Genomic DNA, 141,603 nt, shown 5'->3' on the forward strand with positions numbered 1-141,603 from the left:
AATAACTTCAGTCAACACGTTAAGAGATAAAGCAGATTGCGTTCATTGCACCTGTCACATGACGAAGCTTACCGTAGTTCCCCAGAACAGTTGAGCCAGTCATGTGTGTTTGTAAACAGCACAACGGGAGAAAACGAGCTGGTGAGGCACAACCTGTGAGAGAGAATGTATTGGAGCTATGTCTTTTTCACAAAAGATATCAAGACCACTTCAAATGTTATCAAGAACTTTAAAGTCAAGTTGCATGAAATGTTATTGCTCCGTTTCTTGCCAGAACTTGTATCAAATAAAGCAATATCTAATCAAAAAAATAATAATCATATAACACCAACAGCCTGCAAGCGGAGAAATCAATGTCAAACAGTTATGATGCAACTACCATCATGCATATTGACACAAGTACGTACTTTGGGTGTTTAAAAATAACAAAAAAGGTAGAACATTGGATCTTCACAATCAGTTTGTGGTCAGAGGATCCCACTGCAAATGTCATAGTGAGTTTGAAGTGGAGTGGTCAGACCATGGAGACTTACATCACTGCGGACGTCTGGTGAAGGGTCCTGAGGGTTGAGGCATGCATGGGTCACCTTGATAACATGCTCCAACTTGCGGGGCTGTTCCTCAACCTTTGCAGCCAGGAACAGTGTTGCTGGAGCTATGACCTTGGGATATATAAAAAATTGTACATTTTGATCAAAACTGGTGTCTTGTTAGTGCTACGCATTATGCATTTCACATAAGATTTCATTAAAACTTTACAAGACACAATTGTGCAAGGGAGGCTGTCAGTGTGCAAAAGTACTTACATTTCTGTGGAACATGGTGAAGGACTGGATCATGTAGAATCGGTGCATATACACAATAGCAGTATTGTTAGCTGGGACCTGATGCATAAGGGTTAAGGATAACATAATATCTCAGTGAGATTTAACTCAAAAGTATTTTGAGCATCTTTGGGATGAGATGGAAAAGGTTGTCCGCAGCATGAATGTACCTCTGTACAATCTGCAACAACTGCGTGATGCTATCGCACTAGCATGGACTAACATCCCTGTGAAATGTTCCCGACACCTTTTAGAAAGCCCTGATGAATTCAGCCTGTTCTGGAGGCAAAGGGAGGGTCTAAGGCAGTACTAGATAGGTGTACCTAATAAGCTGTCCAGGGAGGATAGAAGCTGCCCTATCCCTAGGCGCTCACCTTCTTGGAAACTGAAGAAACGTTCCCGCCAAATCGCTCTGCTCGCTTTTTTAGCTGTTCAACGCTGACCGCCTACACAGAACACAGAGATAGATGTTTGATTAAATCTTCTGGGTCACTTATGGTTACATTATTTAAATGAGGGGAGGTCACTGTATCACATATTTGGATTACTCACAGTGGATTTATTCACAGTAACACCTTTGATAGAGAGAAACACTCATTAAAACCAGAGTGCAAATGCAGGAGAAAACATAATTACTTGTGATAATGAGGTTGTTCAACACTTGTTTATAAACTGACTGCAGGTTATGGTTCTTGGATTTAAAAAACATTAAAACCACGCATGAGAACTGTGAAAATGACTGGAAGATTCACACTGACCTGGGGTGGAAGTTGGAGGTGCAGCAGCGGGCAAACCAAACCTGAACACAATACATATTTAATCAAATCAAAGTTTATTTGTCACGTGCGCCAAATACAACAGGTGTAGACCTTACAGTGAAATGCTTACTTACAGGCCCTAACCAATAGTGCAAAAAAGGTATAAGGTTAACAATAGGTAAGTAAATAAATAAAACAGTAAAAAGACAGGCTATATACAGTAGCGAGGCTACATACAGACAGGTTAGTCAGGCTGAATGAGGTAGTATGTACATGTAGATATGATTAAAGTAACAATGCAGTAGTGTAAAAGAGGGGTTGGCGGGTAGTGGGACACAATGCAGATAGCCCGGTTTGCCAATGTGCGGGAGCACTGGTTGGTCGGCCCAATTGAGCTAGTATGTACATGAATGTATAGTTAAAGTGACTATGCATATATGAGAGTAGCAGCAGCGTAAAGGGGGGGGGGGGGGGGGGGGTGGGCTGGAACACAATGCAAATTGTCAATATAGGTTAATAGATATGCCCAATCAATAGTGTGGGGAATATTTGTGGGATACTGACCGGGCACTATGGATTTCTTGTCATTATCCTCAGTGATGGCATCCTCTTTCGTGAGGTCCTACATGTTCAAATGCATAAAGCATCATCAAGAAATGCACCTACGATTTTACATTTATTTTCCTAGCAGATATTTCACCAAAGCAATTGCAGCATGTACAAAGTGACTTTATACTGTATGATCAAAATTCTACTGGACATGGTGGAACCCATCTAATCCATACATGAAGTGCCATTGCTGCTATAGTGGTTTAAAACCAGGCTTACCTCTGGCTCTTCTCCCAGAACATCATCTTCATTTAGGCCCATGTCATCCTCTGTTTAGGATGAAAATCAAAAAAGACCTTTCAGCAATCCATACTCAGTGGGACCCAAAACACTGAGAAATACGTCTGCTTTCTTCTCATCTTTGATTTCATTTGCAGCCAGCCAACGCTCAAAACGCTCCAAATAGGAATCAAAATCCTCTTTTGTAGCTTTAAACTCGGGTACTCGACCACGTTTGCCATTTTCAGTTAATTGTTCGGTTTCCTTATTCCTTGTATTCCTTAATTTTCATCTAATTCTTCACTTCAGAAGTTTCTGAAATTACTTCATTCACTGCACTCATTTGTAATAATGTACACACCGTGTTACGTTCCTTCTTCCTTTTCTAAAAATGTCTTTTGACAATATTTCTCCGCCTAATTTCAATGGGTTCAATGAGTTTTATTTATTTATTTAACCACCAGAGGGCAGTGTCGCTATTCTGGACTCCAATAGTCTTGCTACTTGGCAGCTCCTGAACACTGTACCTGCTAGCAGTGCTTAGCCTTTTTTTAACTGGCTAAAGAAAATATAAAAATAACTGACGAATTAAATAATTATTTTGAGTTTCATTACTCACGCAACATTCTTCCCTTCAAGCAATGTCCGTTAAAGAAGTTTAATCACCTCGTCGCCACTGTAATATTTGTGTTGTGGCGAAATGACCAGGCAGGAGACGGGAGTACAGTTAGTTTTCGTTTAGTCAAAACCTCTCGAGCGCTACAGTTCCCGGGCACACTAGTGCGCATGTGCATTTTCTATTAGTTGTAGAAACTTAACACTGTCACCGTTTAGTAACAGCATAGTAACTAATATAAACAGATGTAGATCCCAGATACTACATGAAAGAGCCGTTAATGTGGCTTCCTGATTTGCATAGCCTACTGTTATTGCTTTTTGAGCCCCAGAATCCAGACATCGATTATCTGCTGACAAATTATAAAAATATTTACTGAAGATGGTAATTGCTCAGTGCAGGAACAATCTAGTGAGGAGCCTCAGTCTAGTTCGCGCTCATTTTTTCAGTGCATTACATTTTTTTCTTAATTTGTTTTTGCAGGCCATCTAATAATCTGGTCAGGTAAAAATGTATTTGAACTCAAATTTCACGATGTGGTAGGCAACTTTTTACGATTTAAATTATATATTGACAATTTTATCATGGTTTTAGGTCAATTCCTAAGAACTACTGAACGAAAGCCCGTTGGGAGCAAAATTAAATGATTCCAGTCACCGAAAAGACTCGGAATGCCCGTTAAAACTTGGATAATTAAATGCGGAATCTGTTTCATCCATCAGAAATCGACCCGTCTGCTTCTTCAGTAAAATCCCAACCGCTTTGAGTTGGTACATTGCTATCATAAATCTTTTTTTGTTTTTGTGTGTAAATTCGGTGTAACTTTAGTAATTTGCTTTGACACATTGAAATGTATAGCCCGGTTTTTCATGTAAAATATCTTTATTGATAGGCCTAAATCGTTCATTATATACATTGATCCTTACTTTTTTTATCCAACAGATTTAGAAGGGAAAAATTAAACAATGTGACTGTTAGCGGTATAATCAATGGAATTTCAGATATGCCAATGCGTTGCGTCACAGATGGTACAGTATTCTCACTACATTATGATGCATATGTATTGACAAATAATCATGTTCAGAGGCATTTTGCTCTTTCCTGTCATGCTGTGCAATGGAGAACGACGTTTTTAAAAGCTGTCAGGTAAACACTTTTGCTTTCACCTTTGCATTTTGCTAAACTTGTAAACAATTGTCTAGCCTAAGTATTGTGTAATTGAAAAGGTAAAATAGACGATTGTGTACTCCAATAATATGAAGTCTGAACATAAACAGTAGGACTATGTGAATCAAGCCTAATTGTCATCAAAGTTTACAAGTCCCATGCTCTGAACGGAGCTACAAAGGACTACAAAGTGAACTATTCTTGTGTGATGAGTAACCTTGCCTGAAATGTGTGTTATCTGTCTGAGCTAATGCCTAGATTTAAGCTCAGAGGGCTAACACAGTCTTGTGACATGCAGATTGACCTCGGTTCAAACCCAGTCAGTCTCATGGTTGATGCTAGGCGGTATCCTTGGGACATCCTATGGATCCAACCCTCTGGCCAACACACACAGTGATGGAGTTCTATTACGCTGGCCCGGGTTGAACCAGGCAATGGCCAGTCACATCATTGGGTGAAAGCAGGGAGGAAGGAGCACCCTTCTCAATACAACAGTAATCTGCGCCAGTCGGTCATGTTGTCAACAAGGCAGCATGGTGCATCTTCCAGAAACACATCTCTTTTGCATAAAATAGATGTTTGAATTTTCAAACTAGTTTTCATTGGGAAGGCAGATAAAGCGTTTTTATCAAAGCAATCACTTTTGCATGTGAAAACACATAATCCTACTCATCACTCCATGAGCTTAATAATTACGTCACTTTTGTTTTGAGCCGACTTCGCCTTCGGCCAGAGCAGGGCACCTGGCTCACCCCCAGGAGGCGGTGCGGTTCCAAAACGAATGCAATTACTTTTCACCCAGTTCAAACTCCTCCTACTGAGGTAACCCGGGCCAGATAAACTAATCCCCTCATTCTTGTGGTGTGGATATGATCTGGGTTCAATCACAGTCAGTCTCATTGGTGCTATTGGACCTTGATTGCACAGTTGATGTCTATCAGCTACTGGGGTGTTGTGAGAGGAGGTCGGGGGAGGGGTGACGTGTAGCGGTGGTTCCGTGAACAGAATAACCTTGCCTAATACTCCGCGGAAAAGACCAACTTCCATAAGCACTGGCTCTGTTCTTATACACATACATCAAATGAGTCCATCCCACATGCAAATGAAGTTCCTTCCCTTAGTCCATCTGCCACCATTATCTTTCAGTTTAAGCTTCCTGCTTGTTCACGCCCAATAACGCCCATATCTGCTTTCAGTTAGGTTATAATGGTGGCAGGACCCCTTCTTGTCCTAAAAATAATATATGTCCATCTATCCTATGGGCCTATGTCTTTGGCCTTCGTACTTATGTTTAGCTTGGTGTGCTCTTTGGTATGTTTGCCCTTATTAGGATCAGCAGACTATGTGTCCCTCTAACATTAGTGTGTCCAGCTGTCTTATGCGCCTATGTGTCGCCTTCTCCTCCTGTGGTCTGATGTACAAATGTATATCTGTCCCTATATGTACCATTTACTCCCACAGCTTCCCCAGTGATTTTACACATGCACCGCTACTGGTCAGACACAGGTCACATAATTAGAATCTCTGTGGCAACAGTAGCCTGGGCCCAGATCTGTTTGTGCTCTTGTCAACTTCATTGCTCTTATAGCTAAGCCAAAAAATCATATTTGGCATGACAGTGAGTTGATATAAAAAACAAATAGACTGGCACTCAGGCTACGGCAACAGTAGTTCATTGGGCGTCAACCTATGATGACATATCAGGCTCGCCGCCATGTCATAATGGTCGGATGAACTATCACAGGTGAGTTTGTAAGAAATACATTATTGCTATGTTGCTGTTTTCAGGAGAAGACCCTGTGTCAGATACCCTCGCGACCAGAGAAGCAAACTCGTCCACTGAAAGGGAAGCCTCCTCAGATCATGATAGAAACAAAGCCGTCAGTGAGCAGCAGATTGCCTGCCATGACAAAGCTTCCGGTCCTACCTGGGGTCGCCTTTAAATGTCATAGAACCAGCCTGGGTAAAAATGTAAGCAGAACATATATTTAACAGGATACAGTATAACATTTTTTTAAAGAACATGCATACAATAGAATGGTGCAGTAGAATAGAAGGGTCCAGTAGAATAGAAGAAGGGTCCAGTAGAGTGGTGCAGTAGAATAGAAGAAGGGTCCAGTAGAGTGGTGCTTTAGAATGGAAGAAGGATCCAGTAGAATGTTTATTTTTTTGTTTATATCCTTGTTCCTTCAGTTGTATCAGCCTACATCTGATTTCAACCTCAGTGACCCAAACTGTCACATTATGAGGCCGACGTACAACAGTTTGCATGACCCAAACCTCAATGAATACTACCATCAGAAGGAAATGCATGAGAAGTTAAAGAAGCGAAACTTCATCACTAAAGAGGACAACGTAAGTTTGAAGTTTATATTATTGTTTCTGAACAGTGTAGTAGAAGACTGTAAGCTTTACCGATAGTTAACTCCAGGACTATTATAGCAGGAAACATTTTGATTTTCTCTCTTCTCAAGGTTGTATGCTCATTAAAGGAGTATAACACATACAAACATTACCTGGATACGGTCAAGACTGACCATCATAAAACGTACAGCAAAAAGTTGGTATGTGGGCAGTATGACTGCGTTCTTAAATGTGAACTTCTGTGAAGATCACACATGTTATTTTCACGAGAAAATGTGAAATGATCATTCATCACTCTAAAAACAATGTAACATGTATTTTATTAGGTAGATAAGTGTTTAAAATGTACAACAATTGTATTTATCCTATTTAAGAAGGAACAGATACTGAGAATGGTTCAGTTGCAAGAGGAAGGACATATACCTAAGGACGTTACCCTGGAAGATATGATAGAGTACTTACTGAATAAAGAAGCACTGAACCTGAAGCATCTGCAGTCAACCATTGGTTCCAGGTAGGCAAGAAGTGCATGAGGTAATAAAGTAGAGTTATATAGGCCTACTCTGTGTTGGCAATGTCATGACTTATCTGTTTAATGTATTGATAGGGACAGGGGACAGAAATATGGCCTGCAAACTGCGTTGTATGACCAAGAGAGAGAGTTTAAAGAGGATTGGGTTTCTAAGGAGCGATCCAGGCTGAAACTCATTGAAAAGGATGTCAGGCACGATTTGAACAAGGCCAAGTATATGAAAGAGGCCAAAGAAAAGCGCATCAGAAAGGTACAAATGTCACACTTTCATCATACTTAACAAAACTACCCACAATTATTTTCAAGTTTGAATAAATCATGAAAATTGAGAAATAATTTTACCTCAACTTTTGTGGCTGCTAAGTTGCTATTTTTGGACTCTGTTCTTCACAGAAAATGTGCATTATGGAACAAAAACAGGCTATTCAGTTGAGGATAATGGAAGAGGAATTGAAAAACCTCCAGGAGTTTGAGAGGTTGAGAGAGGCCTCTATCAAACCAAATAAGCTGCTGGAAGAAATATTTGAAAAACCAGGTAAGATTTAATTTGAATTCATCACACAGTTAAGCAATGTTTAAATGACTATGCCAAATGCAACCTACAAGGAGCAGTTGAATGTGTTGTGCTGTATATCATATCGTATTTTGTATTCTTTTTTTTAATCTATTATAGCATCTGCTCAGCCTGCTCTCAAACCGGCTCACTCCAAAACTGTAAAGAAAACAGTTTCTCTGTCAGGTAAGAACATTTCCTTACTAAAGAACCATAATTTCATTACGAAATATCTTTCAGAGTATGTTCATAGCCAGTGAATGCTAAATTAAAATCAAATTTTTAAAATGTGTGTGTTTATTAATAGGGAAATCTAAGGAAAAGCCAGCCATGCTACAGAGGAGACCAAGCCTTGCACCACACCAGAGGAGACCATGCCTGGATGGTCTGGCACCGCTGAAGGGTTTCCAAGAACCTGTTTTTAGGATCTTCAAAGCCATCAAGGGACAAAGCATCCCAGACAGAGCTCAGCTGAAATCTGTCATCCTCGACCACTTAGGCTCCAAGCTTGTCAGGAAGCAGCTGGCGGAGTCAATCAGGGATGAGGTCAAACTGACGATTCCAGGGACTACACCAGCGGCACAAAGGGCTCTGAGTGCCAGAATCGCTTACGATGTGTTGAAGTGCGTCTCTCGAGCGGCCAATCCTAGCAATGAACCTGCCTGCAGACTCCGAGGGGGAAACACAATCAAACCCAATGCTCAAGCAGATGATCCAGAACCAGAGGAGCGGATGGCCAACGGAGAAGACATAAACACCTATGTGACAACGTTGATCACTGACGTTCTGGAGGAAGTCCAGGAGCAGGTTATCGTAATGATCCGAGAAGACTCCCCTACCCAATTCAGAGTTGTCTCTGCAAAGGCCAGCCAAACAGCCATTGATGTGGTAAGCAGTGTTTTGGAAGACATTAGACACTTATTAAATGAGGAAAACATTGAAGAGCTTGCACTAGACTGTGATGCTGAAGAAGGCACCTCAGGTATAACAAACATTCAGCCACCTGCATTGACTGCATTAAAAAAGGCAGACCCCGAGAACCGCCGAGATTCCTGTTCAAAACTAGAAGGTGTCGCCTGTGACCTTATTAGCACTGCATATGACAGCATCCTATTCGAGCTGGCTTTTCCTGAGCTTCACGGTGAAAGAAATGAAAAAGCTCCTTCCCTGACTCTGGAAATACTACCCTCGGAGCCAGCGATCTCATCTTTATCCAACTCTCCCAGTTATGGAATGGTGTTTTCATCTGACACTTCAGAGGTTGCAGAAAACAACAGTAAGACAAGCAGCTCAGAGGCCTCCGCAGCTGCATCAACCTCGTCCCAGGAGACGACTGTGATGGCCAGTGTTCCATGTTCTTGTACTACTTCCAGAGCAGATATGGAAGGAATGCTCTCTGAGGCAACAGGCGAGCACCCAGCGAAATCAATGGCCTCTGCAAAAGCTGAGTTGATCGCTGATGATTTAGTGGAAGATGCCATCGATATGTGCAGTGAAATAATTTTAGACGACCAGCCACTAGCCCTACTACATGACGATCCTGAAGAAGGTACATCAAATGTTGTTGTTCCTGGACCAATTCAGAGCAGCCTGTCTGGATTTGATGAACGCCACACAAAATCACAGGTCCTTGCAGTAAAGATTGAAGACCATGAGGTAAAGCCAATTTTGATCCAAGACACAGCGCTCATATCTCCAGGTGAGAAGAATACGGATGAAAAAAGAGTCATTCGAGTAAGTTATGTCTTTAACTCATCCCCTAGAAGGAAAGCTCACCAGGCCACCAGAAGCACCTCTTTTCCTAACCTCTATGTCACCCTTGTGGATGGAGTTCTGGACCAAATTAGCACAGAACCTTTCAAAGAAACCCTGGCCCAATCTGTGAGGAATGAGGTAAGACATTCTGTCTCTTTGCCTCAATTTGGATCGGTGAACCTCAAAAGCGAGGACTGCTCAGAGAAAGAAATGATTGAGGATATGTTGAAAAGTGTATCCACAAAACGCAATAAAGACCAGGCCTGTCAGCTGACTGAGAAAGCCAGTGAGACCATGAATGCCAACGTAGATGCCATTTCACTTACCCCCAAACTACAGTCTACTGCCAAAGACCAAATCATCAAAGTTCTGGAGCAGGTCAACACTAAAATAATCAATATGATTAGACAAGATTCTCCCAACAGGACGATTTCCCCCAAGGCAAACCAGACTGCCATCAATGCTGTCAGCAACATTTTGGGTGCTATGGGAACCTCTCTCAAGGCAAGCAACACACCATTTGTTCCTAATGTGGCTGGACTCCAACCTGACCTAGATGATGTAGCATCTTACTCAACTGAAGCTTTTGAGGGATATCCAGGGATCTGGATGTCATCCCTGAAGATAAAATATATTGCCTCAGGCCTCATGGACACTGTCTGTGATGACCTACTGGATGAGGATGGTTTCCTCAGACGGAGCGCTGGTGCAATATCCTCACAGGAAGACCTTGATCTTCAGAAGGTAATTACTTCAAAACCAGCATCCCCAGTCAATTGCATGCCCGTCAAAGGTTGCCTGTCAATGTCCTACCTTGATGCTTTGAAGAATACTGAAGACATTGAAAATGCTCCTCACCTCAGTAGAAGCATTGACTCTCTCTCCGTAATTGGTGTGCCTACTTCAACCTCAAAGGAAGTTTCATACGGCACAGAATTGAAACTGACACAGTTGCAAAAGGATGTCTCTGCATTATCCTCACTTTATGCCATGAGCAACTGTCGGAGCTCATTGGAGTTTCCCTCCAGTCGATCCGATATCCCTATTGACAAAGAGGCCCAAAGGATTTCCTCCACAGACGAAGAAGACAGTCTGTCCAAATCCCTCCTGACCTCTTCCAAATCAGTCTTCAATGTCTCTGGCCTCGTCCCTACTCCTCCAGAGGGAAAGCCAAAGGTGAGGCTGCCACGGCGCACAGTACTTCGCCTTAGGAAGGTTCCAGAGGAGCCCCCCAAAAAGATGCACATTTACACAGTTTGCAGGGATGCTTTTCATTTCCCAACTGAGACAATGCGATCGACCAGTCCATCATCATTCGAGGGAGAATTCTCAACTCCAGAGTCCCAGAGGCCAAGGTAATACTGTCTTTCTCATAGTCCTAATCTGAAAAGCTTTTTAACACTTAGCCCACTGTTGATATTTGAATAGCCTTGATTCTAAATGTTTTTATTTTTATAGAGCTTTCGTAGAGCTTTGAGAACTCTGTTATGAAAAGCGTTGCACAAATGAAATGTATTTTTTTATTCATTAAGAGCGTTGGACAGCTCAGACAAGGAGTCTATCTTTAATATAGACTCATCCAAAAGACTCGTCTCAGAGATAATGCTGTCTGTTCGGGAGGACGTTGTTGAGGCAAAGCAGAGCGAGATGGCCGCACATCTGGCTGAACTGTCGTCTGACAATGAGACGCTCAGCACTTTGGCTCAGAGTGGGACACCCCGCGCCGATTCATGAACTGCCTCCAACACCTCTCCTCACAGCGAGAGTGATAACTGAAGAGAATTCACATGTTTACTTGGACATACATTGCATTTGCTTACAATATTTTGAATCACATTGAGCTATTAAATGCATTTATTTTCTAAAAAAGACAAAAGCATTTTTTTTTTTTTACAATGTGTAGTTTTTCTTAGATGTAAGTGTTAAGTTAGGAATATTAAATAGAAAATTAGGAGAGAGTAATTATATATCTTTGCTCTGAATGGTGACATTGTTTAAACAGTCTCACAATTTGACCATAAAATATTAATACACCATTTTTTTTACACTGACTTTTATGGTTCTAAAGGGAGGAGGACAAAGCTGCGTGAATTTAGGAGTCACAAGCGCCCCAGTAATCTTTATTAACTTTACATTCCTGCCATTTTTCCTGCTTGTAAGTAGTCTCTCTTAACAGCATTGTATGACCTATTGTTCTGTTGACACAGAAACGCTTCACTAATCAGTACAACTTCCTCTGTATTCCAGTTATTATACCTCAGATTGTTGAATTTATGCATCAAGAGTGTTGTGGTATTTTATTCACTGTTTATTCTGGCAAGATTTGATCATTATTGCTCGGATTGTCAGAATATTTTAATACTGAATAGCCTCATTAGAATAGAGCTGCAACTATTTGAGGGTAAATCCCAGAATCATTAGGACTACTTTGGGACATATTGAGTCCAGATTGGCCTAAATGCAATGGGTCAGGTTGTATTTTAAGATGGCTATTCACTTATTAGCACACGTGAGTCTGTAATCACCAATGATTTATATATAGGCTATACTAGATGACTAATAAGGCATTTTATTATATTGTAAAAAATATTTTGGAAGCAATAGAAATTCATTTATTAATGACTACATTTGTTTGTGACACATTTATCATATTACAGACACCTTAATGCATACTTTTAAATTATATTATGTGAGCTAAACATACAAAACCATTTTTTTCCTGAAGTATAATTTTTTAGAGATTACTGAAATCTATGTCCCCACTACAGAATACTTAAATACATGTCATTTAATTGAAATACTGTAGAATTCCATTCATTCCTATGGAGGAATGCTTTTACCCGGGGAGTACCAATATAGCCGACCGGTGTTTTCAACGCCTCTCAATAGCCAATACATAGCAAAAACCAATCCAGGGTTTATATACACATCACTGGTAATTACCCAATTTTAATAAAAGCTAGTAACATTCTCAACACTCCAGCAGTTTCACTAGACTTCTTACAGTATCCTATAAGAAGTACATCTACTGTACACACCATAGTAGATATTTAGTGGTGACTTTAGCATGTAAATCTTGGTGAGGCAAACTCCTGTCATGACGTTGGCCTGTGGGTAAGGTTTATGACCCCCCCCCCATAAATAACTTTCTCCCTTCCCTCTCTTCTCTCTCTCTCTCTGACTCTACTGAAGGACTCTTGAATAGCCTTTGTTAAACATAACATCAAACAAGTGGGGGGAAGGAACCATATTTCGGCAATAGAACCAGTTAAATATGATGTCAGTTCGGTTGTCATCTGAGACATTATGACTGATGACAGGACGAAATAAACTGTATCTGGGAAAGTCTACACATTCTAGTTATCAGATTCACAAGGAATTGTTGTGCAAATAAAATATTTGAATATGAAACTATTTGTGAAAAGATTAAATGTAATTTTAGCTTCCAAATTAGAAAATTGGGTTTTTATAAGGTTAGAGCTCTGCTCAATCAGTGGCCCGCCCCTGTGAAGAGACATGGGTTATAAACTATGAAACACGCCCTTCTCTCCCTCCACTCTATAAGCCCTTGACGAAAATGTAACCTCCTGTTCCGAGTACACGAGGCCTGCAGCCTCTGCGTTAAAAGGTCGATGAAGACGGCTGCACAGTACTGTCTTTTATCGATGGTGGTTATGATATCGTTCAGTACCTTGAGCGTGGCTGAGGTGCACCCGTGACCGGCTCGGAAACCGGATTGCACAGCGGAGAAGGTACGGTGGGATTCTAAATGGTCAGTGATATGTTTATTAACTTGGCTTTCTAAGACTTTAGATAGGCAGGGCAGGATGGATATAGGTCTGTAACAGTTTGGGTCTAGGGTGTCACCCCATTTGAAGAGGGGGATGACCGCGGCAGCTTTCCTATCTTTAGGGATCTTGGGCGATGTGAAAGAGAGGTTGAACAGGCTGGTAATAGGGGTTGCAACAATGGCGGCGGATAGTTTTAGAAAGAGAGGGTCCAGATTGTCTAGCCCAGCTGATTTGTACGGGTCCAGGTTTTGCAGCTCTTTCAGAACATTTGCTATCTAGATTTGGGTGAAGGAGAAGCTGGGGAGGCTTGGGCGAGTAGCTGCGCGGGGGGGAGCTGTTGGCCAGCCGTTGAGAAATGCTAATTGAAATTTTGATTATTATGGATTTATAAGTGGTGACCGTGTTACCTAGCCTCCATGCAGTGGGCAGCTGGGAGGAGGTCCTCTTGTTCTCCATGGACCTTACAGTGTCCCAAAACCTTTTGGAGTTAGAGCTACAGGATGCACATTTCTGCTTGAAAAAGCTAGTCTTTACTTTCCTGACAGACTGCGTGTATTGGTTCCTGACTTCCCTGAACAGTTGCATATCGCGGGGACTATTCAATGCTATTGCAATCCGCCACAGGATGTTTTTGTGCTGGTCAAGGGCAGTCAGGTCTGGAGTGAACCAAGGGCTATATCTGTTCTTAGTTCTGCATTTTTTGAACGGGGCATGCTTATCTAAGATGGTGAGGAAATGACTTTTAAAGAATGACCAGGCATCCTCGACTGACGGGATGAGGTCAATATCCTTCCAGGATACCCGGGCCAGGTCGATTAGAAAGGCCTGCTCGCAGAAGTGTTTTAGGGAGCGTTTGACAGTGATGAGGGGTTTGACCGCGTACCCATAGCGGATACAGGCAATGAGGCAGTGATCGTTGAGATCCTGATTGAAAACAGCAGAGGTGTATATGGAGGGCAAGTTGGTCAGGATAATGTCTATGAGGGTGCCCATGTTTACGGAATTAGGGTTGTACCTGGTGGGTTCCTTGATGATTTGTGTGAGATTGAGGGCATCTAGCTTAGATTGTAGGACTGCCGAGGTGTTAAGCATATCCCAGTTTAGGTCACCTAGCAGAACGAACTCTGAAGCTAGATGGGGGCGATCAATTCACAAATGGTGTCCAGGGCACAGCTGGGCGCAGAGGGAGTTCAATAGCAGGCGGCAACAGTGAGAGACTTATTTCTGGAGAGATACATTTTTAAAATTAGAAGGTCAAACTGTTTGGATATAGACCTGGAAAGTATGACAGAACTTTGCAGGCTATGTCTGCAGTAGATTGCAACTCCTCCCCCTTTGGCAGTTCTATCTTGACAGAAAATGTTGTAGTTGGGTATGGAAATCTCAGAATATTTGGTGGCCTTCCTAAGCCAGGATTCAGACACGGCAAGGACATCAGGGTTGGCAGAGAGTAAAAGAAACTTAGGGAGGAGGCTTCTGATGTTAACATGCATGAAACCAAGGCTTTTTCGTTCACATTAGTCAACAAATGAGGGTGCCTGGGGACCCGCAGGGCCTGGGTTTACCTCCACATCACCCGAGGAACAGAGGAGGAGTAGGATGAGGGTATGGTTAAAGGCTATCAAAACTGGTCGCCTAGAGCGTTGGGGACAAAGAATAAAAGGAGCAGATTTCTGGGCGTGGTAGAATAGATTCAGGGCAAAACGTGCAGACAGGGGTATGGTGGGGTGCGGGCACAGTTGAGGTAAGCCCAGGCACTGAGTGATGATAAGAGAGGTTGTATCTCTGGACATGCTTGTTATAAAATGGTTGAGGTCTGTAGCTAAGAAAGTGTACTGTAGCTAAGAAAGTAATAATAAAAAATAAAAAAGTAAAATCATACTTTTTGGAGAAATGTCCTCTGGTCTGATGAAACAGAAATAGAACTGTTTGGCCATAATGACCATCGTTATGTTCGGAGTAAAAAGGGGGAGGCTTGCAAGCCGAAGAACACCATCCCAACCGTGAAGCATGGGGGTGGCAGCGTCATGTTATGGGGGTGCTTTGCTGCAAGAGGGACTGGTGCACTTCACAAAATAGATGGCATCATGAGGCAGGAAAATGATGTGGATATATTGAAGCAACATCTAAAGACATCAGTCAGGAAGTTAAAGCTTGGTCACAAATGGGTCTTCCAAATGGACAATGACCCCAAGCATACTTCCAAAGTTATGGCTTAAGGACAACAAAGTCAAGGTATTGGAGTGGCCATCACAAAGCCCTGACCTCAATCCTATGGAAAATCTGTGGGCAGAACTGAAAAGGAGTGTGCGAGCAAGGAGGCATACAAACCTGGCTCAGTTATACCAGCTCTGTCAGGATAAATGGGCCCAAAATTCACCCAACTTATTGTGGGAAGCTTGTGGAAGGCTACCCGAAACGTTTGAACCAAGTTAAACAATTTAAAAGGCAATACACTCAATTAGTATTTGGTAGCATGTAAACTTCTGACCTGCTGGGAATGTGATGAAAGAAATAACATCTGAAATAAATCATTCTCTCTACTATCATTCTGACATCACATTCTTAAAATAAATTGGTGATCCTAACTGACCTAATTAAGGGAATTTTTGCTACGATTAAATGTCAGGAATTGTGAAAAACTGAGTTTAACGTATTTGGCTAAGGTGTATGTAAACTTCCGACTTCAACTGTATGTAATGTGGTAGAGAACACAGTATCCGAATATTGCAGTCTTACTTAAGAGGGTCCTTGTGGTTATTGTCAATGCTGTCAGCTTCACTGTCTGGGTCTCCACTACAGGTCTGGTCAAGAGCGAGTGGTCCCTGCTCACCCTCACTCTGTAGATGAGGACAGCTGGACAGACAATCCTCATCAGCTCCCCTGGACTGTGACTTGGCTCAATGCAGTGGAGGAATGTACAGGAATGGGACCATGCACTTAATAGTAAATGCTCCAATTTACCTGGAATAGCAACTATTATAAAAAAGAACAGCTATCAGGACACCGGAGAGTAAAAAATGAGCTGTTAAATATGGTGCAACACATTTTGTTGTGCATGGTCTCTGATAAATAAAATAGGAGGTTAAAATATGTTGCCAACGCATATGTGTAGAAAGAAAAAAGATGGTGCAGAAACATTTCACACCTAGGATGAGGCTGGCTTCACTGCGGCCACTGTCCTGCTCATGGGTCTCAGTGCAGTTGTATCCACTGAGCAGAGATAGGAAGGCCTCAGGAAAGGGACCAGATGAGGCCTTCCTCAACTGGGCCTGGAGAGCCATGGCATTCCACCTAAAGTGCTCCACGCAGAAGGTCACCCTGAACGTAGACATAAGAGTCACACGTCAGATAAGATCTAAGGTCACAGAGAATCACAGATGGCGCAGATATTCCCAATGTATTTATGGCAAACAAACTTAAAAAGGACTCTTCATTGATACACTTCAAGGGATTTCCCCAATTTAAGCCTACATACAACATGTAGTTGTTGTTTTGAGAGCTGGATAGAAGACATTTATATCCAAGTTGCTTCACTCACCATTCTTTATTTTCAACCTTAGGGGGCTGCATTCGGGAAGCGCTTGCCATTCTTGTTAGACACATAACTACACTGTCCGTAGGGGGCGTTCTTGTCCTCCAGGACGTGTTTGATGCAGAATTCCCACCAGGCGGGGCTGGGAGCAGGGCCGCTGGGTGAAGGAACAGGCCTTGGGCTCTTGGGTACGGGCAGTCTGGGACAAACGGCCCCAGCATGACGGCAACACGTGGATCCTTATCCTGTTCATTAGTGGTTCTGGAAGGGAAATACATACTTTAGGTGAGCAACAGGTGCTGAAGCAGCAACGATACAGTTAAGCGTCAATGTGGTTAGTCAGCTGAGACTAGGGCAAAATATGTGATGGCAAGCAGAGAATACAGGGGGCACTAGAGTGCATCTTGCTACTACCACAGTACAGTAAACATGGGACATGTAAAGTTGATTTGTGTGTGTTGTTCACGGACCTGACCTTAGGCTTTTTTAGGGCATTTTCACACAGTTTGACTATTTGAAGATTTTAAATAAATTTGAAAATTTGTAGCTACTTTAAGTTAATAACTTCAGTCAACACGTTAAGAGATAAAGCAGATTGCGTTCATTGCACCTGTCACATGACGAAGCTTACCGTAGTTCCCCAGAACAGTTGAGCCAGTCATGTGTGTTTGTAAACAGCACAACGGGAGAAAACGAGCTGGTGAGGCACAACCTGTGAGAGAGAATGTATTGGAGCTATGTCTTTTTCACAAAAGATATCAAGACCACTTCAAATGTTATCAAGAACTTTAAAGTCAAGTTGCATGAAATGTTATTGCTCCGTTTCTTGCCAGAACTTGTATCAAATAAAGCAATATCTAATCAAAAAAAGAATAATCATATAACACCAACAGCCTGCAAGCGGAGAAATCAATGTCAAACAGTTATGATGCAACTACCATCATGCATATTGACACAAGTACGTACTTTGGGTGTTTAAAAATACCAAAAAAGGTAGAACATTGGATCTTCACAATCAGTTTGTGGTCAGAGGATCCCACTGCAAATGTCATAGTGAGTTTGAAGTGGAGTGGTCAGACCATGGAGACTTACATCACTGCGGACGTCTGGTGAAGGGTCCTGAGGGTTGAGGCATGCATGGGTCACCTTGATAACATGCTCCAACTTGCGGGGCTGTTCCTCAACCTTTGCAGCCAGGAACAGTGTTGCTGGAGCTATGACCTTGGGATATATAAAAAATTGTACATTTTGATCAAAACTGGTGTCTTGTTAGTGCTACGCATTATGCATTTCACATAAGATTTCATTAAAACTTTACAAGACACAATTGTGCAAGGGAGGCTGTCAGTGTGCAAAAGTACTTACATTTCTGTGGAACATGGTGAAGGAATGGATCATGTAGAATCGGTGCATATACACAATAGCAGTATTGTTAGCTGGGACCTGATGCATAAGGGATAAGGATAACATAATATCTCAGTGAGATTTAACTCAAAAGTATTTTGAGCATCTTTGGGATGAGATGGAAAAGGCTGTCCGCAGCATGAATGTACCTCCGTACAATCTGCAACAACTGCGTGATGCTATCGCACTAGCATGGACTAACATCCCTGTGAAATGTTTCCGACACCTTTTAGAAAGCCCTGATGAATTCAGGCTGTTCTGGAGGCAAAGGGGGGGGTCTAAGGCAGTACTAGATAGGTGTACCTAATAAGCTGTCCAGGGAGGATAGAAGCTGCCCTATCCCTAGGCGCTCACCTTCTTGGAAACTGAAGAAACGTTCCCGCCAAATCGCTCTGCTCACTTTTTTAGCTGTTCAACGCTGACCGCCTACACAGAACACAGAGATAGATGTTTGATTAAATCTTCTGGTTCACATTATTTAAATGAGGGGAGGTCATTGTTTATCACATATTTGGATTACTCACAGTGGATTTATTCACAGTAACACCTTTGATAGAGAGAAACACTCATTGAAACCAGAGTGCAAATGCAGGAGAAAACATAATTACTTGTGATAATGAGGTTGTTCAACACTTGTTTATAAACTGACTGCAGGTTATGGTTCTTGGATTTAAAAAACATTAAAACCACGCATGAGAACTGTGAAAATGACTGGAAGATTCACACTGACCTGGGGTGGAAGTTGGAGGTGCAGCAGCGGGCAAACCAAACCTGAACACAATACATATTTAATCAAATCAAAGTTTATTTGTCACGTGCGCCAAATACAACTACAAGGGTAGTGGGACACAATGCAGATAGCCCGGTTTGCCAATGTGCGGGAGCACTGGTTGGTCGGCCCAATTGAGCTAGTATGTACATGAATGTATAGTTAAAGTGACTATGCATATATGAGAGTAGCAGCAGTGTAAAGGGGGGGTTGGGGGGGAACACAATGCAAATTGTCAATATAGGTTAATAGATATGCCCAATCAATAGTGTGGGGAATATTTGTGGGATACTGACCGGGCAGCATGTATGGCCTTCTTGTCATCAGCTGACGCAGGGACATTGAAGTGTTCTGCTCTTTTCTGTACCCTCTGGGGAAACAGGATAAAACAGTTTAATTATAAAGTTAGCACACCACCATTGCATTGAAGACTTGTCATGACTGGTGCAGCAAGCATCATATTACCTCATCCACAGACGCTGGGGGTGTGATTTTTACCACTTTCTTTTCAGCCGTCCTGAAACACATTAAAATCACATGAATAACATATTTCAATAGGGACATCAGATCATCAGGAAAATGGAGAGAAAATGTCACTCTTCAATGTGTGTTCACATAAAAGGAAAAAAACTTACTCCTCAGACACTATGGATTTCTTTTTATTATCCTCAGTGATGGCATCCTCTTTCGTGAGGTCCTACATGTTCAAATGCATAAAGCATCATCAAGAAATGCACCTACGATTTTACATTTATTTTCCTGGCAGATATTTCACCAAAGCAATTGCAGCATGTACAAAGTGACTTTATACTGTATGATCAAAATTCTACTGGACATGGTGGAACCCATCTAATCCATACATGAAGTGCCATTGCTGCTATAGTGGTTTAAAACCAGGCTTACCTCTGGCTCTTCTCCCAGAACATCATCTTCATTTAGGCCCATGTCATCCTCTGTTTAGGATGAAAATCAGGCTTATGATTCACCTGACCATTTCATTGACTGGGTAGACTTTTCACCATATTGCTCACACCTTTTAAAAATAAAAGGGTGTCAAGGGGTAGAGGCTAGTAGAAGTTGATTTGGAATTCAGAAAGTTACACTTTCATAGCCCAATTCAAATCATCAAGTTTGCAGATGACAACAGCCTGATTACCAAAAATGACGAGACAGCCTACAGGAAGGAGGTGAGTGCCTTGGCGGAGTGGTGCTAGGAAAATAACCTCAACAAAACGAAGGAGCTGATCGTGGCTTCAGGAGAGAGCAGAGGGAGCACGCACCCATCCACATCGATGGGGCCGCAGTGGAGAAGGTGAAAAGCTTAAAGTTCCTCAACATACACATCACTGACAATCTGAAATGGTCCACCCATACAGACGATGTGGTGAACAAGGCGCAACAGGAGGTTGAAGAAATTTGGCCCCTAAGATCCTCACATTTTTAACGATGCACCATTGAGAGCATCTTGTCAGGCTGTATCATTGCCTACATCTTGTCGGGCTGTAGCATTGCCTGGTACGGCAACTGCACCGTACACAACCGCAGGGCTATCCAGAGGGTGGTGCGGTCAGCCCAACATATCACACTGCCTGCCCTTCAGGATATCTACAGCACCCAGTGTCACAGGAAGGCCAATTACATAATCAAGGACCTCAGCCAAATGAGCCACGAATTGTTCACCCTACTATCATCTAGAAGGCGAGGTTAGTACAGGTGCATCCAAACTGGGACCAAGAGACTGAAAAACAGCTTCTGTCTCAAGACAATCAGACTTAAATAGCCATCACTAGCCGGCCTCCACCCAGTATCCTGCCCTGAACTTAGTCACTAGCTGGCTATCACCCGGTTACTCATCCCTGCACCTTAGAGGCTGATGCCCCATATACATAGACATGGAACACTGGTCACTTTAATAAATGTTTAATACCATTTTCCCCATTTCATATGTATATCCTGTATTCTAGTCAAGGCCATGCTATTCAACTATTGCTGTACATATACTATTCTATTCACGTATTCTTCAGATATACTACGTATTATATCCACACTGTCCATAAATCCCATCACACACTCAACTCCAACATGGCTCATCCTAATATTTCTATATTTCTTAATTCCACTTTCATACTTTTAGATTTGTGTGTCGTTAGATATTACTGCACTGTTGGAGCTAGGAACACAAGCATTCCGCTACATCCGCAATAACATCTGCTATATGTGTATGCGACCAATAAAAATTGATTTGATTGACATCGGCTGATTTGATATCAGCTGGCGTAAAAGGGCTGTATAAATACATTTGATTGATTGGAAACAGCACCAGGCTTTATTAGAGTATGGGAAACTGACCCCATGTGTATTTAGTCCATACATTATTGCATGCTCACCATGTTCCTCCAGATAAGCCTGTAGTTGTGTGATCAGTTCCACTTTGTTGCCCTTCACATCTAGACCCCTGGTTTCACACTCATGCTTCAGTTCAGCAAGCTGTGGGAGAGACATGAGTGTAGATTACTGGTTAGATTACATTTGAGATGATATCCTACTAAATGGCAATTTTTGCAATTCAAATGTTACTGCCCAACAGCGAAGTGCTTGAACGTTAGGCCAAACATCCTGTACAATTTCATTCATCATTCACTTGTAGTCGTGCATGCGCTGATGTCAGTTGCCAACTTCACAGCAGTAGCAGAGCAAACTTTGGCCCTCGTTGAAAAACAAAGCCACCCCAACCCAATACACGCGTGGATATCTCAAACCTCAAAATGCCTTGTTAGCTAGCTACACCGTGCAGCAAGCATGGACTATTTCCGTCCTGTCCGCTAGCATCTGCTAGCTAGCTACCTACGACTCTTTGTGTCCGAAGATCCCCAGCGTGCTAGATCATGATTTACAAAGTAAAGATAGCTAACAACATACAATACTTGATTTCCCCAAAATATAATAACGGTATTAGACGTTTCAAACTAAGCTAATACGGGTTAACAACCTTTCGTTTCTGGAGCTCCACAACTTCAGCCATCTAGCTTTGTTGTAGTGGTAGGTCATTCGCGAACAAACGACTCTCTTTCATTCGAGTGATCCCTGGATGTCCCTCATGCAGGTCAGATAGCAGTCTCCTCTGGAATTTGTGAGGTACCACCACCCTTGATCCCCACAGAACACATCCTTGATCAGTGGACAACTGGTCTTTCTCGTCGATGAATGGACGAAGGTTATCGTCATTTACGAAGGTTGGCCAACCGCCTAATGTTAAGTCCAAGACTTTGGAAAGCACTGGATCTTTCCTTGTTTCATCTGCTATGTCTGGAGCAGATATGGGCAGTTCGTCAATGAGAGAGATCTGGAAGACTGCTCTATCATCTTCACTGTCAGAGTTACTATTGCATGGTAGTCTTGATAGTGCATCTGCATTTGCGTGATCACTGGATCGTCTGTACTCAATCTCGTTGCCGTGTTACGTTCCTTCTTCCTTTTTTTTCTTGACAATATTTCTCCATTGAGATCGCCTAATTTAAATGGGTTCAATGAGTTTTTTAAATGTATTTAACCACCAGAGGGCAGTGTCGCTATTCTGGACTCCAATAGTCTTGCTACTTGGCAGCTCCTGAACACTGTACCTGCTAGCAGTGCTTAGCCTTTTTTTTACTGGCGAAAGAAAATATAACAATAACTGACGAATTAAATAATTATTTTGAGTTTCATTACTCACGCAACATTCTTCCCTTCAAGCAATGTCCGTTAAAGAAGTTTAATCACCTCGTCGCCACTGTAATATTTGTGTTGTGGAGAAATGACCAGGCAGAAGACGGGAGTACAGTTAGTTTTCGTTTAGTCAAAACCTATTGAGCTCTACAGTTCCCGGGCACACTAGTGCGCATGTGCATTTCCTATTTGGTGTAGTAACGTAACACTGTCACCGCTTAGTAACAGCATAGTAACTAATATAAACAGATGTAGATCCCAGATACTACATGAAAGAGCCGTTAATTTGGCTTCCTGATTTGCATAGCCTACTGTTATTGTTTTTTGAGACCCATTATCCAGACATCGATTATCTGCTGACAAATAATAAAAATATTCACTGAAGATGGTAATTGCTCAGTGCAGGAACAATCTAGTGAGGAGCCTCAGTCTAGTTCGCGCTCATTTTTTTCAGTGCATTACATTTTTCTCTCAATTTGTTTTTGCAGGCTATCTAATAATCTGGTCAGGTAAAAATGTATTTGAACTCAAATTTCACGATGTGGTAGGCAACTTTTTGCGATTTAAATTATATTTTGACAATTTTATCATGGTTTAAGGTCAATTCCTAAGAACTACTGAACGAAAGCCCGTTGGGAGCAAAATTAAATGATTCCAGTCACCGAAAAGATTCGGAATGCCCGTTACAACTTGGATAATTTTAAATGCGGAATCTGTTTCATCCATCAGAAATCGACCCGTCTGCTTCTTCAGTAAAATCCCAACCGCTTTGAGTTGGTACATTGCTATCATAAATCTTTTTTTGTTTTTGTGTGTAAATTCGGTGTAACTTTAGTAATTTGCTTTGACACAATGAAATGTATAGCCCAGTTTTTCATGTAAAATATCTTTATTGATAGGCCTAAATCGTTCATTATATACATTGATCCTTACTTTTTTTATCCAACAGATTTAGAAGGGAAAAATTAAACAATGTGACTCCAATACATGCGGTATAATCAATGGAATTTCGGATATGCCAATGCGTTGCGTCACAGATGGTACAGTATTCTCACTACATTATGATGCATATGTATTGACAAATAATCATGTTCAGAGGCATTTTGCTCTTTACTGTCATGCTGTGCAATGGAGAACGACGTTTTTAAAAGCTGTCAGGTAAACACTTTTGCTTTCACCTTTGCATTTTGCTAAACTTGTAAATAATTGTCTAGCCTAAGTATTGTGTAATTGAAAAGGTAAAATAGACGATTGTGTACTCCAATAATATGAAGTCTGAACATAAACAGTAGGACTATGTGAATCAAGCCTAATTGTCATCAAAGTTTACAAGTCCCATGCTCTGAACTGAGCTACAAAGGACTACAAAGTGAACTATTCTTGTGTGATGAGTAACCTTGCCTGAAATGTGTGTTATCGTTCTGAGCTAATGCCTAGATTTAAGCTCAGAGGGCTAACACAGTCTTGTGACATGCAGATTGACCTCGGTTCAAACCCAGTCAGTCTCATGGTTGATGCTAGGCGGTATCCTTGGGACATCCTATGGATCCGACCCCTGGCAACAACCCTCTGGCCAACACACAGAGTGAGGGAGTTCTATTACGCTGGCCCGGGTTGAACCAGGCAATGGCCAGTCACATCATTGGGTGAAAGCAGGGAGGAAGGAGCACCCTTCTCAATACAACAGTAATCTGCGCCAGTCGGTCATGTTGTCAACAAGGCAGCATGGTGCATCTTCCAGAAACACATCTCTTTTGCATAAAATAGATGTTTAAATTTTCAAACTAGTTTTCATTGGGAAGGCAGATAAAGCGTTTTTATCAAAGCAATCACTTTTGCATGTGAAAACACATAATCCTACTCATCACTCCATGAGTTTAATAATTACGTCACTTTTGTTTTGAGCCGACTTCGCCTTCGGCCAGAGCGGGGCACCTGGCTCACCCCCGGGAGGCGGTGCGGTTCCAAAACGAATGCAATTACTTTTCACCCAGTTCAAACTCCTCCCACCGAGGTAACCCGGGCCACATAAACTAATCCCCTCAGTCTTGTGGTGTGGATATGATCTGGGTTCAATCACAGTCAGTCTCATTGGTGCCATTGGACCTTGATCGCACAGTTGATGTCTATCAGCTACTGGGGTGTTGTGAGAGGAGGTCAGGGGAGGGGTGAAGTGTAGCGGTGGTTCTGTAAACAGAATAACCTTGCCTAATACTTGAGCTGGAGCCTAGGCATTCGCTCAGCAGCATATATCCATAAACATCATGCCAGCTGATTCGTGATTTTGACTGGCTGAGAAATGCTGTCTGCCTCTCTCTCTCGTCCCAAAACCCAACCCGTACACGTTCATTACTATGGGACAGTTGGAGATCAAATTTGAATATTGAAACAATGTTGCAAATGTCGGAGAGACAGACAGCCAGGTTTATACAAATCTCTGCTGTTGAAAACTCACTGTTAGTATAAAATAATTCTTAAATAATGTCTAGATGCTTTTTACAGTGGAGATCAAGTTTTAACTTCCCTGCCTGGACTGACGAGACAGTGGATTGCGCAGTCAGATGGAACAGAGTAAATAGGCATTTTAACATCATAGATTTAGCCGGTGGTAACTTGTGGAATAGACACCGGCTGGAATTAGCTTTAAACCAATCAGCATGCAGGATTAGATCCAGCCGTTGTATAAAGAGCAAATATCACAACATAGGTTGTAATATGGCTTTTTTACTGTCTTGGCTTTGTCGTGGAAACTCGTATTACAAATATAACACTTACAAGAACTTGTGAATTCAATAAAGGCTTTTTAATACAAAATATCAGAAGCCGTCTCAGTCCGCGGAAAAGACCAACTTCCATAAGCACTGGCTCTGTTCTTATACACATACATCAAATGAGTCCATCCCACATGCAAATGAAGTTCCTTCCCTTAGTCCATCTGCCACCATTATCTTTCAGTTTAAGCTTCCTGCTTGTTCACGCCCATATCTGCTTTCAGTTAGGTTATAATGGTGGCAGAACCCCTTCTTGTCCTAAAAATAATATATGTCCATCTATCCTATGGGCCTATGTCTTTGGCCTTCGTACTTATGTTTAGCTTGGTGTGCTCTTTGGTGTGTTTGCCCTTATTAGGATCAGCAGACTATGTGTCCCTCTAACATTAGTGTGTCCAGCTGTCTTATGCGCCTATGTGTCGCCTTCTCCTCCTGTGGTCTGATGTACAAATGTATATCTGTCCCTATATGTACCATTTAGTCCCACAGCTTCCCCAGTGATTTTACACATGCACCGCTACTGGTCAGACACGGGTCACATAATTAGGATCTCTGTGGCAACAGTAGCCTGGGCCCAGATCTGTTTGTGCTCTTGTCAACTTCATTACTCTTATAGCTAAGCCAAAAATCATATTTGGCATGACAGTGAGTTGATATAAAAAACAAATAGACTGGCACTCAGGCTACGGCAACAGTAGTTCATTGGGCGTCAACCTATGATGACATATCAGGCTCGCCGCCATGTCATAATGGTCGGATGAACTATCACAGGTGAGTTTGTAAGAAATACATTATTGCTATGTTGCTGTTTTCAGGAGAAGACCCTGTGTCAGATACCCTCGCGACCAGAGAAGCAAACTCGTCCACTGAAAGGGAAGCCTCCTCAGATCATGATAGAAACAAAGCCGTCAGTGAGCAGCAGATTGCCTGCCATGACAAAGCTTCCGGTCCTACCTGGGGTCGCCTTTAAATTTCATAGAGCCAGCCTGGGTAAAAATGTAAGCAGAACATATATTTAACAGGATACAGTATAACATTTTTTTTTTTTAAACATGCATACAATAGAATGGTGCAGTAGAATAGAAGGGTCCAGTAGAATAGAAGAAGGGTCCAGTAGAATGGTGCATTAGAATAGAAGAAGGGTCCAGTAGAATAGAAGAAGGGTCCAGTAGAATGGTGCAGTAGAATAGAAGAAGGGTCCAGTAGAATGGTGCAGTAGAATAGAAGAAGGGTCCAGTAGAGTGGTGCTTTAGAATGGAAGAAGGATCCAGTAGAATGTTTATTTTTTTGTTTATATCCTTGTTCCTTCAGTTGTATCAGCCTACATCTGATTTCAACCTCAGTGACCCAAACTGTCACATTATGAGGCCGACGTACAACAGTTTGCATGACCCAAACCTCAATGAATACTACCATCAGAAGGAAATGCATGAGAAGTTAAAGAAGCGAAACTTCATCACTAAAGAGGACAACGTAAGTTTGAAGTTAATATTATTGTTTCTGAACAGTGTAGTAGAAGACTGTAAGCTTTACCGATAGTTAACTCCAGGACTATTTTAGCAGGAAACATTTTGATTTTCTCTCTTCTCAAGGTTGTATGCTCATTAAAGGAGTATAACACATACAAACATTACCTGGATACGGTCAAGACTGACCATCATAAAACGTACAGCAAAAAGTTGGTATGTGGGCAGTATGACTGCGTTCTTAAATGTGAACTTCTGTGAAGATCACACATGTTATTTTCACGAGAAAATGTGAAATGATCATTCATCACTCTAAAAACAATGTAACATGTATTTTATTAGGTAGATAAGTGTTTAAAATGTACAACAATTGTATTTATCCTATTTAAGAAGGAACAGATACTGAGAATGGTTCAGTTGCAAGAGGAAGGACATATACCTAAGGACGTTACCCTGGAAGATATGATAGAGTACTTACTGAATAAAGAAGCACTGAACCTGAAGCATCTGCAGTCAACCATTGGTTCCAGGTAGGCAAGAAGTGCATGAGGTAATAAAGTAGAGTTATATAGGCCTACTCTGTGTTGGCAATGTCATGACTTATCTGTTTAATGTATTGATAGGGACAGGGGACAGAAATATGGCCTGCAAACTGCGTTGTATGACCAAGAGAGAGAGTTTAAAGAGGATTGGGTTTCTAAGGAGCGATCCAGGCTGAAACTCATTGAAAAGGATGTCAGGCACGATTTGAACAAGGCCAAGTATATGAAAGAGGCCAAAGAAAAGCGCATCAGAAAGGTACAAATGTCACACTTTCATCATACTTAACAAAACTACCCACAATTATTTTCAAGTTTGAATAAATCATGAAAATTGAGAAATAATTTTACCTCAACTTTTGTGGCTGCTAAGTTGCTATTTTTGGACTCTATGTTCTTCACAGAAAATGTGCATTATGGAACAAAAACAGGCTATTCAGTTGAGGATAATGGAAGAGGAATTGAAAAACCTCCAGGAGTTTGAGAGGTTGAGAGAGGCCTCTATCAAACCAAATAAGCTGCTGGAAGAAATATTTGAAAAACCAGGTAAGATTTAATTTGAATTCATCACACAGTTAAGCAATGTTTAAATGACTATGCCAAATGCAACCTACAAGGAGCAGTTGAATGTGTTGTGCTGTATATCATATCGTATTTTGTATTCTTTTTTTTAATCTATTATAGCATCTGCTCAGCCTGCTCTCAAACCGGCTCACTCCAAAACTGTAAAGAAAACAGTTTCTCTGTCAGGTAAGAACATTTCCTTACTAAAGAACCATAATTTCATTACGAAATATCTTTCAGAGTATGTTCATAGCCAGTGAATGCTAAATTAAAATCAATTTTTTAAAATGTGTGTGTTTATTAATAGGGAAATCTAAGGAAAAGCCAGCCATGCTACAGAGGAGACCAAGCCTTGCACCACACCAGAGGAGACCATGCCTGGATGGTCTGGCACCGCTGAAGGGTTTCCAAGAACCTGTTTTTAGGATCTTCAAAGCCATCAAGGGACAAAGCATCCCAGACAGAGCTCAGCTGAAATCTGTCATCCTCGACCACTTAGGCTCCAAGCTTGTCAGGAAGCAGCTGGCGGAGTCAATCAGGGATGAGGTCAAACTGACGATTCCAGGGACTACACCAGCGGCACAAAGGGCTCTGAGTGCCAGAATCGCTTACGATGTGTTGAAGTGCGTCTCTCGAGCGGCCAATCCTAGCAATGAACCTGCCTGCAGACTCCGTGGGGGAAACACAATCAAACCCAATGCTAAAGCAGATAATCCAGAACCAGAGGAGCGGATGGCCAACGGAGAAGACATAAACACCTATGTGACAACGTTGATCACTGACGTTCTGGAGGAAGTCCAGGAGCAGGTTATTGTAATGATCCGAGAAGACTCCCCTACCCAATTCAGAGTTGTCTCTGCAAAGGCCAGCCAAACAGCCATTGATGTGGTAAGCAATGTTTTGGAAGACATTAGACACTTATTAAATGAGGAAAACATTGAAGAGCTTGCACTAGACTGTGATGCTGAAGAAGGCACCTCAGGTATAACAAACATTCCGCCACCTGCATTGACTGCATTAAAAAAGGCAGACCCCGAGAACCGCCGAGATTCCTGTTCAAAACTAGAAGGTGTCGCCTGTGACCTTATTAGCACTGCATATGACAGCATCCTATTCGAGCTGGCTTTTCCTGAGCTTCAGGGTGAAAGAAATGAAAAAGCTCCTTCCCTGACTCTGGAAATACTTCCCTCGGAGCCAGTGATCTCATCTTTATCCAACTCTCCCAGTTATGGAATGGTGTTTTCATCTGACACTTCAGAGGTTTCAGAAAACAACAGTAAGACAAGCAGCTCAGAGGCCTCCGCAGCTGCATCAACCTCGTCCCAGGAGATGACTGTGATGGCCAGTGTTCCATGTTCTTGTACTACTTCCAGAGCAGATGTGGAAGGAATGCTCTCTGAGGCAACAGGCGAGCACCCAGCGAAATCAATGGCCTCTGCAAAAGTTGAGTTGATCGCTGATGATTTAGTGGAAGATGCCATCGATATGTGCAGTGAAATGATTTTAGACGACCAGCCACTAGCCCTACTACATGACGATCCTGAAGAAGGTACATCAAATGTTGTTGTTCCTGGACCAATTCAGAGCAGCCTGTCTGGATTTGATGAACGCCACACAAAATCACAGGTCCTTGCAGTAAAGATTGAAGACCATGAGGTAAAGCCAATTTTGATCCAAGACACAGCGCTCATATCTCCAGGTGAGCAGAATACGGATGAAAAAAGAGTCATTCGAGTAAGTTATGTCTTTAACTCATCCCCTAGAAGGAAAGCTCACCAGGCCACCAGAAGCACCTCTTTCCCTAACCTCTATGTCACCCTTGTGGATGGAGTTCTGGACCAAATTAGCACAGAACCTTTCAAAGAAACCCTGGCTCAATCTGTGAGGAATGAGGTAAGACATTCTGTCTCTTTGCCTCAATTTGGATCGGTGAACCTCAAAAGCGAGGACTGCTCAGAGAAAGAAAGTATTGAGGATATGTTGAAAAGTGTATCCAGAAAACTCAGTAAAGACCAGGCTTGTCAGCTGACCGGGAAAGCCAGTGAGACCATGAATGCCAACGTAGATGCCATTTCACTTACCCCCAAACTACAGTCTACTGCCAAAGACCAAATCATCAAAGTTCTGGAGCAGGTCAACACTAAAATAATCAAGATGATTAGACAAGATTCTCCCAACAGGACGATTTCCCCCAAGGCAAGCCAGACTGCCATCAATGCTGTCAGCAACATTTTGGGTGCTATGGGAACCTCTCTCAAGGCAAGCAACACACCATTTGTTCCTAATGTGGCTGGACTCCAACCTGACCTAGATGATGTAGCATCTTACTCAACTGAAGCTTTTGAGGGATATCCAGGGATCTGGATGTCACCCCTGAAGATAAAATATATTGCCTCAGGCCTCATGGACACTGTCTGTGATGACCTACTGGATGAGGATGGTTTCCTCAGGCGGAGCGCTGGTGCAATATCCTCACAGGAAGACCTTGATCTTCAGAAGATAATTACTTCAAAACCAGCATCCCCAGTCAATTGCATGCCCGTCAAAGGATGCCTGTCAATGTCCTACCTTGATGCTTTGAAGAATCCTGAAGACATTGACAATGCTACTCACCTCAGTAGAAGCATTGACTCTCTCTCCGTAATTGGTGTGCCTACTTCAACCCCAAAGGAAGTTTCATACGGCACAGAATTGAAACTGACACAGTTGCAAAAGGATGTCTCTGCATCATCCTCACTTTATGCCATGAGCAACTGTCGGAGCTCATTGGAGTTTCCCTCCAGTCGATCTGATATCCCTATTGACAAAGAGGCCCAAAGGATTTCCTCCACAGATGAAGAAGACAGTCTGTCCAAATCCCTCCTGACCTCTTCCAAATCAGTCTTCAATGTCTCTGGCCTCGTCCCTACTCCTCCAGAGGGAAAGCCAAAGGTGAGGCTGCCACGGCGCCCAGTGCTTCGCCTTAGGAAGGTTCCAGAGGAGCCACCCAAAAAGATGCACATTTACACAGTTTGCAGGGATGCTTTTCATTTCCCAACTGAGACAATGCGATCGACCAGTCCATCATCATTCGAGGGAGAATTCTCAACTCCAGAGTCCCAGAGGCCAAGGTAATACTGTCTTTCTCATAGTCCTAATCTGAAAAGCTTTTTAACACCTAGCCCACTGTTGATATTTGAACAGCCTTGATTCTTTATTTTTGTAGAGCTTTCGTAGAGCTTTGAGAACTCTTATGAAAAGCGTTGCACAAATGAAATGTATTTTTTTATTCATTAAGAGCGGTGGACAGCTCAGACAAGGAGTCTATCTTTAATATAGACTCATCCAAAAGACTCCTCTCAGAGATAATGCTGTCTGTTCGGGAGGACGTTGTTGAGGCAAAGCAGAGCGAGATGGCCGCACATCTGGCTGCACTGTCGTCTGACAATGAGACGCTCAGCACTTTGGCTCAGAGTGGGACACCGCGCGCCGATTCATGAACTGCCTCCAACACCTCTCCTCACAGCGAGAGTGATAACTGAAGAGAATTCACATGTTTACTTGGACATACATTGCATTTGCTTACAATATTTTGAATCACATTGAGCTATTAAATGCATTTATTTTCTAAAAAAGACAAAAGCATTTTTTTACAATGTGTAGTTTTTCTTAGATGTAAGTGTTAAGTTAGGAATATTAAATAGAAAATTAGGAGAGAGTAATTATATATCTTTGCTCTGAATGGTGACATTGTTTAAACAGTCTCACAATTTGACCATAAAATATTAATACACCTTTTTTTTTTACACTGACTTTTATGGTTCTAAAGGGAGGAGGACAAAGCTGCGTGAATTTAGAAGTCACAAGCGCCCCAGTAATCTTTATTAACTTTACATTCCTGCCATTTTTCCTGCTTGTAAGTAGTCTCTCTTAACAGCATTGTATGACCTATTGTTCTGTTGACACAGAAACGCTTCACCAATCAGTACAACTTCCTCTGTATTCCAGTTATTATTCCTCAGATTGTTGAATTTATGCATCAAGAGTGTTGTGGTATTTTATTCACTGTTTATTCTGGCAAGATTTGATCATTATTGCTCGGATTGTCAGAATATTTTAATACTGAATAGCCTCATTAGAATAGAGCTGCAACTATTTGAGGGTAAATCCCAGAATCATTAGGACTACTTTGGGACATATTGAGTCCAGATTGGCCTAGATGCAATGGGTCAGGTTGTATTTTAAGATGGCTATTCACTTATTAGCACGAGTTTTCACACGTGAGTCTGTAATCACCAATGATTTATATATAGGCTATACTAGATGACTAATAAGGCATTTTATTATATTGTAAAAAATATTTTGGAAGCAATAGAAATTCATTTATTAATGACTACATTTGTTTGTGACACGTTTATCATATTACAGACACCTTAATAAATACTTTTAAATTATATTATGTGAGCTAAACATAGAAAACCATTTTTTCCCTGAAGTATAATTTTTTTAGAGAATATTGAAATCTATGTCCCCACTACAGAATAATTAAATTCATGTCATTTAATTGAAATATTGTAGAATTCCATTCATTCCTATGGAGGAATGCTTTTACCCGGGTAGTACCAATATGGCCGACCGGTGTTTTCAACGCCTCTCAATAGCCAATACATAGCAAAAACCAATCCAGGGTTTATATACATCACTGGTAATTACCCAATTTTAATAAAAGCTAGTAACATTCTCAACACTCCAGCAGTTTCACTAGACTTCTTACAGTATCCTATAAGAAGTACATCTACTGTACACACCATAGTAGATATTTAGTGGTGACTTTAGCATGTAAATCTTGGTGAGGCAAACTCCTGTCATGACGTTGGCCTGTGGGTAAGGTTTATGAACCCCCCCATAAATACCTTTCTCCCTTCCCTCTCTTCTCTCTCTCTCTGACTCTACTGAAGGACTCTTGAATAGCCTTTGTTAAACATAGAGAGTCTGGGAACATCAAACAAGTGGGGGGAAGGAACCATATTTCAGCAATAGAACCAGTTAAATATGATGTCAGTTCGGTTGTCATCTGAGAAATTATGACTGATGACAGGACGACAAACTGTATCTGGGAAAGTCTACACATTCTAGTTATCAGATTCACAAGGAATTGTTGTGCAATTTAAATGTTTGAATATGAAACTATTTGTGAAAAGATTAAATGTAATTTTAGCTTCCAAATTGGAAAATTGGGTTTTTATTAGGTTAGAGCTCTGCTCAATCAGTGGCCCGCCCCTGTGAAGAGACATGGGTTATAAACTATGAAACACACCCTTCTCTCCCTCCACTCTATAAGCCCTTGACGAAAATGTAACCTCCTGTTCCGAGTACACGAGGCCTGCAGCCTCTGCGTTAAAAGGTCGATGAAGACGGCTGCACAGTACTGTCTTTTATCGATGGCGGTTATGATATCGTTCAGTACCTTGAGCGTGGCTGAGGTGCACCCGTGACCGGCTCGGAAACCGGATTGCACAGCGGAGAAGGTACGGTGGGATTCTAAATGGTCAGTGATCTGTTTATTAACTTGGCTTTCTAACACTTTAGATAGGCAGGGCAGGATGGATATAGGTCTGTAACAGTTTGGGTCTAGGGTATCACCCCATTTGAAGAGGGGGATGACCGCGGCAGCTTTCCTATCTTTAGGGATCTTGGGCGATGTGAAAGAGAGGTTGAACAGGCTGGTAATAGGGGTTGCAACAATGGCGGCGGATAGTTTTAGAAAGAGAGGGTCCAGATTGTCTAGCCCAGCTGATTTGTACGGGTCCAGGTTTTGCAGCTCTTTCAGAACATTTGCTATCTAGATTTGGGTGAAGGAGAAGCTGGGGAGGCTTGGGCGAGTAGCTGCGCGGGGGGGAGCTGTTGGCCAGCCGTTGAGAAATGCTAATTGAAATTTTGATTATTATGGATTTATAAGTGGTGACCGTGTTACCTAGCCTCCATGCAGTGGGCAGCTGGGAGGAGGTCCTCTTGTTCTCCATGGACCTTACAGTGTCCCAAAACCTTTTGGAGTTAGAGCTACAGGATGCACATTTCTGCTTGAAAAAGCTAGTCTTTACTTTCCTGACAGACTGCGTGTATTGGTTCCTGACTTCCCTGAACAGTTGCATATCGCGGGGACTATTCAATGCTATTGCAATCCGCCACAGGATGTTTTTGTGCTGGTCAAGGGCAGTAAGGTCTGGAGTGAACCAAGGGCTATATCTGTTCTTAGTTCTGCATTTTTTGAACGGGGCATGCTTATCTAAGATGGTGAGGAAATGACTTTTAAAGAATGACCAGGCATCCTCAACTGACGGGATGAGGTCAATATCCTTCCAGGATACCCGGGCCAGGTCGATTAGAAAGGCCTGCTCGCAGAAGTGTTTTAGGGAGCGTTTGACAGTGATGAGGGCTGGTCGTTTGACCGCGTACCCATAGCGGATACAGGCAATGAGGCAGTGATCGTTGAGACCCTGATTGAAAACAGCGGAGGTGTATTTGGAGGGCAAGTTGGTCAGGATAATGTCTATGAGGGTGCCCATGTTTACGGAATTAGGGTTGTACCTGGTGGGTTCCTTGATGATTTGTGTGAGATTGAGGGCATCTAGCTTAGATTGTAGGACTGCCGAGGTGTTAAGCATATCCCAGTTTAGGTCACCTAACAGAACGAACTCTGAAGCTAGATGGGGGGGAGATCAATTCACAAATGGTGTCCAGGGCACAGCTGGGCGCAGAGGGAGTTCAATAGCAGGCGGCAACAGTGAGAGACTTATTTCTGGAGAGATACATTTTTAAAATTAGAAGTTCAAACTGTTTGGATATAGACCTGGAAAGTATGACAGAACTTTGCAGGCTATCTCTGCAGTAGATTGCAACTCCTCCCCCTTTGGCAGTTCTATCTTGACAGAAAATGTTGTAGTTGGGTATGGAAATCTCAGAATATTTGGTGGCCTTCCTAAGCCAGGATTCAGACACGGCAAGGACATCAGGGTTGGCAGAGAGTAAAATAAACTTAGGGAGGAGGCTTCTGATGTTAACATGCATGAAACCAAGGCTTTTTCGATCACAGAAGTCAACAAATGAGGGTGCCTGGGGACCCGCAGGGCCTGGGTTTACCTCCACATCACCCGAGGAACAGAGGAGGAGTAGGATGAGGGTACGGTTAAAGGCTATCAAAACTGGTCGCCTAGAGCGTTGGGGACAAAGAATAAAAGGAGCAGATTTCTGGGCGTGGTAGAATAGATTCAGGGCAAAACGTGCAGACAGGGGTATGGTGGGGTGCGGGTACAGTGGAGGTAAGCCCAGGCACTGAGTGATGATAAGAGAGGTTGTATCTCTGGAAATGCTTGTTATAAAATGGTTGAGGTCTGTAGCTAAGAAAGTGTACTGTAGCTAAGAAAGTAATAATTTTAAAAAAGTAAAATCATACTTTTTGGAGAAATGTCCTCTGGTCTGATGAAACAGAAATAGAACTGTTTGGCCATAATGACCATCGTTATGTTTGGAGGAAAAAGGGGGTCGCTTGCAAGCCGAAGAACATCATCCCAACCGTGAAGCATGGGGGTGGCAGCGTCATGTTGTGGGGGTGCTTTGCTGCAAGAGGGACTGGTGCACTTCACAAAATAGATGGCATCTTGAGGCTGGAAAATTATGTGGATATATTGAAGTAACATCTCAAGACATCAGTCAGGAAGTTAAAGCTTGGTCGCAAATGGCTCTTCCAAATGGACAATGACCCCAAGTATACTTCCAAAGTTGTGGCAAAATGGCTTAAGGACAACAAAGTCAAGGTATTTGACTGGCCATCACAAAGCCCTGACCTCAATCCTATAAAAATAAACTTTGTGGGCAGAACTGAAAAGGAGTGTGCAAGCACGGAGGCATACAAACCTGACTCAGTTATACCAGCTCTGTCAGGATAAATGGGCCCAAAATTCACCCAACTTATTGTGGGAAGCTTGTGGAAGGCTACCCGAAACGTTTGACCCAAGTTAAACAATTTAAAAGGCAATACACTCAATTAGTATTTGGTAGCATGTAAACTTCTGACCTGCTGGGAATGTGATGAAAGAAATAAGAGCTGAAATAAATCATTCTCTCTACTATCATTCTGACATCACATTCTTAAAATAAAGTGGTGATCCTAACTGACCTAATTAAGGGAATTTTTACTACGATTAAATGTCAGGAATTGTGAAAAACTGAGTTTAACGTATTTGGCTAAGGTGTATGTAAACTTCCGACTTCAACTGTATGTAATGTGGTAGAGAACACAGTATCCGAATATTTGCTGTCTTACTTAAGAGGGTCCTTGTGGTCAATGCTGTCAGCTTCACTGTCTGGGTCTCCACTACAGGTCTGGTCAAGAGCGAGTGGTCCCTGCTCACCCTCACTCTGTAGATGAGGACAGCTGGACAGACAATCCTCATCAGCTCCCCTGGACTGTAATTTGGCTCAATGCAGTGGAGGAATGTACAGGAATGGGACCATGCACTTAATAGTAAATGCTCCCTTTACCTGGAATAGCAACTATTATAAAAAAGAACAGCTATCAGGACACCGGAGAGTAAAAAATGAGCTGTTAAATATGGTGCAACACATTTTGTTGTGCATGGTCTCTGATAAATAAAATAGGAGGTTAAAATATGTTGCCAAAGCATATGTGTAGAAAGAAAAAAGATGGTGCAGAAACATTTCACACCTAGGATGAGGCTGGCTTCACTGCGGCCACTGTCCTGCTCATGGGTCTCAGTGCAGTTGTATCCACTGAGCAGAGATAGGAAGGCCTCAGGAGAGGGACCAGATGAGGCCTTCCTCAACTGGGCCTGGAGAGCCATGGCATTCCACCTAAAGTGCTCCACGCAGAAGGTCACCCTGAACGTAGACATAAGAGTCACACGTCAGATAAGATCTAAGGTCACAGAGAATCACAGATGGCGCAGATATTCCCAATGTATTTATGGCAAACAAACTTGAAAAGGACTCTTCATTGATACACTTCAAGGGATTTCCCCAAGTTAAGCCTACATACAACATGTAGTTGTTGTTTTGAGAGCTGGATAGAAGACATTTATATACAAGTTGCTTCACTCACCATTCTTTATTTTCAACCTTGGGCTGCATTCGGGAAGCGCTTGCCATTCTTGTTAGACACATAACTACACTGTCTGTAGGGGGCGTTCTTGTCCTCCAGGACGTGTTTGATGCAGAATTCCCACCAGGCGGGGCTGGGAGCAGGGCCGCTGGGTGAAGGAACAGGCCTTGGGCTCTTGGGTACTGGCAGTCTGGGACAAACGGCCCCAGCTTGACGGCAACACGTGGATCCTTATCCTGTTCATTAGTGGTTCTGGAAGGGAAATACATACTTTAGGTGAGCAACAGGTGCTGAAGCAGCAACGATACAGTTAAGCGTCAACGTGGTTAGTCAGCTGAGACTAGGGCAAAATATGTGATGGCAAGCAGAGAATACAGGGGGCACTAGAGTGCATCTTGCTACTACCACAGTACAGTAAACATGGGACATGTAAAGTTGATTTGTGTGTGTTGTTCACGGACCTGACCTTAGGCTTTTTTAAGGCATTTTCACACAGTTTGACTATTTGAAGATTTTAAATAAATTTGAAAATTTGTAGCTACTTTAAGGTAATAACTTCAGTCAACACGTTAAGAGATAAAGCAGATTGCGTTCATTGCACCTGTCACATGACGAAGCTTACCGTAGTTCCCCAGAACAGTTGAGCCAGTCATGTGTGTTTGTAAACAGCACAACGGGAGAAAACGAGCTGGTGAGGCACAACCTGTGAGAGAGAATGTATTGGAGCTATGTCTTTTTCACAAAAGATATCAAGACCACTTCAAATGTTATCAAGAACTTTAAAGTCAAGTTGCATGAAATGTTATTGCTCCGTTTCTTGCCAGAACTTGTATCAAATAAAGCAATATCTAATCAAAAAAATAATAATCATATAACACCAACAGCCTGCAAGCGGAGAAATCAATGTCAAACAGTTATGATGCAACTACCATCATGCATATTGACACAAGTACGTACTTTGGGTGTTTAAAAATACCAAAAAAGGTAGAACACTGGATCTACACAATCAGTTTGTGGTCAGAGGATCCCACTGCAAATGCCATAGTGAGTTTGAAGTGGAGTGGTCAGACCATGGAGACTTACATCACTGCGGACGTCTGGTGAAGGGTCCTGAGGGTTGAGGCATGCATGGGTCACCTTGATAACATGCTCCAACTTGCGGGGCTGTTCCTCAACCTTTGCAGCCAGGAACAGTGTTGCTGGAGCTATGACCTTGGGATAAAAATAAATAAAAAAGTTGTACATTTTGATCAAAACTGGTGTCTTGTTAGTGCTACGCATTATGCATTTCACATAAGATTTCATTAAAACTTTACAAGACACAATTGTGCAAGGGAGGCTAAGTGTGCAAAAGTACTTACATTTCTGTGGAACCTGGTGAAGGACTGGATCATGTAGAATCGGTGCATATACACAATAGCAGTATTGTTAGCTGGGACCTGATGCATAAGGGTTAAGGATAACATAATATCTCAGTGAGATTTAACTCAAAAGTATTTTGAGCATCTTTGGGATGAGATGAAAAAGGCTGTCCGCAGCATGAATGTACCTCCGTACAATCTGCAACAACTGCGTGATGCTATCGCACTAGCATGGACTAACATCCCTGTGAAATGTTTCCGACACCTTTTAGAAAGCCCTGATGAATTCAGGCTGTTCTGGAGGCAAAGGGGGGGTCTAAGGCAGTACTAGATAGGTGTACCTAATAAGCTGTCCAGGGAGGATAGAAGCTGCCCTATCCCTCGGCGCTCACCTTCTTGGAAACTGAAGAAACGTTCCCGCCAAATCGCTCTGCTCACTTTTTTTAGCTGTTCAACGCTGACCGCCTACACAGAACACAGAGAGAGATGTTTGATTAAATCTTCTGGGTCACATTATTTAAATGAGGGGAGGTCACTGTTTATCACATATTTGGATTACTCACAGTGGATTTATTCACAGTAACACCTTTGATAGAGAGAAACACTCAATAAAACCAGAGTGCAAATGCAGGAGAAAACATAATTACTTGTGATAATGAGGTTGTTCAACACTTGTTTATAAACTGACTGCAGGTTATGGTTCTTGGATTTAAAAAAAATTTAAACCACACATGAGAACTGTGAAAATGACTGGAAGATTCACACTGACCTGGGGTGGAAGTTGGAGGTGCAGCAGGGGGCAAACCAAACCTGAACACAATACATATTTAATCAAATCAAAGTTTATTTGTCACGTACGCCAAATACAACAGGTGTAGACCTTACAGTGAAATGCTTACTTACAGGCCCTAACCAATAGTGCAAAAAAGGTATAAGGTTAACAATAGGTAAGTAAATAAATAAAACAGTAAAAAGACAGGCTATATACAGTAGCGAGGCTACATACAGACACGTTAGTCAGGCTGATTGAGGTAGTATGTACATGTAGATATGATTAAAGTAACAATGCATATATGATGAACAGAGTAGCAGCAGTGTAAAAGAGGGGTTGGCGGGTAGTGGGACACAATGCAAATAGCCCGGTTTGCCAATGTGCGGGAGCAATGGTTGGTTGGCCCAATTGAGCTAGTATGTACATGAATGTATAGTTAAAGTGACTATGCATATATGAGAGTAGCAGCAGCGTAAAGGGGGGGTGGGGGGGTGGGCTGGAACCGTATGCAAATTGTCAATATAGGTTAATAGATATGCCCAATCAATAGTGTGGGGAATATTTGTGGGATACTGACCGGGCAGCATGTATGGCCTTCTTGTCATCAGCTGACGCAGGGACATTGAAGCGTTCTGCTCTTTTCTGTACCCTCTGGGGAAACAGGATAAAACATTTTAATTATAAGGTTAGCACACCACCATTGCATTGAAGACTTGTCATGACTGGTGCAGCAAGCATCATATTACCTCATCCACAGACGCTGGGGGTGTGATTTTTACCACTTTCTTTTCAGCCGTCCTGAAACACATTAAAATCACATGAATAACATATTTCAATTGGGACATCAGAACATCAGGAAAATTGAGAGAAAATGTCACTCTTCAATGTGTGTTCACATAAAAGGAAAAAACGTACTCCTCAGACACTATGGGTTTCTTGTCATTATCCTCAGTGATGGCATCCTCTTTCGTGAGGCCCTACATGTTTAAATGCATAAAGCATCATCAAGAAATGCACTTACGATTTTACATTTATTTTCCTAGCAGATATTTCACCAAAGCAATTGCAGCATGTACAAAGTGACTGTATACTGTATGATCAAAATTCTACTGGACATGGTGGAACCCATCTAATCCATACATGAAGTGCCATTGCTGCTATAGTGGTTTAAAACCAGGCTTACCTCTGGCTCTTCTCCCAGAACATCATCTTCATTTAGGCCCATGTCATCCTCTGTTTAGGATGAAAATCAAAAAAGACCTTTCAGCAATCCATACTCAGTGGGACCCAAAACACTGAGAAATACATCTGCTTTCTTCTCATCTTTGGTTTCATTTGCAGCCAGCCAACGCTCAAAACGCTCCAAATAGGAATCAAAATCCTCTTTTGTAGCTTTAAACTCGGGTACTCGACCACGTTTGCCATTTTCAGTTAATTGTTCCGTTTCCTTATTCCTTGTATTCCTTAATTTTCATCTAATTCTTCACTTCAGAAGTTTCTGAAATTACTTCATTCACTGCACTCATTTGTAATAATGTGCACACCGTTTTACGTTCCTTCTTCCTTTTCTAAAAATTTCTTTTGACAATATTTCTCCGCCTAATTTCAATGGGTTCAATGAGTTTTATTTATTTAACCACCAGAGGGCAGTGTCGCTATTCTGGACACCAATAGTCTTGCTACTTGGCAGCCCCTGAACACTGTACCTGCTAGCAGTGCTTAGACTTTTTTTAATTGGCTAAAGAAAATATAAAAATAACTGACGAATTAAATAATTATTTTGAGTTTCATTACTCACGCAACATTCTTCCCTTCAAGCAATGTCCGTTAAAGAAGTTTAATCACCTCGTCGCCACTGTAATATTTGTGTTGTGGAGAAATGACCAGGCAGGAGACGAGAATACAGTTAGTTTTCGTTAAGTCAAAACCTCTCGAGCTCTACAGTTCCCGGGCACACTAGTGCGCATGTGCATTTTCTATTAGGTGTAGTAACGTAACACTGTCACCGTTTAGTATCAGCATAGTAACTAATATAAACAGATGTAGATCCCAGATACTACATGAAAGAGCCGTTAATGTGGCTTCCTGATTTGCATAGCCTACTGTTATTGTTTTTTGATCCCCAGAATCCAGACATCGATTATCTGCTGACAAATTATACAAATATTCACTGAAGATGGTAATTGCTCAGTGCAGGAACAATCTAGTGAGGAGCCTCAGTCTAGTTCGCGCTCATTTTTTCAGTGCATTACATTTTTCTCAATTTGTTTTTGCAAGCCATCTAATAATCTGGTCAGGTAAAAATGTATTTGAAATCAAATTTCACGATGTGGTAGGCAACTTTTTACGATTTAAATTATATATTGACAATTTTATCATGGTTTTAGGTAAATTCCTAAGAACTACTGAACGAAAAGCCCGTTGGGAACAACATTAAATGATACCAGTCACCGAAAAGACTCGGAATGCCCGTTACGACTTGGATAATTAAATGCGGAATCTGTTTCATCCATCAGAAATCGACCCGTCTGCTTCTTCAGTAAAATCCCAACCGCTTTGAGTTGGTACATTGCTATCATAAATCTTTTTTTTTTTTTGTGTATAAATTTGGTGTAACTTTAGTAATTTGCTTTGACACAATGAAATGTATAGCCCAGTTTTCATGTAAAATATCTTTATTGATAGGCCTAAATCGTTCATTATATACATTGATCCTTACTTTTTTTATCCAACAGATTTAGAAGGGGAAAATGTGACTCCAATACATGCGGTATAATCAATGGAATTTCGGATATGCCAATGCGTTGCGTCACAGATGGTACAGTATTCTCACTACATTATGATGCATATGTATTGACAAATAATCATGTTCAGAGGCATTTTGCTCTTTACTGTCATGCTGTGCAATGGAGAACGACGTTTTTAAAAGCTGTCAGGTAAACACTTTTGCATTTTGCTAAACTTGTAAACAATTGTCTAGCCTAAGTATTGTGTAATTGAAAAGGTAAAATAGACGATTGTGTACTCCAATAATATGAAGTCTGAACATAAACAGTAGGACTATGTGAATCAAGCCTAATTGTCATCAAAGTTTACAAGTCCCATGCTCTGAACTGAGCTACAAAGGACTACAAAGTGAACTATTCTTGTGTGATGAGTAACCTTGCCTGAAATGTGTGTTATCGGTCTGAGCTAATGCCTAGATTTAAGCTCAGTGGGCTAACACAGTCTTGTGACATGCAGATTGACCTCGGTTCAAACCCAGTCAGTCACATGGTTGATGCTAGGCGGTATCCTTGGGACATCCTATGGATCCGACCCCTGGCAACAACCCTCTGGCCAACACACACAGTGAGGGAGTTCTATTACGCTGGCCCGGGTTGAACCAGGCAATGGCCAGTCACATCATTGGGTGAAAGCAGGGAGGAAGGAGCACCCTTCTCAATACAACAGTAATCTGCGCCAGTCGGTCATGTTGTCAACAAGGCAGCATGGTGCATCTTCCAGAAACACATCTCTTTTGCATAAAATAGATGTTTGAATTTTCAAACTAGTTTTCATTGGGAAGGCAGATAAAGCGTTTTTATCAAAGCAATCACTTTTGCATGTGAAAACACATAATCCTACTCATCACTCCATGAGCTTAATAATTACGTCACTTTTGTTTTGAGCCGACTTCGCCTTCGGCCAGAGCAGGGCACCTGGCTCACCCCCAGGAGGCGGTGCGGTTCCAAAACGAATGCAATTACTTTTCACCCAGTTCAAACTCCTCCTACTGAGGTAACCCGGGCCAGATAAACTAATCCCCTCATTCTTGTGGTGTGGATATGATCTGGGTTCAATCACAGTCAGTCTCATTGGTGCTATTGGACCTTGATTGCACAGTTGATGTCTATCAGCTACTGGGGTGTTGTGAGAGGAGGTCGGGGGAGGGGTGACGTGTAGCGGTGGTTCCGTGAACAGAATAACCTTGCCTAATACTCCGCGGAAAAGACCAACTTCCATAAGCACTGGCTCTGTTCTTATACACATACATCAAATGAGTCCATCCCACATGCAAATGAAGTTCCTTCCCTTAGTCCATCTGCCACCATTATCTTTCAGTTTAAGCTTCCTGCTTGTTCACGCCCAATAACGCCCATATCTGCTTTCAGTTAGGTTATAATGGTGGCAGGACCCCTTCTTGTCCTAAAAATAATATATGTCCATCTATCCTATGGGCCTATGTCTTTGGCCTTCGTACTTATGTTTAGCTTGGTGTGCTCTTTGGTATGTTTGCCCTTATTAGGATCAGCAGACTATGTGTCCCTCTAACATTAGTGTGTCCAGCTGTCTTATGCGCCTATGTGTCGCCTTCTCCTCCTGTGGTCTGATGTACAAATGTATATCTGTCCCTATATGTACCATTTACTCCCACAGCTTCCCCAGTGATTTTACACATGCACCGCTACTGGTCAGACACAGGTCACATAATTAGAATCTCTGTGGCAACAGTAGCCTGGGCCCAGATCTGTTTGTGCTCTTGTCAACTTCATTGCTCTTATAGCTAAGCCAAAAAATCATATTTGGCATGACAGTGAGTTGATATAAAAAACAAATAGACTGGCACTCAGGCTACGGCAACATTAGTTCATTGGGCGTCAACCTATGATGACATATCAGGCTCGCCGCCATGTCATAATGGTCGGATGAACTATCACAGGTGAGTTTGTAAGAAATACATTATTGCTATGTTGCTGTTTTCAGGAGAAGACCCTGTGTCAGATACCCTCGCGACCAGAGAAGCAAACTCGTCCACTGAAAGGGAAGCCTCCTCAGATCATGATAGAAACAAAGCCGTCAGTGAGCAGCAGATTGCCTGCCATGACAAAGCTTCCGGTCCTACCTGGGGTCGCCTTTAAATGTCATAGAGCCAGCCTGGGTAAAAATGTAAGCAGAACATATATTTAACAGGATACAGTATAACATTTTTTTAAAGAACATGCATACAATAGAATGGTGCAGTAGAATAGAAGGGTCCAGTAGAATAGAAGAAGGGTCCAGTAGAGTGGTGCAGTAGAATAGAAGAAGGGTCCAGTAGAGTGGTGCAGTAGAATAGAAGAAGGGTCCAGTAGAGTGGTGCTTTAGAATGGAAGAAGGATCCAGTAGAATGTTTATTTTTTTGTTTATATCCTTGTTCCTTCAGTTGTATCAGCCTACATCTGATTTCAACCTCAGTGACCCAAACTGTCACATTATGAGGCCGACGTACAACAGTTTGCATGACCCAAACCTCAATGAATACTACCATCAGAAGGAAATGCATGAGAAGTTAAAGAAGCGAAACTTCATCACTAAAGAGGACAACGTAAGTTTGAAGTTTATATTATTGTTTCTGAACAGTGTAGTAGAAGACTGTAAGCTTTACCGATAGTTAACTCCAGGACTATTATAGCAGGAAACATTTTGATTTTCTCTCTTCTCAAGGTTGTATGCTCATTAAAGGAGTATAACACATACAAACATTACCTGGATACGGTCAAGACTGACCATCATAAAACGTACAGCAAAAAGTTGGTATGTGGGCAGTATGACTGCGTTCTTAAATGTGAACTTCTGTGAAGATCACACATGTTATTTTCACGAGAAAATGTGAAATGATCATTCATCACTCTAAAAACAATGTAACATGTATTTTATTAGGTAGATAAGTGTTTAAAATGTACAACAATTGTATTTATCCTATTTAAGAAGGAACAGATACTGAGAATGGTTCAGTTGCAAGAGGAAGGACATATACCTAAGGACGTTACCCTGGAAGATATGATAGAGTACTTACTGAATAAAGAAGCACTGAACCTGAAGCATCTGCAGTCAACCATTGGTTCCAGGTAGGCAAGAAGTGCATGAGGTAATAAAGTAGAGTTATATAGGCCTACTCTGTGTTGGCAATGTCATGACTTATCTGTTTAATGTATTGATAGGGACAGGGGACAGAAATATGGCCTGCAAACTGCGTTGTATGACCAAGAGAGAGAGTTTAAAGAGGATTGGGTTTCTAAGGAGCGATCCAGGCTGAAACTCATTGAAAAGGATGTCAGGCACGATTTGAACAAGGCCAAGTATATGAAAGAGGCCAAAGAAAAGCGCATCAGAAAGGTACAAATGTCACACTTTCATCATACTTCACAAAACTACCCACAATTATTTTCAAGTTTGAATAAATCATGAAAATTGAGAAATAATTTTACCTCAACTTTTGTGGCTGCTAAGTTGCTATTTTTGGACTCTATGTTCTTCACAGAAAATGTGCATTATGGAACAAAAACAGGCTATTCAGTTGAGGATAATGGAAGAGGAATTGAAAAACCTCCAGGAGTTTGAGAGGTTGAGAGAGGCCTCTATCAAACCAAATAAGCTGCTGGAAGAAATATTTGAAAAACCAGGTAAGATTTAATTTGAATTCATCACACAGTTAAGCAATGTTTAAATGACTATGCCAAATGCAACCTACAAGGAGCAGTTGAATGTGTTGTGCTGTATATCATATCGTATTTTGTATTCTTTTTTTTAATCTATTATAGCATCTGCTCAGCCTGCTCTCAAACCGGCTCACTCCAAAACTGTAAAGAAAACAGTTTCTCTGTCAGGTAAGAACATTTCCTTACTAAAGAACCATAATTTCATTACGAAATATCTTTCAGAGTATGTTCATAGCCAGTGAATGCTAAATTAAAATCAAATTTTTAAAATGTGTGTGTTTATTAATAGGGAAATCTAAGGAAAAGCCAGCCATGCTACAGAGGAGACCAAGCCTTGCACCACGCCAGAGGAGACCATGCCTGGATGGTCTGGCACCGCTGAAGGGTTTCCAAGAACCTGTTTTTAGGATCTTCAAAGCCATCAAGGGACAAAGCATCCCAGACAGAGCTCAGCTGAAATCTGTCATCCTCGACCACTTAGGCTCCAAGCTTGTCAGGAAGCAGCTGGCGGAGTCAATCAGGGATGAGGTCAAACTGACGATTCCAGGGACTACACCAGCGGCACAAAGGGCTCTGAGTGCCAGAATCGCTTACGATGTGTTGAAGTGCGTCTCTCGAGCGGCCAATCCTAGCAATGAACCTGCCTGCAGACTCCGTGGGGGAAACACAATCAAACCCAATGCTAAAGCAGATGATCCAGAACCAGAGGAGCGGATGGCCAACGGAGAAGACATAAACACCTATGTGACAACGTTGATCACTGACGTTCTGGAGGAAGTCCAGGAGCAGGTTATTGTAATGATCCGAGAAGACTCCCCTACCCAATTCAGAGTTGTCTCTGCAAAGGCCAGCCAAACAGCCATTGATGTGGTAAGCAATGTTTTGGAAGACATTAGACACTTTATAAATGAGGAAAACATTGAAGAGCTTGCACTAGACTGTGATGCTGAAGAAGGCACCTCAGGTATAACAAACATTCAGCCACCTGCATTGACTGCATTAAAAAAGGCAGACCCCGAGAACCGCCGAGATTCCTGTTCAAAACTAGAAGGTGTCGCCTGTGACCTTATTAGCACTGCATATGACAGCATCCTATTCGAGCTGGCTTTTCCTGAGCTTCACGGTGAAAGAAATGAAAAAGCTCCTTCCCTGACTCTGGAAATACTACCCTCGGAGCCAGTGATCTCATCTTTATCCAACTCTCCCAGTTATGGAATGGTGTTTTCATCTGACACTTCAGAGGTTGCAGAAAACAACAGTAAGACAAGCAGCTCAGAGGCCTCCGCAGCTGCATCAACCTCGTCCCAGGAGACGACTGTGATGGCCAGTGTTCCATGTTCTTGTACTACTTCCAGAGCAGATATGGAAGGAATGCTCTCTGAGGCAACAGGCGAGCACCCAGCGAAATCAATGGCCTCTGCAAAAGTTGAGTTGATCGCTGATGATTTAGTGGAAGATGCCATCGATATGTGCAGTGAAATGATTTTAGACGACCAGCCACTAGCCCTACTACATGACGATCCTGAAGAAGGTACATCAAATGTTGTTGTTCCTGGACCAATTCAGAGCAGCCTGTCTGGATTTGATGAACGCCACACAAAATCACAGGTCCTTGCAGTAAAGATTGAAGACCATGAGGTAAAGCCAATTTTGATCCAAGACACAGCGCTCATATCTCCAGGTGAGAAGAATACGGATGAAAAAAGAGTCATTCGAGTAAATTATGTCTTTAACTCATCCCCTAGAAGGAAAGCTCACCAGGCCACCAGAAGCACCTCTTTTCCTAACCTCTATGTCACCCTTGTGGATGGAGTTCTGGACCAAATTAGCACAGAACCTTTCAAAGAAACCCTGGCCCAATCTGTGAGAAATGAGGTAAGACATTCTGTCTCTTTGCCTCAATTTGGATCGGTGAACCTCAAAAGCGAGGACTGCTCAGAGAAAGAAATGATTGAGGATATGTTGAAAAGTGTATCCACAAAACGCAATAAAGACCAGGCCTGTCAGCTGACCGAGAAAGCCAGTGAGACCATGAATGCCAACGTAGATGCCATTTCACTTACCCCCAAACTACAGTCTACTGCCAAAGACCAAATCATCAAAGTTCTGGAGCAGGTCAACACTAAAATAATCAATATGATTAGACAAGATTCTCCCAACAGGACGATTTCCCCCAAGGCAAACCAGACTGCCATCAATGCTGTCAGCAACATTTTGGGTGCTATGGGAACCTCTCTCAAGGCAAGCAACACACCATTTGTTCCTAATGTGGCTGGACTCCAGCCTGACCTAGATGATGTAGCATCTTACTCAACTGAAGCTTTTGAGGGATATCCAGGGATCTGGATGTCATCCCTGAAGATAAAATATATTGCCTCAGGCCTCATGGACACTGTCTGTGATGACCTACTGGATGAGGATGGTTTCCTCAGACGGAGCGCTGGTGCAATATCCTCACAGGAAGACCTTGATCTTCAGAAGGTAATTACTTCAAAACCAGCATCCCCAGTCAATTGCATGCCCGTCAAAGGATGCCTGTCAATGTCCTACCTTGATGCTTTGAAGAATACTGAAGACATTGAAAATGCTACTCACCTCAGTAGAAGCATTGACTCTCTCTCCGTAATTGGTGTGCCTACTTCAACCTCAAAGGAAGTTTCATACGGCACAGAATTGAAACTGACACAGTTGCAAAAGAATGTCTCTGCATCATCCTCACTTTATGCCATGAGCAACTGTCGGAGCTCATTGGAGTTTCCCTCCAGTCGATCCGATATCCCTATTGACAAAGAGGCCCAAAGGATTTCCTCCACAGACGAAGAAGACAGTCTGTCCAAATCCCTCCTGACCTCTTCCAAATCAGTCTTCAATGTCTCTGGCCTCGTCCCTACTCCTCCAGAGGGAAAGCCAAAGGTGAGGCTGCCACGGCGCCCAGTACTTCGCCTTAGGAAGGTTCCAGAGGAGCCCCCCAAAAAGATGCACATTTACACAGTTTGCAGGGATGCTTTTCATTTCCCAACTGAGACAACGCGATCGACCAGTCCATCATCATTCGAGGGAGAATTCTCAACTCCAGAGTCCCAGGTAATACTGTCTTTCTCATAGTCCTAATCTGAAAAGCTTTTTAACATCTAGCCCACTGTTGATATTTGAATAGCCTTGATTCTAAATGTTTTTATTGTTGTAGAGCTTTCGTAGAGCTTTGAGAACTCTGTTATGAAAAGCGCTGCACAAATGAAATGTATTTTTTATTCATTAAGAGCGGTGGACAGCTCAGACAAGGAGTCTATCTTTAATATAGACTCATCCAAAAGACTCGTCTCAGAGATAATGCTGTCTGTTCGGGAGGACGTTGTTGAGGCAAAGCAGAGCGAGATGGCCGCACATCTGGCTGAACTGTCGTCTGACAATGAGACGCTCAGCACTTTGGCTCAGAGTGGGACACCCCGCGCCGATTCATGAACTGCCTCCAACACCTCTCCTCACAGCGAGAGTGATAACTGAAGAGAATTCACATGTTTACTTGGACATACATTGCATTTGCTTACAATATTTTGAATCACATTGAGCTATTAAATGCATTTATTTTCTAAAAAAGACTAAAGCATTTTTTTTTTTACAATGTGTAGTTTTTCTTAGATGTAAGTGTTAAGTTAGGAATATTAAATAGAAAATTAGGAGAGAGTAATTATATATCTTTGCTCTGAATGGTGACATTGTTTAAACAGTCTCACAATTTGACCATAAAATATTAATACACCATTTTTTTACACTGACTTTTATGGTTCTAAAGGGAGGAGGACAAAGCTGCGTGAATTTAGGAGTCACAAGCGCCCCAGTAATCTTTATTAACTTTACATTCTTGCCATTTTTCCTGCTTGTAAGTAGTCTCTCTTAACAGCATTGTATGACCTATTGTTCTGTTGACACAGAAACGCTTCACTAATCAGTACAACTTCCTCTGTATTCCAGTTAATATACCTCAGATTGTTGAATTTATGCATCAAGAGTGTTGTGGTATTTTATTCACTGTTTATTCTGGCAAGATTTGATCATTATTGCTCGGATTGTCCGAATATTTTAATACTGAATAGCCTCATTAGAATAGAGCTGCAACTATTTGAGGGTAAATCCCAGAATTATAAGGACTACTTTGGGACATATTGAGTCCAGATTGGCCTAAATGCAATGGGTCAGGTTGTATTTTAAGATGGCTATTCACTTATTAGCACACGTGAGTCTGTAATCACCAATGATTTATATATAGGCTATACTAGATGACTAATAAGGCATTTTATTATATTGTAAAAAATATTTTGGAAGCAATAGAAATTCATTTATTAATGACTACATTTGTTTGTGACACATTTATCATATTACAGACACCTTAATGCATACTTTTAAATTATATTATGTGAGCTAAACATACAAAACCATTTTTTTCCTGAAGTATAATTTTTTAGAGATTACTGAAATCTATGTCCCCACTACAGAATACTTAAATACATGTCATTTAATTGAAATACTGTAGAATTCCATTCATTCCTATGGAGGAATGCTTTTACCCGGGGAGTACCAATATAGCCGACCGGTGTTTTCAACGCCTCTCAATAGCCAATACATAGCAAAAACCAATCCAGGGTTTATATACATCACTGGTAATTACCCAATTTTAATAAAAGCTAGTAACATTCTCAACACTCCAGCAGTTTCACTAGACTTCTTACAGTATCCTATAAGAAGTACATCTACTGTACACACCATAGTAGATATTTAGTGGTGACTTTAGCATGTAAATCTTGGTGAGGCAAACTCCTGTCATGACGTTGGCCTGTGGGTAAGGTTTATGACCCCCCCCCATAAATAACTTTCTCCCTTCCCTCTCTTCTCTCTCTCTCTCTGACTCTACTGAAGGACTCTTGAATAGCCTTTGTTAAACATAGAGAGTCTGGGAACATCAAACAAGTGGGGGGAAGGAACCATATTTCGGCAATAGAACCAGTTAAATATGATGTCAGTTCGGTTGTCATCTGAGACATTATGACTGATGACAGGACGAAATAAACTGTATCTGGGAAAGTCTACACATTCTAGTTATCAGATTCACAAGGAATTGTTGTGCAATTAAAATATTTGAATATGAAACTATTTGTGAAAAGATTAAATGTAATTTTAGCTTCCAAATTAGAAAATTGGGTTTTTATAAGGTTAGAGCTCTGCTCAATCAGTGGCCCGCCCCTGTGAAGAGACATGGGTTATAAACTATGAAACACGCCCTTCTCTCCCTCCACTCTATAAGCCCTTGACGAAAATGTAACCTCCTGTTCCGAGTACACGAGGCCTGCAGCCTCTGCGTTAAAAGGTCGATGAAGACGGCTGCACAGTACTGTCTTTTATCGATGGTGGTTATGATATCGTTCAGTACCTTGAGCGTGGCTGAGGTGCACCCGTGACCGGCTCGGAAACCGGATTGCACAGCGGAGAAGGTACGGTGGGATTCTAAATGGTCAGTGATATGTTTATTAACTTGGCTTTCTAAGACTTTAGATAGGCAGGGCAGGATGGATATAGGTCTGTAACAGTTTGGGTCTAGGGTGTCACCCCATTTGAAGAGGGGGATGACCGCGGCAGCTTTCCTATCTTTAGGGATCTTGGGCGATGTGAAAGAGAGGTTGAACAGGCTGGTAATAGGGGTTGCAACAATGGCGGCGGATAGTTTTAGAAAGAGAGGGTCCAGATTGTCTAGCCCAGCTGATTTGTACGGGTCCAGGTTTTGCAGCTCTTTCAGAACATTTGCTATCTAGATTTGGGTGAAGGAGAAGCTGGGGAGGCTTGGGCGAGTAGCTGCGCGGGGGGGAGCTGTTGGCCAGCCGTTGAGAAATGCTAATTGAAATTTTGATTATTATGGATTTATAAGTGGTGACCGTGTTACCTAGCCTCCATGCAGTGGGCAGCTGGGAGGAGGTCCTCTTGTTCTCCATGGACCTTACAGTGTCCCAAAACCTTTTGGAGTTAGAGCTACAGGATGCACATTTCTGCTTGAAAAAGCTAGTCTTTACTTTCCTGACAGACTGCGTGTATTGGTTCCTGACTTCCCTGAACAGTTGCATATCGCGGGGACTATTCAATGCTATTGCAATCCGCCACAGGATGTTTTTGTGCTGGTCAAGGGCAGTCAGGTCTGGAGTGAACCAAGGGCTATATCTGTTCTTAGTTCTGCATTTTTTGAACGGGGCATGCTTATCTAAGATGGTGAGGAAATGACTTTTAAAGAATGACCAGGCATCCTCGACTGACGGGATGAGGTCAATATCCTTCCAGGATACCCGGGCCAGGTCGATTAGAAAGGCCTGCTCGCAGAAGTGTTTTAGGGAGCGTTTGACAGTGATGAGGGGTTTGACCGCGTACCCATAGCGGATACAGGCAATGAGGCAGTGATCGTTGAGATCCTGATTGAAAACAGCGGAGGTGTATTTGGAGGGCAAGTTGGTCAGGATAATGTCTATGAGGGTGCCCATGTTTACGGAATTAGGGTTGTACCTGGTGGGTTCCTTGATGATTTGTGTGAGATTGAGGGCATCTAGCTTAGATTGTAGGACTGCCGAGGTGTTATTAAGCATATCCCAGTTTAGGTCACCTAGCAGAACGAACTCTGAAGCTAGATGGGGGCGATCAATTCACAAATGGTGTCCAGGGCACAGCTGGGCGCAGAGGGAGTTCAATAGCAGGCGGCAACAGTGAGAGACTTATTTCTGGAGAGATACATTTTTAAAATTAGAAGGTCAAACTGTTTGGATATAGACCTGGAAAGTATGACAGAACTTTGCAGGCTATGTCTGCAGTAGATTGCAACTCCTCCCCCTTTGGCAGTTCTATCTTGACAGAAAATGTTGTAGTTGGGTATGGAAATCTCAGAATATTTGGTGGCCTTCCTAAGCCAGGATTCAGACACGGCAAGGACATCAGGGTTGGCAGAGAGTAAAAGCAACTTTGGGAGGAGGCTTCTGCTGTTAACATGCATGAAACCAAGGCTTTTTCGTTCACATTAGTCAACAAATGAGGGTGCCTGGGGACCCGCAGGGCCTGGGTTTACCTCCACATCACCCGAGGAACAGAGGAGGAGTAGGATGAGGGTATGGTTAAAGGCTATCAAAACTGGTCGCCTAGAGCGTTGGGGACAAAGAATAAAAGGAGCAGATTTCTGGGCGTGGTAGAATAGATTCAGGGCAAAACGTGCAGACAGGGGTATGGTGGGGTGCGGGTACAGTGGAGGTAAGCCCAGGCACTGAGTGATGATAAGAGAGGTTGTATCTCTGGACATGCTTGTTATAAAATGGTTGAGGTCTGTAGCTAAGAAAGTGTACTGTAGCTAAGAAAGTAATAATAAAAAATAAAAAAGTAAAATCATACTTTTTGGAGAAATGTCCTCTGGTCTGATGAAACAGAAATAGAACTGTTTGGCCATAATGACCATCGTTATGTTCGGAGTAAAAAGGGGGAGGCTTGCAAGCCGAAGAACACCATCCCAACCGTGAAGCATGGGGGTGGCAGCGTCATGTTATGGGGGTGCTTTGCTGCAAGAGGGACTGGTGCACTTCACAAAATAGATGGCATCATGAGGCAGGAAAATTATGTGGATATATTGAAGCAACATCTAAAGACATCAGTCAGGAAGTTAAAGCTTGGTCGCAAATGGGTCTTCCAAATGGACAATGACCCCAAGCATACTTCCAAAGTTATGGCTTAAGGACAACAAAGTCAAGGTATTGGAGTGGCCATTACAAAGCCCTGACCTCAATCCTATGGAAAATCTGTGGGCAGAACTGAAAAGGAGTGTGCGAGCAAGGAGGCATACAAACCTGACTCAGTTATACCAGCTCTGTCAGGATAAATGGGCCCAAAATTCACCCAACTTATTGTGGGAAGCTTGTGGAAGGCTACCCGAAACGTTTGAACCAAGTTAAACAATTTAAAAGGCAATACACTCAATTAGTATTTGGTAGCATGTAAACTTCTGACCTGCTGGGAATGTGATGAAAGAAATAACATCTGAAATAAATCATTCTCTCTACTATCATTCTGACATCACATTCTTAAAATAAATTGGTGATCCTAACTGACCTAATTAAGGGAATTTTTGCTACGATTAAATGTCAGGAATTGTGAAAAACTGAGTTTAACGTATTTGGCTAAGGTGTATGTAAACTTCCGACTTCAACTGTATGTAATGTGGTAGAGAACACAGTATCCGAATATTGCAGTCTTACTTAAGAGGGTCCTTGTGGTTATTGTCAATGCTGTCAGCTTCACTGTCTGGGTCTCCACTACAGGTCTGGTCAAGAGCGAGTGGTCCCTGCTCACCCTCACTCTGTAGATGAGGACAGCTGGACAGACAATCCTCATCAGCTCCCCTGGACTGTGACTTGGCTCAATGCAGTGGAGGAATGTACAGGAATGGGACCATGCACTTAATAGTAAATGCTCCAATTTACCTGGAATAGCAACTATTATAAAAAAGAACAGCTATCAGGACACCGGAGAGTAAAAAATGAGCTGTTAAATATGGTGCAACACATTTTGTTGTGCATGGTCTCTGATAAATAAAATAGGAGGTTAAAATATGTTGCCAATGCATATGTGTAGAAAGAAAAAAGATGGTGCAGAAACATTTCACACCTAGGATGAGGCTGGCTTCACTGCGGCCACTGTCCTGCTCATGGATCTCAGTGCAGTTGTATCCACTGAGCAGAGATAGGAAGGCCTCAGGAAAGGGACCAGATGAGGCCTTCCTCAACTGGGCCTGGAGAGCCATGGCATTCCACCTAAAGTGCTCCACGCAGAAGGTCACCCTGAACGTAGACATAAGAGTCACACGTCAGATAAGATCTAAGGTCACAGAGAATCACAGATGGCGCAGATATTCCCAATGTATTTATGGCAAACAAACTTAAAAAGGACTCTTCATTGATACACTTCAAGGGATTTCCCCAATTTAAGCCTACATACAACATGTAGTTGTTGTTTTGAGAGCTGGATAGAAGACATTTATATCCAAGTTGCTTCACTCACCATTCTTTATTTTCAACCTTAGGGGGCTGCATTCGGGAAGCGCTTGCCATTCTTGTTAGACACATAACTACACTGTCCGTAGGGGGCGTTCTTGTCCTCCAGGACGTGTTTGATGCAGAATTCCCACCAGGCGGGGCTGGGAGCAGGGCCGCTGGGTGAAGGAACAGGCCTTGGGCTCTTGGGTACGGGCAGTCTGGGACAAACGGCCCCAGCATGACGGCAACACGTGGATCCTTATCCTGTTCATTAGTGGTTCTGGAAGGGAAATACATACTTTAGGTGAGCAACAGGTGCTGAAGCAGCAACGATACAGTTAAGCGTCAATGTGGTTAGTCAGCTGAGACTAGGGCAAAATATGTGATGGCAAGCAGAGAATACAGGGGGCACTAGAGTGCATCTTGCTACTACCACAGTACAGTAAACATGGGACATGTAAAGTTGATTTGTGTGTGTTGTTCACGGACCTGACCTTAGGCTTTTTTAGGGCATTTTCACACAGTTTGACTATTTGAAGATTTTAAATAAATTTGAAAATTTGTAGCTACTTTAAGTTAATAACTTCAGTCAACACGTTAAGAGATAAAGCAGATTGCGTTCATTGCACCTGTCACATGACGAAGCTTATCGTAGTTCCCCAGAACAGTTGAGCCAGTCATGTGTGTTTGTAAACAGCACAACGGGAGAAAACGAGCTGGTGAGGCACAACCTGTGAGAGAGAATGTATTGGAGCTATGTCTTTTTCACAAAAGATATCAAGACCACTTCAAATGTTATCAAGAACTTTAAAGTCAAGTTGCATGAAATGTTATTGCTCCGTTTCTTGCCAGAACTTGTATCAAATAAAGCAATATCTAATCAAAAAAATAATAATCATATAACACCAACAGCCTGCAAGCGGAGAAATCAATGTCAAACAGTTATGATGCAACTACCATCATGCATATTGACACAAGTACGTACTTTGGGTGTTTAAAAATAACAAAAAAGGTAGAACACTGGATCTACACAATCAGTTTGTGGTCAGAGGATCCCACTGCAAATGTCATAGTGAGTTTGAAGTGGAGTGGTCAGACCATGGAGACTTACATCACTGCGGACGTCTGGTGAAGGGTCCTGAGGGTTGAGGCATGCATGGGTCACCTTGATAACATGCTCCAACTTGCGGGGCTGTTCCTCAACCTTTGCAGCCAGGAACAGTGTTGCTGGAGCTATGACCTTAGGATTTAAAAAAATGGTACATTTTGATCAAAACTGGTGTCTTGTTAGTGCTACGCATTATGCATTTCACATAAGATTTCATTAAAACTTTACAAGACACAATTGTGCAAGGGAGGCTGTCAGTGTGCAAAAGTACTTACATTTCTGTGGAACATGGTGAAGGAATGGATCATGTAGAATCGGTGCATATACACAATAGCAGTATTGTTAGCTGGGACCTGATACATAAGGGATAAGGATAACATAATATCTCAGTGAGATTTAACTCAAAAGTATTTTGAGCATCTTTGGGATGAGATGGAAAAGGCTGTCCGCAGCATGAATGTACCTCCGTACAATCTGCAACAACTGCGTGATGCTATCGCACTAGCATGGACTAACATCCCTGTGAAATGTTTCCGACACCTTTTAGAAAGCCCTGATGAATTCAGGCTGTTCTGGAGGCAAAGGGGGGGGGTCTAAGGCAGTACTAGATAGGTGTACCTAATAAGCTGTCCAGGGAGGATAGAAGCTGCCCTATCCCTAGGCGCTCACCTTCTTGGAAACTGAAGAAACGTTCCCGCCAAATCGCTCTGCTCACTTTTTTAGCTGTTCAACGCTGACCGCCTACACAGAACACAGAGATAGATGTTTGATTAAATCTTCTGGTTCACATTATTTAAATGAGGGGAGGTCATTGTTTATCACATATTTGGATTACTCACAGTGGATTTATTCACAGTAACACCTTTGATAGAGAGAAACACTCATTAAAACCAGAGTGCAAATGCAGGAGAAAACATAATTACTTGTGATAATGAGGTTGTTCAACACTTGTTTATAAACTGACTGCAGGTTATGGTTCTTGGATTTAAAAAACATTAAAACCACGCATGAGAACTGTGAAAATGACTGGAAGATTCACACTGACCTGGGGTGGAAGTTGGAGGTGCAGCAGCGGGCAAACCAAACCTGAACACAATACATATTTAATCAAATCAAAGTTTATTTGTCACGTGCGCCAAATACAACAGGTGTAGACCTTACAGTGAAATGCTTACTTACAGGCCCTAACCAATAGTGCAAAAAAGGTATAAGGTTAACAATAGGTAAGTAAATAAATAAAACAGTAAAAAGACAGGCTATATACAGTAGCGAGGCTACATACAGACACGTTAGTCAGGCGATTGAGGTAGTATGTACATGTAGATATGATTAAAGTAACAATGCATATATGATGAACAGAGTAGCAGCAGTGTAAAAGAGGGGTTGGCGGGTAGTGGGACACAATGCAGATAGCCCGGTTTGCCAATGTGCGGGAGCACTGGTTGGTCGGCCCAATTGAGCTAGTATGTACATGAATGTATAGTTAAAGTGACTATGCATATATGAGAGTAGCAGCAGTGTAAAGGGGGGGTTGGGGGGGAACACAATGCAAATTGTCAATATAGGTTAATAGATATGCCCAATCAATAGTGTGGGGAATATTTGTGGGATACTGACCGGGCAGCATGTATGGCCTTCTTGTCATCAGCTGACGCAGGGACATTGAAGCGTTCTGCTCTTTTCTGTACCCTCTGGGGAAACAGGATAAAACATTTTAATTATAAAGTTAGCACACCACCATTGCATTGAAGACTTGTCATGACTGGTGCAGCAAGCATCATATTACCTCATCCACAGACGCTGGGGGTGTGATTTTTACCACTTTCTTTTCAGCCGTCCTGAAACACATTAAAATCACATGAATAACATATTTCAATAGGGACATCAGATCATCAGGAAAATGGAGAGAAAATGTCACTCTTCAATGTGTGTTCACATAAAAGGAAAAAACTTACTCCTCAGACACTATGGATTTCTTTTTATTATCCTCAGTGATGGCATCCTCTTTCGTGAGGTCCTACATGTTCAAATGCATAAAGCATCATCAAGAAATGCACCTACGATTTTACATTTATTTTCCTAGCAGATATTTCACCAAAGCAATTGCAGCATGTACAAAGTGACTTTATACTGTATGATCAAAATTCTACTGGACATGGTGGAACCCATCTAATCCATACATGAAGTGCCATTGCTGCTATAGTGGTTTAAAACCAGGCTTACCTCTGGCTCTTCTCCCAGAACATCATCTTCATTTAGGCCCATGTCATCCTCTGTTTAGGATGAAAATCAGGCTTATGGTTCACCTGACCATTTCATAGACTGGGTAGACTTTTCACCATATTGCTCACACCTTTTAAAAATAAAAGGGTGTCAAGGGGTAGAGGCTAGTAGAAGTTGATTTGGAATTCAGAAAGTTACACTTTCATAGCCCAATTCAAATCATCAAGTTTGCAGATGACAACAGCCTGATTACCAAAAATGACGAGACAGCCTACAGGAAGGAGGTGAGTGCCTTGGCGGAGTGGTGCTAGGAAAATAACCTCAACAAAACGAAGGAGCTGATCGTGGCTTCAGGAGAGAGCAGAGGGAGCACGCACCCATCCACATCGATGGGGCCGCAGTGGAGAAGGTGAAAAGCTTAAAGTTCCTCAACATACACATCACTGACAATCTGAAATGGTCCACCCATACAGACGATGTGGTGAACAAGGCGCAACAGGAGGTTGAAGAAATTTGGCCCCTAAGACCCTCACATTTTTAACGATGCACCATTGAGAGCATCTTGTCAGGCTGTATCATTGCCTACATCTTGTCGGGCTGTAGCATTGCCTGGTACGGCAACTGCACCGTACACAACCGCAGGGCTATCCAGAGGGTGGTGCGGTCAGCCCAACATATCACACTGCCTGCCCTTCAGGATATCTACAGCACCCAGTGTCACAGGAAGGCCAATTACATAATCAAGGACCTCAGCCAAATGAGCCACGAATTGTTCACCCTACTATCATCTAGAAGGCGAGGTTAGTACAGGTGCATCCAAACTGGGACCAAGAGACTGAAAAACAGCTTCTGTCTCAAGACAATCAGACTTAAATAGCCATCACTAGCCGGCATCTGCTAGCTAGCTACCTACGACTCTTTGTGTCCGAAGATCCCCAGCGTGCTAGATCATGATTTACAAAGTAAAGATAGCTAACAACATACAATACTTGATTTCCCCAAAATATAATAACGGTATTAGACGTTTCAAACTAAGCTAATACGGGTTAACAACCTTTCGTTTCTGGAGCTCCACAACTTCAGCCATCTAGCTTTGTTGTAGTGGTAGGTCATTCGCGAACAAACGACTCTCTTTCATTCGAGTGATCCCTGGATGTCCCTCATGCAGGTCAGATAGCAGTCTCCTCTGGAATTTGTGAGGTACCACCACCCTTGATCCCCACAGAACACATCCTTGATCAGTGGACAACTGGTCTTTCTTGTCGATGAATGGACGAAGGATAACGTCATTTACGAAGGTTGGCCAACCGCCTAATGTTAAATCCAAGACTTTGGAAAGCACTGGATCTTTCCTTGTTTCCTCTGCTATGTCTGGAGCAGATATGGGCAGTTCGTCAATGAGAGAGATCAGGAAGACTGCTCTATCATCTTCACTGTCAGAGTTACTATTGCATGGTAGTCTTGATAGTGCATCTGCATTTGCGTGATCACTGGATCGTCTGTACTCAATCTCGTTGCCGTGTTACGTTCCTTCTTCCTTTTTTTTCTTGACAATATTTCTCCATTGAGATCGCCTAATTTAAATGGGTTCAATGAGTTTTTTTAAATGTATTTAACCACCAGAGGGCAGTGTCGCTATTCTGGACTCCAATAGTCTTGCTACTTGGCAGCTCCTGAACACTGTACCTGCTAGCAGTGCTTAGCCTTTTTTTTACTGGCGAAAGAAAATATAACAATAACTGACGAATTAAATAATTATTTTGAGTTTCATTACTCACGCAACATTCTTCCCTTCAAGCAATGTCCGTTAAAGAAGTTTAATCACCTCGTCGCCACTGTAATATTTGTGTTGTGGAGAAATGACCAGGCAGGAGACGAGAATACAGTTAATTTTCGTTCAGTCAAAACCTATCGAGCTCTACAGTTCCCGGGCACACTAGTGCGCATGTGCATTTCCTATTTGGTGTAGTAACGTAACACTGTCACTGCTTAGTAACAGCATAGTAACTAATATAAACAGATGTAGATCCCAGATACTACATGAAAGAGCCGTTAATTTGGCTTCCTGATTTGCATAGCCTACTGTTATTGTTTTTTGAGACCCATTATCCAGACATCGATTATCTGCTGACAAATAATAAAAATATTCACTGAAGATGGTAATTGCTCAGTGCAGGAACAATCTAGTGAGGATCCTCAGTCTAGTTCGCGCTCATTTTTTTCAGTGCATTACATTTTTCTCTCAATTTGTTTTTGCAGGCTATCTAATAATCTGGTCAGGTAAAAATGTATTTGAACTCAAATTTCACGATGTGGTAGGCAACTTTTTACGATTTAAATTATATATTGACAATTTTATCATGGTTTTAGGTCAATTCCTAAGAACTACTGAACGAAAGCCCGTTGGGAGCAAAATTAAAGGATTCCAGTCACCGAAAAGACTCGGAATGCCCGTTACAACTTGGATAATTAAATGCGGTATCTGTTTCATCCATCAGAAATCGACCCGTCTGCTTCTTCAGTAAAATCCCAACCGCTTTGAGTTGGTACATTGCTATCATAAATCTTTTTTTTGTTTTTGTGTGTAAATTCGGTGTAACTTTAGTAATTTGCTTTGACACAAGGAAATGTATAGCCCGGTTTTTCATGTAAAATATCTTTATTGATAGGCCTAAATCGTTCATTATATACACTGATCCTTAGTTTTTTTATCCAACAGATTTAGAAGTGAAAAATTAAACAATGTGACTCCAATACATGCGGTATAATCAATGGAATTTCGGATATGCCAATGCGTTGCGTCACAGATGGTACAGTATTCTCACTACATTATGATGCATATGTATTGACAAATAATCATGTTCAGAGGCATTTTGCTCTTTCCCGTCATGCTGTGCAATGGAGAACGACGTTTTTAAAAGCTGTCAGGTAAACACTTTTGCTTTCACCTTTGCATTTTGCTAAACTTGTAAACAATTGTCTAGCCTAAGTATTGTGTAATTGAAAAGGTAAAATAGACGATTGTGTACTCCAATAATATGAAGTCTGAACATAAACAGTAGGACTATGTGAATCAAGCCTAATTGTCATCAAAGTTTACAAGTCCCATGCTCTGAACTGAGCTACAAAGGACTACAAAGTGAACTATTCTTGTGTGATGAGTAACCTTGCCTGAAATGTGTGTTATCTGTCTGAGCTAATGCCTAGATTTAAGCTCAGTGGGCTAACACAGTCTTGTGACATGCAGATTGACCTCGGTTCAAACCCAGTCAGTCTCATGGTTGATGCTAGGCGGTATCCTTGGGACATCCTATGGATCCGACCCCTGGCAACAACCCTCTGGCCAACACACAGAGTGAGGGAGTTCTATTACGCTGGCCCGGGTTGAACCAGGCAATGGTCAGTCACATCATTGGGTGAAAGCAGGGAGGAAGGAGCACCCTTCTCAATACAACAGTAATCTGCGCCAGTCGGTCATGTTGTCAACAAGGCAGCATGGTGCATCTTCCAGAAACACATCTCTTTTGCATAAAATAGATGTTTAAATTTTCAAACTAGTTTTCATTGGGAAGGCAGATAAAGCGTTTTTATCAAAGCAATCACTTTTGCATGTGAAAACACATAATCCTACTCATCACTCCATGAGTTTAATAATTACGTCACTTTTGTTTTGAGCCGACTTCGCCTTCGGCCAGAGCGGGGCACCTGGCTCACCCCCGGGAGGCGGTGCGGTTCCAAAACGAATGCAATTACTTTTCACCCAGTTCAAACTCCTCCCACCGAGGTAACCCGGGCCACATAAACTAATCCCCTCAGTCTTGTGGTGTGGATATGATCTGGGTTCAATCACAGTCAGTCTCATTGGTGCCATTGGACCTTGATCGCACAGTTGATGTCTATCAGCTACTGGGGTGTTGTGAGAGGAGGTCAGGGGAGGGGTGAAGTGTAGCGGTGGTTCTGTAAACAGAATAACCTTGCCTAATACTTGAGCTAGAGCCTAGGCATTCGCTCAGCAGCATATATCCATAAACATCATGCCAGCTGATTCGTGATTTTGACTGGCTGAGAAATGCTGTCTGCCTCTCTCTCTCGTCCCAAAACCCAACCCCTACACGTTCATTACAATGGGACAGTTGGAGATCAAATTTGAATATTGAAACAATGTTGCAAATGTCGGAGAGACAGACAGCCAGGTTTATACAAATCTCTGCTGTTGAAAACTCACTGTTAGTATAAAATAATTCTTAAATAATGTCTAGATGCTTTTTACAGTGGAGATCAAGTTTTAACTTCCCTGCCTGGACTGACGAGACAGTGGATTGCGCAGTCAGATGGAACAGAGTAAATAGGCATTTTAACATCATAGATTTAGCCGGTGGTAACTTGTGGAATAGACACCGGCTGGAATTAGCTTTAAACCAATCAGCATGCAGGATTAGATCCAGCCGTTGTATAAAGAGCAAATATCACAACATAGGTTGTAATATGGCTTTTTTACTGTCTTGGCTTTGTCGTGGAAACTCGTATTACAAATATAACACTTACAAGAACTTGTGAATTCAATAAAGGCTTTTTAATACAAAATATCAGAAGCCGTCTCAGTCCGCGGAAAAGACCACTTCCATAAGCACTGGCTCTGTTCTTATACACATACATCAAATGAGTCCATCCCACATGCAAATGAAGTTCCTTCCCTTAGTCCATCTGCCACCATTATCTTTCAGTTTAAGCTTCCTGCTTGTTCACGCCCATATCTGCTTTCAGTTAGGTTATAATGGTGGCAGAACCCCTTCTTGTCCTAAAAATAATATATGTCCATCTATCCTATGGGCCTATGTCTTTGGCCTTCGTACTTATGTTTAGCTTGGTGTGCTCTTTGGTATGTTTGCCCTTATTAGGATCAGCAGACTATGTGTCCCTCTAACATTAGTGTGTCCAGCTGTCTTATGCGCCTATGTGTCGCCTTCTCCTCCTGTGGTCTGATGTACAAATTTATATCTGTCCCTATATGTACCATTTAGTCCCACAGCTTCCCCAGTGATTTTACACATGCACCGCTACTGGTCAGACACAGGTCACATAATTAGGATCTCTGTGGCAACAGTAGCCTGGGCCCAGATCTGTTTGTGCTCTTGTCAACTTCATTGCTCTTATAGCTAAGCCAAAAATCATATTTGGCATGACAGTGAGTTGATATAAAAAACAAATAGACTGGCACTCAGGCTACGGCAACAGTAGTTCATTGGGCGTCAACCTATGATGACATATCAGGCTCGCCGCCATGTCATAATGGTCGGATGAACTATCACAGGTGAGTTTGTAAGAAATACATTATTGCTATGTTGCTGTTTTCAGGAGAAGACCCTGTGTCAGATACCCTCGCGACCAGAGAAGCAAACTCGTCCACTGAAAGGGAAGCCTCCTCAGATCATGATAGAAACAAAGCCGTCAGTGAGCAGCAGATTGCCTGCCATGACAAAGCTTCCGGTCCTACCTGGGGTCGCCTTTAAATTTCATAGAGCCAGCCTGGGTAAAAATGTAAGCAGAACATATATTTAACAGGATACAGTATAAAAAATTTTTTTTTAAACATGCATACAATAGAATGGTGCAGTAGAATAGAAGGGTCCAGTAGAATAGAAGAAGGGTCCAGTAGAATGGTGCAGTAGAATAGAAGAAGGGTCCAGTAGAATAGAAGAAGGGTCCAGTAGAATGGGGCAGTAGAATAGAAGAAGGGTCCAGTAGAATGGTGCAGTAGAATAGAAGAAGGGTCCAGTAGAGTGGTGCTTTAGAATGGAAGAAGGATCCAGTAGAATGTTTATTTTTTTGTTTATATCCTTGTTCCTTCAGTTGTATCAGCCTACATCTGATTTCAACCTCAGTGACCCAAACTGTCACATTATGAGGCCGACGTACAACAGTTTGCATGACCCAAACCTCAATGAATACTACCATCAGAAGGAAATGCATGAGAAGTTAAAGAAGCGAAACTTCATCACTAAAGAGGACAATGTAAGTTTGAAGTTAATATTATTGTTTCTGAACAGTGTAGTAGAAGACTGTAAGCTTTACCGATAGTTAACTCCAAGACTATTATAGCAGGAAACATTTTGATTTTCTCTCTTCTCAAGGTTGTATGCTCATTAAAGGAGTATAACACATACAAACATTACCTGGATACGGTCAAGACTGACCATCATAAAACGTACAGCAAAAAGTTGGTATGTGGGCAGTATGACTGCGTTCTTAAATGTGAACTTCTGTGAAGATCACACATGTTATTTTCACGAGAAAATGTGAAATGATCATTCATCACTCTAAAAACAATCTAACATGTATTTTATTAGGTAGATAAGTGTTTAAAATGTACAACAATTGTATTTATCCTATTTAAGAAGGAACAGATACTGAGAATGGTTCAGTTGCAAGAGGAAGGACATATACCTAAGGACGTTACCCTGGAAGATATGATAGAGTACTTACTGAATAAAGAAGCACAGAACCTGAAGCATCTGCAGTCAACCATTGGTTCCAGGTAGGCAAGAAGTGCATGAGGTAATAAAGTAGAGTTATATAGGCCTACTCTGTGTTGGCAATGTCATGACTTATCTGTTTAATGTATTGATAGGGACAGGGGACAGAAATATGGCCTGCAAACTGCGTTGTATGACCAAGAGAGAGAGTTTAAAGAGGATTGGGTTTCTAAGGAGCGATCCAGGCTGAAACTCATTGAAAAGGATGTGAGGCACGATTTGAACAAGGCCAAGTATATGAAAGAGGCCAAAGAAAAGCGCATCAGAAAGGTACAAATGTCACACTTTCATCATACTTCACAAAACTACCCACAATTATTTTCATGTTTGAATAAATCATGAAAATTAAGAAATCATTTTACCTCAACTTTTGTGGATGCTAAGTTGCTATTTTTGGACTCTATGTTCTTCGCAGAAAATGTGCATTATGGAACAAAAACAGGCTATTCAGTTGAGGAAAATGGAAGAGGAATTGAAAAACCTCCAGGAGTTTGAGAGGTTGAGAGAGGCCTCTATCAAACCAAATAAGCTGCTGGAAGAAATATTTGAAAAACCAGGTAAGATTTAATTTGAATTCATCACACAGTTAAGCAATGTTTAAATGACTATGCCAAATGCAACCTACAAGGAGCAGTTGAATGTGTTTTGCTGTATATCATATCCTATTTTGTATTTTTTTGAAAATCTATTATAGCATCTGCTCAGCCTGCTCTCAAACCTGCTCACTCCAAAACTGTAAAGAAAACAGTTTCTCTGTCAGGTAAGAACATTTCCTTACTAAAGAACCATCATTTCATTACGAAATATCTTTCAGAGTATGTTCATAGCCAGTGAATGCTAAATTAAATCACATTTTTAAAATGTGTGTGTTTATTAATAGGGAAATCTAAGGAAAAGCCAGCCATGCTACAGAGGAGACCAAGCCTTGCACCACGCCAGAGGAGACCATGCCTGGATGGTCTGGCACCGCTGAAGGGTTTCCAAGAACCTGTTTTTAGGATCTTCAAAGCCATCAAGGGACAAAGCATCCCAGACAGAGCTCAGCTGAAATCTGTCATCCTCGACCACTTAGGCTCCAAGCTTGTCAGGAAGCAGCTGGCGGAGTCAATCAGGGATGAGGTCAAACTGACGATTCCAGGGTCTACACCAGCGGCACAAAGGGCTCTGAGTGCCAGAATCGCTTACGATGTGTTGAAGTGCGTCTCTCGAGCGGACAATCCTAGCAATGAACCTGCCTGCAGACTCCGTGGGGGAAACACAATCAAACCCAATGCTCAAGCAGATGATCCAGAACCAGAGGAGCGGATGGCCAACGGAGAAGACATAAACACCTATGTGACAACGTTGATCACTGACGTTCTGGAGGAAGTCCAGGAGCAGGTTATTGTAATGATCCGAGAAGACTCCCCTACCCAATTCAGAGTTGTCTCTGCAAAGGCCAGCCAAACAGCCATTGATGTGGTAAGCAATGTTTTGGAAGACATTAGACACTTTATAAATGAGGAAAACATTGAAGAGCTTGCACTAGACTGTGATGCTGAAGAAGGCACCTCAGGTATAACAAACATTCAGCCACCTGCATTGACTGCATTAAAAAAGGCAGACCCCGAGAACCGCCGAGATTCCTGTTCAAAACTAGAAGGTGTCGCCTGTGACCTTATTAGCACTGCATATGACAGCATCCTATTCGAGCTGGCTTTTCCTGAGCTTCACGGTGAAAGAAATGAAAAAGCTCCTTCCCTGACTCTGGAAATACTACCCTCGGAGCCAGTGATCTCATCTTTATCCAACTCTCCCAGTTATGGAATGGTGTTTTCATCTGACACTTCAGAGGTTGCAGAAAACAACAGTAAGACAAGCAGCTCAGAGGCCTCCGCAGCTGCATCAACCTCGTCCCAGGAGACGACTGTGATGGCCAGTGTTCCATGTTCTTGTACTACTTCCAGAGCAGATATGGAAGGAATGCTCTCTGAGGCAACAGGCGAGCACCCAGCGAAATCAATGGCCTCTGCAAAAGTTGAGTTGATCGCTGATGATTTAGTGGAAGATGCCATCGATATGTGCAGTGAAATGATTTTAGACGACCAGCCACTAGCCCTACTACATGACGATCCTGAAGAAGGTACATCAAATGTTGTTGTTCCTGGACCAATTCAGAGCAGCCTGTCTGGATTTGATGAACGCCACACAAAATCACAGGTCCTTGCAGTAAAGATTGAAGACCATGAGGTAAAGCCAATTTTGATCCAAGACACAGCGCTCATATCTCCAGGTGAGAAGAATACGGATGAAAAAAGAGTCATTCGAGTAAGTTATGTCTTTAACTCATCCCCTAGAAGGAAAGCTCACCAGGCCACCAGAAGCACCTCTTTTCCTAACCTCTATGTCACCCTTGTGGATGGAGTTCTGGACCAAATTAGCACAGAACCTTTCAAAGAAACCCTGGCCCAATCTGTGAGAAATGAGGTAAGACATTCTGTCTCTTTGCCTCAATTTGGATCGGTGAACCTCAAAAGCGAGGACTGCTCAGAGAAAGAAATGATTGAGGATATGTTGAAAAGTGTATCCACAAAACGCAATAAAGACCAGGCCTGTCAGCTGACCGAGAAAGCCAGTGAGACCATGAATGCCAACGTAGATGCCATTTCACTTACCCCCAAACTACAGTCTACTGCCAAAGACCAAATCATCAAAGTTCTGGAGCAGGTCAACACTAAAATAATCAATATGATTAGACAAGATTCTCCCAACAGGACGATTTCCCCCAAGGCAAACCAGACTGCCATCAATGCTGTCAGCAACATTTTGGGTGCTATGGGAACCTCTCTCAAGGCAAGCAACACACCATTTGTTCCTAATGTGGCTGGACTCCAGCCTGACCTAGATGATGTAGCATCTTACTCAACTGAAGCTTTTGAGGGATATCCAGGGATCTGGATGTCATCCCTGAAGATAAAATATATTGCCTCAGGCCTCATGGACACTGTCTGTGATGACCTACTGGATGAGGATGGTTTCCTCAGACGGAGCGCTGGTGCAATATCCTCACAGGAAGACCTTGATCTTCAGAAGGTAATTACTTCAAAACCAGCATCCCCAGTCAATTGCATGCCCGTCAAAGGATGCCTGTCAATGTCCTACCTTGATGCTTTGAAGAATACTGAAGACATTGAAAATGCTACTCACCTCAGTAGAAGCATTGACTCTCTCTCCGTAATTGGTGTGCCTACTTCAACCTCAAAGGAAGTTTCATACGGCACAGAATTGAAACTGACACAGTTGCAAAAGGATGTCTCTGCATTATCCTCACTTTATGCCATGAGCAACTGTCGGAGCTCATTGGAGTTTCCCTCCAGTCGATCCGATATCCCTATTGACAAAGAGGCCCAAAGGATTTCCTCCACAGACGAAGAAGACAGTCTGTCCAAATCCCTCCTGACCTCTTCCAAATCAGTCTTCAATGTCTCTGGCCTCGTCCCTACTCCTCCAGAGGGAAAGCCAAAGGTGAGGCTGCCACGGCGCACAGTACTTCGCCTTAGGAAGGTTCCAGAGGAGCCCCCCAAAAAGATGCACATTTACACAGTTTGCAGGGATGCTTTTCATTTCCCAACTGAGACAATGCGATCGACCAGTCCATCATCATTCGAGGGAGAATTCTCAACTCCAGAGTCCCAGGTAATACTGTCTTTCTCATAGTCCTAATCTGAAAAGCTTTTTAACACTTAGCCCACTGTTGATATTTGAATAGCCTTGATTCTAAATGTTTTTATTTTTGTAGAGCTTTCGTAGAGCTTTGAGAACTCTGTTATGAAAAGCGCTGCACAAATTAAATGTATTTTTTATTCATTAAGAGCGGTGGACAGCTCAGACAAGGAGTCTATCTTTAATATAGACTCATCCAAAAGACTCGTCTCAGAGATAATGCTGTCTGTTCGGGAGGACGTTGTTGAGGCAAAGCAGAGCGAGATGGCCGCACATCTGGCTGAACTGTCGTCTGACAATGAGACGCTCAGCACTTTGGCTCAGAGTGGGACACCCCGCGCCGATTCATGAACTGCCTCCAACACCTCTCCTCACAGCGAGAGTGATAACTGAAGAGAATTCACATGTTTACTTGGACATACATTGCATTTGCTTACAATATTTTGAATCACATTGAGCTATTAAATGCATTTATTTTCTAAAAAAGACAAAAGCATTTTTTTTTTTTACAATGTGTAGTTTTTCTTAGATGTAAGTGTTAAGTTAGGAATATTAAATAGAAAATTAGGAGAGAGTAATTATATATCTTTGCTCTGAATGGTGACATTGTTTAAACAGTCTCACAATTTGACCATAAAATATTAATACACAATTTTTTTTTTACACTGACTTTTATGGTTCTAAAGGGAGGAGGACAAAGCTGCGTGAATTTAGGAGTCACAAGCGCCCCAGTAATCTTTATTAACTTTACATTCCTGCCATTTTTCCTGCTTGTAAGTAGTCTCTCTTAACAGCATTGTATGACCTATTGTTCTGTTGACACAGAAACGCTTCACTAATCAGTACAACTTCCTCTGTATTCCAGTTATTATACCTCAGATTGTTGAATTTATGCATCAAGAGTGTTGTGGTATTTTATTCACTGTTTATTCTGGCAAGATTTGATCATTATTGCTCGGATTGTCAGAATATTTTAATACTGAATAGCCTCATTAGAATAGAGCTGCAACTATTTGAGGGTAAATCCCAGAATCATTAGGACTACTTTGGGACATATTGAGTCAAGATTGGCCTAAATGCAATGGGTCAGGTTGTATTTTAAGATGGCTATTCACTTATTAGCACACGTGAGTCTGTAATCACCAATGATTTATATATAGGCTATACTAGATGACTAATAAGGCATTTTATTATATTGTAAAAAATATTTTGGAAGCAATAGAAATTCATTTATTAATGACTACATTTGTTTGTGACACATTTATCATATTACAGACACCTTAATGCATACTTTTAAATTATATTATGTGAGCTAAACATACAAAACCATTTTTTTCCTGAAGTATAATTTTTTAGAGATTACTGAAATCTATGTCCCCACTACAGAATACTTAAATACATGTCATTTAATTGAAATACTGTAGAATTCCATTCATTCCTATGGGGGAATGCTTTTACCCGGGGAGTACCAATATAGCCGACCGGTGTTTTCAACGCCTCTCAATAGCCAATACATAGCAAAAACCAATCCAGGGTTTATATACATCACTGGTAATTACCCAATTTTAATAAAAGCTAGTAACATTCTCAACACTCCAGCAGTTTCACTAGACTTCTTACAGTATCCTATAAGAAGTACATCTACTGTACACACCATAGTAGATATTTAGTGGTGACTTTAGCATGTAAATCTTGGTGAGGCAAACTCCTGTCATGACGTTGGCCTGTGGGTAAGGTTTATGACCCCCCCCCATAAATAACTTTCTCCCTTCCCTCTCTTCTCTCTCTCTCTCTGACTCTACTGAAGGACTCTTGAATAGCCTTTGTTAAACATAGAGAGTCTGGGAACATCAAACAAGTGGGGGGAAGGAACCATATTTCGGCAATAGAACCAGTTAAATATGATGTCAGTTCGGTTGTCATCTGAGACATTATGACTGATGACAGGACGAAAAACTGTATCTGGGAAAGTCTACACATTCTAGTTATCAGATTCACAAGGAATTGTTGTGCAATTAAAATATTTGAATATGAAACTATTTGTGAAAAGATTAAATGTAATTTTAGCTTCCAAATTAGAAAATTGGGTTTTTATAAGGTTAGAGCTCTGCTCAATCAGTGGCCCGCCCCTGTGAAGAGACATGGGTTATAAACTATGAAACACGCCCTTCTCTCCCTCCACTCTATAAGCCCTTGACGAAAATGTAACCTCCTGTTCCGAGTACACGAGGCCTGCAGCCTCTGCGTTAAAAGGTCGATGAAGACGGCTGCACAGTACTGTCTTTTATCGATGGTGGTTATGATATCGTTCAGTACCTTGAGCGTGGCTGAGGTGCACCCGTGACCGGCTCGGAAACCGGATTGCACAGCGGAGAAGGTACGGTGGGATTCTAAATGGTCAGTGATATGTTTATTAACTTGGCTTTCTAAGACTTTAGATAGGCAGGGCAGGATGGATATAGGTCTGTAACAGTTTGGGTCTAGGGTGTCACCCCATTTGAAGAGGGGGATGACCGCAGCAGCTTTCCTATCTTTAGGGATCTTGGGCGATGTGAAAGAGAGGTTGAACAGGCTGGTAATAGGGGTTGCAACAATGGCGGCGGATAGTTTTAGAAAGAGAGGGTCCAGATTGTCTAGCCCAGCTGATTTGTACGGGTCCAGGTTTTGCAGCTCTTTCAGAACATTTGCTATCTAGATTTGGGTGAAGGAGAAGCTGGGGAGGCTTGGGCGAGTAGCTGCGCGGGGGGGAGCTGTTGGCCAGCCGTTGAGAAATGCTAATTGAAATTTTGATTATTATGGATTTATAAGTGGTGACCGTGTTACCTAGCCTCCATGCAGTGGGCAGCTGGGAGGAGGTCCTCTTGTTCTCCATGGACCTTACAGTGTCCCAAAACCTTTTGGAGTTAGAGCTACAGGATGCACATTTCTGCTTGAAAAAGCTAGTCTTTACTTTCCTGACAGACTGCGTGTATTGGTTCCTGACTTCCCTGAACAGTTGCATATCGCGGGGACTATTCAATGCTATTGCAATCCGCCACAGGATGTTTTTGTGCTGGTCAAGGGCAGTCAGGTCTGGAGTGAACCAAGGGCTATATCTGTTCTTAGTTCTGCATTTTTTGAACGGGGCATGCTTATCTAAGATGGTGAGGAAATGACTTTTAAAGAATGACCAGGCATCCTCGACTGACGGGATGAGGTCAATATCCTTCCAGGATACCCGGGCCAGGTCGATTAGAAAGGCCTGCTCGCAGAAGTGTTTTAGGGAGCGTTTGACAGTGATGAGGGGTTTGACCGCGTACCCATAGCGGATACAGGCAATGAGGCAGTGATCGTTGAGATCCTGATTGAAAACAGCGGAGGTGTATTTGGAGGGCAAGTTGGTCAGGATAATGTCTATGAGGGTGCCCATGTTTACGGAATTAGGGTTGTACCTGGTGGGTTCCTTGATGATTTGTGTGAGATTGAGGGCATCTAGCTTAGATTGTAGGACTGCCGAGGTGTTATTAAGCATATCCCAGTTTAGGTCACCTAGCAGAACGAACTCTGAAGCTAGATGGGGGCGATCAATTCACAAATGGTGTCCAGGGCACAGCTGGGCGCAGAGGGAGTTCAATAGCAGGCGGCAACAGTGAGAGACTTATTTCTGGAGAGATACATTTTTAAAATTAGAAGGTCAAACTGTTTGGATATAGACCTGGAAAGTATGACAGAACTTTGCAGGCTATGTCTGCAGTAGATTGCAACTCCTCCCCCTTTGGCAGTTCTATCTTGACAGAAAATGTTGTAGTTGGGTATGGAAATCTCAGAATATTTGGTGGCCTTCCTAAGCCAGGATTCAGACACGGCAAGGACATCAGGGTTGGCAGAGAGTAAAAGCAACTTTGGGAGGAGGCTTCTGATGTTAACATGCATGAAACCAAGGCTTTTTCGTTCACATTAGTCAACAAATGAGGGTGCCTGGGGACCCGCAGGGCCTGGGTTTACCTCCACATCACCCGAGGAACAGAGGAGGAGTAGGATGAGGGTATGGTTAAAGGCTATCAAAACTGGTCGCCTAGAGCGTTGGGGACAAAGAATAAAAGGAGCAGATTTCTGGGCGTGGTAGAATAGATTCAGGGCAAAACGTGCAGACAGGGGTATGGTGGGGTGCGGGTACAGTGGAGGTAAGCCCAGGCACTGAGTGATGATAAGAGAGGTTGTATCTCTGGACATGCTTGTTATAAAATGGTTGAGGTCTGTAGCTAAGAAAGTGTACTGTAGCTAAGAAAGTAATAATAAAAAATAAAAAAGTAAAATCATACTTTTTGGAGAAATGTCCTCTGGTCTGATGAAACAGAAATAGAACTGTTTGGCCATAATGACCATCGTTATGTTCGGAGTAAAAAGGGGGAGGCTTGCAAGCCGAAGAACACCATCCCAACCGTGAAGCATGGGGGTGGCAGCGTCATGTTATGGGGGTGCTTTGCTGCAAGAGGGACTGGTGCACTTCACAAAATAGATGGCATCATGAGGCAGGAAAATTATGTGGATATATTGAAGCAACATCTAAAGACATCAGTCAGGAAGTTAAAGCTTGGTCGCAAATGGGTCTTCCAAATGGACAATGACCCCAAGCATACTTCCAAAGTTATGGCTTAAGGACAACAAAGTCAAGGTATTGGAGTGGCCATTACAAAGCCCTGACCTCAATCCTATGGAAAATCTGTGGGCAGAACTGAAAAGGAGTGTGCGAGCAAGGAGGCATACAAACCTGACTCAGTTATACCAGCTCTGTCAGGATAAATGGGCCCAAAATTCACCCAACTTATTGTGGGAAGCTTGTGGAAGGCTACCCGAAACGTTTGAACCAAGTTAAACAATTTAAAAGGCAATACACTCAATTAGTATTTGGTAGCATGTAAACTTCTGACCTGCTGGGAATGTGATGAAAGAAATAACATCTGAAATAAATCATTCTCTCTACTATCATTCTGACATCACATTCTTAAAATAAATTGGTGATCCTAACTGACCTAATTAAGGGAATTTTTGCTACGATTAAATGTCAGGAATTGTGAAAAACTGAGTTTAACGTATTTGGCTAAGGTGTATGTAAACTTCCGACTTCAACTGTATGTAATGTGGTAGAGAACACAGTATCCGAATATTGCAGTCTTACTTAAGAGGGTCCTTGTGGTTATTGTCAATGCTGTCAGCTTCACTGTCTGGGTCTCCACTACAGGTCTGGTCAAGAGCGAGTGGTCCCTGCTCACCCTCACTCTGTAGATGAGGACAGCTGGACAGACAATCCTCATCAGCTCCCCTGGACTGTGACTTGGCTCAATGCAGTGGAGGAATGTACAGGAATGGGACCATGCACTTAATAGTAAATGCTCCAATTTACCTGGAATAGCAACTATTATAAAAAAGAACAGCTATCAGGACACCGGAGAGTAAAAAATGAGCTGTTAAATATGGTGCAACACATTTTGTTGTGCATGGTCTCTGATAAATAAAATAGGAGGTTAAAATGTTGCCAATGCATATGTGTAGAAAGAAAAAAGATGGTGCAGAAACATTTCACACCTAGGATGAGGCTGGCTTCACTGCGGCCACTGTCCTGCTCATGGATCTCAGTGCAGTTGTATCCACTGAGCAGAGATAGGAAGGCCTCAGGAAAGGGACCAGATGAGGCCTTCCTCAACTGGGCCTGGAGAGCCATGGCATTCCACCTAAAGTGCTCCACGCAGAAGGTCACCCTGAACGTAGACATAAGAGTCACACGTCAGATAAGATCTAAGGTCACAGAGAATCACAGATGGCGCAGATATTCCCAATGTATTTATGGCAAACAAACTTAAAAAGGACTCTTCATTGATACACTTCAAGGGATTTCCCCAATTTAAGCCTACATACAACATGTAGTTGTTGTTTTGAGAGCTGGATAGAAGACATTTATATCCAAGTTGCTTCACTCACCATTCTTTATTTTCAACCTTAGGGGGCTGCATTCGGGAAGCGCTTGCCATTCTTGTTAGACACATAACTACACTGTCCGTAGGGGGCGTTCTTGTCCTCCAGGACGTGTTTGATGCAGAATTCCCACCAGGCGGGGCTGGGAGCAGGGCCGCTGGGTGAAGGAACAGGCCTTGGGCTCTTGGGTACGGGCAGTCTGGGACAAACGGCCCCAGCATGACGGCAACACGTGGATCCTTATCCTGTTCATTAGTGGTTCTGGAAGGGAAATACATACTTTAGGTGAGCAACAGGTGCTGAAGCAGCAACGATACAGTTAAGCGTCAATGTGGTTAGTCAGCTGAGACTAGGGCAAAATATGTGATGGCAAGCAGAGAATACAGGGGGCACTAGAGTGCATCTTGCTACTACCACAGTACAGTAAACATGGGACATGTAAAGTTGATTTGTGTGTGTTGTTCACGGACCTGACCTTAGGCTTTTTTACGGCATTTTCACACAGTTTGACTATTTGAAGATTTTAAATAAATTTGAAAATTTGTAGCTACTTTAAGTTAATAACTTCAGTCAACACGTTAAGAGATAAAGCAGATTGCGTTCATTGCACCTGTCACATGACGAAGCTTATCGTAGTTCCCCAGAACAGTTGAGCCAGTCATGTGTGTTTGTAAACAGCACAACGGGAGAAAACGAGCTGGTGAGGCACAACCTGTGAGAGAGAATGTATTGGAGCTATGTCTTTTTCACAAAAGATATCAAGACCACTTCAAATGTTATCAAGAACTTTAAAGTCAAGTTGCATGAAATGTTATTGCTCCGTTTCTTGCCAGAACTTGTATCAAATAAAGCAATATCTAATCAAAAAAATAATAATCATATAACACCAACCTGCAAGCGGAGAAATCAATGTCAAACAGTTATGATGCAACTACCATCATGCATATTGACACAAGTACGTACTTTGGGTGTTTAAAAATAACAAAAAAGGTAGAACACTGGATCTACACAATCAGTTTGTGGTCAGAGGATCCCACTGCAAATGTCATAGTGAGTTTGAAGTGGAGTGGTCAGACCATGGAGACTTACATCACTGCGGACGTCTGGTGAAGGGTCCTGAGGGTTGAGGCATGCATGGGTCACCTTGATAACATGCTCCAACTTGCGGGGCTGTTCCTCAACCTTTGCAGCCAGGAACAGTGTTGCTGGAGCTATGACCTTAGGATTTTAAAAAATGGTACATTTTGATCAAAACTGGTGTCTTGTTAGTGCTACGCATTATGCATTTCACATAAGATTTCATTAAAACTTTACAAGACACAATTGTGCAAGGGAGGCTGTCAGTGTGCAAAAGTACTTACATTTCTGTGGAACATGGTGAAGGAATGGATCATGTAGAATCGGTGCATATACACAATAGCAGTATTGTTAGCTGGGACCTGATACATAAGGGATAAGGATAACATAATATCTCAGTGAGATTTAACTCAAAAGTATTTTGAGCATCTTTGGGATGAGATGGAAAAGGCTGTCCGCAGCATGAATGTACCTCCGTACAATCTGCAACAACTGCGTGATGCTATCGCACTAGCATGGACTAACATCCCTGTGAAATGTTTCCGACACCTTTTAGAAAGCCCTGATGAATTCAGGCTGTTCTGGAGGCAAAGGGGGGGGGTCTAAGGCAGTACTAGATAGGTGTACCTAATAAGCTGTCCAGGGAGGATAGAAGCTGCCCTATCCCTAGGCGCTCACCTTCTTGGAAACTGAAGAAACGTTCCCGCCAAATCGCTCTGCTCACTTTTTTAGCTGTTCAACGCTGACCGCCTACACAGAACACAGAGATAGATGTTTGATTAAATCTTCTGGTTCACATTATTTAAATGAGGGGAGGTCATTGTTTATCACATATTTGGATTACTCACAGTGGATTTATTCACAGTAACACCTTTGATAGAGAGAAACACTCATTAAAACCAGAGTGCAAATGCAGGAGAAAACATAATTACTTGTGATAATGAGGTTGTTCAACACTTGTTTATAAACTGACTGCAGGTTATGGTTCTTGGATTTAAAAAACATTAAAACCACGCATGAGAACTGTGAAAATGACTGGAAGATTCACACTGACCTGGGGTGGAAGTTGGAGGTGCAGCAGCGGGCAAACCAAACCTGAACACAATACATATTTAATCAAATCAAAGTTTATTTGTCACGTGCGCCAAATACAACAGGTGTAGACCTTACAGTGAAATGCTTACTTACAGGCCCTAACCAATAGTGCAAAAAAGGTATAAGGTTAACAATAGGTAAGTAAATAAATAAAACAGTAAAAAGACAGGCTATATACAGTAGCGAGGCTACATACAGACACGTTAGTCAGGCGATTGAGGTAGTATGTACATGTAGATATGATTAAAGTAACAATGCATATATGATGAACAGAGTAGCAGCAGTGTAAAAGAGGGGTTGGCGGGTAGTGGGACACAATGCAGATAGCCCGGTTTGCCAATGTGCGGGAGCACTGGTTGGTCGGCCCAATTGAGCTAGTATGTACATGAATGTATAGTTAAAGTGACTATGCATATATGAGAGTAGCAGCAGTGTAAAGGGGGGGTTGGGGGGGAACACAATGCAAATTGTCAATATAGGTTAATAGATATGCCCAATCAATAGTGTGGGGAATATTTGTGGGATACTGACCGGGCAGCATGTATGGCCTTCTTGTCATCAGCTGACGCAGGGACATTGAAGCGTTCTGCTCTTTTCTGTACCCTCTGGGGAAACAGGATAAAACATTTTAATTATAAAGTTAGCACACCACCATTGCATTGAAGACTTGTCATGACTGGTGCAGCAAGCATCATATTACCTCATCCACAGACGCTGGGGGTGTGATTTTTACCACTTTCTTTTCAGCCGTCCTGAAACACATTAAAATCACATGAATAACATATTTCAATAGGGACATCAGATCATCAGGAAAATGGAGAGAAAATGTCACTCTTCAATGTGTGTTCACATAAAAGGAAAAAACTTACTCCTCAGACACTATGGATTTCTTTTTATTATCCTCAGTGATGGCATCCTCTTTCGTGAGGTCCTACATGTTCAAATGCATAAAGCATCATCAAGAAATGCACCTACGATTTTACGTTTATTTTCCTGGCAGATATTTCACCAAAGCAATTGCAGCATGTACAAAGTGACTTTATACTGTATGATCAAAATTCTACTGGACATGGTGGAACCCATCTAATCCATACATGAAGTGCCATTGCTGCTATAGTGGTTTAAAACCAGGCTTACCTCTGGCTCTTCTCCCAGAACATCATCTTCATTTAGGCCCATGTCATCCTCTGTTTAGGATGAAAATCAGGCTTATGATTCACCTGACCATTTCATTGACTGGGTAGACTTTTCACCATATTGCTCACACCTTTTAAAAATAAAAGGGTGTCAAGGGGTAGAGGCTAGTAGAAGTTGATTTGGAATTCAGAAAGTTACACTTTCATAGCCCAATTCAAATCATCAAGTTTGCAGATGACAACAGCCTGATTACCAAAAATGACGAGACAGCCTACAGGAAGGAGGTGAGTGCCTTGGCGGAGTGGTGCTAGGAAAATAACCTCAACAAAACGAAGGAGCTGATCGTGGCTTCAGGAGAGAGCAGAGGGAGCACGCACCCATCCACATCGATGGGGCCGCAGTGGAGAAGGTGAAAAGCTTAAAGTTCCTCAACATACACATCACTGACAATCTGAAATGGTCCACCCATACAGACGATGTGGTGAACAAGGCGCAACAGGAGGTTGAAGAAATTTGGCCCCTAAGACCCTCACATTTTTAACGATGCACCATTGAGAGCATCTTGTCAGGCTGTATCATTGCCTACATCTTGTCGGGCTGTAGCATTGCCTGGTACGGCAACTGCACCGTACACAACCGCAGGGCTATCCAGAGGGTGGTGCGGTCAGCCCAACATATCACACTGCCTGCCCTTCAGGATATCTACAGCACCCAGTGTCACAGGAAGGCCAATTACATAATCAAGGACCTCAGCCAAATGAGCCACGAATTGTTCACCCTACTATCATCTAGAAGGCGAGGTTAGTACAGGTGCATCCAAACTGGGACCAAGAGACTGAAAAACAGCTTCTGTCTCAAGACAATCAGACTTAAATAGCCATCACTAGCCGGCCTCCACCCAGTATCCTGCCCTGAACTTAGTCACTAGCTGGCTATCACCCGGTTACTCATCCCTGCACCTTAGAGGCTGATGCCCCATATACATAGACATGGAACACTGGTCACTTTAATAAATGTTTAATACCATTTTCCCCATTTCATATGTATATCCTGTATTCTAGTCAAGGCCATGCTATTCAACTATTGCTGTACATATACTATTCTATTCACGTATTCTTCAGATATACTACGTATTATATCCACACTGTCCATAAATCCCATCACACACTCAACTCCAACATGGCTCATCCTAATATTTCTATATTTCTTAATTCCACTTTCATACTTTTAGATTTGTGTGTCGTTAGATATTACTGCACTGTTGGAGCTAGGAACACAAGCATTCCGCTACATCCGCAATAACATCTGTGTTATGCGACCAATAAAAATTGATTTGATTGACATCGGCTGATTTGATATCAGCTGGTGTAAAAGGGCTGTATAAATACATTTGATTGATTGGAAACAGCACCAGGCTTTATTAGAGTATGGGAAACTGACCCCATGTGTATTTAGTCCATACATTATTGCATGCTCACCATGTTCCTCCAGATAAGCCTGTAGTTGTGTGATCAGTTCCACTTTGTTGCCCTTCACATCTAGACCCCTGGTTTCACACTCATGCTTCAGTTCAGCAAGCTGTGGGAGAGACATGAGTGTAGATTACTGGTTAGATTACATTTGAGATGATATCCTACTAAATGGCAATTTTTGCAATTCAAATGTTACTGCCCAACAGCGAAGTGCTTGAACGTTAGGCCAAACATCCTGTACAATTTCATTCATCATTCACTTGTAGTCGTGCATGCGCTGATGTCAGTTGCCAACTTCACAGCAGTAGCAGAGCAAACTTTGGCCCTCGTTGAAAAACAAAGCCACCCCAACCCAATACACGCGTGGATATCTCAAACCTCAAAATGCCTTGTTAGCTAGCTACACCGTGCAGCAAGCATGGACTATTTCCGTCCTGTCCGCTAGCATCTGCTAGCTAGCTACCTACGACTCTTTGTGTCCGAAGATCCCCAGCGTGCTAGATCATGATTTACAAAGTAAAGATAGCTAACAACATACAATACTTGATTTCCCCAAAATATAATAACGGTATTAGACGCTTCAAACTAAGCTAATACGGGTTAACAACCTTTCGTTTCTGGAGCTCCACAACTTCAGCCATCTAGCTTTGTTGTAGTGGTAGGTCATTCGCGAACAAACGACTCTCTTTCATTCGAGTGATCCCTGGATGTCCCTCATGCAGGTCAGGTAGCAGTCTCCTCTGGAATTTGTGAGGTGGTACCACCACCCTTGATCCCCACAGAACACATCCTTGATCAGTGGACAACTGGTCTTTCTTGTCGATGAATGGACGAAGGTTATCGTCATTTACGAAGGTTGGCCAACCGCCTAATGTTAAGTCCAAGACTTTGGAAAGCACTGGATCTTTCCTTGTTTCCTCTGCTATGTCTGGAGCAGATATGGGCAGTTCGTCAATGAGAGAGATCTGGAAGACTGCTCTATCATCTTCACTGTCAGAGTTACTATTGCATGGTAGTCTTGATAGTGCATCTGCATTTGCGTGATCACAGGATCGTCTGTACTCAATCTCGTTGCCGTGTTACGTTCCTTCTTCCTTTTTTTTCTTGACAATATTTCTCCATTGAGATCGCCTAATTTAAATGGGTTCAATTAGTTTTTTAAATGTATTTAACCACCAGAGGGCAGTGTCGCTATTCTGGACTCCAATAGTCTTGCTACTTGGCAGCTCCTGAACACTGTACCTGCTAGCAGTGCTTAGCCTTTTTTTTACTGGCGAAAGAAAATATAACAATAACTGACGAATTAAATAATTATTTTGAGTTTCATTACTCACGCAACATTCTTCCCTTCAAGCAATGTCCGTTAAAGAAGTTTAATCACCTCGTCGCCACTGTAATATTTGTGTTGTGGAGAAATGACCAGGCAGAAGACGGGAGTACAGTTAGTTTTCGTTTAGTCAAAACCTATTGAGCTCTACAGTTCCCGGGCACACTAGTGCGCATGTGCATTTTCCATTAGTTGTAGAAACTTAACACTGTCACCGTTTAGTAACAGCATAGTAACTAATATAAACAGATGTAGATCCCAGATACTACATGAAAGAGCCGTTAATTTGGCTTCCTGATTTGCATAGCCTACTGTTATTGTTTTTTGAGACCCATTATCCAGACATCGATTATCTGCTGACAAATTATAAAAATATTCACTGAAGATGGTAATTTCTCAGTGCAGGAACAATCTAGTGAGGAGCCTCAGTCTAGTTCGCGCTCATTTTTTTCAGTGCATTACATTTTTCTCTCAATTTGTTTTTGCAGGCTATCTAATAATCTGGTCAGGTAAAAATGTATTTGAACTCAAATTTCACGATGTGGTATGCAACTTTTTGCGATTTAAATTATATATTGACAATTTTATCATGGTTTAAGGTCAATTCCTAAGAACTACTGAACGAAAGCCCGTTGGGAGCAAAATTAAATGATTCCAGTCACCGAAAAGATTCGGAATGCCCGTTACAACTTGGATAATTAAATGCGGAATCTGTTTCATCCATCAGAAATCGACCCGTCTGCTTCTTCAGTAAAATCCCAACCGCTTTGAGTTGGTACATTGCTATCATAAATCTTTTTTTGTTTTTGTGTGTAAATTCGGTGTAACTTTAGTAATTTGCTTTGACACAATGAAATGTATAGCCCAGTTTTTAATGTAAAATATCTTTATTGATAGGCCTAAATCGTTCATTATATACATTGATCCTCACTTTTTTTATCCAACAGATTTAGAAGGGAAAAATTAAACAATGTGACTCCAATACATGCGGTATAATCAATGGAATTTCGGATATGCCAATGCGTTGCGTCACAGATGGTACAGTATTCTCACTACATTATGATGCATATGTATTGACAAATAATCATGTTCAGAGGCATTTTGCTCTTTACTGTCATGCTGTGCAATGGAGAACGACGTTTTTAAAAGCTGTCAGGTAAACACTTTTGCTTTCACCTTTGCATTTTGCTAAACTTGTAAATAATTGTCTAGCCTAAGTATTGTGTAATTGATAAGGTAAAATAGACGATTGTGTACTCCAATAATATGAAGTCTGAACTCCTCAGTCTTGTGGTGTGGATATGATCTGGGTTCAATCACAGTCAGTCTCATTGGTGCCATTGGACCTTGATCGCACAGTTGATGTCTATCAGCTACTGGGGTGTTGTGAGAGGAGGTCAGGGGAGGGGTGAAGTGTAGCGGTGGTTCCGTAAATAGAATAACCTTGCCTAATACTTGAGCCTATGCATTCGCTCAGCAGCATATATCCATAAACATCATGCCAGCTGATTCGTGATTTTGACTGGCTGAGAAATGCTGTCTGCCTCTCTCTCTCGTCCCAAAACCCAACCCGTACACGTTCATTACTATGGGACAGTTGGAGATCAAATTTGAATATTGAAACAATGTTGCAAATGTCGGAGAGACAGACAGCCAGGTTTATACAAATCTCTGCTGTTGAAAACTCACTGTTAGTATAAAATAATTCTTAAATAATGTCTAGATGCTTTTTACAGTGGAGATCAAGTTTTAACTTCCCTGCCTGGACTGACGAGACAGTGGATTGCGCAGTCAGATGGAACAGAGTAAATAGGCATTTTAACATCATAGATTTAGCCGGTGGTAACTTGTGGAATAGACACCGGCTGGAATTAGCTTTAAACCAATCAGCATGCAGGATTAGATCCAGCCGTTGTATAAAGAGCAAATATCACAACATAGGTTGTAATATGGCTTTTTTACTGTCTTGGCTTTGTCGTGGAAACTCGCATTACAAATATAACACTTACAAGAACTTGTGAATTCAATAAAGGCTTTTTAATACAAAATATCAGAAGCCGTCTCAGTCCGCGGAAAAGACCACTTCCATAAGCACTGGCTCTGTTCTTATACACATACATCAAATGAGTCCATCCCACATGCAAATGAAGTTCCTTCCCTTAGTCCATCTGCCACCATTATCTTTCAGTTTAAGCTTCCTGCTTGTTCACGCCCATATCTGCTTTCAGTTAGGTTATAATGGTGGCAGAACCCCTTCTTGTCCTAAAAATAATATATGTCCATCTATCCTATGGGCCTATGTCTTTGGCCTTCGTACTTATGTTTAGCTTGGTGTGCTCTTTGGTATGTTTGCCCTTATTAGGATCAGCAGACTATGTGTCCCTCTAACATTAGTGTGTCCAGCTGTCTTATGCGCCTATGTGTCGCCTTCTCCTCCTGTGGTCTGATGTACAAATTTATATCTGTCCCTATATGTACCATTTAGTCCCACAGCTTCCCCAGTGATTTTACACATGCACCGCTACTGGTCAGACACAGGTCACATAATTAGGATCTCTGTGGCAACAGTAGCCTGGGCCCAGATCTGTTTGTGCTCTTGTCAACTTCATTGCTCTTATAGCTAAGCCAAAAATCATATTTGGCATGACAGTGAGTTGATATAAAAAACAAATAGACTGGCACTCAGGCTACGGCAACAGTAGTTCATTGGGCGTCAACCTATGATGACATATCAGGCTCGCCGCCATGTCATAATGGTCGGATGAACTATCACAGGTGAGTTTGTAAGAAATACATTATTGCTATGTTGCTGTTTTCAGGAGAAGACCCTGTGTCAGATACCCTCGCGACCAGAGAAGCAAACTCGTCCACTGAAAGGGAAGCCTCCTCAGATCATGATAGAAACAAAGCCGTCAGTGAGCAGCAGATTGCCTGCCATGACAAAGCTTCCGGTCCTACCTGGGGTCGCCTTTAAATTTCATAGAGCCAGCCTGGGTAAAAATGTAAGCAGAACATATATTTAACAGGATACAGTATAACATTTTTTTTTTTAAAACAAGCATACAATAGAATGGTGCAGTAGAATAGAAGGGTCCAGTAGAATAGAAGAAGGGTCCAGTAGAATGGTGCAGTAGAATAGAAGGGTCCAGTAGAATGGTGCAGTAGAATAGAAGAAGGGTCCAGTAGAGTGGTGCTTTAGAATGGAAGAAGGATCCAGTAGAATGTTTATTTTTTTGTTCATATCCTTGTTCCTTCAGTTGTATCAGCCTACATCTGATTTCAACCTCAGTGACCCAAACTGTCACATTATGAGGCCGACGTACAACAGTTTGCATGACCCAAACCTCAATGAATACTACCATCAGAAGGAAATGCATGAGAAGTTAAAGAAGCGAAACTTCATCACTAAAGAGGACAATGTAAGTTTGAAGTTAATATTATTGTTTCTGAACAGTGTAGTAGAAGACTGTAAGCTTTACCGATAGTTAACTCCAGGACTATTATAGCAGGAAACATTTTGATTTTCTCTCTTCTCAAGGTTGTATGCTCATTAAAGGAGTATAACACATACAAACATTACCTGGATACGGTCAAGACTGACCATCATAAAACGTACAGCAAAAAGTTGGTATGTGGGCAGTATGACTGCGTTCTTAAATGTGAACTTCTGTGAAGATCACACATGTTATTTTCACGAGAAAATGTGAAATGATCATTCATCACTCTAAAAACAATCTAACATGTATTTTATTAGGTAGATAAGTGTTTAAAATGTACAACAATTGTATTTATCCTATTTAAGAAGGAACAGATACTGAGAATGGTTCAGTTGCAAGAGGAAGGACATATACCTAAGGACGTTACTCTGGAAGATATGATAGAGTACTTACTGAATAAAGAAGCACAGAACCTGAAGCATCTGCAGTCAACCATTGGTTCCAGGTAGGCAAGAAGTGCATGAGGTAATAAAGTAGAGTTATATAGGCCTACTCTGTGTTGGCAATGTCATGACTCATCTGTTTAATGTATTGATAGGGACAGGGGACAGAAATATGGCCTGCAAACTGCGTTGTATGACCAAGAGAGAGAGTTTAAAGAGGATTGGGTTTCTAAGGAGCGATCCAGGCTGAAACTCATTGAAAAGGATGTGAGGCACGATTTGAACAAGGCCAAGTATATGAAAGAGGCCAAAGAAAAGCGCATCAGAAAGGTACAAATGTCACACTTTCATCATACTTCACAAAACTACCCACAATTATTTTCATGTTTGAATAAATCATGAAAATTAAGAAATCATTTTACCTCAACTTTTGTGGATGCTAAGTTGCTATTTTTGGACTCTATGTTCTTCACAGAAAATGTGCATTATGGAACAAAAACAGGCTATTCAGTTGAGGAAAATGGAAGAGGAATTGAAAAACCTCCAGGAGTTTGAGAGGTTGAGAGAGGCCTCTATCAAACCAAATAAGCTGCTGGAAGAAATATTTGAAAAACCAGGTAAGATTTAATTTGAATTCATCACACAGTTAAGCAATGTTTAAATGACTATGCCAAATGCAACCTACAAGGAGCAGTTGAATGTGTTTTGCTGTATATCATATCCTATTTTGTATTTTTTTGAAAATCTATTATAGCATCTGCTCAGCCTGCTCTCAAACCTGCTCACTCCAAAACTGTAAAGAAAACAGTTTCTTTGTCAGGTAAGAACATTTCCTTACTAAAGAACCATCATTTCATTACGAAATATCTTTCAGAGTATGTTCATAGCCAGTGAATGCTAAATGAAAATCAAATTTTTAAAATGTGTGTGTTTATTAATAGGGAAATCTAAGGAAAAGCCAGCCATGCTACAGAGGAGACCAAGCCTTGCACCACGCCAGAGGAGACCATGCCTGGATGGTCTGGCACCGCTGAAGGGTTTCCAAGAACCTGTTTTTAGGATCTTCAAAGCCATCAAGGGACAAAGCATCCCAGACAGAGCTCAGCTGAAATCTGTCATCCTCGACCACTTAGGCTCCAAGCTTGTCAGGAAGCAGCTGGCGGAGTCAATCAGGGATGAGGTCAAACTGACGATTCCAGGGACTACACCAGCGGCACAAAGGGCTCTGAGTGCCAGAATCGCTTACGATGTGTTGAAGTGCGTCTCTCGAGCGGCCAATCCTAGCAATGAACCTGCCTGCAGACTCCGTGGGGGAAACACAATCAAACCCAATGCTCAAGCAGATGATCCAGAACCAGAGGAGCGGATGGCCAACGGAGAAGACATAAACACCTATGTGACAACGTTGATCACTGACGTTCTGGAGGAAGTCCAGGAGCAGGTTATCGTAATGATCCGAGAAGACTCCCCTACCCAATTCAGAGTTGTCTCTGCAAAGGCCAGCCAAACAGCCATTGATGTGGTAAGCAATGTTTTGGAAGACATTAGACACTTATTAAATGAGGAAAACATTGAAGAGCTTGCACTAGACTGTGATGCTGAAGAAGGCACCTCAGGTATAACAAACATTCAGCCACCTGCATTGACTGCATTAAAAAAGGCAGACCCCGAGAACCGCCGAGATTCCTGTTCAAAACTAGAAGGTGTCGCCTGTGACCTTATTAGCACTGCATATGACAGCATCCTATTCGAGCTGGCTTTTCCTGAGCTTCACGGTGAAAGAAATGAAAAAGCTCCTTCCCTGACTCTGGAAATACTACCCTCGGAGCCAGTGATCTCATCTTTATCCAACTCTCCCAGTTATGGAATGGTGTTTTCATCTGACACTTCAGAGGTTGCAGAAAACAACAGTAAGACAAGCAGCTCAGAGGCCTCCGCAGCTGCATCAATCTCGTCCCAGGAGACGACTGTGATGGCCAGTGTTCCATGTTCTTGTACTACTTCCAGAGCAGATATGGAAGGAATGCTCTCTGAGGCAACAGGCGAGCACCCAGCGAAATCAATGGCCTCTGCAAAAGTTGAGTTGATCGCTGATGATTTAGTGGAAGATGCCATCGATATGTGCAGTGAAATGATTTTAGACGACCAGCCACTAGCCCTACTACATGACGATCCTGAAGAAGGTACATCAAATGTTGTTGTTCCTGGACCAATTCGGAGCAGCCTGTCTGGATTTGATGAACGCCACACAAAATCACAGGTCCTTGCAGTAAAGATTGAAGACCATGAGGTAAAGCCAATTTTGATCCAAGACACAGCGCTCATATCTCCAGGTGAGAAGAATACGGATGAAAAAAGAGTCATTCGAGTAAGTTATGTCTTTAACTCATCCCCTAGAAGGAAAGCTCACCAGGCCACCAGAAGCACCTCTTTTCCTAACCTCTATGTCACCCTTGTGGATGGAGTTCTGGACCAAATTAGCACAGAACCTTTCAAAGAAACCCTGGCCCAATCTGTGAGAAATGAGGTAAGACATTCTGTCTCTTTGCCTCAATTTGGATCGGTGAACCTCAAAAGCGAGGACTGCTCAGAGAAAGAAATGATTGAGGATATGTTGAAAAGTGTATCCACAAAACGCAATAAAGACCAGGCCTGTCAGCTGACCGAGAAAGCCAGTGAGACCATGAATGCCAACGTAGATGCCATTTCACTTACCCCCAAACTACAGTCTACTGCCAAAGACCAAATCATCAAAGTTCTGGAGCAGGTCAACACTAAAATAATCAATATGATTAGACAAGATTCTCCCAACAGGACGATTTCCCCCAAGGCAAGCCAGACTGCCATCAATGCTGTCAGCAACATTTTGGGTGCTATGGGAACCTCTCTCAAGGCAAGCAACACACCATTTGTTCCTAATGTGGCTGGACTCCAGCCTGACCTAGATGATGTAGCATCTTACTCAACTGAAGCTTTTGAGGGATATCCAGGGATCTGGATGTCATCCCTGAAGATAAAATATATTGCCTCAGGCCTCATGGACACTGTCTGTGATGACCTACTGGATGAGGATGGTTTCCTCAGACGGAGCGCTGGTGCAATATCCTCACAGGAAGACCTTGATCTTCAGAAGGTAATTACTTCAAAACCAGCATCCCCAGTCAATTGCATGCCCGTCAAAGGATGCCTGTCAATGTCCTACCTTGATGCTTTGAAGAATACTGAAGACATTGAAAATGCTACTCACCTCAGTAGAAGCATTGACTCTCTCTCCGTAATTGGTGTGCCTACTTCAACCTCAAAGGAAGTTTCATACGGCACAGAATTGAAACTGACACAGTTGCAAAAGGATGTCTCTGCATTATCCTCACTTTATGCCATGAGCAACTGTCGGAGCTCATTGGAGTTTCCCTCCAGTCGATCCGATATCCCTATTGACAAAGAGGCCCAAAGGATTTCCTCCACAGACGAAGAAGACAGTCTGTCCAAATCCCTCCTGACCTCTTCCAAATCAGTCTTCAATGTCTCTGGCCTCGTCCCTACTCCTCCAGAGGGAAAGCCAAAGGTGAGGCTGCCACGGCGCACAGTACTTCGCCTTAGGAAGGTTCCAGAGGAGCCCCCCAAAAAGATGCACATTTACACAGTTTGCAGGGATGCTTTTCATTTCCCAACTGAGACAATGCGATCGACCAGTCCATCATCATTCGAGGGAGAATTCTCAACTCCAGAGTCCCAGAGGCCAAGGTAATACTGTCTTTCTCATAGTCCTAATCTGAAAAGCTTTTTAACACTTAGCCCACTGTTGATATTTGAACAGCCTTGATTCTAAATGTTTTTATTGTTGTAGAGCTTTCGTAGAGCTTTGAGAACTCTGTTATGAAAAGCGCTGCACAAATTAAATGTATTTTTTATTCATTAAGAGCGGTGGACAGCTCAGACAAGGAGTCTATCTTTAATATAGACTCATCCAAAAGACTCGTCGCAGAGATAATGCTGTCTGTTCGGGAGGACGTTGTTGAGGCAAAGCAGAGCGAGATGGCCGCACATCTGGCTGCGCTGTCGTCTGACAATGAGATGCTCAGTACTTTGGCTCAGAATGGGACACCCCGCGCCGATTCATGAACTGCCTCCAACACCTCTCCTCACAGCGAGAGTGATAACTGAAGAGAGATTCACATGTTTACTTGGACATACATGGTAGAAGCATTTGCTTACATTATTTTGAATCACATTGAGCTATTAAAGAATGCATTTATTTTCTAAAAAAGACAAAAGCATTTATTTACAATGTGTAGTTTTTCTTAGATGTAAGTGTTAAGTTAGGAATATTAAATAGAAAATTAGGAGAGAGTAATTATATATCTTTGCTCTGAATGGTGACATTGTTTAAACAGTCTCACAATTTGACCATAAAATATTAATACACTTTTTTTTTTACACTGACTTTTATGGTTCTAAAGGGAGGAGGACAAAGCTGCGTGAATTTAGGAGTCACAAGCGCCCCAGTAATCTTTATTAACTTTACATTCCTGCCATTTGTCCTGCTTGTAAGTAGTCTCTCTTAACAGCATTGTATGACCCATTGTTCTGTTGACACAGAAACGCTTCACTAATCAGTACAACTTCCTCTGTATTCCAGTTATTATACCTCAGATTGTTGAATTTATGCATCAAGAGTGTTGTGGTATTTTATTCACTGACATAGAGACAATGAGATACCCAAATATCTCACCCATTTTATAACCAGCATGTCCAGAGATACAACCTCTCTTATCATCACTCAGTGCCTGGGCTTACCTCCACTGTACCCGCACCCCACTGTACCCCTGTCTGCACGTTATGCCCTGAATCTATTCTACCATGCCCAGAAATCTGCTCCTTTTATTCTTTGTCCCCAACGCTCTAGGCGACCAGTTTTGATAGCTTTTAACCGTACCCTCATCCTACTCCTCCTCTGTTCCTCTGGTGATGTGGAGGTAAACCCAGGCCCTGCGGGTCCCCAGGCACCCTCATTTGTTGACTTCTGTGAACGAAAAAGCCTTGGTTTCATGCATGTTAACATCAGAAGCCTCCTCCCTAAGTTTCTTTTACTCTCTGCCAACCCTGATGTCCTTCTCCGTAATCTAGTATGGGTAGGATGGTCATCTGAATCAGGGTTAGTTTGGCAGCTGGGGTGAACGAGGAGCAATTACGATAGAGGAAACCAAGTCTAGATTTAACTTTAGCCTCTAGCTTTGATATGTGCTGAGAGAAGGACAGTGTACCATCTAGCCATACTCCGAAGTACTTGTATGAGGTGACTACCTCAAGCTCTAAACCCTCAGAGGTAGTAATCCCACCTGTGGGGAGAGGAGCATTCTTCTTACCAAACCACATGACCTTTGTTTTGGTGGTTGGACACTAAGAAAGCTTTGTTGTAGAGCATTTAACACAAAATCTGGGGAGGGGCCAGCTGAGTATAAGACTGTATCATCTGCATATGAAGGGGCTTCCTACTGCCTGAGCTATGTTGTTGATGTAGATTGAGAAGAGCGTGGGGCCTAGGATTGAGCCTTGGGGTACTCCCTTGGTGACAGGCATTGGCTGAGACAGCAGTTTTTCTGACTTTATACACTGCACTCTTTGAGAAAGGTAGTTATCAAACCAGGCCAAAGACCCCTCAAAGACACCAATACTCCTTAGCCGGCCCACAAGAATGGAATGGTCAACCGTATCAAAGGCTTTGACCAAGTCAAAAAAAATAGCAGCACAACATTGCTTAGAATCAAGGGCAATGGTGACATCATTGAGGACCTTTAAGGTTGCAGTGGCTGCCTTCTGAGCAATGGGAAACTCTCCAGAAAGGAGAGACAGGTTAAAAAGGTCGGAGATAGGCTTGGCGATGATAGGGGCAGCAACCTTAAAGAAGAAATGGTCTAAACCATCTGACCCAGATGTTTTTTGGGGGGTCAAGTTTCAGGAGCTCCTTTAGCACCTCGGGCTCAGTGATTGCCTGCAGGGAGAAACTTTGCAGGGGAAAGAGGGAGAAGCATCGGCGATAGTCACATTAGAAGGGAGATAAGGGAGATAAGGAAATGTTTGACGGGCAAGGAGGCATGGCTGAGTCAAATAGGAATCCTGACTTAATGAAGTGGTGATTAAAGAGCTCAGCCATGGGCAGCTGTGAGGGACATGGGCAGCTGTAAGGGACATGGGCAGCTGTGAGAAGGAGGGTTTATTCTCCAGGTCCTTAACCATTTTCCAGAACTTCTTGGGGTTAAACGCACAGAGAGAGAACTGATCCTTAAAGTAACTAACTTTGGCCTTCCGGATAGCCGGAGTGCACTTGTTTCTCATTTGCCTGAACGAGAGCCAGTCAGCCTGAGTATGCGGGCCGAGCCTTTCGCCAAATGCAATTCTTGAGGTGGAGTAACTCTGCAAGATCACAGTCGAACCAGGGGCTGAACCTGTTTTTAATTCTCATTTTCTTTATGAGGGTGTGTTTGTTAATGATACCACTGAAAATATCAAAAAAGAAGGTCCAAGTGTCTTCGACAGAGGGGATCAAGTTGATTCTATACCATTTTACAGAGGCCAATTCATGAAGGAAGGCTTGCTCATTAAACATTTTTAGCAAGTGTCTATGAAAAATCAGAACAGGTTGTTTCACTGACACAGGCTGTAAAACAGTGATCACTAAGGTCATTACAGAAAACACCAGACTGATACCTATCAGGATTATTTGTGAGGATAAGATCAAGGAGAGTAGCCTTTTCTGGGTGTTTCGTGTCATACCTTGTGGGATTGGTAATAATCTGAGAAAGATTTAGGGAGTCCCATTGCTTTAGGACTTGGTCAGGTGGTTTATGCATGTCCCAGTTTAGGTCACCTAGCAGGACAAATTCAGACTTAGTGTAAGGGGCCAGGAGAGTTTAGGGCAGGTAGGGTACAGGCTGATGGACGACGATAGCACCCAGCAACAGTCAACATAGCTATTTGAAAGTTTAATGCTTAAAACCAGCAAATCAAATTGTTTGGGGACAGATTTGGGGGGGACAACCGAGCACAGAAGTTGATCATTGGTAAAGAATGCCACTCCCCCACCTTTGGAAGATCTGTCTTGCAGAAAAAGGTTATAAGTAGGTCTCAGTACTGACCAACACATCTGGATTGGAGCTGTGAACCCACACTTTCAATTGATCCATTTTAGGTAATAAGCTTCTAGTGTTAATGTGCAGAAAACCCAGGATTTTACGAGAGCAGAAATCCGTGAAGCAGATATCAGAGCACAAGTCAGAATTGGGGCTAGCAACAGTAGATGGGCCAGGGTGTACATGCACATTTCCAGATATCAACAGTAATACAATTCAGGCACGGCAGAGGACAGGAAGAGCTTTGCAGTGCTGATTTATGACATCTGAATGTGGCAACAAGATCAAAGGAGAGACAGCTATTTCATCAGGTCACATGAATACAAAGTGGACGAGAGGTGGTTAGAATAGGATGGGAGGCCAAAAGTCTGTGTAACCAATAGAGAGTCAGAGTCCCGAGTGTGGGAACAAACATAGTCTGTCCCACGGTTGGGTAAAGAAAGTTCGTAGTCAACAAAGCATGCAGGAATCATGAGGCAAAATGCACAAGAAAAAATGTAATATATAATGACTTGGGGCTAGCCATTATAAGTTCAGAGTCACTCGCCCCAACAGTGAGTGTGCGAGGGGGGGGACAGGCCAGGGCAGACAGTGAACAGATCGCCTGGTGGAATCCAAGCAGCAGTGAAGCAGGCAATGGGATTAGGTGCGGTGCTTTCACTCTAGTGGTAGCATGAGACGGGGTCTACAACCCACACAAGTGGCTCAGGTAGTGCAGTTCATCCAGGATGGCACATCAATGCGAGCTGTGGCAAAAAGGTTTGCTGTGTCTGTCAGCGTAGTGTCCAGAGCATGGAGGCGCTACCAGGAGACAGGCCAGTACATCAGGAGATGCGGAGGAGGCCGTAGGAGGGCAACAACCCAGCAGCAGGACCGATACCTCCGCCTTTGTGCATTGATGTGCCATCCTGGATGAGCTGCACTACCTGAGCCACTTGTGTGGGTTGTAGACTCCGTCTCATGCTACCACTAGAGTGAAAGCACCGCCAGCATTCAAAAGTGACCAAAACATCAGCCAGGAAGCATAGGAACTGAGAAGTGGTCTGTGGTCACCACCTGCAGAAACATTCCTTTATTGAGGGTGTCTTGCTAATTGCCTATAATTTCCACCTTTTGTCTATTCCATTTGCACAACAGCATGTGAAATTTATTGTCAATCAGTGTTGCTTCCTAAGTGGACAGTTTGATTTCACAGAAGTGTGATTGACTTGGAGTTACATTGTGTTATTTAAGTGTTCCCTTTATTTTTTGGAGCAGTGTACATCATTGCAATGTACTTTATTTTTCATTTTTCTCTTTCTTCTTGGCTTTCAAAATAACATCAGACCAAACACTACTCACTCAGTTCCAGGTTGGATGGTGTCCTCAGGTCTCATGGTGTCCTCAGGTATCTAGTTTGCTACAGCACCCTCCGTATAGCTTGGAAACAGGAAACCTTGGTAGCAGTAATCTATCCGGTTAATTTTGGCCAAAATGACTTGCTGTTATGACTTGCTTCACTTGACTCAACCACATTCAGGTTCTCTCATTGAAGTAGGGATTCTGAGCCTCCATACTGTACATCTAAAAGGTCTAACGAGCCAATCATATTTCATTTTGACCTCTTTTTGATAATGATCACTGAATGATTTCCTTTACAAGTCAGTGTTGAAGACAGCTCTGTGTCACCGTTCTTTTACACAACTTGCCAATCATCTTTTAGGTTTCATGAAAAGCTCTGCAAGACTTATCACAAATTACAAAAAAAAACGACTGAAGCAGATAGCAGAGGCATAATCACACTGGAAGAGCTGTCTTTGTGGCCATGTTCAAAGACACAGACAAGGCCACAAAGCAAGATTAGATCCGTTTTAGGTCTTATACCAGACTATAACATTACGTGCAGTGTTTATATACATTTCAAATGTTAACAAATTATTAACTCTGACCAAGTTAACTAAAGGTTATCCTCATGCTGTATGGCTTGGTGTTCTGTCTCTGAGTGAGTTGCTTCTCTGTCCAACAGTGTCACGTTCCTGACCTGTTTTCTGTTGTTTTGTATGTGTGTGATGGTCAGGGCGTGAGTTTGGGTGGGCATTCTATGTTTTCTGTTTCTATGTTGGTTTTGGGTTGCCTGGTATGGCTCTTAATTAGAGGCAGGTGTTTTGCGTTTTCCTCTAATTGAGAGTCATATTAAGATAGGGTGTTCTCACTGTTTGTTTGTGGGTGATTGTCTTCCGTGTCAGTGTATGTGCGCACCATACGGGACTGTTTCATTGTCGTTAGGTATTTGTAGTCTGTTCCTGTTCGTGCGTTCTTCACGTTGTATGTAAGTTCGTGTCCAGGTCTGTTTACTTCGTTTTGTTGTTTTGTAAAGTATCAAGTGTTCTTCGTGTGTTTAGTTTCGTCTTGTTTATTAAAATTCATTATGTATTCACAACCCGCTGCATTTTGGTCTTTCGATCCTTCTCTCCTCTCCTCGTTTGAGGAGGAGGATTACGACACCCGTTACAGAATCACCCACCAAACCCAGATCAAGCAGCGGGTTAACGGACAGCAACGACAGCAGCAGTGGGAAAAGGAGGATTGGACATGGGAAGAGATCCTGGACGGTAAAGGACCCTGGGCAGAGCCAGTGGAGTGTCGCCGCCCCAAAGCGGAGCTGGAGGCAGCGAAAGCGGAGAGGCGACGTTATGAGGAGGCAGCACGGAAGCAAGGCTGGAAGCCCGCAAGTACTACCCAAAAATGTCTTGGGGGGGGGCTAAGAGGTAGTGGGCCAAGAGGTAGTGGGCCGAGGGCAGGTAGGAGACCTGCGCCCACTTCCCAGGCTAACCGTGGAGAGCGGGAGTACGGGCAGACACCATGTTACGCAGTAGAGCGCACGGTGTCTCCTGTACGGGTGCATAGCCCAGTGCGGGTTATTCCACCTCCCCGCACTGGTAGGGCTAGATTGGGCATTGAGCCAAATGTCATGAGGCCGGCCCTACATATCTGGCCACCAGTACGTCTCCTTGGGCCGGCTTACATGGCACCAGCCTTACGCATGGTGTCCCCGGTTCGCCAGCACAGCCCAGTGCGGGTTATTCCACCTCCCCGCACTGGACGGGCTACGGGGAGCATGCAACCAGGTAAGGTTGGGCAGGCTCAGTGCTCAAGGGAGCCAGTACGCCTACACGGTCCGGTATTTCCGGCGCTACCTCCTCGCCCCAGCCCAGTACCACCAGTTCCGGCACCACGCACTAAGCCATCTGTGCGTCTCCAGAGCCCTGTACGCACTGTTCCTTCTCCCCGCACTCGCCCGGAAGTGCGTGCCCTCAGCCCGGTACCTCCAGTTCCGGTACCACGTACCAGGCCTATAGTGCGCTTCGAGAAGTCAGTGTGCCCTGTCCCTGCTCCCCGCACTAGCCTTGAAGTGCGTGCCGTCATCCCGGTACCTCCAGTTCCGGCACCACGCACCAGGCCTACTGTGCGCCTCAGCAGGGCAGAGTCGGCCGTCTGCCCAACGCCTTCTGCACCGCCTGTCTGCCCAACGCCTTCTGCACCATCTGTCTGCCCAGCGCCGTCTGAGCCATCTGTCTGCCCAGCGCCGTCTGAGCCATCTGTCTGCCCAGCGCCGTCTGAGCCATCTGGCTGCCCAGCGCCGTCTGAGCCATCTGTCTGCCCAGCGCCGTCTGAGCCATCTGTCTGCCCAGCGCCGTCTGAGCCGTCCGTCTGCCCAGCGCCGTCTGAGCCGTCCGTCTGCCCAGCGCCGTCTGAGCCGTCCGTCTGCCCAGCGCCGTCTGAGCCGTCCGTCTGCCCAGCGCCGTCTGAGCCGTCCGTCTGCCCAGCGCCGTCTGAGCCGTCCGTCTGCACAGCGCCTTCTGAGCCGTCCGTCTGCCACGAGCCTTTAGAGCCGTCCGTCAGTCAGGAGCCGCCAGAGCCGTCCGTCAGTCAGGAGCCGCCAGAGCCGCCAGCCAGTCAGGAGCCGCCAGAGCCGCCAGCCAGTCAGGAGCCGCCAGAGCCGCCAGCCAGTCAGGAGCTGCCAGAACCGCCAGCCAGTCAGGAGCTGCCAGAGACGCCAGCCAGTCAGGAGCTGCCAGAGACGCCAGCCAGTCAGGAGCTGCCAGAGACGCCAGCCAGTCAGGAGCTGTCAGAGCTGCCCTTCAGTCATGAGCTGCCCTCCAGTCATGAGCTGCCCTCCAGTCATGAGCTGCCCTCCAGTCATGAGCTGCCCTCCAGTCATGAGCTGCCCTCCAGTCATGAGCTGCCCTCCAGTCATGAGCTGCCCTCCAGTCATGAGCTGCCCTTCAGTCATGAGCTGCCCTTCAGTCATGAGCTGCCCTTCAGTCATGAGCTGCCCTTCAGTCATGAGCTGCCCTACAGTCATGAGCTGCCCTACAGTCATGAGCTGCCTTACAGTCATGAGCTGCCCTACAGTCATGAGCTGCCCTACAGTCATGAGCTGCCCTACAGTCATGAGCTGCCACCCAGTCCGGACCTGCCAGAGTCCCTCAGCCCGGACCTGCCAGAGTCCCTCAGCCCGGACCTGCCAGAGTCCCTCAGCCCGGACCTGCCAGAGTCCCTCAGCCCGGACCTGCCAGAGTCCCTCAGCCCGGACCTGCCAGAGTCCCTCAGCCCGGACCTGCCAGAGTCCCTCAGCCCGGACCTGCCAGAGTCCCTCAGCCCGGACCTGCCAGAGTCCCTCAGCCCGGATCTGCCAGAGTTCCTCAGCCCGGACCTGCCCCTTATCCCGGTGCTGCCCCTTCATTTAGGTGGTTTTAGTTGGAGGGTGGTCATTGGGAGGGGGATACAGAAGCGGGGAGTGACTATGGTGGTGTGGGGACAGCGTCCGGAGCCTGAGCCACCACCGTGGTCAGATGCCCACCCAGACCCTCCCCTGGACTTTGTGCTGGTACACCCGGTGTTCGCACCTTGAGGGGGGGGGGGGGTTCTGTCACGTTCCTGACCTGTTTTCTGTTGTTTTGTATATGTGTGATGGTCAGGGCGTGAGTTTTGGGTGGGCAGTCTATGTTTTCTGTTTCTATGTTGGTTTTGGGTTGCCTGGTATGGCTCTTAATTAGAGGCAGGTGTTTTGCGTTTTCCTCTAATTGAGAGTCATATTAAGGTAGGGTGTTCTCACTGTTTGTTTGTGGGTGATTGTCTTCAGTGTCAGTGTATGTGCGCACCATACGGGACTGTTTCATTGTCGTTAGGTATTTGTAGTCTGTTCCTGTTCGTGCGTTCTTCACGTTGTATGTAAGTTCGTGTCCAGGTCTGTTTACTTCGTTTTGTAAAGTATCAAGTGTTCTTCGTGTGTTTAGTTTCGTCTTGTTTATTAAAATTCATTATGTATTCACAACCCGCTGCATTTTGGTCTTTCGATCCTTCTCTCCTCTCCATGTTTGAGGAGGAGGATTACGACACCCGTTACAAACAGGGCTAGGAACCCTCCATGTTCAGGACCCCACCCAGAACTGGCCTCTCAGCCTTTGGAGTTCCTCTTCTATACTGGCTATCTGCTGGCTCTTCTACTGCACCTCCTACCTCCCTCTGATTCCTGACCTCATCTGTCAGACGCACTGTCAACTGCACCTTCAATACAAAGAAACACACAGAAAAGTATGTGAGATGACCAAGGTTACTTCAGCTCCTCATTTTCGCTATTTGTTTTCTATACAATTTTAACTGATCACAGATCTTCATTGTAAGGGGTTTAAACAGTGTTTCCCATGCTTGTTCAATGAATCATAAACAATTAATGAACATGCACCTGTGGAACGGTCATTAAGACACTAACAGCTTACAGACGGTAGGCAAATAAGGTCACAGTTATAAAAACTTAGGACACTAAAGAGGCCTTTCTACTGACTCTGAAAAACACCAAAATAAAGATATCCAGGGTCCCTGCTCATCTGCGTGAACGTGCCTTAGGCATGCTGCAAGGAGGCATGAGGACTGCAGATGTGGCCAGGGCAATAAATTGCAATGTCCGTACTGTGAGACACCTAAGACAGTGCTACAGGGAGACAGGACGGACAGCTGATTGTCCTCGCAGTGGCAGACCACGTGTAACAACACCTGCACAGGATCGGTACATCCAAACATCACACCTGCGGGACAGGTACAGGATGGCAACAACACTGCCCGAGTTACACCAGGAATGCACAACCCCTCCATCAGTGCTCAGACTGTCCGCAATAGGCTGAGAGAGGCTGGACTGAGGTCTTGTAGGCCTGTTGTAAGGCAGGTCCTCACCAGACATCACAGGCAACAATATCGCCTATGCGCACAAACCCACCGTCAGACATCCTCCTGCCTCATGTGGTACCCTTCCTGCAGGCTCATCCTGACAATGCCACCAGCCATACTGCTCGATCTGTGCGTGATTTCCTGCAAGACAGGAATGTCAGTGTTCTGCCATGGTCAGCGAAGAGCCCGGATCTCAATCCCATTGAGCACGACTGGGACCTGTTGGATCGGAGGGTGAGGGCTGGGGCTAGGGCCATTCCCCCCAGAAATGTCCGGGAACTTGCAGGTGCCTTGGTGGAAGGGTGGGGTAACATCTCACAGGAAGAACTGGCAAATCTGGTGCAGTCCATGAGGAGGAGATGCACTGCAGTACTTAATGCAGCTCGTGGCCACACCAGATACTGAATGTTACTTTTGATTTTGATCCCCCACTTTGTTCAGAGACACATTATTCCATTTCTGTTGGTCACATGTCAGTGGAACTTGTTCAGTTTATGTCTCAGTTGTTTAATCTTGTTACGTTCATACAAATGTTTTGCTGAAAATAAGTTTGCTGAAAATAAATGCAGTTGACGTTTCTTTTTTTGCTGAGTTTATATATTCCAAAATATGTGGACACCCCTTCAAATGAGTGGGTTCGGCTATTTGAGCCACACATGTTGCTGGCAGGTGTATAAAATCGAGCACACAGCCTTGCAATCCCCATAGACAAATATTGGTAGTAGAATGGCCTTACTGCTAGAGCTGGCCCGGTCAATTGTAAGTGCTGTTATTGTGAAGTGGAAATGTCTAGGAGCAACAACGGCTCAGCCTCAAAGTGGTAGGCCACACAAGCTTACAGAACGGGACCGCCGCGTGTAAAAAAAAAAACATCTGTCCTTGGCTGCAACACTCACTACTGAGTTCCAAACTGCCTCTGGATGCAACGTCAGCACAAGAACTGTTAGTTGGGAGCTTCATGAAATGGGTTTCCAAGACCAAGCAGCCTCATACAAGCTTAAGATCACCATGTGCAATGCCAAGCGTCGGCTGGAGTGGTGTAAAGCTCGCTGCCATTGGACTCTGGAGCAGTGGAAACGCATTCTCTGAAGTGATGAATCACGCTTCAAATCAAATCAAATGTTATTTGTCACATGCGCCGAATACAACAGGTGTAGTAGACCTTACAGTGAAATGCTTACTTACAAGCCCTTAACCAACAATGCAGTTCTAAGGGGGAAAAAAGGGGGGAAGAGTAAGAAGAACAAATAATTAAGGAGCCAGCAGTAAATAACAATAGCGGGGCTGTATACAGGGGGTACCGTAGGTAGGGTTATTAAAGTGGCTATGCATAGATAATAACAGAGAGTAGCAGCAGTGGGGGGGGGGTGCAAATAGTCTGGGTACCCATTTGATTAGCTGTTCTGGAGTATTATGGCTTGGGGTTAGAAGCTGTTTAGAAGCCTCTTGGACCTAGACAAGCGCTCAGGTACTGCTTGACGTCCTGCAGCAAAGAGAACAGTCTATGAATTGAGTGACTGGAGTCTTTGACAATTTTTAGGGCCTTCCTCTGACACCGCCTGGTGTAGAGGTCCTGGATGGCAGAAAGCTTGACCCCGGTGATGTACTGGGCTGTACGCACTACCGTCTGTAGTGCCTTGCGGTCGGAGGCCGAGCAGTTGCCATACCAGGCAGTGATGTAACCCGTCAGGATGCTCTTGATGATGCAGCTGTAAAACCTTTTGAGGATCTGAGGAACCATGCCAAATCTTTTCAGTCTCCTGAGGGGGAATAGGTTTTGTCATGCCCTCTTCACAACTGTCTTGATGTGCTTGGACCATGTTAGTTTGTTGGTAATGTGGACGCCAAGGAACTTGAAGCTCTCAACCTGCTCCACTACAGCCCCGTCGATGAGAATGGGGGTGTGCTCGGTCCTCCTTTTGCTGTTGTCCAAAATCATCTCCTTTATCTTCATCATGTTGAGGGAGAGGTTGTTATCCTCACACCACACGGCCAGGTCTCTGACCTCCTCCCTATAGGCTGTCTCATCGTTGTTGGTGATCATTCCTACTACTGTTGTGTCATCAGCAAACTTAATTATGGTGTTGGAGTTGTGCCTGGCCGTGCAGTCATGAGTGAACAGGGAGTACAGGAGGGGACTGAGCACGCACCTCTGAGGGGCCCCCGTGTTGAGGATCAGCGTGGCGGATATGTTGTTACCTACCCTTACGACCTGGGGGCGGCCCGTCAGGAAGTCTAGGATCCATTTGTAGAGGGAGGTGTTTAGTCCCAGGGTCCTTAGCTTAGTGATGAGCTTTGAGGGCACTATGGTGTTGAACACTGAGCTGTAGGTAATGAATAGCATTCTCACATAGGTGTTCTTTTTGTCCAGGTGGGAAAGTGCAGTGTGGAGTGCAATAGAGATTGCATCATCTGTAGATCTGCTGGTGCGGTATGCAAATTGGAGTAGGTCTAGGGTTTCTGGGATAATGGTATTGATGGGAGCCATGACCAGCCTTTCAAAGCATTTCATGGCTACAGATGTGAGTGCTACGGGTCGGTAGTCATTTAGGCAGGTTACCTTAGTGTTCTTGGGCACAGGGACTATGGTGGCCTGCTTGAAACATGTTGGTATTACAGACTCAGACAGGGAGAGTTTAAAAATGTCAGTGAAGACACTTGCCAGTTGGTCAGCTCATGCTCGGAGTACACATCCTGGTAATCCGTCTGGCCCAGTGGCCTTATGAATGTTGACCTGTTGACCTCTACGCAGACGACACCATTCTGTATACTTCTGGCCCTTCCTTGGACACTGTGCTATCTAACCTCCAAACGAGCTTCAATGCCATACAACACTCCTTCCGTGGCCTCCAACTGCTCTTAAACGCTAGTAAAACCAAATGCATGCTTTTCAACCGTTCGCTGGCTGCACCCGCACGCCCGACTAGCATCACCACCCTGGACGGTTCCGACCTAGAATATGTGGACATCTATAAGTACCTAGGTGTCTGGCTAGACTGCAAACTCTCCTTCCAGACTCATATCAAACATCTCCAATCCAAAATCAAATCTAGAGTCGGCTTTCTATTTCGCAACAAAGCCTCCTTCACTCACGCCGCCAAACTTACCCTCGTAAAAATGACTATCCTACCGATCCTCGACTTCGGCGATGTCATCTACAAAATAGCTTCCAATACTCTACTCAGCAAACCGGATGCAGTTTATCACAGTGCCATCCGTTTTGTTACTAAAGCACCTTATACGACCCACCACTGCGACCTGTATGCCCTAGTTGGCTGGCCCTCGCTACAAGTTCGTCGTCAGACCCAATGGCTCCAGGTCATCTACAAGGCTATTCTAGGTAAAGTGACGCCTTATCTCAGTTCACTGGTCACGATGGCACCCGTAGCACGCGCTCCAGCAGGTGTATCTCACTGATCATCCCTAAAGCCAAAACCTCATTTGGACGCCTTTCCTTCCAGTTCTCTGCTGCCTGCGACTGGAACGAATTGCAAAAATCTCTGAAGTTGGAGACTTTTATCTCCCTCAACAACTTTAAACATCTGCTATCCGATCAGCTAACCGATCGCTGCAGCTGTACATAGTCCATCGGTATATAGCCCACCCAATTTACCTACCTCACCCCCCATACTGCTTTTATTTATTTACTTTTCTGCTCTTTTGCACACCAGTATCTCTACTTGCACATGATCATCTGATGATTTATCACTCCAGTGTTAATCTGCTAAATTGTAATTATTCGATTTATTGCCTACCTCCTCATGCCTTTTGCACACATTGTATATAGATTCTCTTTTTTTTCTACCATGCTATTGACTTGTTTATTGTTTACTCCATGTGTAACTCTGTGTTGTTGTCTGTTCACACTGCTATGCTTTATCTTGGCCAGGTCGCAGTTGCAAATGAGAACTTGTTCTCAACTAGCCTACCTGGTTAAATAAAGGTGAAATAAAAAATAAAAATAAATAAAAAAAGGTCCTACTCACATCGACTGCGGAGAGCATGATCACACAGTCATCCGGAACAGCTGATGCTCTCATGCATGTTTCAGTGTTACTTGCCTCGAAGCGAGCATAGAAATTATTTAGCTCATCTGGTAGGCTCATGTCACTGGGCAGCTCTCAGTTGTGCCTCCCTTTGTAGTCTGTAATAGTTTGCATGCCCTGCCACATCCGACGAGTGTCGGTGCCAGTGTAGTACGATTCAATCCTAGTCCTGTTTTGATGCTTTGCCTGTTTGATTGTTCGTTGGAAGGCATATCAGGATTTCTTATAAGCTTCCGGATTAGAGTCCCGCTCCTTGAAAGCGGCAGCTCTACTCTTTATCTAAGTGCGAATGTTGCCTGTAATCCATGGCTTCTGGTTGGGGTGTGTACATACAGTCACTGTGGGGACGACGTCCTCAATGCACTTATTGATAAAGCCAGTGACTGATGTGGTGTACTCCTCAATGCCATCGGAAGAATCCCGGAACATATTCCGGGATTCTAGCAAAACAGTCCTGTAGTGCGAGCAAAACAGTCCTGTAGTTGAAGCATCTGCTTCATCTGACCACTTATTTCACCATCTGGCAGTCTGACGGACGAATCTGGGTTGGACGGATGCCAGGAGAATACTACCTGCCCCAATGCATAGTGCCAACTGTAAAGTTTGGTGGAGGAGGAATAATGGTCTGGGCTGTTTTTCATGGTTCGGGCTAGATCCCCGCAGCAATGTTACAACATCTAGTGGAAAGCCTTTCCAGAAGAGTGGAGGCCAACTCCACATTAATGCCCATGATTTTGGAAAGAGATGTTCGACGAGCAGGTGTCCACATACTGTTGGTCGTTGTAATGAATTAAAATACACTGTTTTGCAATGAAGGTCTACAGTAGCCTCAACAGCACATTCTGGGGTAGCAACATGGTGTAGCCGGAGGACAGTTAGTTTTCATCCTCCTCTGGGTACATTGACTTCAATACAGTGCATAAAATGTGGTGTGTAGTAAAACAAAAGGTCATGTGGTTCATTAAGAAGAATGCTCACTCCCCCCAATCTGAGATACTTATTGCAAGCCTCATTCTCCACATACAAGACCAATTCTGCCAATAACATTCTGTTAAAGGTCCCCAAAGCACATACATCCCTGGGTCGCTCCTCTTTTCGGTTCACTGCAGCTGACGGCTGGAACCAGGTGCAATAAACACTGAAACTGGACAGTTTTATCTCCATCTCTACATTCAAAGACTCAATCATGGACACTCTTACTGACACTTGTGGATGCTTCGTGTGATGTATTGTTGTCTGTTCCCAACAATGTTTGTACCATGTTTGTGCTGCTGCCATGTTGTGTTGCTGCCATGCTGTGTTGTCATCTTTGTGTTGTGGTGTCTCTCTTGTCCTAAAGTGTGTTTTGTCTTTCATATTAAAAAAAAGACTTATGCCTCTTGGTAGGCCGTCATTGTAAATAATAATTTGTTCACATAGAGAGAGAAAGACAATAGTTAAACAGTTTAGAACAAAATCATTTCAGCTAAACTGCATGCTAAACACTGTACTGCATGATTGTAGTGTGTTTACTAACGCGTTAGTTATAGTAGCTATGTTGACTATGACGTTAGCTAATATGGTGACAACGGTGTAGGCTGTGTGTAGCAGTTATGGAAGGAAGGTTTTGCTTGGAAAGGTTTTTTCGCCTGGTCACAGAGAGCTGTTGAAATCCACAAGCGAAGGGAATAGGTGAGAGGAGGTCAGCGCGTAGATGCGAGAAGGAATTCTACAACAAGCAAAGTGATTATGCTGTTTGTATGTGGCTGCTATGAAAGTGAACTGTGTTTACGGGTGATCAGGGGTGTATTCAAAAATGTTTCTTAAAAACAGTAACAAATGGAACAAAATGGGGATAAACATACCTGAATTTGTCCAATAGAAACTCTTGTTTGCAGTTGTTTGGACTATTGATTACACCCTAGATCAGCTAGATGCAAGGAAGAGTGTGCAAGGCGGTATTGAATGTGTCACTGTCATCTTGATGTCTAAACTTTCTCTCTCGACTTGCGCAGCTACGTTGTAAACTTTTATTCGTAGGCATGATGGGTATAGTGAAAATTAGTATGTAGTAGCCTAAACCTAGCCTAGCCTGTTACATTGAGCTGGGTGAATGGAATATGATTGACAGTCATCCAATATGCTGTAATGGGGGGGGGGGGAAAATGCCATGCTCATAAAAATTTGAGAAAAAAAATCGTCCTCCCTAATCTTTAAACGGCACTGACCGCCACTGCCTTCCATCCTTCCTCGAGGTATAAATGACAGGTGAAACCCATGTGGAGCCAATTCACCTGTCCAATCAGTAAGTCTTCAAGGAAGGATGCACTTTTTAAAGGAATGTCACCATAATCCTTCTCATTTGGAATCTCTGAAGAAATTAAGAATTGTTTTGGAATTTAGTCAATAATACACGTCTGAAATATCAGGAGGTTCATTATACAGATTAACTAAACTGACCTACTCACACCCTTGCAGTTTTCACATTTTGTTTCATTCAATTGCATTTTTACAATGTAGCTAACATCATTGGGACACTTGTACATAAGAACATTAAGAAAGTTAACTGGTCTAATTGTATTAATTTTATTGCAGACCCTCTACTTACTAATCCCAAGAGGGGACATTAGTCACCAGCAATACACTTACAGCAACAATAGGCTGAACACTGATGGTGGTGAAACAAGCACAAACCATGACTTACAGAGAAGCAAATGGATTCAATAGAATAGACTGTAAACCCATGGAATCAAAAACATCAATACATTATCAATGCAATGAATACAAATACAAATGAATATAAATAAATACAAATAAAAAGCAAAAGATACAATACAAATAACTATACAATCAAGGTGAAAAATCTGTCGATGTATTCTTGAGCAAGGCACCTAACCCTAATTTACTCCAGGGGCAGAGTACTCCTATGGCTGACCCTGTAAAACAACACATTTCACAGCACATATCCCAGTGTGACAATAAAAGGTATATTTTAGGAGGATTGTAAGAATAGAACTGTATACAGAACATTTGTCCCGTTGCTATGCATCAGGGCTCCCGAGTGGTGCAGCGATCTAAGGCACTGCATCCCAGTGCAAGAGGAGTCACTACAGTCCCTGGCTCTAATCCAGGCTGTATCACATCCGGCCATGATTGGGAGTCCCATAGGGCGGTGCACAATTGGCCCAGCATTATCCGGGGTAGGCCGTCATTGTAAATAACAATTTATTCTTAACTGACTTGACTAGTTAAATAAAAGTTTAACAAAATAAAACATGGGTGACACTGGACATACACTGCACCATTGCCTCTTGATGTTTACTCTGTGGAATTATTACAAAATGGCATTTGTGTTTTATTCCAAATACCGTCAAGTGACTTGGACTGACCATTTGAAATCATGGACACACCTGACCTTTCCCCGGACAGAACAGACCTGGCTCCTACTAAGGTTTCCTTCATCCCCAGTATTGGAAGACAGGCTGTCTATCAAGGTCATGGCCTTTTTAATCTTTACAAAGCAAATGTGCCAGCCTCCAACTTTCTATATCACATTCACCATGTAGTGGACAGAAATTGGGCCCTACTGCCTAGTCTAGTTTTCAAGCCAATGAACCACACAGACTGGATTGTTCTGATGAATGTCCTGGAGGCTTGAATCTGTATAATATTCATAAGAAGAAGTTTTAGTTCAAATCTGACTGAAATTCATGAACTCAAGCATACTGTACCATTCTGATGTTATCGGCTACCTTACCTGTTCTTGTTCCCACAAACAGCATTGATGTTCCCTCTATGTCTGATACCTAGTAAAAGGAAACCTCAACTCAATAAAACAAAAAGTGCAACCCTTGTGGGAATATAAATTCCTGTCAGCCGTCTCCTTACCATATTGAGTATGATAGAAAATACTGCTGTATAACGTGGGTATTGTGGGGTTATTCATTAACATACGTCTGTAGGGATTTGTGTCTCTGGAAAAGTCCTCTCTGGAAAAGTACAAGAATCAACATTGAGACAAAAACTCATTTAGAACTCGATAACATACACTGTTTGACAGGGGTGTTGTCATGATTTTCAGAACATTATTGTGTATTTTGTTTTATTCATCTTGTGTGATCTTGTACTGGTACTTCCTGTATGTAGCTCCATTATTGTATTTATTTTAATAATTTAGCAGACACCCTTTTCCAGAGCTACTTTCACTAGTGAGTGCATACATTTTCCATACTGTTCCCCATGGGAATTGAACCCACAGCCCTGGCATTGCAAGTGCCATGCTCTACAAACAGTTCCCACGCGGGTACTGTACTGGTCCTCCCTGTATATAGCTGCATTCTTGTGCATTTTATTTGAATTCTCGTGTTACTATTTTGTATTTATTTTTTAACTGCATCCTTTGGAAGGGCTCGTAAGCAACATTTCACGGTAAAGTCTACACCCGTTGTATTGGGTACATATGACAAATAAAATGTGATTTGATTCAGTGTTGGATGTTTCTCACTTGTTCATCTGGGCAATTAAAACAATAAATGAAACTGTACTATTCCCCAAAATAATCTCACCAGATAAAGGATCTTTTCTTTTTCTTCTAATAGCTACTGCTGTCACTGCTGCTATCAAAGCTAGTACCACCACCACAGCAGATATTATTGCTATGGAAAGGGAGGTCTGTGGTCCACATTCAGAGTCGGACCAATGAGTTCCAGGTTTAATTTGCTGACGCTTCAAGGTATCACATCTATAATAAGAGAAATAGACCACTGGTAAATCAACAATTCAGTCATCTAACTTTCAGTTTTACATTATGAAAACTGTTCGCATATTGCAGTATTTGAAGGAAATAACCATTTGCATGAGCCACACTTACTGTGTGTGTGGCTGGCAGGATGTAAATGATCCATCTGAATAGGTGTCACCAGTACAGTCAGAACACACAGTATCTGTAGATGTTGTTCCTGCACCAACACAGGGTGAAACTCATTAAGGATGTGCTTAACTCATGATTGCATAAATCATTCACCGATGTCAATGGAAGATTTGCTTGAAGACCAACCCGTGTGACTGATGTATTGGCCAGGTTTACAGCTGCTGTGTCTCTGGGCTACTCTACAACCATCCTTAGTTGGGTCTAGACAGTAGAACCCCTCCAGTGTCCCACAGACCGTGTCTGATGAAGGTCTACATGACTGCTTTACCGTCAAACCAAAGCCAGGGTCACAGTTTGTACACAGTATGCATGCCGTAAGACCATTGGGTTCATCAAGGAAAGTGGAGTCGGTACAGGGGACACAGGAAGTACTTGAAAATTCTGTACAGTGTTTATGTACCCGGTTTCCTGTGGGATAGAAGGTCAGTGTCATGGATTGATTGCTATTGGAATGTATTTTCTTCATCATAATCCATATAGTATACAGAGCTGGTCCTTACCTGGTGAACACATAGGACAGCATTCATCACCTGTTCTGTACTCTGCTCTACCACATGCACTAGAGAGCTGAATGTTTAGAAGAAGTGTCAAAATGATAGCTAGGTTCATCTGTAAATAGAGAAAATGAACACATTACCACTGTTGAACAATAGGGGGGGTCACACATTGACTAAGCAGGGTTGAAGAGAGTTTGGGGTTAAGGTAGAGATGAGACGGGAGGAGAGTTCAGATTGACAGTGTAAATAGAGAGAAAGCATAGTTAAGATTTCCATGTTTTCATCATACATTCAGTAAGTAAATGTGACATTAGTAATTTACGCAGGTCGATTTTTTTCCAGAGAAAAGTTTTATATTGATAATTTGTTTTTGAAAGGCTATGCCCCTTACTAGAAGATTTGACTGTTAAAAGACTCAAAACAATTTTCAAAACAAGAATTCAACCAAAAGTGCCGTGTTTAAATACCCAGACTTGCATTTTAGGTATGCGAAAATATAATGTTTAATGGTATGTGACATTTTCTTGCTTTAAATTCCAGGATGTTATACTAATTTCGGCTTTTCATCCAGTAGAATTAGAGAATCGTCTTTCCAGGCCTACGTGTTTGACAACAGTTGATAATGAGACGAGGGGATGCGATGTACCCAAATGAACAAAATGGCAGGAATCAACACAATTGTGTATTATATGGCCCATTCTCAATATGGGTGAGCCTAGTATGTTGCTTACTGCATTCATTTATACTAAACTTTACACTGTAAATAGTATGGAGTAAAATGAGGACACAGTATGTAGCCTAGTTTTAATAAGTAGTATTAGGAAATACAGATTTCAGACACAGCCCGTGTGTATACTCTGAGCATACTATCTGGTGCCAAGTTCTGCTGTACCATGAAATGATGCCAAGCTACGAAGCGTTACAAAACCGAAACGTTTAATTTACTATAAATATCAAGCTTTGAAACTGAGCCATGGTTCTCCAATTCCAATCACCTTCTATTGGACGATGCCTTTTCGTTGTCACGACCTGAATGCCAATCACCAAACGAAAGGACTCCCCTTCATCTACACTGATCGAAGTGGATTTAGCAAATTACATCATTAGGGGGTTAGATCGTTTACCTGGTCAGTCTCATGGAAAGGGCAGGTATTCCTAATGTTTTGTGTTCAGTGAAAACGTTTTTGGTCATATTGCCAGAAGATTCCACCCAAACCCTACTGTTAAGCTGGTTTACACTGAGCTGCACTGGGGTCAGAGTGGTCACATAGAGCCCCACAGTAGAGGTGTCATAAGGTGACTTTTATCAATATATTTGTCTCTATTTACTCTCAGATTCGAAAATGCTAATTAGCATCAAAGTAGACATCATGCAAAACTACAAATCCCTGCAAGCTCCTGCACGTCATCTCTAGCTGACACCTTTGCTAACAGGTATTGTGTACATTTAAAACTTTCACAAGACAGTTCACAGAATTATCCATTTAAAGACATTTTGACATTTATTCCTTGCTACATTTAGCTAACATTAGATAGTTAATCCAGAGATTCTAAGCTTTGCCTCGATTCGGCAGTCTCATCCAGATCATTATGGCATTTGTAGTTCTTAATGATAGCCAAATTAGCAGCTAGTTAGCATTTCATTTTGGGGGGGTAAATACAGGTGAAGATATTGATAACAGTCACCTTGTCCTAGAGAGATTTACAGTTATTAAAATGTCACGTCAGGATAAGCCTACATGAAACACAGCCGTTATTTTAACCTGTTTGGCGTGCAAGCCCGACGTCGGTACACTTATGACAACATCTAGCTCAAGTGCAGGGCGCGAAATTCAAAAGATATATTTTTTTAAATATTTCACTTTCACACATTAACAAGTCCAATACAGCATATGAAAGGTACACATCTTGTGAATCCAGCCAACATGTCCGATTTTTAAAATGTTTTACAGGGAAGACAAAATATGTAAATCTATTAGCTAACCACGTTAGCAAAAGACACCACTTTTTTATTCCACCAGTTTTTTACTCCATCAGTAGCTATCACAAATTCGACCAAATAAAGATATAAATAGCCACTAACCAAGAAACAACTTCATCAGATGACAGTCTGATAACATATTTATTGTATAGCATATGTTTTGTTCGAAAAATTTGCATATTTCAGGTATAAATAATAGTTTACATTTCAGCTACAATCAGAAATTGCACCGAAAGCAGCCATATTTACAGACACCAACGTCAAATACCTAATTACTCATCATAAAACATTTCTGAAAAATACATAGTGTACAGCAATTGAAAGACAGGCATCTTGTAATTCCAGACAATATTTCCGATTTATTAAATGTTTTACAGCGAAAACAAAATGTAGCGTTATATTAGCGTAGCCACAATAGCCAGAAACACTTGGGCGCCGACGACCAGTTCACATGCACGACAGATATTAGAAATAGCATCATAAAATGTTTCTTACTTTTGGTGATCTTCCGTCAGAATGTTGGACAAGGTGTCCTTTGTCCAGAACAGTCGTTGTTTGGATCTGGAACGGCAAATTTCCCTCTTGATTTAGCATGGGCACTTGCCAAGTGGCACGGATCTCTCCAACGTCAACAAAGTCAGAGAACGGAACACGGCAAAACTCCCGAAAAAATTTCAATCATCTGATTCAACTATATTGAAAAAACATACTTTACGATGATATGGTCACATGTATCAAATCAAATCAGAGCCGGAGATAGTAGTCATCCATAACGGCAGCTAAACAGAAGGCAATCCCACTGTCCACCTGGCGCTGCCAAGAGTACCGGAAATGAGGGACACGTCATACAAAGAGCTTGTATTCAAATTCAGATCAAGATAAACACGAAATGTCTTCTCTCACAGCCTCTTGACATCCAGAGGAAGGTCTATGAAGTGCACGTAGACTCTTACGTATCATGCCCATGTATAGGCAGGAAGTTGAACAGAGCATCGATTTCAGACATTCCACTTCCTGGTCAGGAAATGTGCAGCAGAATGAGTTTTGTTTCACTCAGAGAAATAATTCAAACGGTTTTAGAAACTAGAGAGTGTTTTCTATCCAATAGTAATAGTAATATGCATATTGTACGAGCAAGAATTGAGTACGAGGCCGTTTGAAATGGGCATCTTTTATCTGGCTACTCAATACTGCCCCTTGCAGCCATAAGAAGTTAAGTGTTTCTAAAATCTCCTATGGGAAAAATGAACGGTGGAAAAACGATTGGAACCATTTTCCTGTTTGACCGCTAGGGTTTATGGGTATTATGACTCATACGGTGGTACTCTATAAAAGACAACGCCGGCCCGAGATGTGGGTCAGAAAATTTACCTCAATGCAGGGATGGGATATGCCACTATACTCATTGCATTGAACAACAAAGGAGCTGATTGGCTGACACTGCCATTCCAAAACGCTACAGTGGCTGGCTACTGCTCGCTAGCATTAGGAAGCCACTGCTCGCTAGCATTAGGACGAAAAGGGCAGTTGAAAAGTATTTTTAAATCTTCTCGATGTATCAGTGTGGATAAAAGTACAATTTGTAGTACAGAGGCATATCCCATCCCTGCATCGAGGTATGTCTTCCAACCCATATCTTGCACCAGCTCCACGGTGTCTTAACATAACCCTGATTGCGTTCTGACCCCAGTGCAGCTGTGTAAACAAGCGTTACTGCAGGGCCGGAATCTTCTGGCAAGATTACTAACAAAATGTACATTGAGTGTACAAAACATTAGGAAAACCTGCTCTTTCCATGACAGACTGACCAGGTAAAAGCTACTGTTTGATCACTTATTGATGTCATCTGTTAAATCCACTTCAATTAGTATAGATGAAGGGAAGGAGAGGTAAAATAATTATTTTTTAAGCCTTGAGACATTTGAGACATGGATAGTGTGTGTGCACCATTCAGAGGGTGAATGGGAAAGACAAAATATTTATACTGAACAAAAATATAAAAACACAACAATTCCAAAGATTCTACTGAGTTACAGTTCATATAATGAAATCAGTCAATTTAAATAAATTCATTAGGCTCTAGTCTATGGATTTCACATGTCTGTGAATACAGATATGCATCTGTTGGTCACATACACCTGAAAAAAAAGCAAGTGGATCAGAAAACCAGTCAGTATCTGATGTGACCATCATTTGCCTCATGCAGCATGACACATCACCTTCACATTGAGTTAATCAGGCTGTTGATTGTGGCCTGTGGAATGTTGTCCAACTCCTCTTCAATGGCTGTGCAAAGTTGCTGGATATTGGCGGGAACTGAACACGCTGTCATACACGTCGATCCAGGGCATCCCAAACATGCTGAATTGATGGGCATGTCTGATGTGTATACAGGCCATGGAAGAACTGGGACATTTTCAGCTTCCAGGAATTGTGTACAGATCCTTGCGACATGGGCAGTGCATTATCAAGCTGAAACATGAGGTGATGGCGGCGGATGAATGGCACGACAATGGGCGTCAGGATCTTGTCACTGTGCCTCTGTGCATTTAAATTGCCATCGATAAAATGCAATTGTGTTCATTGCAGGGCTGCGCGATATGGCCTAAAAATCATATCTACATTTTTTCCATTATTTTTTTAACTTATGGGCATAATATATATTTATATTTTTTTGTATTTATTTTTTATGTTATCTAAATAAGCTTGTAGTGTTGGTCCTATGTTTCATAAGCTGAAATAAAAGATCCCAGAAATGTTCTATATGCACAAAAAGCTTATTTCTCTCAAATTTTGTGCACAAATTAGTTTACATCTCTGTTAGTGAGCATTTCTCCTTTGCTAAGATAATCCATCCACCTGACAGGTGTGGCATATCAAAAAGCTAATTAAACAGCATGATCATTACACAGGTGCACCTTGTGCTTGGGACAATAATAGAACACTAAAATGTGCAGTTTTTTTTACACAATGCCACAGATGCCTAAAGTTTTGAGGGAGTGTGCAATTGGCATGCTGACTGCAGGATTGTCCAACAAAGCTGTTGCCAGATAATTTAATGTTTATTTCTCTATCATAAACCACCTGCAACGTCATTTTAGACAATTTGTCAGTAGGTCCATCTGGTTTCACCACATGTAACCACGCCAGCCCACTAGATGCTGGAACATTGCTGCAGGGACTTGCTTCCATTCAGCCACAACAGCATTAGTGAGGTCGGGCACTGATGTTTGGCGATTAGGCCTGGCTTGCAGTCGACGTTCCAATTCATCCCAAAGGTTGAGGTCATGGCTCTGTGCAGGCCAGTCAGGTTCTTCCACACCGATCTCGACAAACCATTTCTGTATAGACCTTGCATTGTGCACGGGGGCAATGTCATGCTGAAACTGTAAAGGGCCTTCCCCAAACTGTTGCCACAAAGATGGAAACACAGAATCGTCTGGAATGTCATTGTATGCTGTAGCGGGGCCTAGCCCAAAGCATGAAAAACAGCCCCAGAGCATTATTCCTCCTCCACCAAACTTTACACTATGCATTCGGGCAGGTAGCGTTCTCCTGGCATCTGCTAAACTCAGATTTGTCCGTCGGATTGCCAGATAGTGAAGCATGATTCATCAGTCCAGAGAACACGTTGCCACTGCTCCAGTCCAATGGCGGCAAGCTTTACACCACTCCAGCCGACGCTTGGCATTGCGCATGGTGATCTTAGGCTTGTGTGCGGCTGCTCGGCCATAGAAATCCATTTCATGAAGCTCCCGACGAACAGTTCTTGTGCTGAGATTGCTGCCAGATGGAGTTTGGAACTCGGTATTGAGTGTTGCAACTGAGGACAGACGCTCTGTGAGCTTGTGTGGCCTACCACTTCGCAGCTGAGCCTTTGTTGCTCTTAGATGTTTTCACTTCACAATAACAGCACTTACATTTGACCGGAGCAGCTCTAGCAGGGCAGAAATTTGAAGAACTGACTTGTTGGAAAGTTGGCATCCTATGACGGTACCTCATTGAAAATCACTGAGCTCTTCAGTAAGGCCATTTTACTGCCAATGTTTGTCTACGGAGTGGTGAGTGGTGGGAAGGTGGAGGTCCAGAGGGGTTTTTCCATAAAACATGAACGCGCTAGAACTAATCAAGAAATAACGGTGACAAAGTACAAGAAAACGACTTTAGGCGCTCTAGATACATTTGCTCGGGAGGTGGGTTAAACTGCATTCTAATGACTTTGCTTATGGAAAACCATAGCATGCTCAGTGGAAATATGAAATGGAAGTTATGGAACTCGCTCGCGTGCTTATGTTATGGGAAAAATACCAAAATGAAAATTACAATAAAAGTGGAGAATGATAGGCTACATTTGCATCCGTTGGCCATCAAGTAGCCTATTAATTCATGTGCCATTGTAGGCTACTGTAACCTACCATTTGATACAATAAATATGTTGAAATTACGATATCACTGGAGTCCTTTGACATCCATTTGTGCCACTTGTGTAGGCTACCTGCAATAAATAGCCTATAACTTAACTTTGTTGTTGTTGTAGCCTTGTATTATTATGTAATTATTAATGGACATGTTTATTTAATGAAATTGGAAGTTATCAATTGTGATCATGGTCACAGTTCTATCGCAATTACCGATCAGCTGTTATTAGAATGCATTTGATTGACGTGAACAGTCAGTCGGATTAAGCTACAGGTAACAAAAAAAGCCTAGGCCTATTCAGTTCATATCCATATGATTAATATATGATTCAGTGATTGATATTACGGCCCCATCCTCAGTAGCCTATTCCAGCAGGGCACCAGAAGCACATCTTACCTCCAAATCGCCTCGCTATTCATGTTGAATAAATGAGTCTGTCAATTTCAACTAAGCAAGATGCTAAATCATTCATTTTACATCATGCCTAGGTTACTGTAAGCTATTGGGCTATAGACTACCTGCATCTAGCAACCTAAACTGCGTTGCGTCGTGCCTTACTGCTTAAAAATAGCAGTCAAACGTGCAGTGGTGTAAAGTACTTAAGTAAAAATACTTTAAAGTACTACCTAAGTAGTTTTTTGGGGTATCTGTACTTTACGTTACAATTTATATTTTTGACAACTTTTTCTTTAACTTCACTACATTCCTAAAGAAAATATTGTACTTTCCCCCCATACATTTTCCATGACAACCAAAAGTGCTCGTTACATTTTGAATGCTTAACAGGACAGGAAAATGGTCAAATTCACGCACTCCCTACTGCCTCTGGGCTGGAGGACTCACTAAACACAAATGTATCTTTTGTGAATAATGTCCGAGTGTTGGAATGTGCCCCTAGCTATCCGTACATTTTAAAAACAAGAAAATGGTGCCGTCTCCATTGCTTAATATACTCTTAATTTTGATATTTAAGTATATTTTAGCAATTACATTTACTCTGATACTGAAGTATGTTTAAAACCAAATACTTTGACTTTTACTCAAGTAGTATTTTACTGTCTGACTCACTTTTACTTGAGTAACTTTCTATTAAGGGATCTATACTTTTACTCAAGTATGACAATTGGGTACTTTTTCTATCAAGTTAAATCGACATTAATTGATGAAAAATTATCTGGCGAGTTTAATGAGGGCAAATTTTTATTTCTATTGTGACATATTTAAATTCCTTTTAGACACATTAGTTTGTAAGAATTATTGTTTTGATGGAAAACCAAATTTAGCTTCTTACGTTGTTACAATTTACTTTGATATTCCTTCTTCTTCTCAATAACGTTATAGAAAAAGGGTTTATTGGCGAAATGTGGCAACTCGTCTCTTGCTGCGAAAACACAAATTTGGGCTAGTTTTTAGGCCTTGTGGGCGGGTTTTGAGTGGTTATTGTGCTACAAATTTTAGCTGGACCTGGCAACCCTGCCTGTACTAGGTAAAACAACACTGTCCATCCAGCCTCTTGGTGTTTGTCTTTCATCATACATGTAGATAGCCTAATAAAGTAGCTAGGCTAGCATAATGAAGGTACAATGTAGATAAGCTACAAAACAGCTTGCCCTATTTACTAACTTAAAATAATACTTTAGTTGGCAACGTAAGCCCCTTAACCCTCGTTTTTTGATCGAGTTTGCGAGTGTACAATTATGTTCAATCCGGGGCCTGAAACGCCCCATAATTCAATTCGCGATGATTGTACATCCGCTAAGAAGAGTCAGCCAAAACTTAAACCAGGTTTCGTGTGGAGAATAAACTACACATCAAAGAGGCTCTCACTCCAGAAGATGCTGCTGCAAGGGGAAAAAAGGCTAGAGAAAAAGGGAAGAGAGCATGTTCAGTGGCCCTTTTGCATTTATCGATGGAAAGAAGCTCGATTGCCAGGACATCAAATGAATGTCATGAGATTACTGAATGTTTTGAAAATACTGTGCTCAGGTATATACAGTAGCTACATTAACCTGAAATGGATGTCCTCTTCTTTCTAAGTCAAATGAAAACGTTAACCTTTCTGAACCACCCATCCTGGATCGGGGATAATTGTCATCAGAAACGCTGACTAGCAATTCGTAGCATAGCGCCACAGGTAAATAATATTACTAGAAAATATTCATGAAATCACAAGTGCAATATTTCAAAACACAGCTTAGCCTTTTGTTAATCCACCTGTCGTCTCAGATTTTGAAATTATGCTTTACAGCGAAAGCAATACAAGCGTTTGTGTAAGTTTATCGATCGCTCGACAAAACAATAAGTACACTTAACATCAGGTAACTTGGTCACGAAAATCAGAAAAGCAATCAAATTAATCGTTTACCTTTGATGATCTTCGGATGTTTTCACTCACGAGACTCCCAGTTAGACAACAAATGTTCCTTTTGTTCCATAAAGATATTTTTTATATCCAAATACCTCCGTTAGTTTTCTGCGTTATGCCCAGGAATCCACCGGAAAGAGCGGTCACAACAACGCAGACAAAAATTCCAAATTATATCCATAATGTCCACAGAAACATGTCAAATGTTTTTTATAATCCATCCTCAGGGTGTTTTTCAAAATCTATTTGATAATATATCAACCGGGACAGTTGGCTTTTCACTAGGACCGGGAGTAACAATGGCTGCCTTTCCCTTTTGCGCACAACTCACTCGGAGAGCCCCCACCTATCCACTTACGCAATGTGGTCGTTCACCCTCATTCTTCAAAATAAAAGCCTGAAACTATGTCTAAAGGCTGTTGACACCTTAGGGAAGCCATAGAAAAAGAAGTCTGGTTGATATCCCTTTAAAATGGGCAACAGGGATGCATAGGAACAGAGAGGTTTCAAAAAAAGAGGAACTTCCTGATTGGATTTTCCTCCGGTTTTTGCCTGCAATATCAGTTATGTTTAACTCACAGACAATATTAAGACAGTTTTGGAAACTTTAGAGTGTTTTCTATCCTAATCTGACAATTATATGCATATTCTAGTTTCGGGGGCTGAGAAATAGGCAGTTTCAAATGGGTACGTTTTTTAGCCAAAAACAAAAATACCGCCCCCTAGTCTTAAGAAGTTTTAAGAGTTAGCTAAATTACTTGAGTTAAGTTGGTGATTTTTACATGCACCCCATTTTATATCACCAGGTTTGTAAATGTGAATACGGGTTCATCATATTGATCGCACTGTAAATACCTCAGTTTAGGGTAGTCCAGTTCTTTCTCTAAGCTCAGGTTTCCCTATTAGCTTCCTAGATTACTAGTTCAACTAGTTAACCAGTTATTCATATCACTACTGTATTTGTCTTCTTATTTGTATTTGATTTTTGTCAGGTTATGCAATGTTTTGAATTCAATGCACTACAAATGCCAGGGGTTTACAAAACATACCTAAAAGAAAATCACTATTTTTATTTTGTAAACACTCTAAATGCAGATTTCATTCTACTCCAGGAGACTCAGTCCTGCGATTCAGATTCTAGTTTTTTGTAAATCACAATGGGGAAATACTGTTTATTATAGTCACGGGTCTAACCACTCAGCTGGTACTATGATACTGCTTCATAAGTTTAGAGGTGATATTTCAGAGTCTTGTATGTCCAGAGATGGGTTATATTGATCTCGGAACTACATAATGATTGTTTTATTATATACAATGTATTTGGGTACAACTCTTACTCTTCAAAGAATACTTTATTTTTTGGATCTTGCTAATAAGCTTACTGAGCTACAAAACAAATATACAAATGCATGGCTTATAACACCTGATAACTCTTCAGATAGATTTCCACCTAGAATAATAGCTAAAAGTCTCAGAATAGTGACATCATCACCTCATTTTGCAGTAAACTGACAGTGATCGATACATGGCGATTCTTTAATGTGAACTCAAACGAATACACCTGGTGTTATAGGTCAATGACGGCCAGATCCAGAATGGATCTGTTTCTCATTTCTCCCCCCACTTTTACAGAATGTACAAGAAGTAAATCATAAACATGCTCCTTTGACTGATCATAAAATTATATTCTTGAAGTTAGAATGTTCTGAAAAATCTAGTGGCATTCGAGGATAATGGAAACTGTCACGTGTGCTCCCTCTCCGGCCTCTAGGTCACCAGGCTGCTCGTTATGGTGCACACCTGTCACCATCGTTACGTGCAACAGCGCATTGTGACACTAACCTGGACTCCATCACCTCCTTTATTACCTGCCCTATATATGTCACTCCCCTTGGTTCCTTCCCCAGGCGTCATTATTTCAGAAACTTCATAATTCACTCCTAAATGATCCAGTCTTTAACAAGAGTATAAAGAACTTGATCATAGACTCATTTAACTCGAATGATTTAAAACCAAAGCATGGAAGTAACTGGGAAATATTTCAATTCAAAGTAAGGTCTATTGCCATTACAACACAGTAAGGAACTAAAGAAGCAAACATTTTTGAAAGAAGATGAAAGAAGAAGCTTACGAATACATGTAATGTTCTTTTAGAAAAGGGTTCCCTTTCAACAGAGGAAGAAACTGATTTGAATACATCTCGAATAGAACTAGATCAAATGAGAATTCATTTAGCTAAAGGGGCCTTTATTACATCTAGAGCAAAATGGGTCGACGAGGGTGAGAAAAGCACAATATAATTTTTTTCCTCTTGAAAAAAGGAACTATAAGAGAATCTCTTTCTGCCTTAAATATTGACACGACCTTATGTAAATACCCAACTTTGTGTATTCTTTCTATGAAAATGTGTATAAATCAAATTTGAATGGGATTGAATGTGTACATTTTATAAAACATGGTCATGTTCCAATGATTTCTGATGAGTTCAAGTCCAAATGTGAAGAGGAGTAGAGATTAGAGACACTCTTAAATCTATGAAGGGAAAAGCACCTGGAACAGATGGTCTTTCTGTGGAATTTTATTTACACTTTTGGGAACATTTAGAGGGACCAGTATTCAACATGTTCCAAGAATGTCTAGCTAAAGGTGAGATGATTACTACCATGAAACAAGGGATTGTTTCCTTAATACCAAAACCTGATAAAAGATCCCCTTTTCATAGATAATTGGAGACCTATTACATTATTAAATACTGATTACAAATTGATTAAAAAAAAAAATAATTAACCTTATTTTACCAGGTAAATTGACTGAACACATTCTCATTTACAGCAACAAACTGGGGAATAGTTACAGGGGAGATATGGGGGGATGAATGAACCAATTGAAAGCCAGGACACCAGGGTTAACTCCACTACTCTTACAACAAGTACCATGGGATTTTTAGTGACCACAGAGTCAGGACACCCTTTTAACATCCCATCTGAAAGACAGCACCCTACACAGGGCAATGTCCCCATCACTGCCCTAGGGCATTGCAATAAAACAATTTTGACCAGAGAAAAGGGTGCCTTCTACTAAAACCACTACCAGCAGCATTTGGTCTCCTATCCAGGGACTGACCAGGACCAACCCTGCTTAGCTTCAGAAGCAAGCCAGCAGTGGGATGCAGGGCAGTATGGTGCTGGCTAATCAGCTGTAACATTAGGTTCGTTTTTAGACTTGATTGATTACGCTGATTCAGTTGACTCGAAGGCTATTTTATTCCTTGACAAATTCCTAATACATTCGTTGTACACTTTTGGAGGATGCTTCCCTTTTGGAATGGAGCCTACGACTAGCTTTCGCTTATTTTTGGGGGTATTTCCACCAGGGTCACCAGACCTAGTCTTTCCCCTAATGATTTTGGCTGCGTTCCATAAAAGGAGATGTTTTTCATATAGCTGGCTTCACATGCTATTTATTTGTGATTGGACAATATTTGCATATAGTTTGCATATTGTTATTTGACGTTATTTGTATTGATTTCAGTCTAGAGGAAATGCGGGAGATAAGGCATCTTCAAGAGAGGCTTACCATCTCTCTCTGGCTGCAGACCAGGATAAATAAAGTATGTATGTAATATAGCTTAGTAAATCTGTTCAAATCACACATCACAAACACTTACTTTTTCATACACAAAACAGATTAATTAAATACTTATTTTTGCTACAGGAGATGAAACGTTGTCGTTTTGAGGAGTGGGAGAGCAGGCGGAGCAAGGAAGGACTTCACCAAGTTGATGCCATCTGTGTATTATGTAAGGGATAAACGCAGACGTTCTGTACATTACCTTGGAAATAATGGACAACGCAGCTGGACAAGGTGGAGCCGAGTCACTTTGGGGAGTAAATTTTTCCAAGGTAATGTACAGAAAGGAGGCGTTTATCCCGTTTATACCAGTTGCCAAAGATAACAATACTAAAGCACACATTTATCGGCAGAAATCCTGCTGTTATTGCTACTATGCACTGGCTTCTTAGAAAATATATGTAGTGTTGTTCTGTTTGTATTGTAATTTGAAATGTTCTAATAATACATTAAAATAAAACAATCAAATAATATAAATCGTAAAAACAACATTAATATGCAGAAGTCAACATACAATTGTAAGTAAAAACAAATGTAAATAAGTTAGAAATTGTGCTACTAATGCACATGACGTCTCAAACACGTATCATAAAAGTGATGTTCATGTTTGGTTAGCTTTTGGAAACGTTAGCCTGCGCACATTACTTTTCCTGACATCACACTTATACATTGTACTTTTCGATTTACCTGATATAGTAGGATGGCTAACATTCGATGTCTGCGGATGCGTTGTCTTCTTGACAAAATAAGAAATGCAATCATAATTGACTAGCGCTTATAAGGCACACACACACACAACAGTTCCATGATGACTAAAAGCAAGATCGTGGGATGAAATAGTGTTTGGAAATTAACCTACGACTGACTAGTTTACACTTGTTTTTAGGCTCTTTCCATCAGGGGTTTCCATATCCGCTGACGTCACCAGACCTAGTCTTTTTCCCCTAATGATTTTGGCTGCGTTCCTTAAAATTAGATGTTTTTCATATAGCTGGCTTCACACGCGATTTATTTGTGATTGGCCAACATTTACATATAGTTTGCATATTGTTATTTGACGTTATTTTGTATTGATTTCAGTCTCTAGAGGAAATGCGGGAGATACGGCGTCTTAGGCTTCAATCAAATTTCAATCAAATGTATTTATAAAGCCCTTACATCAGCTGATATCTCAAAGTGCTGTACAGAAACCCAGCATAAAACCCCAAACAGGAAGCAATGCAGGTGTAGAACATCTCTCTCTGGCTGCAGACCAGGAGAATGTACGTATATAATATAGTTTAGTAATCTGTTCAAATCACACATCAAACACTTACTTTTTCATACACAAAACAGATTAATTTAATACTTATTTTTGCTACAAGAGATGAAACGTTGTCGTTTTGAGGAGTGGGAGAGCAGGCGGAGCAAGGAAGGACTTCACCAAGTTGATGCCATCTGTGTATTATGTAAGGGATAAACGCAGACGTTCTGTACATTACCTTGGAAATAATGGACAACGCAGCGGGACAAGGTGGAGCCGAGTCACTTTGGGGAGTTCATTTTTCCAAGGTAATGTACAGAAAGGAGGCGTTTATCCCGTTTATACCAGTTGCCAACGATAACAATACTAAAGCACACATTTATCGGCAGAAATCCTGCTGTTACTGCTACTATGCACTGGCTTAGAAAAAATATATGTAGTGTTGTTCTGTTTGTATTGTAATTTGAAATGTTCTAATAATACAACATTAAAATAAAACATAATCAATTTATAAAGCCCTTCTTACATCAGCTGATATCTCAAAGTGCTGTACAGAAACCCAGCCTAAACCCCAAACAGCAAGCAATGCAGGGGTAGAAGCATCTCTCTCTGGCTGCAGACCAGGAGAAAGCACGTAGTGGGGCAAAAAAGTATTTAGTCAGCCACCAATTGTGCAAGTTCTCCCACTTAAAAAGATGAGAGGCCTGTAATTTTCATCATAGGTACACTTCAACTATGACAGACAAAATGAGAAAAAAAAAATCCAGAAAATCACATTGTAGGATTTTTAATGAATTTATTTGCAAAATATGGTGGAAAATAAGTATTTGGTCAATAACAAAAGTTTTTCTCAATACTTTGTTATATACCCTTTGTTGGCAATGACAGAGGTCAAACGTTTTCTGTAAGTCTTCACAAGGTTTTCACACACTGTTGCTGGTATTTTGTCCCATTCCTCCATGCAGATCTCCTCTAGAGCAGTGATGTTTTGGGGCTGTTGCTGGGCAACACAGACTTTCAACTCCCTCCAAAGATTTTCTATGGGGTTGAGATCTGGAGACTGGCTAGGCCACTCCAGGACCTTGAAATGCTTCTTACGAAGCCACTCCTTCGTTGCCTGGGCGGTGTGTTTGAGATCATTGTCATGCTGAAAGACCCAGCCACGTTTCATCTTCAATGCCCTTGCTGATGGAAGGAGGTTTTCACTCAAAATCTCACGATACATGGCCCCAATCACACATCACAAACACTTACTTTTTCATACACAAAACAGATTAATTCAATACTTATTTTTGCCACAGGAGATGAAACGTTGTCGTTTTGAGGAGTAGGAGAGCAGGCAGAGGAAGGAAGGATTTCACCAAGTTGATGCCATCTGTGTATTATGTAAGGAATAAACCCAGACCTTGGAATTACCTTGGAAATAATGGACCACGCAGCGGGACAAGGTAATGTACAGAAAGGCGTTTATCCCGTTTATACCACAGTTTCCAAAGAGAACAATACTAAAGCACACATTTATCGGCAGAAATCCTGCTGCTACTGCTACTATGCACTGGCTTCTTAGAAAAAATATGTAGTGATGTCCTATGTTTTGTTGTATTGTAATTTGAAATGTTCTAATAATACAACATTTAAATAAATAAATAAAAATATATATATAAATCTTAAAACCAACATTAATATGCAGAAGTCAACATACAAGTGTAAGTAAAAACAAATGTAAATAAGTTAGAAATTGTGCTACTAATGCACATGACGGCTCAAACACGTATCATAAAAGTGATGTTCATGTTTGGTTAGCTTTTGGAAACGTTAGCCTGCGCACATTACTTTTCCTGACATCACATTTATACATTGTACTTTTCGATTTACCTGATATAGTAGGATGGCTAACATTCGATGTCTGCGGATGCGATGTCTTCTTGCCAAAATAAGAAATGCAATCATAATTGACTAGCGCTTATAAGGCGCACACACACACAACAGTTCCATGATGACTAAAAGCAAGAGCGTGGGATGAGAGTGTTTGTGATGCAGTCGACCATCTTTATTTAACCAGGTAGGCCAGTTGAGAACATGTTCTCATTTACAACTGCGACCTGGCCAAGATAAAGCAAAGCACAAACAACAACACAGAGTTACACATGGAATAAACAAGCGTGCAGTCAATAACACAATATATATTTTTTAAGTCTATATACAGTTTGTGCAAATGGCGTGAGGAGGTAAGGCAATAAATAGGCCATAGTAGCGAAGTAATTACAATTTAGCAAATTAACACTGGAGGGATAGATGGGCAGATGATGATGTGCAAGTAGAAATACTGGTGTGCAAAAGAGCAGAAAAGTAAATAAAAACAATATGTGGATGAGGTAGGTAGATTAGATGGGCTATTTACAGATGGGCTATGTACAGCTGCAGCGATCGGTTAGCTGCTCAGATAGCTGATGTTTAAAGTTAATGAGGGAAATATAAGTCTCCAACTTCAGCGATTTTTGCAATTCGTTCCAGTCACACCTGTCCCCTCTCCTCACCTCTCGCCAGCCTTCTTTCATCTCCACTCATCTCCTTCATCACCAAACCTTCCTTCTTATCACCCCTCACCCTTAACATCCTCAATATTTTCTTTTTTTCAACCCTCACCTTGTTATCTCCTTCTCCCTCATCTCCCTCATCTCCATCATTGGATCCAGAGACTTGAGTTTTTTTAAGAGCATTTGTTTATAAACAAAATGTAGTATTTAAAACCTCAATGTCAGAGTATTTTTCCTTAGGATCAATCCTTATTCGATTTGTCATACATTTTGAATGAGCTTTCTCCCCTCTAGAACAGACCTAAGTGCCATTTGGGCGGCAGGTAGCCAAGTGGTAAGAGCGTTGGGCCAGTAACCGAAAGGTTGCTGGATTGAATCCCCGAGTTGACAAGGTAAGAATCTGTCGTTCTGCCCCTAAGCAAGGCAGTTAACCCACTGTTCCCCGGGGGCCGAAGACATGGATGTCGATTAAGGTAGCCCCCCGCACCTCTGATTCAGAGGGGTTGGGTTAAATGCAGAAGACACATTTAAGTTGAAGGCATTCAGTTGTACAACTGACTAGGTAACCCCCTTTCCCCATTTTACGTACGCTCTGGAGCTGAGTGGACCAGGACAACTGCCCCATTGCCAACATGATAAATGTCCACAGGGGCAATGTCCTAAACAGACGCCTGCATGCGTTTCAACACAAAAACTTTAATACAGGGGCTAAGATGGACGTTGCCGTTGTGGATGCTGAGTCCAAGGTGGAGGGGGCAGTTGACCAATGGGGTCCCTCCAGGGAGCATGAGGGACATCAGAGAATCGGCCATCTTCGAGGGTCCGGAAGGAGCGAAACGTATGCCGCTTGATGTCCATGGTAAGCCTTCTCGTTTCTTTTTACCTGTATTAAGGTCTGATTTTCATTGTCAAATACAGAATTTAAGCCAAAACATTTTGTGAAGAGGCTTTTTCAAGTGCTTTGTCCAGGGAAATATATCATAGGGATAGTAAAGCTGGCACACATTTTAAATAATATTTTTAGCATCACATGAGGGCCTGTATGGAACCATTGGGGAAATGATCAGTGTGTGTGTGGTCCTTGGAGGGGTTGGGCCACACTTCTTCTCTGAGCGACTCTTCCCAGCAGTGTGTGGGAAGCCTGTTCCACCACTCAGTCTGGAGGAGGTGAGTCACACTACTCTGAAAGCACATCGGAAAATGTGAGTTTTATGTCCTCCCTAACAGCAACAGGAAATAATAGATCATCATTTTTTACATTTGGTTTATTTTGCTGTGTTTAAAATTTTAGATTGCCTGTCATACATTTATTTTATTTTATTCTAGATCAAAAAATCAGAGGACCTATCCGAGGTGAAGAACAAATTGGAGGAATTGGTAGACTGGCTGAGCCTACTGGGGCTGAAAAGGATTGTTGTCAAGACAATGGAGGACAGGGATGGTGTGATTGAATTGGTGGCTCAACAATTTGTCCAAGGGAGCATGCAGGTGGCCTTGGAGCAGTACGTCAACTCTGTTATAAATCTGTGAAGTACTTGTCATTACCTCTTCTAACATAAGTATTTTGAATCGGTCCACCCTTCTAAATCAATACACATCACTATATTGTCCTTAACACTTATTTGTTTAATATTTATACTGTCTCTATACCATAACAAGTTCATATATGGTCTCAACTCTCTTGGGCTGCTGGAGGCATTGGGGACAGCTTCCGAGTACTTTTTGTTGACCCCATAAAGTCTCTCACTGCCAAGGACCTGATGGACCTGTTTAAAGTAACCTATTCCATACCTGGCGGCAACCGGCGATGGTTGGAGAACGACACCATCTGCCGCTGGTTCAACTGGCTGGCCGAGGTGCAAGGTAAGATAGTAGTTAAATTGTTCAAGTTTATCGGTAACTGCATATTATTCCATTTTGTGATTTAAATGTGTATTTTAAATGTTTTACTGTGTACTCCTCAGATGTAGAATGTCCTGTAACAGTGGTGATGGTGTTGGAGTTTGCTACTGGGGCAACGGTGGTGCCACCCCTGGGGTTTGAGGACATCCCGACCATCGAATTCCTCCACGCAGCGCGAGGGAGTCTCGCTGGGCAGCAGAAGAAAAAGTACCCAGAGGCAAACACGTGTGCTGTGACACTAAGGCTCCCTCTTCATAGCACCTACAATCCCTTTAGGGAATTCATGACCTCCGGTATTGTGAATTTCCCGCATTTCGGTGTTGCATTTGTTTTTTTTTATGATACAGAATGTATAGAATTGTATCCAGTAGCACTACACTAACAATTGAGTGTTTCAAAATGTAACTGCACATCAACATTTTAAGCATTTATCTACTGATAGGTTTGGATTTCTGAGTTTTAACTGGGATTAAGTCAGGTTTTGGCCACTAGATGCTCCCATTGCGCCTTTTTGAACCTTTTGTTTTTCCCTTGTTCTAGTTATTGTTTGCACCTGTGCCTCATTTTCTTGTAGGTATTTAAACCCTGAGTGTTCCTCAGTTCTTTGCTCTGTGTTTGTATGTTAGCACCCAGCCCCAGCCATGCTGTGAACATATATTTCTCTAGTTGGATTTTCCAGAGGTACTCTGATTTTGTTCTTGTTTATTTTTGATTAGTCTTTTGAGGTTTGTTTTTCCCTGCTGTTCTTACCACTTTGTGGATTTTCATTGTATTTTGGAGGTTATCCATTTTTTCTCTTGGCTTTACTTTTGACGTTGTGGATTTATATTTTTTGCCTGAAGATCTTTTACCTTGATTAAACCACCGTCTCTAGTACTGCTGTGTCTGCCTCATCTTCTGGGTTCTGCCGACTATTAGTGACTGTTTCTCACACCGGGTCCTGACAGGATTAATCATTAGTTATAGGATTAATCATTAGTTATAGGATTAGGCTTCCTGCCTAGCAATAACATGCAATGTTTAGCGATAAGGAGGAGACTCCACCCAAAGTGGGGTATGTATACTACCACGGGTGAAACCATGTCTTGGTCAATTCAGCTGTTCGATCCTTTGGGATGAATAAACTTGGTTTAAGCTTTCCTAGTGTCCGTCGAGTTCTTACTCTAATAATAGAACCTAACACTACTTACCGTCTATGCATACCACTGCTGGCTTGATTCTGAAGCTAAGCAGGGTTGATCCTGGTCAGTCCCTGGATGGGAGACCAGATGCTGCTGGAAGTGGTGTTGGAGGGCCAGTAGGAGGCACTCTTTCCTCTGGTCTAAAAAATATCCCCAGTTTCCAATTGGCTCATTCATCCCCCTCCTCTCCCCTGTAACTATTCCCCAGGGAAATGCTGTAAATGAGAATGTGTTCAGTCAATTTATCTGGTAAAATAACAGATAAATAAAAAAATGTTAGTACAGTGCACTTGGAAAGTATTCAGACCCCTTTTTCCACATTTTATTACGTTACAGCCTTATTATAAAACTCATGACATCCCCCCCCACCTCAATCTACACATAGTAGCCCATTTTTGCAAATGTATAAAAAAAAAAACTAAAATATAACATTTACATAAGTTTTCAGACCCTTTACTCAGTACTTTGTTGAAGCACCTTTGGCAGCGATTACAGCATCGAGTCTTCTTGGGAATGACGCTACATTTATTTATTTATTTCATGAATTTTAGAATAAGGCTCTAATGTAACAAAATGTGGAAAACGTAAATGGGTCTGAATACTTTCCGAATGCACCGTATATCCATATTGGCTGTTAATGTTCACTTAATGATCAGTAATACTAAATGAATTATACAGTCCATATTGTTGTTTGTCTTGGTGTTTTATGGTTTTAGTTTTTTAGAAACACTTTCCTGACACTTCGCTAATAACTGATAATGACTGATGTTGACTGAAGTACTGCTAATATATTGCAGCCAACTCATCCAAAGCTGATTAAGTTGATGTCCTACATTTTAAGAACAAATTAAACTTCAGCCATTATCATTTAATTAGAACTACATGCAATCTTCCCATTCGTTGCATTAAGTGACAGCTCCACTTCTGGAAACTGCACCTTTGTAGTGACGTATCAAATTTCAAATGCATGGATCTAAGAACTAGATCCATTAGTCCAAGGCTCTCCATCCCTGTTCCTGGAGAGCTACCCTCCTGTAGGTTTTCAATCGAACCCCATTTGTAACTAACCTGATTAACTTATTAAGCAGGTAATTATTAAAATCAGGTGTGTTAGATTAGGGTTGGAGTGAAACCTACATGACAGTAGCTCTCCAGGAACAGGGTTGGAGTGAACCTACAAGACAGTAGCTCTCCAGGAACAGGGTTGGAGAGCCCTGCACTAGTCCATCTTCAACAACATCATTTGAGCTGTCACATTGTGTCAACAATGTTATGTTACTAACTGTAACAGGTTGCTGTTAATCAAAATTATATAAAATGTAACGGGGGCCGAACCACCGGTCCAGTACAATCTTCATAATTTATTTATTTAAATATAGGGTGTTCTCCAAACTATTTTTTATTTTAACAATTTTAAAAGTCCCGATTGGGCATTACAAAAATGAAAATTCTGTTTTAATAATGTCCATTCAGAATGTTCTGTTGTCCTCCCACAGCAGGGACACTCCGACGGCTCCAATCCAGTGCTTGCAGTAGGCCTCTCCTGGGGCGTGTTGTACTGAGTGGAAGACAAATATTGTGTCAGCAGATGGGAATGTTGTGCTCAAGTGCCATAGAGCAAAATACAATAACCATAGGCCGTATATCTTAAAAGTACCTGACTCTCTCCAAATATGACCAAACAAAATCATAATGGAATGGAGAAGTACATAACTGTTGTCCCCATCCGTTTAGAGTTGAAGATGTCTCTCGTACCTTTCTAGAGACCAAATCATACAGTGTGTGAAATAGGTGGAAGGGGTTTCCAAAAGCAGGAATACAGTAATGGCAAAGAAAAAAAACAATGAATAATATTACATAAATCCACAACTCAACAGGGAAATCAACGAAGTGTGATAAGGTCATTCAAAATCGAAGGGAAATGGATAGGAATATGTTGAATGGAAAATGACTTAGCTTTTGGGAAGGTATCCTCTCATCGGTTCAAGGTCCGCTCCAGTTCAGCTACAGCACAAGTTGTCTAGTTCCCTCAACGGTGTTGGGACCACTGCTGCACTGGCATCTCCAGTAGTACCTAAACACATAGATATATCTCTGAACCCACCGAGGGGCCATACACCTTGACACTCTTTGTTAAGGGTTGAACATGTCTGTAGTACCTTTCTAGAGACCAAATCATACAGTGTGAGAAAAAGGGGGAATGGCACCTCTGGAACAGTTTAGTTAGTATTACAAAATATATACTAAACTCAGCAAAAAAAGAAACGTTCCTTTTTCAGGACCCTGTCTTTCAAAGATAATTTGTAAAAATCCAAATAACTCCACAACTCTTCATTGTAAAGGGATAAAACACTGTTTTCCATGCTTGTTCAATGAACCATAAACAATTAATGAACATGCACCTGTGGAACGGTCGTTAAGACACTAACAGCTTACAGACGGTAGGCAATTAAGGTCACAGTTATGAAAACTTAGGACACTAAAGAGGTCTTTCTACTAACTCTGAAAAACACCAAAAGAAAGATGCCCAGGGTCCCTGCTCATCTGCGTCAACATGCCTTAGGCATGCTGCAAGGAGGCATGAGGACTGCAGATGTGGCCAGGGCAATACATTTCAATGTCCGTACTGTGAGATGCCTAAGACAGCGCTACAGGGAGACAGGACGGACAGCTGATCGTCCTCGCAGTGGCAGACCACGTGTAACAACACCTGCACAGGATCGGTACATCCGAACATCACACCTGCGGGACAGGTACAGGATGGCAACAACAACTGCCCAAGTTACACCAGGAACGCATTATCCCTCCATCAGTGCTCAAACTGTCCGCAATAGGCTAAGAGAGGCTGGACGGAGGGCTTGTAGGCCTGTTGTAAGACAGGTCCTCCCCAGACATCACCGGCAACAACGTCGCTGGACCAGACAGGACTGGCAAAAAGTGGTCTTCACTGACGAGTCGTGGTTTTGTCACACCAGGGGTGATGGTCGGATTTGCGTTTATCGTCGAAGGAATGAGCGTTACACCAAGGCCTGTACTCTGGAGCGGGATCGATTTGGAGGTGGAGGGTCTGTCATGGTCTGGGGCGGTGTCACAGCATCATCTGACAGAGCTTGTTGTCATTGCAGGCAATCTCATCGCTGTGTGTTACAGGGAAGACATCCTCCCTCATGTGGTACCCTTCAAGCTCATCCTGACATGACCCTCCAGCATGACAATGCCACCAGCCATACTGCTCGTTCTGTGCGTGATTTCCTGCAAGACAGGAATGTCAGTGTTCTGCCATGGTCAGCGAAGAGCCCGGATCTCAATCCCATTGAGCACGTCTGAAACCTGTTGGATCGGAGGGTGAGGGCTAGGGCCATTCCCCCCAGAAATATCCGGGAACTTGTAGGTGCCTTGATGGAAGAGTGGGGTAACATCTCACAGCAAGAACTGGCAAATCTGGTGCAGTCCACAAGGAGGAGATGCACTGCAGTACTTAATGCAGCTGGTGGCCACACCAGATACTGACTGTTACTTTTCATTTTGAGGGGCACATTATTTCAGTTCTGTTTGTCACATGTCTGTGGAACTTGTTCAGTTTATGTCTCAGTTGTTGAATCTTGTTATGTTCATACAAATATTTACACATGTTAAGTTTGCTGAAAATAAACGCAGTTGACAGTGAGAGGACCTTTCTTTTAGTTTAGTTATAATAGTATTATAAAAATGAACTGATACAAAGGAATGAGTGGCTCTGAAGATTTAACTGCCATAACCCTCTATAGAATGTCAACTACCAGGCTGCCTCTGGGACTTTCCAATTAATTTATTGTCCGCAACAGTTCCATCTGTGTGTTGCTGATGGTGTACTGGATTTGTGGCACAATCACCGTTTCCGACCAATAAAGAGCTGCGGCGCCAAGGTTGGAGGAGCTGAGGTGGTGGGGGTTGGAGGAGCTGAGGTGGTTGGAGGAGCTGAGGTGGTTGGAGGAGCTGAGGTGGTGGTGGTTGGAGGAGCTGAGGTGGTTGGAGGAGCTGAGGTGGTGGTGGTTGGAGGAGCTGAGGTGGTTGGAGGAGCTAAGGTGGTGATGGTTGGAGGAGCTGAGGTGGTTGGAGGAGCTGAGGTGGTGGTGATGGTTGGAGGAGCTGAGGTGGTTGGAGGAGCTGAGGTGGTGGTGGTTGGAGGAGCTGAGGTGGTTGGAGGAGCTGAGGTGGTGGTGGTTGGAGGAGCTGAGGTGGTTGTGATGGTTGGAGGAGCTGAGGTGGTGGTGGTTGGAGGAGCTGAGGTGGTTGTGATGGTTGGAGGAGCTGAGGTGGTTGGAGGAGCTGAGGTGGTTGGAGGAGCTGAGGTGGTGGTGATGGTTGGAGGAGCTGAGGTGGTGGTGGTTGGAGGAGCTGAGGTGGTTGGAGGAGCTGAGGTGGTGAATGTTGGAGGAGCTGAGGTGGTTGGAGGAGCTGAGGTGGTGGTGGTTGGAGGAGCTGAGGTGGTGAATGTTGGAGGAGCTGAGGTGGTGGTGGTTGGAGGAGCTGAGGTGGTTGGAGGAGCTGAGGTGGTGGTGGTTGGAGGAGCTGAGGTGGTGGTGGTTGGAAGAGCTAAGCTGATGATTGTATTGGATTTATTTTGATCTGTTAAAGAAATTGAATACATGTTGTTTAGTATATTTACTAAATTTAGTATGTTTTATTTTCTTGTCTGTGAAGTAAGTTCATTTAAAATTATGTGATTGGGTATACAGTACCAGTCAAAAGTTTGGACACACCTACTCATTCAAGGGTTTTTCTTTCTTTCTTTTTTAGTATTTTCTACATTGTAGAATAATAGTGAAGACATCAAAACTGTCACGCCCTGATCTGTTTCACCTGTCCCTGTGATTGTCTCCACCCCCTCCAGGTGCCACTTATTTCCCCCAGTTTATTTATCCCTGTGTTTCCTGTCTCCCTGTGCCAGTTCGTCTTGTATGTTTGGAAGGCTGTCTTGAAGGAGTTCCCACATATACTGAGCACTTGTTGGCTGCTTTTTCTTCACTCTGTGTTCCAACTCATCCCAAACCATCTCAATTGGGTTCAGGTCGGGTGATTGTGGAGGCCAGGTCATCTGATGCAGCACTCGCATCACTCTCTTTCTTGGTCAAATAGCCCTTTCACAGCCTGGAGGTGTGTTGGGTCATTGTCCTGTTGAAAAACAAATGATAGTCCCACTAAGCGCAAACCAAATGGGATGGCGTATTTCTGCAGAATGCTGTGGTAGCCATGCTGGTTAAGTGTGCTTTGAATTCTAAATAAATCACTGACTGTGTCACCAGCAAAGCACCCCCACACCATCACACCTCCTCCTCCATAATTCACGGTGGGAACCACACATGCAGAGATCATCCGTTCACCTACTCTGCGTCTAACAAAGACACGGCGGTTGGAACCAAAAATGTCAAATTTGGACTCATCAGACCAAAGGACAGATTTCCACCGGTCTAATGTCCATTGCTCGTGTTTCTTGACCCAAGCAAGTCTCTTCTTATTAGTGTCCTTTTGTAATGGTTTCTTTGCAGCAATTCGACCATGGCCTGAGTCACGCAGTCTCCTCTGAACAGTTGATGTTGAGATGTGTCTGTTACTTGAACTCTGAAGGATTTATTTGGGCTGCAATCTGAAGTACACATAACTCTAATGAATTTATCCTCTGCAGCAGAGGTTACTCTGGGTCTTCCTTTCCTGTGTTGGTCCTCGTGAGAGCCAGTTTCATCATAGCACTTAAGTAAACTTTCAAAGTTCTTGAAACTTTCCGGATTGACTGACCTTCCTGTCTTAAAGTAATGATGGACTGTCGTTTCTCTTTGCTTATTTGAGCTGTTCTTGACATAATATGGACTTGGTCTTTTACCAAATGGTGGTATACAGAAGATAGCCTTCTTACCTTCTCACAACACAACTGATTGCCTCAAATGGATTAAAAAGGAAAGAAATTACACAAATTAACTTTTAACAAGGCACACCTGTTAACTGAAATGCATTCCAGGTGATATCTCATGAAGCTGGTTGAGAGAATGCCAAGAGTGTGCAAAGCTGTCATCAAGGCAAAGGGTGGCTACTTTGAAGAATCTCAAATATAACATATATTTTGATTTGTTTAACACTTTATTGGTTACTTAACGATTCCACATGTGTTATTTCATAGTTTTAATGGCTTCACTATTATTCTACAATGTAGAAATTGTAGAAATAAATAAAATCCCTTGAATGAGTAGGTGTGTCCAAACGTTTGACTGGTACTGTATGTTGACACAACATTTGAATTTTAACACAGTGACCAAAAACCTGATCTAATTTGAATATTCATACTGAGTTTCTAGCATACAGACTGTTGGTAAGTTTCCCAGAATTGTTGGCCAGAAGTTAACAAGTTGCCGCAAATTTACCTCAACAGTTTGACCCAAAACTAATTAGCATGTGAAAATACGAGCTTGCCGCAAAGGTTTGCGACAACTGTTTGCCAGAAGCCTGTTTTTTCGTTAAGAGATGGTCTGGAGATCAGCCTTTGTTGTGTTTTCACTGGAGATCAGCCTTCTTTGTGTTTTCGATGGACACCAAAGCTCGTGGGGGGGAGGCCTTGCAGGGACCGAAAGGTTGTGTTCAAATCCCAAGTGAGGTTGACCCCAAAAATCCCAACACAAAACAAGCCACCTATATATGATTCTCAATCAGGGACAACGATTGACAGCTGCCTCTGATTGAGAACCATATTAGGCTGAACACAGAAACAGACAAACTAGACACACAACATAGAATGCCCACCCAGCTCACATCCTGACCAACACTAAAACAAGCACAACACATAAGAACTCTGGTCAGGACGTGACATAATCAGAATTTTTCTGGCAAAACCACGCTTATTGTTATCATATTTCCCAGGATGCTCTATTGCAGTTAGATTTTTATAATTGTTTCTTTCAATATCTGTGTTTATGATTAACAGTGGTGTACCACAGTTTTGCGAGGCCCCTCACGCAGTCTGAGCAAGGTATAGCTAATCTCATACTATTCAACACATTTTCCATGAAGCTGAGAGAAAATGTTGCTGTTTTAAAGCAAATTTCCTGCAATTCTTTCATATTGCCTGAACTGAACTAGGTGCCAGAAGCTCAGTAAACAGAGAGTGCATACAGTTGGGGAAAGCTGAACTATATGCACATTTCCTGTGATATCCCAGCACAAGAGGTTTACTATATCTTCCAGTTCATGCTGAATTGGCGGTTACCTAGCATGCTGTGGGCTTGCTGCTGGAAAGAAACCCCTACATAATGTAGCCTAAAACAATACCGTCACTCTGACTGCGTATTAGTGATCGCTATATGTGGCTGTTTCTTTCCAACAGCAAGCCTACAGCATGTAGCAACCGTTTGCAAAATAGGCGTTCTGTCACCGTCATCGGAAATCCGCTGTCAGAGTGCTATGACTATTGTTTTAGGCTACTCAACAAGTTTTAACCTTTGACGTGTTTTTTTTAATAATAGTTAATTTTTATACAGACATAATTACCACAGCAGCACTATAACTTGAGTAATGGCATATTTTAAGTTGCATAAAAGTTATCTTTCTTAAATGACTTTTACATATAATCTTGCCTTGAATGATATCCTCATCCAATTCTCTTTTACTTTGCCTTTGCCTAAAATGTCAACTAAAATAGAACATATCTGATTGAAAGAACCTGCTGTAAAATGTATACTGAAACTTGCATGAATGAACTTCAAATGAAAGTGAACAAAATAATTTCTACATACATTTAACAGGCTGCACATAATGTAAAGGTTGCGCGTAAATGTTATCTTCTGGTATAAGACCTAAAACTGATCTAATCGTGCATGGTGGCCTTGTCTGTGTCTTGAAACCTGGCCACAAAAACAGCTCTTCAGAGATACAGAGATTTATGTGGACAGTGAGGAGGAAGACAACAGAGTATCACTTACTGAACAGATGAGAGAAGTGGAGAGAACCAACAAACCACTGAGGAGGGAGTTAGAGGCCAGGAAGAATCATGTGATCTCCTCTGGTGTGTATGCACGCATCAAAAGGGTTTAGAACCCTAAACTGTGGGTGGATGAGCCCTCAATCCCAAATTGACCCTTAGTACTTACCCCCTAACACCTATGTACTCTGAGATCCAAAATGATTGGATAGGTGTGAATAAAAGTGGACAGACACTCATATTGTATGTTATCCCTATCAATACTGTATTTGTACTCTGCAGTTACAGTGAGTTCCTTGTGTAAGCATTTATCCCTTACTACATGTCTTCAAGCAAGAGAGGCTGAGATTGAAGATCATGCAGGCTGTGTTCTCTTCTCCTGGAGCCAAACAACCCCAGACTGAAATCAGTGATCAGGCTCTTCTCCCCACTATGCAGGTACCTTTAGGGAGTTTAGGTCTGGGTACAGTTTGTGACAAATCACTGTATTACAAGCTGTGTATATGTCCAGATCTGTTTTTTTTACCCTGTAGATACCAGATTCCTAAAAGGTTAAAACTCTTGAATCAACTGAATACCAGATAGGCTACCCATTGTTGAAACACCTATTTACCAAATACCCACGTTTTATGACGCCCTGACAAATGGTTGCTTTTCCTAGAATGTAGACATAAACTGACCCGACCATATTCACATAGTACTATGAGTTATAGATCTGTCATTCTAATTGAAAGCAAGTCTAAGAAGCAGTAGATGTGTACTATTTGCGCTATTTCTATGCTTCCCGCTCTTAAATTTCGTTTTTGCGTCTTTAACTTTCTGTTTGGTACACCAGCTTCAAACAGCTGAAAATACAATATTTTTGGTTAATGAAAATATATTTCAAAGTGGTTTAGATGGTACAATGATTCTCTACATGCTTGTTGTGTCACATATGCTGAAATTAAGCAAACTATTATAATTTAAGCAACCAGGAAATTGCAATGTGATTTCTGCATATTGCACCTTTAAAAGTTGTAAAAAGAGATGGTCTACGTTCATGACGGGCAAATCCAATTTGTTTTCCATACTACACTGAACAAAAATATAAACGCAACATGTAAAGTGTTGGTCCCATATTTCATGAGCTGAAATAAAAGATCCCAGAAATGTTCCATATGCAAAAAAGCTTATTTATCTCAAATGTTGTCCACAAATTTGTTTACATCCCTGTTAGTGAGTATTACTCCTTTGCCAAGATAATCCATCCACCTGACAAGTGTGGCATATCAAGAAGCTGATAAACAGCATGATCATTAAATGGGTGCATCTTGTGCTGGGGACAATAAAAGTCTACTCTAAAAAATGTGCAGTTTAGACAACACAATGACAGATGTTTTGAGGGAGTATACAATTGGCATGCTGACTACAGGATCTGTCCACCAGAACGGTTGCCAGATCATTTAATTTTAATTTCTCTACCATAAGCCGCCTCCAACACCGTTTTAAAGAATTTGTACGTCCAACCCGCCTCACAACCACAGACCACGTGTAACCACGCCAGCCCAGGACCTCCACATCCGACGGAGGAGTATTTCTGTCTGTAATAAAGCCCTTTTATGGGGAAAAACTCATTCTGATTGTGTCGGCCTGGCTCCCAAGTGGGTGGGTTTATGCCCTCCCAGGCCCACCCATGGCTGTGCCCCTGCCCAGTCATGTGAAATCCATAGATTAGGGCCTAATGAATTTATTTAAATTGACTGATTTCCTTATATGAACTGTAACTCTGCAAAACCTTTGAAATTGTTGCATGTTGCGTATATATTCTTGTTAAGTATATTTCCAAGCTCCATCTCTTGTGATCTTTACTAGTCACACATACATAGACTAGAGAGAGAGAGAGGATTCTTAATTTTCACTTTCAGGAACTTGCTGACAATTTTTGGTCTAATAAAACCAACACAATCACAAATAATTGTATTATTCCAGTCTGCCAGGCAGCTCTAGAAACATGATTTGAGTCTGATCTATGAGCTGAATTTCTGAGAACAGTTCCTGTTTGGTGCAGCAGTCTACAAATCCATCATCAGCAAGTTGGTAAACTAGCATCACAAGTTTGGTCACCTCATAGATATACTATATACACCAAAGTATCTGGACACCCCTTCAAATTAGTGGATTTGGCTATTTCAGCCACACCCGTTGCTGACAGGTGCATAAAATCGAGCACACAGCCATGCAATCTCTATAGATAAACATTGGCAGTAGAATGGCCTTACTGAAGAGCTCAGTGACTTTCAACACGTCACCGTCATAGGATGCCACCTTTCCAACAAGTCAGTTTGTCAAATTTCTGCCCTGCTAGAGCTGTCCCGGTCAACTGTAAGTGCTTTATTGTGAAGTGGAAACGTCTAGGAGCAACAACAGCTCAACCGGAAGTGCTAGGCCACACAAGCTCACAGAACGGGACCGATGAATGCTGAAGTGCATAAAAAAACATCTTTCCTCAGTTGCAACACTCACTACCGAGTTCCAAACTGCCTCTGGGAGCAACTTCAGCACAAGAACTGTTCGTTGGGAGCTTCATGAAATGGGTTGCCGAGCAGTCGCACAAGCCTAAGATCACCATGTGCAATGCCGAGCATTGCCATTGGACTCTTGAGCAGTGGAAACGCGTTCTCTGGAGTGATGAATCACGCTTCCCCACCTGGCTGTCCGACGGACGAATCTGGGTTGGGCGGATGCCAGGAGAACGCTACCTCCCCCAAGGCATAGTGCCAACTATAAAGTTGGGCGGAGGAGGAAAAATGGTCTGGGGCTGTTTTTCATGTTTTTTCAAGGCCGAAATCTTAACGCTACAGCTTACAATGCTATTCTAGACGATTCTGTGCTTCCAACTTTGTGGCAAGTTTGGGGAAGGCCCTTTCCTGTTTCAGCTTGACAATGCCCCCGTGCACAAAGCGAGGTCCTTACAGAAATGGTTTGCCGAGATCGGTGTGGTATAACTTGACTGGCCTGCACAGAGCCCATCGAACACCTTTGGGATGAATTGGAACGCCGACTGCGAGCCAGACCCAATCGCTCAACATCAGTGCCCGACCTCACTAATGCTCTTTTGGCTGAATGGAAGCAAGTCCCCGCAGCAATGTTCAAACATCTAGTGGAAAGCCTTCCCAGAAGAGTGGAGTCTGTTATAGCAGCAAAGGGGAAACCAACTCCAAATGAATGCCCGTGATCTTTGAATGAGGTGTTCCACGAGCCGGTGTCCACATACTTTTGGTCATGTAATGTATGAGTCATGTCACCAAATAATTTATTAAAATAAACTGTTTTGCAATGAAGGTCTACAGTAGCCTCAACAGCTCTCTGTAGGGTAGCACCATGGTGTAGCCGGAGGACAGCTGGTTTCCGTCCTCCTCTGGGTACATTGACTTTAATACAAAACTTAGGAGGCTAATGGTTCTCACCCCCTTCCATAGACTTACACAGTAATTATGACAACTTCCAGAGCACGTCCTCGAACCTCAGAGCTCTTGAAGCATGAACTGACATGTTGTCCACCCAATCAAAAGATCAGAGAACGAATCTAGTATTGAAAGCATGAGCTACAGTTAGCTAGCACTAAAATGTGGTGAGTAGTAAAACAAAAGGTCATGTGGTTCGGTAAGAAGAATGGTCACTCCCCCCTATCTGAGATACGTATGGCAACCCTCAAACTCCACATTTAACACCCGTTCTGCCTGTCACATTCTGTTAAAGTTCCCCAAAACACACACATCACTGGGTCGTTCCTCTTTTCAGTTCGCTGCATCTAGCGACTGGAACGAGCTGCAAAAAACACTGAAGCTGGACAGTTTTATCTACATCTCTACATTCAAAGACTCAATCATGGACACTCTGACACTTGAGGCTGCTTCGTGTGATGTATTGTTGTCTTGACCTTTTTTCACTTTGTGTTGTTGTCTGTGCCCAACAATGTTTGTACCATGTTTGTGCTGCGGCCATGCTGTGTTGTTGTCTTAGGGCCCTCTTTATGTAGTGTTGTCTCTCTTGTCGTAATGTGTTTTTTGTCCTACATCTTTTTCTTTTAAAACAGCCACCGTCCGCCACGCACAAGGCTTTTCCCTCTTGGTAGGCCATCATTGTAAATAAGAATTTGTTCGTAATTTACTTGCCTAGTTAAATAAATAAAATGACAACAAATTGATACAAAGAGAGAGGAAGACATTAGTTTAAAAGTTTTGAACAAATACATTTCTTCAAATATGAAGAAGCAAGAGCGAGATCTAGCTTTATTTTGTTGTATTTTTTTCACTTACTTTGCTAGTGAATGCAGCTAGCTAGTTTAGCCTACACAAACACCCGGCTCAAACAGAGAGGGATGCTTCGTTAGCTAGCTTCATATGGCTATCCAACACTGGTACTCTTCCAAGTCAGGCTAAGCTTTTGGTTTTATTAATTTATTGCCACGGGGGCCTGCCGGTGTAACTGCTAAACTTCAGTTCCAAGATGGCGTAGCAGAAGAACGTCTGTTTGTCTTGTCCCGTCCCATGTAATATATCTTTTTCTTCGTATATATTTTTTTTATCTCAATTTCCATCTACGCACTGAACATACTCTCCTGCAACCCGTCTCACCCAATGTGGTTCGGATCTGCAATTTTTTTACCCTTTAGAACCGGAACCCCCATCAGAAGCTAGGCAGCTAACTAGCTACTAGCCAGTAGTCAGTTAGCCAACAATAGCGATCATCACCGTTAACTCGGACATCAGCCAGCCTCAGCCCGGTCAATTCCTGCCAGTCTGCACAGCGCGATATCAACCCAGAGAAAATCGGACTGCTTTTTCTCTACCTCATCTCCGGATTCCTACCGCAAGCTCTGAATCATTACACCGGATCATCGCAGCTAGCTAGGTGCTATCCGAGTGACTACTCCTCACTAACGTCTCTGTCCCAAAGCAAGCACCAGTTAGCCTCGAGCTAGGCCCGTCTCCCGGCTAGCTGAAGAGGTCCATCAGCCAATTCTTGGGCTACAATACCTATTTTGCCAATTGGCCTGAACCCTTCTACAGCCGGCACGGAGCACCGCCGATCCATCACGACTGGTCTGCCGACGTAACCGCCCGAGGAGGTTTCAACAGGTCCTTCCATTGCGACATCCCCCGAAGGCGCATCTGCTACCCTGCTACCCCCAGCCTGCTAGCTGTCTGAATCGCCGTGTCTCCAGCTCGCCTAGCTACTCACTGGACTCTATGATCACTTGGCTACACATGCCTCTCCCTAATGTCAATATGCCTTGTCTATTGCTGTTTTGGTTAGTGATTATTGTCTTATTTCACTGTAGAGCCTCCAGCCCTGCTCAATGTGCCTTAGCTAGCCCTTTTGTTCCACCCCCCACACATGCGGTGACCTCAAATGGCTTAAATGGTGCCAATCGAGACAAAACCTCTCATCGTCACTCAATTCCTAGGTTTACCTCCACTGTATTCACATCCTACCATACCCTTGTCTGTACATTATGCCTTGAATCTATTCTTCCTCGCCCAGAAATCTGCTCCTTTTACTTGTTCCGAACGCAGTAGACGACCAGTTCTTATAGCCTTTAGCCGTACCCTTATCCTACTCCTCCTCTGTTCCTCTGGTGATGAGGAGGTTAACCCAGGCCCTGCAGCCCCTAGCTCCACTCCCATTCCCCAGGCGCTCTCATTTTTTGACTTCTGTATCCGTAAAAGCCTTGGTTTCATGCATGTTAACATTAGAAGCCTCCTCCCTAAGTTTGTTTAATTCACTGCTTAAGCACACTCCGCCAACCCAGATGTCCTAGCCGTGTCTGAATCCTGGCTTAGGAAGGCCACCAAAAATCCTGTAATTTCCATCCCTAACTATAACATTTTCAGACAAGATAGAACTGCCAAAGGGGGTGGAGTTGCAATCTACTGCAGAGATAGCCTGCAGAGTTCTGTCATACAATCCAGGTCTGTGCCCAAACAATTCGAGCTTCTACTTTTAAAAATCCACCTTTCCAGAAACAAGTCTCTCACCGTTGCCACTTGTTATAGACCCCCTCCAGTCCCCAGCTGTGCCCTGGACACCATATGTGAATTGATTGCCCCCCATCTACCTTCAGAGATCGTACTGTTAGGTGACCTAAACTGGGGCATGCTTGACACCCTGGCCGTCCTACAATTTAAGCTAGATGCCTTCAATCTCACACAAATCATCAAGGAACCTACCAGGTACAACCCTAAATCCGTAACCATGGGCACTCTCTTAGATATCATCCTGACCAACTTGCCCTCTAAATACACCTCTGCTGATCTCAGCGATCATTGCCTCATTGCCTGCGTGCGTAATGGGTCCGAGGTCAAACAACCATCCCTCATCACTGTCAAACGCTCCCTAAAACACTTCAGCAAGCAGGCCTTTCTAATCGATCTGGCTCGGGTATCCTGGAAGGATATTCACCTCATCCCGTCAGTAGAGAATGCCTGGTTGCTTTTTAAAAGTGCTTTCCTCACCGTCTTAAATAAGCATGCCCCATTCAACAAATGTAGAACTAAGAACAGATATAGCCCTTGGTTCTCCCCAGACTTGACTGCCCTTGACCAGCACAAAAACATCCTGTGGCGCACTGCATTAGCATCGAATAGCCCCCGCGATATGCAACTTTTCAGGGAAGTCAGGAACCAACATACTCAATCAGTTAGGAATACTAAGGCTAGCTTTTTCAAACAGAAATTTGCATCCTGCAGCACAAATTCCAAAAAGTTCTGGGACACTGTAAAGTCCATGGAGAATAAGAGCACCTCCTCCCAGCTGCCCACTGCACTAAGGATAGGAAACATTGTCACCACTGATAAATCTACAATAATCGATCATTTCAATAAGCATCTTCCTACGGCTGGCCATGCTTTCCACCTGGCTACCCCGGCCAACATCTCAGCACCCCCTGCAGCAACTTGCCCTCTTTCGTATTGTCTGAGATCCCAAAATATTGGAAAGCTGCCGCAGTCCTCCCCTCTTCAAAGGGGGAGACACTCTAGACCCAAACTCTTATAGACCTATATCCATCCTGCCCTGCCTTGCTAAAATCTTCGAAAGCCAAGTTAACAAACAGAGCACCGACCATTTAGAATCCCACTGTACCTTCTCCACTATGCAATTTGGTTTCCGAGCTGGTCATGGGTGCACCTCAGCCACGCTCAAGGTCCTAAACGATGCCATAACCGCCATTGATAAAAGACAGTACTGTGCAGCCATATTCATCGACCGTGCCAAGGCTTTAGACTGTCAATCACCGCATTCTTATCGGCAGACTCAATAGCCTTGGTTTCTCAAATGACTTTCTCGCCTGGTTCACCAACTACTTCTCAGATAGAGTTCAGTGTGTCAAATCGGAAGGCCTGTTGTCCGGACCTCTGGCAGTCTCTAATGGGGTGCGACAGGGTTC

General features: G+C 42.5%; 9 protein-coding genes and 1 long non-coding RNA gene across 29 annotated transcripts; 4 read left to right on the forward strand and 6 right to left on the reverse strand.

Moving 5' to 3' along the window:
• Window positions 1-12,624: 12,624 nt before the first annotated feature.
• Window positions 12,625-22,732, reverse strand: LOC129829558 (SAP domain-containing ribonucleoprotein-like). Of its 9 annotated transcripts, XM_055891323.1 has the most exons (14): window positions 21,886-22,732; window positions 21,284-21,383; window positions 19,800-19,849; window positions 19,532-19,593; window positions 19,362-19,413; window positions 19,193-19,266; window positions 18,858-18,898; window positions 18,652-18,674; window positions 18,482-18,553; window positions 18,089-18,166; window positions 17,816-17,944; window positions 17,355-17,435; window positions 16,730-16,984; window positions 12,625-16,509 (listed from the first exon to the last, which is right to left on the reverse strand). In XM_055891323.1, exons 1-9 carry the CDS (start codon window positions 21,916-21,918, stop codon window positions 18,524-18,526), a joined length of 465 nt encoding a protein of 154 aa, XP_055747298.1. In that variant the 5' UTR covers window positions 21,919-22,732; the 3' UTR covers window positions 12,625-16,509; window positions 16,730-16,984; window positions 17,355-17,435; window positions 17,816-17,944; window positions 18,089-18,166; window positions 18,482-18,523. The 9 variants fall into 8 exon arrangements, with proteins under 9 accessions (XP_055747298.1, XP_055747301.1, XP_055747299.1 ...); XM_055891326.1 differs by lacking the exon at window positions 18,652-18,674; XM_055891324.1 differs by lacking the exon at window positions 18,089-18,166 and having other exon boundaries at window positions 17,816-17,937.
• A 3,923-nt stretch (window positions 22,733-26,655) lies between these two features.
• LOC129829624 (uncharacterized) lies at window positions 26,656-31,543 on the forward strand. The gene is made up of 8 exons (XM_055891425.1): window positions 26,656-26,845; window positions 26,965-27,054; window positions 27,229-27,368; window positions 27,462-27,636; window positions 27,782-27,923; window positions 28,062-28,127; window positions 28,249-31,051; window positions 31,219-31,543. The coding sequence occupies exons 1-8, from the start codon at window positions 26,735-26,737 to the stop codon at window positions 31,418-31,420; spliced, it is 3,729 nt and encodes a 1,242-aa protein (XP_055747400.1). The 5' UTR covers window positions 26,656-26,734; the 3' UTR covers window positions 31,421-31,543.
• Window positions 31,530-41,090, reverse strand: LOC129829556 (SAP domain-containing ribonucleoprotein-like). 5 transcript variants are annotated; one of them, XM_055891315.1, is made up of 12 exons: window positions 41,017-41,090; window positions 40,355-40,404; window positions 40,087-40,148; window positions 39,918-39,969; window positions 39,749-39,822; window positions 39,169-39,209; window positions 38,963-38,985; window positions 38,792-38,864; window positions 38,122-38,243; window positions 37,661-37,741; window positions 37,039-37,290; window positions 31,530-36,818 (listed from the first exon to the last, which is right to left on the reverse strand). In XM_055891315.1, the coding sequence occupies exons 2-10, from the start codon at window positions 40,394-40,396 to the stop codon at window positions 37,688-37,690; spliced, it is 543 nt and encodes a 180-aa protein (XP_055747290.1). In that variant the 5' UTR covers window positions 40,397-40,404; window positions 41,017-41,090; the 3' UTR covers window positions 31,530-36,818; window positions 37,039-37,290; window positions 37,661-37,687. The 5 variants fall into 5 exon arrangements, with proteins under 5 accessions (XP_055747290.1, XP_055747289.1, XP_055747288.1 ...); XM_055891314.1 differs by having other exon boundaries at window positions 40,970-41,062; XM_055891316.1 differs by lacking the exons at window positions 31,530-36,818; window positions 37,039-37,290; window positions 37,661-37,741 and having other exon boundaries at window positions 38,126-38,250; window positions 40,970-41,062.
• Window positions 41,091-52,657: 11,567 nt separating this feature from the next.
• On the reverse strand, window positions 52,658-58,077 carry LOC129829571 (SAP domain-containing ribonucleoprotein-like). 2 transcript variants are annotated; one of them, XM_055891351.1, is made up of 11 exons: window positions 58,008-58,077; window positions 57,740-57,801; window positions 57,571-57,622; window positions 57,402-57,475; window positions 56,830-56,870; window positions 56,624-56,646; window positions 56,454-56,525; window positions 55,788-55,916; window positions 55,306-55,407; window positions 54,702-54,956; window positions 52,658-54,481 (listed from the first exon to the last, which is right to left on the reverse strand). In XM_055891351.1, exons 1-7 carry the CDS (start codon window positions 58,047-58,049, stop codon window positions 56,496-56,498), a joined length of 324 nt encoding a protein of 107 aa, XP_055747326.1. In that variant the 5' UTR covers window positions 58,050-58,077; the 3' UTR covers window positions 52,658-54,481; window positions 54,702-54,956; window positions 55,306-55,407; window positions 55,788-55,916; window positions 56,454-56,495. The 2 variants fall into 2 exon arrangements, with proteins under 2 accessions (XP_055747326.1, XP_055747325.1); XM_055891350.1 differs by lacking the exons at window positions 56,624-56,646; window positions 56,830-56,870; window positions 57,402-57,475; ... (1 more) ...; window positions 57,740-57,801; window positions 58,008-58,077 and adding an exon at window positions 56,060-56,137 and having other exon boundaries at window positions 52,658-54,136; window positions 54,309-54,481; window positions 56,454-56,474.
• A 6,063-nt stretch (window positions 58,078-64,140) lies between these two features.
• Window positions 64,141-68,236, forward strand: LOC129829626 (uncharacterized). Its single transcript, XM_055891427.1, has 6 exons — window positions 64,141-64,228; window positions 64,403-64,542; window positions 64,636-64,810; window positions 64,956-65,097; window positions 65,235-65,300; window positions 65,421-68,236. The coding sequence occupies exons 2-6, from the start codon at window positions 64,421-64,423 to the stop codon at window positions 68,234-68,236; spliced, it is 3,321 nt and encodes a 1,106-aa protein (XP_055747402.1). The 5' UTR covers window positions 64,141-64,228; window positions 64,403-64,420.
• LOC129829557 (uncharacterized) lies at window positions 68,183-75,970 on the reverse strand. Its single transcript, XM_055891317.1, has 7 exons — window positions 75,950-75,970; window positions 75,556-75,633; window positions 75,284-75,412; window positions 74,805-74,906; window positions 74,201-74,455; window positions 73,808-73,980; window positions 68,183-73,637 (listed from the first exon to the last, which is right to left on the reverse strand). The coding sequence occupies exon 7, from the start codon at window positions 71,751-71,753 to the stop codon at window positions 70,776-70,778; it is 978 nt and encodes a 325-aa protein (XP_055747292.1). The 5' UTR covers window positions 71,754-73,637; window positions 73,808-73,980; window positions 74,201-74,455; window positions 74,805-74,906; window positions 75,284-75,412; window positions 75,556-75,633; window positions 75,950-75,970; the 3' UTR covers window positions 68,183-70,775.
• On the reverse strand, window positions 75,694-80,433 carry LOC129829573 (SAP domain-containing ribonucleoprotein-like). 2 transcript variants are annotated; one of them, XM_055891354.1, is made up of 9 exons: window positions 79,584-80,433; window positions 78,982-79,081; window positions 77,504-77,553; window positions 77,236-77,297; window positions 77,067-77,118; window positions 76,898-76,971; window positions 76,326-76,366; window positions 76,120-76,142; window positions 75,696-76,021 (listed from the first exon to the last, which is right to left on the reverse strand). In XM_055891354.1, exons 1-9 carry the CDS (start codon window positions 79,614-79,616, stop codon window positions 75,992-75,994), a joined length of 465 nt encoding a protein of 154 aa, XP_055747329.1. In that variant the 5' UTR covers window positions 79,617-80,433; the 3' UTR covers window positions 75,696-75,991. The 2 variants fall into 2 exon arrangements, with proteins under 2 accessions (XP_055747330.1, XP_055747329.1); XM_055891355.1 differs by lacking the exon at window positions 76,120-76,142 and having other exon boundaries at window positions 75,694-76,021.
• A 3,409-nt stretch (window positions 80,434-83,842) lies between these two features.
• Window positions 83,843-88,304, forward strand: LOC129829632 (uncharacterized). The gene is made up of 7 exons (XM_055891442.1): window positions 83,843-83,930; window positions 84,105-84,244; window positions 84,338-84,512; window positions 84,658-84,799; window positions 84,937-85,002; window positions 85,124-87,926; window positions 88,103-88,304. Exons 2-7 carry the CDS (start codon window positions 84,123-84,125, stop codon window positions 88,302-88,304), a joined length of 3,510 nt encoding a protein of 1,169 aa, XP_055747417.1. The 5' UTR covers window positions 83,843-83,930; window positions 84,105-84,122.
• A 15,807-nt stretch (window positions 88,305-104,111) lies between these two features.
• LOC129829567 (tumor necrosis factor receptor superfamily member 14-like) lies at window positions 104,112-120,283 on the reverse strand. 3 transcript variants are annotated; one of them, XR_008755403.1, is made up of 7 exons: window positions 120,054-120,283; window positions 106,975-107,083; window positions 106,601-106,882; window positions 106,415-106,502; window positions 106,110-106,285; window positions 105,433-105,533; window positions 104,112-105,350 (listed from the first exon to the last, which is right to left on the reverse strand). XR_008755403.1 is itself a non-coding variant. In XM_055891342.1 (6 exons), exons 1-6 carry the CDS (start codon window positions 120,126-120,128, stop codon window positions 105,490-105,492), a joined length of 774 nt encoding a protein of 257 aa, XP_055747317.1. In that variant the 5' UTR covers window positions 120,129-120,283; the 3' UTR covers window positions 104,112-105,489. The 3 variants fall into 3 exon arrangements, 2 of the variants coding, with proteins under 2 accessions (XP_055747317.1, XP_055747316.1); XM_055891342.1 differs by having other exon boundaries at window positions 104,112-105,533; XM_055891341.1 differs by having other exon boundaries at window positions 104,112-106,285.
• A 1,006-nt stretch (window positions 120,284-121,289) lies between these two features.
• On the forward strand, window positions 121,290-126,154 carry LOC129829581 (uncharacterized). 4 transcript variants are annotated; one of them, XR_008755410.1, is made up of 4 exons: window positions 121,290-124,348; window positions 124,473-124,648; window positions 124,842-125,009; window positions 125,111-126,154. It is a non-coding gene; the product is annotated as an uncharacterized LOC129829581 (long non-coding RNA). The 4 variants fall into 4 exon arrangements; XR_008755411.1 differs by having other exon boundaries at window positions 121,291-124,348; window positions 124,886-125,009; XR_008755408.1 differs by having other exon boundaries at window positions 124,473-125,009.
• The last annotated feature ends 15,449 nt before the right edge of the window (window positions 126,155-141,603 follow it).

This window comes from Salvelinus fontinalis, chromosome 31 (genome assembly GCF_029448725.1).
Source record: "Salvelinus fontinalis isolate EN_2023a chromosome 31, ASM2944872v1, whole genome shotgun sequence".
In the NCBI taxonomy this organism is placed as follows: Eukaryota; Metazoa; Chordata; class Actinopteri; order Salmoniformes; family Salmonidae; genus Salvelinus; species Salvelinus fontinalis.

Coding starts and splice junctions, on each gene's coding strand:
- LOC129829557 (XM_055891317.1), bottom strand. CDS start 71,753: ATGCTTAATAACACCTCGGCAGTCCTACAATCTAAGCTAGATGCCCTC.
- LOC129829573 (XM_055891354.1), bottom strand. CDS start 79,616: ATGGCTGAAGTTGTGGAGCTCCAGAAACGAAAG. Junction 79,082..79,583: donor TGGAGCTCCAGAAACGAAAG/GTTGTTAACCCG, acceptor TCTCTCCCACAG/CTTGCTGAACTGAAGCATGA. Junction 77,119..77,235: donor AAATCCATAGTGTCTGAGGA/GTAAGTTTTTTC, acceptor AATGTGTTTCAG/GACGGCTGAAAAGAAAGTGG.
- LOC129829567 (XM_055891341.1), bottom strand. CDS start 120,128: ATGATTGCATTTCTTATTTTGTCAAGAAGACAACGCATCCGCAGACAT. Junction 106,883..106,974: donor CTGTCCTATGTGTTCACCAG/GTAAGGACCAGC, acceptor TCTATCCCACAG/GAAACCGGGTACATAAACAC. Junction 106,286..106,414: donor TCCTGCCAGCCACACACACA/GTAAGTGTGGCT, acceptor CTCTTATTATAG/ATGTGATACCTTGAAGCGTC.
- LOC129829626 (XM_055891427.1), top strand. CDS start 64,421: ATGGTTCAGTTGCAAGAGGAAGGACATATACCTAAGGACGTTACCCTG. Junction 64,811..64,955: donor AAGAAAAGCGCATCAGAAAG/GTACAAATGTCA, acceptor TGTTCTTCGCAG/AAAATGTGCATTATGGAACA. Junction 65,098..65,234: donor AGAAATATTTGAAAAACCAG/GTAAGATTTAAT, acceptor AATCTATTATAG/CATCTGCTCAGCCTGCTCTC.
- LOC129829571 (XM_055891350.1), bottom strand. CDS start 54,916: ATGCTGGGGCCGTTTGTCCCAGACTGCCCGTACCCAAGAGCCCAAGGC. Junction 54,482..54,701: donor AAGGTTGAAAATAAAGAATG/GTGAGTGAAGCA, acceptor GTCTACGTTCAG/GGTGACCTTCTGCGTGGAGC. Junction 54,137..54,308: donor TGAAGCCAGCCTCATCCTAG/GTGTGAAATGTT, acceptor TTTTTATAATAG/TTGCTATTCCAGGTAAATTG.
- LOC129829624 (XM_055891425.1), top strand. CDS start 26,735: ATGAGGCCGACGTACAACAGTTTGCATGACCCAAACCTCAATGAATAC. Junction 26,846..26,964: donor TCATCACTAAAGAGGACAAC/GTAAGTTTGAAG, acceptor TCTCTTCTCAAG/GTTGTATGCTCATTAAAGGA. Junction 31,052..31,218: donor CCAGAGTCCCAGAGGCCAAG/GTAATACTGTCT, acceptor TTATTCATTAAG/AGCGGTGGACAGCTCAGACA.
- LOC129829632 (XM_055891442.1), top strand. CDS start 84,123: ATGGTTCAGTTGCAAGAGGAAGGACATATACCTAAGGACGTTACTCTG. Junction 84,800..84,936: donor AGAAATATTTGAAAAACCAG/GTAAGATTTAAT, acceptor AATCTATTATAG/CATCTGCTCAGCCTGCTCTC. Junction 85,003..85,123: donor GAAAACAGTTTCTTTGTCAG/GTAAGAACATTT, acceptor GTTTATTAATAG/GGAAATCTAAGGAAAAGCCA.
- LOC129829558 (XM_055891320.1), bottom strand. CDS start 14,280: ATGCTTAACACCTCGGCAGTCCTACAATCTAAGCTAGATGCCCTCAAT.
- LOC129829556 (XM_055891313.1), bottom strand. CDS start 34,585: ATGCTTAACACCTCGGCAGTCCTACAATCTAAGCTAGATGCCCTCAAT.